At 40.3% G+C, this 144,179-nt stretch overlaps 2 protein-coding genes across 2 annotated transcripts; one reads left to right on the top strand and one right to left on the bottom strand.

The window, feature by feature from the left end:
- The first annotated feature begins 11,870 nt into the window (after positions 1-11,870).
- Positions 11,871-18,449, top strand: LOC126092328 (zinc finger protein 234-like). The gene is made up of 4 exons (XM_049907867.1): positions 11,871-12,258; positions 12,343-12,557; positions 17,120-17,240; positions 17,334-18,449. Exons 1-4 carry the CDS (start codon positions 12,147-12,149, stop codon positions 18,047-18,049), a joined length of 1,164 nt encoding a protein of 387 aa, XP_049763824.1. The 5' UTR covers positions 11,871-12,146; the 3' UTR covers positions 18,050-18,449.
- Positions 18,450-38,997: 20,548 nt separating this feature from the next.
- On the bottom strand, positions 38,998-123,798 carry LOC126092319 (la-related protein 7). Its single transcript, XM_049907855.1, has 9 exons — positions 123,684-123,798; positions 122,526-122,709; positions 100,452-100,633; positions 100,168-100,332; positions 77,541-78,057; positions 67,140-67,302; positions 63,550-63,805; positions 54,700-54,841; positions 38,998-39,258 (listed from the first exon to the last, which is right to left on the bottom strand). The coding sequence occupies exons 1-9, from the start codon at positions 123,684-123,686 to the stop codon at positions 39,110-39,112; spliced, it is 1,761 nt and encodes a 586-aa protein (XP_049763812.1). The 5' UTR covers positions 123,687-123,798; the 3' UTR covers positions 38,998-39,109.
- Between the last annotated feature and the right edge of the window lie 20,381 nt (positions 123,799-144,179).

Genomic DNA, 144,179 nt, shown 5'->3' with positions numbered 1-144,179 from the left:
AGCAATAGGTATTTGGTTGAAAGCTCATACTAAGTCTATTGTTAAGAAGACGTGTTTACTGGGGATACTGAACGAGAACTCTTCAATATGGGGAACAGAATACTGATCGGGAATTGTTCTGGCTTTAACTTGCCAGTAATCGCCGCATGGGCGTCGTCTGGTGGACTTCTTTGTAACTATTTGGAGAGGTGACATCCAACTGCTGTTTGATTTATGGCAGATTTCTTGGGTGAGCGTAAAAGAACGTTCTTTCTTCGCTTCGTTTCTTTATCTCAGGTGGTAGTCAACAAGGTCAATTGTAAATTGGTGGTCCGGCCATGGCTAGAACACAATGCACTGCTGAGAGCTGTACAGGCGCTGAGTGATCTCTGGAAACAGTTTAAGAAGTTTTAAATATGGAGGATCACCTGTGATCATGCACATGGCAGTATTGTCTACACAGTGTAAGTGTCTACAGCCAACTAAGTTAGTAATTGTATCAAGAAGGTGGTGGTGGTGAAGGTCCACTAACGAACTGTAAAATATAAAATGTCTGCTCCAAGGATGGGGTATACCAAGTCTCCAATAATGAATTGCCACAAAAACTCACAATGATATCTTAAGTTCAGTGCGAGTGTCACATGACTATATCTATTAATTGTGGAACCAATGGCAGTAAAGAAGCAACAGTCATCACTGTTGTAGCGAGGTAGTTGAGAAGATGGGTACACTGACACATCGGCACCTGCGTCCACTAAAAATTGCAATTTTCTGCAATGTTCCATGGCAAACAGTCGAGAACTGGCATCTGGGAAGCCAGTTGTTATAATTACTGATTTCCAGGTACATTTCCCATCTTACACGGGGAACAACATTTGTGGATCTCAGCCAAATTGTATGTAGTGTAGCATATCTTTGCAACTGGAAGTGAATGACAACATCTGTCTAGTGAGTGATGGCCCTGAGACTGGTGTTTGGAATGTTGTGCTCAAAGAGCGGTGACTTTTGTTGCAAACTCAGCAATTTGTGCTTTTAATGGGGCGAAGGCATTGTGGGATTGTCAGCATACAGCTGCAACACATGTGGACAGATGCATTGCAGCTAAATACAGTCCACTGTTTGTGGCAGAACACCGAGATCGCCAGTGCATACAGTGAGTATTTTCTGTGTGTCAGGCGGTAGGTGTGGCAACCATATGTTTAATAGGATATCTTTATTAACTACATTGTGTCCATAACAGCAATTGTGATGAAGTGCGATCATCTAATACTTTTGTGTGGAGCAACTGTTCTGATTGTTTGGCTTAGATACTGTGACAGGTGACTTACTAGAGCATTCTTAGTGGCAGCCTAATGTCCGTGCCCTTATTGAATGCAGTGGCAGTAATTATACTTGGTTTCTTTGGAGGTTATATGGGCTAATAGAAACTGACTTCAAGTTGTGCAAATCATAGAACAGGATTTTCTGCCAGAGCAGTAGTGGTTTAACAACGATCAGCCGCGAATCTACGATATTTCCGAACTGGGGCAAAAATTTCCCACCCCCAACCCACCTCGAGCGTTTGAGATAGGAACACAATTTTTTTTAATTAATTTTCAAAAATATGTTCATGTACAGCGGCATTTCCTTTATCTGTGGGTAAAATAACTATTTCAGTCCTAGTCAAGCGCAAAGTGGACGGCACCTTGGGACACACTGTGTACAGGGAAGAAACCCACACTGATCTGTATCTCCACACTACCAGCTGCCATCATCCTTCACAGTGTGAGGGTGTACTGCGAACACTGGTACTCAGGGCCCTTGCAATATCGGATGAGGAAAGCCTACAACGAGAACTTAACCACCTTTAGTACGTTTTCAAGCAGAACGTATATAACGAGAGTCAAATTCGACGTGCTTTCAGGCAGAATGCATAAGCCCAGCAAAGAGAGAACGAAGACAGCGAGAAGACAATGGCGTACCTGCCTTACGCCAGCAAAGTATCCAAGAAAATCGGCAGAATTCTGGCCGGTGTAACATCAAATGTGCCTTCCGCCCACCTCCGAAAACGCGTGCCCTGCTAGGTACATTAAAAGATGACCTGGGGCTCCGCAAACCGGGTGTTTACCGTATTCCGTGTAAATGAGGTAAGGCATCATCGGGCAAACTGTACAGACAATCGAAGAAAGATGCCAGGAACACAGAACGCACACTCAACTGAAGTAGCCTACAAAATCTGCGGTTGTGGAACATTACATGGATACTGGAGATACTACGAAGTACGCGAAAACGGAAGTTTTATTGCAAGCCTCGTCTTTTTGGGGCTGTGTTGTGAAGGAAGCGATTGAAATACGTGTAGCTGATGGGCTGATCAACAGAGACGCTGGGTTCAACCTCAGCAAAGCCTGGGACCCAGCACTCAGCCAACTAAAAGCACAGTGCTGACCCAAAGCGACTCCCGCGCCCGACGGAGGCCACAGGACATCTAAAGCGACTCCCGCGCCCGACGGAGGACACAGGACATCTGATGGTCCACAGTTCCCATCCAGCAGCCAGCCCATCCCCACCACCCCTCCACGCACCGCCGCGTGTGGCAGAACTCAGGGGAAGGGGTGGGGAGCGATCAGAGTATAAAGGGGAGGAGATTCAGCGAAGACGCAGGCACTCGAGACTGGGACGCCGTAGCGGAAGGGTCAAGCGGCAGCGCAGCAGCGGCGACGGGCGGGGAGCAGCAGCAGACAGGCCGAGCGGCAGCGCAGTAGCGGAGAGGGGCGACCAGCTTCCCCCCCTCCACGTGGAGCGGCGCAGCAGCCCTTCGGCAGCAGTTACCAGCCGGCGACCATCGCGAGAGGACGGCCACGTCTCAGCAGAAGAGCAGCGACATCACCCCGATCCCCAATCTGTCCTGGATTCCGGGACACAAAGAAAAGCATATTTGTCGATGTTGCACTTCTGCTGCTAACACAGCAGTGGTGAAAGCAAATTGTTGTTGTCTCACTCCGGCTCTTAACACAGCGAGAGTGACGGCAAAACTGTCGTGTCCCCCACCACAACAGTGCCGCACGGCAGTCAGATCTGCCACCCCCTCTGTAGGGAATAATCCGTGCCAGGGCCGAAGGCGCCACCTCCGTAACCCGCGCACGTGTAGAGTGTAGGCGAGACTACCCGTGGATACCTCGACCTTCTCAGGTCACGAAGAGGTGACAACTAAGCGGGCACGTTTCGAACCCACTTGTGCGGCCACACACACAAACTCTACAATGGTACCACCAGACAGGATGGCGAAGTACGGACCTGCCAGCCCCTTGGACGACAGCCCGGCCTCCCCCTCGGAATCTACTCTCACAGACACAACTCACGAGACACCAGAGGACCCTGACTCGCATGGCCATGGTGAATGGCAGGAGGTGCGCCGCAACAAAAAAAGGCGCAGCTCGACCGGGAGCACACCCCACCCGACCAACATCAGGGACCCCAGACTGCTGCCCCGCCAACCACAGACGCCGATCTTCCACTCCGAGACAACTACCTCCACGCGGCGAGATGCAACCTCGGCAGACACCCACCACGAGGAGAGAAGATCCACAACACTCACAACGTTCTTCTTTCGAAACCTCCCTGACAAAACGACAAATAAAAGTCTCGCGCTCAGGATAAGGGAGTTCATCAGAGACCTCAACGGTACCCTTGACGTTTTTAGAGACGGTAAAACCGCCAAATTCACAGCAGATAAAGACTATGACCCAAGCCAGTTACAAGCCAAACTCCGCCAGTTTGTTGATCCAAAAGTGACGGTAGAGCGTAAGACGGTTAGGCGAGACCCCAACACAGCGCGCAAGCCGAAACCGCCAGTATTCAGTGCAGTGATCAAGGACATCTACTTTGATGTAGAGAAAGACGACGTTATCACTGAGCTTAAGGCGCAAGGCATCGAGGTACTGAACGCCTGGTGCATAAAATCACGCAGAACCGGCCGCGAAGGCCCAATGTACAGAGTCCTATCGCACAACCGTGAACACATTGACTTCATGCTAGAAAACGGGGTAGACATCTTCCTTGCACATTACAGAGTGGAACCTTCCCACCCCCCCCAGGCCTCAACCGGTCCAATGCCAGAGGTGTCAAGAATTCACCCACCACACAGACAAGTGCACAAACACACCGAAATGTAGCAGATGCGGACAGAGCCACCACATCTCGCAATGCGAACTGACACCAGAGAGATCGCCCACCTGTGCTAATTGTGGAGGGACACACTCGGCGAGATCGTTCAAGTGTCACTCACGTCCACCTGTAGCAGAAAACGAACACCTACAGGCCCCATTACAGTTAGCTGACACCCCAACACAACAGGCAAACCAGCAGACAGAACACCTGAACATCAATGATTTTCTAAAGACGATCACGTTCGCATTGACAACACTGATGCAAAGTCGCAAAAACGAGGTAGTTAACGCGATGAAACAAGTGGCCCGACGCTACTTCGACAGAGACCTAATTTACAATCAAAACGGACAGCAAGTGACCACGACCGTGACAAGACGCTCCTTCTCTCAGATAGTCAGAAGCTAAACATTCAACCTCCCTCCCACCCCACTCCACCCAACTGACTATGGCAGGACACACCAGACGAGCACTTACCAACCTCCTGTTTGTCAATGCAGGAGGCATGAGACCGAAAAAACCGTTACTAAACGACTTAATAACGAAGGAAGACATAGACATTTTTGGAATCGCAGAGACGTGGACAAGACCAAAACACAATATGAAAGTTAACAAAGACTGCGACCACTTTGCCAAACACAGACCAGACGGACGTGGAGGGGTAGCGATATATTTCAAGAAGACGATCCCGGCACAAGAAACTCCCCTACCACTTCAGTTTCAAGACATAGAAGCCGTAATGATTACAGTACCAAGACCCAGACGACGACGACTGTTAATAGCTTGCCTATATATCACCCCTGAAACTGAAATTCCCAGGGCGTTCCTAAGATACTTGACCACGTTTCCAGAGTATATACTAATGGGAGACCTAAATGCCAGGCACGATCAACTGGGAGACACTGCCACCAACAGAAATGGTGTGGACCTATTAGACTTCCTCACCACAGAGAACATGTCTAGACTACCCATGAATACCTACACATTCGTGGGGCACGCAGGCAACTCCCTACCCGACCACATATTACTCAGTCCCACCCTATACGACACAATGACAGAAGCCACAATAGGCGACAGCATGACGAGCCAACACCTACCTATCGTCTTCGGCACCTCGGCCATAAATCCCCCAACACCACCTCAAATCTCACGCACCATCCGACTCTACAACAAAGCAGACTGGGACAAATATCAAAAGACTATAGACAAGGAACTACGAGCACCCCTGACAATAACAGACGACAGAGACATGAACTCTATCAACGACAGAATAATAAACACGCTGAAAACTGCCATCGACTCAACCATACCAACCAAAACAGTGCAGAACTGGAAACCTCAACTACCACCGGACATACTCCTTCTAATCAGGGAAAAAAGACGACTTCACACAGAAATCGTTAGGACAAAGAACCGTGACCTTAACCCAATTTGGAATAGACTAAACCTACGAATAAAACGACTTATCTCTGAACATAGACAGAAACAGTGGGATGAAACCTGCAGCAAACTCGACTACCGACAAGGACGAAAATTCTGGTCTAAATTCAAGACACTCACCGGACAATCCACAGACAGGAACCACAGACTGACAATAGACAACGCCACCACCACCAACCCCAAGGAAATTGCAGAGGCTTTCAGAGAGGTACTAACTGAAGCACACAGCTTTCCCCACGACCAACTCTTCGACGAAGACTTCCGTCAGACAGTTAACGACGAACTCCCCACTCTACTCAACATGCCCACCGCACCTACAGAACTCGACCACCAGCTAACGAAAGAAATCACTGAAATTGAAGTTGAACACGCCAACATGTCAGGTAAAAACATGGCACCCGGGGAAAACGGAATACGACGTATACACCTTCGAAAATGCCCTCTTCAGACCATCTCCCCCCTTCTTACACTACTCTATAACTACTGCCTGACGAACACCACCATCCCCACAGCGTGGAAAAAGACGAAGACGATTATGATACCGAAACCCGGTAAACCTAAAGCCAACCCAAAATCATACCACCCAATTTCTCTCATAGACGTCCTAAGAAAGACTTTCGAAAGAATACTGACAGACAGACTAACCAAATACGCAGACGAACTACAACTAATCCCACACATACAGTCCGGCTTCCGCAAAAACCATTCGACCAACGACCCACTACTTAAACTAACGACCGACATTACAAAGCACATTAACGTAGGACACTGCACGCTTGCTGTCTTCTTAGACATCGAGCGGGCTTTCGACAAAATGTGGCACGACGGATTAATATACAAACTATTAAAGACAGGAATCCCCCCAAAGACGGTAAACATGATAGACGCCCTACTGAAAGACAGACTATGCCAAGTACACGTCAATGACGAAACCTCCGAACCATTCAGCCCCCAAGCGGGGGTGGCCCAAGGCGGAATCATCTCTCCATTACTATACGCCTTCTACACCACAGACATACCGACTACCACAAGGACCAACGAACAAGTACAACTTTATGCTGACGACACGGCATACTGGACTTCCGGACCGAACATCACTACCATAAACCAACAAACATTGACCTACCTAACACGACTGCAAGACTGGATGTGCAAATGGCGTATCAAACCAAATCCTGACAAGACGCAACTCATACTATTTAAACATAGACACATACACAGTAAGACGAACCAAAACTCTGACGACATCACACTCACGCTGTGGGGAACCAGACTGAACATATCCGACAAAGCCAAATATCTGGGGGTGACCCTGGATAAATATCTGAACCTAAAAGAACACGTTAAGCAAACCCTCAACAAAGCCCGAAAAAGACAAAATCTCATTAGACTGGTACAAGGCAAATTCAACGGCTGCTGTGACAGAACAGCAATTAACACATACAAAACATTCGTTAGACCCCTCTCCGAATACGCAGCCGCGCCGCTAGCAGGAATGAATCGGACACAGACAGAACGACTATACCAGACTGAAAGACGTATACTACGTAGCATACTAAGAGTCCCGCCCACCACCCCCCGAACTGAGGTCTACGAGGAAGCTAGGGTCACACCACTGCAAACCAGACTCGCACTACTTAGAGCGCGGTATGGGAGACGCACTCTAACCAGACGGCACGACATGACACACATATTCACAGCCATACCACGCCACAGGAATAAGCCTAAATACAAATACACCTACCCACCACGCACCATCACATTCAACACATTACTAACACACCTACAAACCATTGAGAACCACGAACAAGCAGGCCAAATTAGCATACTAGCGAACGACGAACCCACCCCTCCCCACTTACTGGCATTGGACCCTGACCCAATATAAATATAAGTACCGTAGGAGACACAGGATCCTCCCACCCCTACTCTGATTAAAGTCAATCTTTCTCTTCTCACATCATTTATAAATTTACAAATTTAATATATTAATGCTCAGACCCTTCCCTGCTTGTCACAACAAGCTAAAACAACACAAAACTATCCATATAGAGGCTTGTTTTCATTTCACCATATTATATTGAGTTAGTATCTATTTAATTTTCTATCCCTTTATGTATCATTTATGTTAAACAACTCCAAACTCACAATATTATTTTAATCTATTAATTTATGTTATGTTTTATGTGAACCAGCACCAAACAATCCTATGGTATTATATTTTATGTTATCGCACGAATTTGTTCGGCATTTTGCCCTCTTACTGAAACAAAACAAAAAAAAAATCTGTCATAGACTTAAGTTTAGCTGTAAGATTAGTTGTAAGATGATCTAATAAAGGTTCAAAGAAAAAAATTTAAAAACTGTGAAACTAAGGCCCCATAGAGCAGTCGCTCTCAGAAGGCCCGCCTGTTCCCCTCAGGAACAGGAATGAAAATGATAAAAAAAAAAAAATTAAAGAAAACGGAGACGCTCAGTCTGCAGGTATCACCTGAAGATGACAGCAAGGAATGCTGTCGAAATATCGTGGTTTGAAAACGAATGCACCCGGCTGGAGACCCGAGAACAGTAAAAAGAATATGTAATCTTTCTTACCTGTTGTTCCTGTTAATCATTTATTTCCACTTTGGTAGTCGGAATACCTGGATTTCACTAATAATTATAACAATTCTGATCTTTCACACGTCCAACCAACCACACAAACAAACAGTGATTGGCATTCACCTATTCGTGTTTATTTGGCTCATTTTGTATAGCCCCATCTTTGTCTGTGGGAAAGTTTTTTATTTCTAGATGTGACAGTGATTCCCCTGAAAAAGACATCACATACACTATGCAAGCATTCAAACATCAACTTATGACTCATTCAGAAATCAACTTAGGATGTGTTCGAAAATGTTCAAAATCCAGCAGAGAAGTGTTTCAAAATCATATGAATTTTTCCAGCTAGACTAACATGTGCCGAATGCTAGGTGCCTTTTGAAACAATGGTTTTGTCTTCAAGAATATGAATTTGGTGCCCCCTGAAATTGCTACCTGGGGCAGATACGCCCATTTGCCCCCCCCCCCCCCCCGCCCCCCACTCCCAGATCCAATCTTGACTATGATATGGTTGATGAGTGGATTTGTAGGGACATCAACAGTTGGTGTCAGATCCTCCATTATACATAATTCTGTTCTGTTTCATAATGTGGAAAAGCCACAGTGCAGTTGATGTGTTGTTCCATTCTGAGTTCACGAAGCAGCGCTAGTCAAAGCCTTGGTGGCCACTGGAAATGTTTGGGTTCTGGCATGCATAATTTATTACCAACATTTAAGAGAAAAACACACACACACACACACACACACACACACACACACACACACACACACACACACACATATATATATATATATATATATATATATATATATATATATACACACAAGCACACAGCAAATAACCAGGAGCCAGCGAAACCATTGCAACGCATAATGAAATTATGTCTTACTACACATCAGTTTCGAAACGTCAACCTTTATTTGCTAATGCAGATATACACATGAAACACAACAACCAATATTTATAAGGGAATACATAGAGCCTATTTACTTTGTCCATTATATTTTTTTTTCATACAGAACAAATAATGTCATAAAAAACTGTTCTTCTTCAATATAGCTGACTACAGGTTATTTAACAAAAATTGCTTCATCAATTTATATTGTAAAACCTAAATCAGTTTTCGCTTTCAGCTATCTGGCCTTTCTAATGGAAGAACACTCAATGGAAAACTTATTCAAGTTGTTCAGGAACATTTGCAGTTTGTCATGAAAACAAAGTAAAATAATAGTTACAGACAACACTATCTGAGACATTAAATGATGTTGTAAACTGGTCCAACCAAAACAAACTAATAATAAATAAAAGTGAAACAGAAGCATTAAATTTTAATAATGTCAAGAGAGAAAGTGAAGAGGATATAAAAATTCAGATGTCAGACACAGATATTGCAAGTGTAGCTAATACAAAATTTCTGGGGATCTGACCCTCGGGTAGCCTTAGATGGGATACTCACATTGATGGAATATTGAAGAAACCAAGTACCATGTGATATATAATGAGAGTGCTTGAAAACTGTTGTCCCAAGCACTGTCTGATGATCGTTTATCATTCCAATGTACATTGTGTTCTGAGGTATAGGATCACTTACGGAGTAAGTCGCCATCCTACTTAAAACTCTTCAGGATACAAAAAGAACAGTGAGAATAATGGCTGGAACAAAAAGGAACAAACCCTGCAGATCACTATTTAAAAAGATAGAGAAACTTCCTCTTACATGCGTTTGTATCTGTGAAAGTACAATGTTCATTAAGAAATATGCAATAACAAATCCTAGTGTCCTCCTCAAACATTAAAATCTTCATGATCATAACACAGAACAGAAAACTAACTTTCACATGCTCCAAATAAAAATCAGTTTTGGCCAAAAAGGAACATTACACCACAGTAAAATCATTTACAATAAATTTCCAAAAGAAAAAGTAATAAATGATCTAAAAAATTGAAAACAGTATGAAAAGTACAGGGTGAAAAGTGTTTAAACCGACAAACTCTGGGAGGTTGTAGGGGACATCAAAACAAATATTTTTCCCAAATGTCACTTTTTCCTATGAGGATTATTTAAACCGGTGGAGGCCGTATTACACTCTTCAGTTGTCAAAGGCTGTATTACGATACTTAGTTGTTATAGCGCCTATTACGTTCTTCAGTTGTAGGCAACTACTGTCCACCAGTGTAATAGTGCATTGTCTTTGTTTACTAATGAAGCGATACAGCTGGAGTGAGTACATTGATATGGTTGGTGCGTACTACATCCTAATCGCCGTATCCCGCATCATACGACCTTTGCTGCTGTGTACCAGCGTCTGCATGAGACCGGGTCATTTAGCAGATTACCAGCACATTCAGTCGTCGTGTGGGTCGATTCCTGGACCAATGGTTCCCAGAAACGTGGATTGACAGAGGTGGTCCTGCACCATGGCCTGCTCGATCCCCAGATATGTCCCCTCTGGACTTTTTTATTTGGGGAGAGATGCACAACCTTGTTTACGCAACTCCTGTTGCATCAGAAGAGGATCTGGTTGCCTGGATAGTAGCAGCAACAGGAACAATTCAGAATACTCCTGGGGTTTTTGCCCGTGTCAGACCGAACATGATCCGACGGTGTAACCTTTGTTTACGTGTCAATGGAGGCATTTTTGAAAATCTACTGTAATTGAAATTGGGTTGTGTTAATGTGTTCTCTCTTGGTCATAAAAAAATGGAAAAGTGTTTGTTGGTTTAATTAATTTGCCGCCAGAGAAATCTTCTTCTACCAGTTTAAATACTCCTCATAGGAAAAAATGACATTAGGGAAAAATATTTGTTTTGATGTCCCCTACAACCTCCCAGAGTTTGTCGGTTTAAATACTTTTCACCCTGTATATCTATTAATGCATTGCTTCTATAATCTGGAAGAGTGCCTCAACAATCTTTGAGAGCCTAAAGAAATTAATGTTAGCTGTAAAAGCCACATTCTTTATCACTCACGAAAATATTGTGTAAATATTATAATCTTCTTGCAGCATATACAGTTTACTCATATTTTCATTTGTAATTTTCTCGTTGAAGAGGTTTGATTATAAGTCAGAGTGTAAAAAAATTGGCTTCATTAATACATAGCAAACATTATGTAAACATGAAGATATATTGGCATATTGGCATTGACCGGTCCAAGAACTGATGTGCTGTACAATACGTGGCAGATTTACTGGACCAAAAATGGCACAAAATCCACTGCTATAACGTGAGAGTGCGTGACAAAACCATTAATTACTGATGTTATCAGACGACTACACAGTTCCCCTCATAAACGTCAACGTCAAAATTTTCTTCACGAGAAACCTTGACGGTGACATCCAGTTCCGATCTGTTCCGTGCAATTGACGGCCTGTGCGAATGCCGCCATTTGAAATGCTTTGTGGAAAGTTCTCATGTGACGCGACGCTGCGTTCCGTCAAGTGTGAATCGCACATTTGCATTTATACGCCTTGTTTCACGTGACGTCATCTTGAATACAGTGCGAGTAGAAAATCATATGGTACATGTGAAAAGATATCCTTTCGTACGATGTGGTTCCATGATTTTGCGGTGGTGCTTATAGGAGGCTTTATGTTGAAGTTTTATGTAGTTTGATGAACTTCCATCAGTCAACGCAGTCGTTCAGTCTCGACCTGCATTTGCGACATTGACTTGCCTTGCTTGCTTATATATCTTTGAACGTAGAGCAGTCACGTTTCGATGTTTCATCGTGTCGTTAGTTATATATATGTATGGCATGAAGGGCTCGGCTCCCTTCAAAGATATACATTGGTGATATATGATGTATATATAGAGTCTTTTGCGACTGTCATCAAAGTCTCATACTCTTATTTATACCATGAGCGTTTCGCTTTATGTTGAAGCATCTTCAGTGGTCAGGTTTTTTCGTTTCCTACTTCATACTTAACGTTGATCTACACACAGGGGCGACTTCTTCTGTGTTCCAGAGTTTTGTTAAATAATGGAATCCCAAAAAGCACTGTGTGAAGTGTGCGGTAAAACTTTTATGTTCAGGAAGAATTTGTATAAACATATGAGACAATGCCACGACATGGACGTAAATTTAAATCTGGGTAAATAAATGGGTGACATTTGTGACAAAATATTTGGTCCGTCAACTAACTTTAGCAGATGTCTAATATTTTTCCTTATTTCAGAGTTTTATGAAATAATGGAATCTCTAAAAGCACTGTGTGAAGTATGTGGTAAGACTTTTACGTTCAGGAAGAATTTATACAAACATATGCGAAAACGACACAATGTCGATGTAAATAATAAGGATAAAGAGAGGTGTAAGATTTGTGGCAAAATGTTTTCGAGCGTCGCAGCACTACGTCGTCACATCAGAATACACAGTATAGCATGCAGAAAGGTAAGAAGTATGTTGTGAAAATAAATTCAGATGTTTACAACACGTTTATATCCATACCTCGCCAGAATGTAATTAGTCTTTTGAACTCTGTGCTGGGTTAGGAAGCTCCCTATTTGTAATGTTTCACCATTTACTGTGTGTATGAAATCTGCATTTTCGAATATATTCGGCTTGATTTAAATGGGGGTGAAGTAGACCGACAAAAATTTTCGGTAACATTAGTGACTTCTACTTCCTTGTATCTCGGAAGGCATGTTTGAACCACACTTGCATTAACTTCCATTTAAAAAGTCGTTTTGATTAGTAAAGTATGGTCCCACAATTGCTGCTTTTTAAGCCTACAACTATACCACACTCAACAGCCAGACAGTTCCACCCACGTGTGGGGATTTTTCCAAGTTAACAAGCCTGCTAGCTGGTTGCTTAATTTGGTTCCCAAGCCTCATGTTCTGGTATTTTATGACTGCAAAGGTGACAGATTCACATTCATTTAGGATTAGCGGTGCATGTGAGTAACTATACTGCTAAACCAATGATTTAGAAGACACCAGTAGATTTGTGATAACATGCTGACCAGGGATCCAGCATCCGTGCCTCACTGCTGTCCAGTGAAACAGTCTTCAAGGGTCATGAAGATATATGATATTTATCAGTGCATCATTTGCTTCATATGACAGTCTGTAAACCTTGCAGCACAGTGGCTGCTGTCATACATGTATGCAACGTACCGGCTAGTGTTGAAACCGCTTACTTTGGGGATCCACAGTTGGTTATGATATTTTGGAAATAAATTACAAAATCTTTACATCCTTTGTGCTTGACTTTTTGTCCAAGAGTAACATACATAAAAATCTTTGAGGTACTGGTACAGGTTAGCAAAAGTTTTGTTCTGTACTGCAGGACCATTGCCGCACATGATTTTCTGCAGATTTGTTGCTTTTTGTTTTAGTAAATTCAGAATCATAAACTCTGTTTTTTTTCTTTTTTTTCTTTTTAGATTTGCTAGCTCAGGTATGTACCATGTTTTTGCATTTACTATTTTCTGTTTTCCTTGTGCTTTACCTGTGTGGCTTTTCTTTGGTATCAGTGGGAACATCTCATCAAATCTGGTTTTTAGTGCCTGGAAAAGAACATTTAAGGCATCATTGGGTTTTGCTTCTATAATTAGTTGCTGCCGGTTTATACTGGACAGTGAGGCATTTAAAGTGTCTAGTTTTGGCACTATTCTTCTGTGAAACACATAATTTTATTGCCATGTATTTGTCTGTTGGTTACCCAGAGTCTTCATTCGTAGTTTCATGACTAGTGCACTGTGGTCTTCTATCATTGCATCAACTACATTTATTTTGTAACTCCAGGTATCTATATTTGTAATAATGGTGTCGAGGCAGGCATCACCTCTAGTTGGAAATCTGTTTGCTATAAAGACACCATAACTATTTACTACATTCAAGAATGCTCTCTCTTTTGTACTATTTTCACCTATGCGTACATTAAGATCGCCACACAGTGCAATTTTTGGTTTAAGGTGTGTTATATGATGTAACTAACTTTCCAAGTTAGTAATAAAGTATTCAAAATTTCCATTCGGTGAACAGTACACAGAAACAATAATCAGATTCATATCTACTAGTTCAAAGCCAGCCAGTTCTAAATCCATATCTGAGCAGTAATTTCTCAGGTCCACATCCCTAATGTTAGATTTTTATTGGCATACACAGACACATTTCCATGAGTGGTAATTTCTTGATACCATGAGCTCACTATCTCTAGGTATTCAATGCATCTGTAATTTTCACCCTCTTCTTTGTCAAGCCAGTGCTCACATCTGGTTTTGCATCTTCTATAAATATAAACAACAGATCACATTTTGTTCATAGACATTCAACATTTACACTAGCTAAAACTATGGGTACATTATTTTGATTCCAGTTTTGTGGACCTGCAGTTGCAATAGTAGGCTCTATCGTACTGCTGCCTTGAATGTTCTCCAGAACATTCATCAGTCCAATATAATACTATTACTAAATTTAACAAGTAAATGTTAGACATAATGTATTAAAGAAGAGCCTTTGTATTCATGAAAAATTGCTGTCAGAGCATCAGCAATCACTTTACAATTTCTTTTACCACCAGAATAGCTGAGCATTCGGGACATGTTAACCTACAATGTTGCCAGACTGTGAAAAGGATAGACTGCTACCCACCGTATAGAGGATATGCTAAATTGCGGACAGATACCACAAAAAGACAGCAATACATTTGGGCTTTTGGCCAAAAGGCCTTCTTCTAAAGCAGGGAAACACACACACAATATATATATATATATATATATATATATATATATATATATATATATATATATATATAAAAAGAAAGATGATGAGACTTACCAAACAAAAGCGCTGGCAGGTCGATAGACACACAAACATACACACAAAAATCTAGCTTTCGCAACCAACGGTTGCCTCGTCAGGAAAGAGGGAAGGAGAAGGAAAGACAAAAGGATATGGGTTTTAAGGGAGAGGGTAAGGAGTCATTCCAATCCTGGGAGCGGAAAGACTTACCTTAGGGGGAAAAAAGGACAGGTATACACTCGCACGCACACACATATCCATCCGCATATACACAGACACAAGCAGACATTTGTAAAGGCAAAGAGATTGCCTTTACAAATGTCTGCTTGTGTCTGTGTATATGCGGATGGATATGTGTGTGCGTGCGAGTGTATACCTGTCCTTTTTTCCCCCTAAGGTAAGTCTTTCCGCTCCCGGGTTGGAATGACTCCTTACCCTCTCCCTTAAAACCCATATCCTTTTGTCTTTCCTTCTCCTTCCCTCTTTCCTGACGAGGCAACCGTTGGTTGCGAAAGCTAGATTTTTGTGTGTATGTTTGTGTTTGTTTGTGTGTCTATCGACCTGCCAGCGCTTTTGTTTGGTAAGTCTCATCATCTTTGTTTTTAAATATATTTTTCCCACGTGGAATGTTTCCCTCTATTATATATATATATATATATATATACACAAAAGCACAACTCGCACACACATGACCACTGTCTCTGGCCTCTGAGGCTGGATTGTATATGGCCCACTGCACCTGATGGAACAAGCAATATGTGGGTGGTGTGGTTAAGGAGGTGGCTAGGGAGAGGAGGAGGAGGAATAGCAGGATAGAGGTGGTGGAAGGTATAATGCTGCTTTTGGGAGCATGTACGGATGTGGTGGGACACGATAGGATTGTTGTAGTGCTGGAGTGGGAGCAGGGAAGGGATAGGTGAATGGAGATCAGGCACTAGCTAAGGATAAGGGGAACAGAGGATATGTTGCAGGGAGAGTTTCCACCTATTCAGTTCAGGAAAGTTGGTGTTGGTAGTAAGGATGTGGTAGGCAGCATGTACAGCAATTGGTTAGGGTGGTTCACCTGTCTCTTGGCTACAGTTTGTCGGTGTCATTCAGGTGGACAGACAGCTTGTTGGTTATCATGCTTGTGTAGAAAGCAGCACGGCAATTGCAGCTTAATTTGTAGATCACGACTGCTTTCACAGGTAGCCCTGCCTTTGATGCAATAAGTGATGCTATGACTGGACTGGAATGAATGGTGTTGGTAGGGTGTATGGAATCTCTGGATCTCTTGCAGGGACATGAACTATGAGGCAATAGGTTGGGAGCAGCGGCGGAGTAGGGATGGACAAGGATACTGCATAGGTTTGGTGGGTGACAAATATCACTGTGGGAGGGGTGAATGTGATAGTAGGTAGAATATTCCTCACTTCAGGGCACAATGAGAGGTGGTTGGAACACTGGCGCAGAATGTGATACAGTTGCTCCAGTCCTGGGTGGTACTGAGTCACGAGGAGAGTGCCTTTTGTGGGCAGATGATGCAAATGTGGAAGTTGGTAGGTGGCTGGTGAGAAAGTTATGTGGGTGGTGGAATATCACTGTGGTATTGTAACAAAATTGAGATAAGCGTCAAACACTGCAGCATTATTGAAGACTAAACCTTCTACCTTGTGTGATTTTTTAAAGTGTCCAATAACCTTGTAAAAAATAGTCCATGAATGAATACTACTACTACCACCACCACCACCACCACCACTACTACTACTACTACTAGTAGTTTGTGAACTTGTGTTCCACTTGTCTTCTGTATGTGGTTGTTTCTTGTGTGTTTACCCTGCACTTACGGTCTCCTTTTAGGTTAGTTTCAGCAGCTTCATTTTAAGTGGATAACAGACATGATTCTCAAAGTTCTGCTGTCATTTTTTAAGTAAATAATTGTTCTTCGACAGGAAACTAGGACACTATGCATGTCTTTAAATTTATACGTACATACAGTGATTATTATTACAGTCAAAACTGATATATCAGTTCTACCCAACTGTTACTTAATTCTGCATCACTCATACTGTGTAATTTCTTTGTGTGCAACACTGCACGTTGTTGCTTAAATATATATATGTGCTCCCGGCCCCTCTCTCCAAACCTTCTGCATACACACAAACATTTAAAGTTATGTAATGATTTCCTTGTTGAAGAACTTAATCTCTTTTCTTTGTATTTAAGGTATCGTGCACAGAGTGTAATGATTTTATGTGCCGTTCGATGCGAGACCTAAGAAACCATCTAGAATGTCAGCATGGAATTAAGATTAAAAGAGAAGAAATGGAGTTTGAATCTTTGGAACGTAAGGAAACAGTGGTATATCTAATATCTCTTTTGAAAAGAATATACCCATGCAGAATTGTTGCTGTCAATAAAACCACATTTGTTTTTTCAGAGTTTCTTCAGTGGAAAATAAAGATGGAAGGTGAAAAGTGTGTCTCATTTGTAAAGAAAGGTGGTGGGATAATAGACCCAGAGAAGTTTAAAACTTATTATTTCTGCCACCGTTCAGGAAATGTCATAAAATCAGGTATGGGCCTAAGGCTGAGGGGGCCGTCAGTCAAAATTGGCCGCACGTGTCCTGCGTCTTTGATAGTGACAAAGATGCCATCAGGAAAAGTCAGTGTCCAGTTCTATGCGACACACACAGGCCACAATTTCTCTGTGGGTTCACTGCACCTCACTCCTGCTGATAGAGCAATGGTCGCTGACTTAATTGCAAGTGGACTATCAGACACAGAAATTTTAAAGAAAATAAGAGATGGTGCCCATGACAGTTGCTTTAAAAGGGTGCATATGTTAAAAAGGAAAGACATTTATAATATCAAAAAACAGTATAAACTAGATACTTCTTTAAATAGGAAAGAAGTAGTTAGTGTGGAACAGCCATCATCAATTATCAACATTGAGAACTTGCAGACTGCAGCACAGAACAGATGTCAGCTGCTAAAAGAAATTATGGCAAGTGTTGGCAATGAAAACATTGATCATTATATTGAGTCACTGGACAGACTAATACGACAAGTCGGTGTAACTATTGCATCTCAGAAAAAGAATTTTAGTGGTAGACAAGAACTCCCTGGACCTCTACATGACCATACGTATGTCTGATCCATTAGTTCCCATAACAGTTTTTGTCTGATTTTAAAAATTCTTACTGTTTTGTTGTCTTATCTTAGTTAACTACAAAATTGTTATTAAGATAAAATTTAGATAAATAATGCCCACAGAATAGAGCAACAATGAATGTTGGCAGTGGGAATAGGTTATAATTTCTTGTTATAACCAGCTTTTGTGATACTTAATTTGAATTCAAATATTTATTCAGTGCTGTTTGCTGATAAACAACACTTAAACATTTCTTGTTGTTCTTTTTTTGCATGCTGAAAGCTTTCGAAACAATGAATACGGCACCCGACGCCACATTTGTTACATACATTATTTGAGCAAAAAGCACATCGAATTTGGGTTGAGTACATGATTTTTTCCATCTAACACCACTTCGTCAGCCACATTCCACTTTCTTTTTTACTTCTCTAAGTTCTTCAGGGGACAATCTTCTAAGATTACTTTGACGATAGCCCAAATGAAAACCAACATATAAAGTCCAAGTTCACCTGCTTTGCATCTAGGAGTCTGTCTGTACAGCAGCCACTCTTTGTTCATGCTGCAGTTTAAGAGATATTCTAGTAATGGCCAATACAATTTGATTCATAATGCTTATGCAAAGGCAGCATCTTGAGTGGGACAATCCTCTCCTCCCATCTACGTAATAGAAGACGCAATATGAGCTGGTTGTGGTACTGTTATTTCACTTTTATCTGCATTTGACCATCTGTTAGATGAACTTCAGCTTATGTTAACCTACATTAATGACATTATTGTTATTATACTGTACAATAGTAATCTCTGAGTTCAGATCATTTATCTGATGAAAAGAAACACATTCTTGTTTTTTTCATGAAGTTGCATGGAAGGATAGAAGCACCATCTACTCTTTTTCACTCTAACAGTTCCTGTTCAGTCATGACCCCCCATTTTTTTAGGGTTTCTAGAAACCTGAGAGAGGTAAAGAAATTATCAAAATATACACTGTAGGTATTATGATCTGATTGATCACAAACTGATTTTCCTACGCCTAATGATGGCATTGTTACCTGCACAGGCACCTTGATAAAATGTGCCACATATCCCAGAAGAGTGCATAAACTCCACATAGCCAAAATGCACAGGTATGCCATGTGTATGCTGTTTTCTACTGTGATGAGCAAATTGGGGAACAATACTTTCATCACTACTCAAATTAGCATGCTGAAGGAAAGCATTAAAAATCATTTAGCATGGACCACAAAGATTTATCTTGGCAAACTTTTCATTGGATTCAAGTCTAGTGTTGTCACAGGCACGTAAATATTTCAAAATATCTGTAAACTTCTTCCTGCTAAAACTTTTGAGACTCCTGGAGGATGAGAATTACTGGACCCTTCCAAATACATTCTACAGGAGATAGCATTATAACCCCTAAGAAACAAAATACCAATGAAAACTTTTGCATCACTTTCAGTAACCTCACCTACGCATTTCCATTTTCTTCGGCAAAATTTTAGTGCAAGAAGTAATGAAACAAACATCCTCATTAAAAAATATTTCAGATAATAGTAAAAGAGGAAAGTATTTCTGTAGCCATTGTTTTTGGTTCCATGTACATTCTGGACTCAAAGGAATGGCCTGCTTCCACAAGCACTTGGATGGCAGCTGCGATTTATTTTTTGCACCCATCTTTGAGGAAATTTCAGAAGTGATTATAGTAGACTCACTGTCCACAGCAGCCTTGCTTGGTGGTAGTTATAACTGCATATCTACTGGAAAACATACATTATCCATTTCTTCATTTACTTCATTTCTTTCATCAGATGACTGATTTCATACTCTTAATCTTCAGGAGTGCAGTGCTCATAACTTAGATCAGTGTGTTCCAGTGGCTGTAATATGATATGTGCATCTATAATCTAATTCTTTTCCTCCAAAATGACAAAGATTTTGTCTAGCATCAATTGTTATGAAATAAAACAAAAAAATATATTAATTTAGAGCAACCATTCCCACCATGGCCACTGCCCACAAATGTGGGCATGTACAAGGGTTATTCGGAAAGTAAGGAACGATCGGTCATGAAATGGAAAATATAATGAAATCTGATGAAGCTTTGCACAGAAGCGCTGGGCACAGTGCCTAGTACACCCGTCAGTCGCATCGTGTCGCTCTTTTCAGTTCTGAGCTCACAGTGAGAACGTAAAGATGGCTAGAAATTAGCATCTTCCGCCAAGTGTGAGGGTCCGGTGAAAGATTTTGCTTGAATCTATGCAATCCACATAACATAACTGTCATGTGGTTCGTTCTACATGACAATTCTCTGCCACACTGTGCACGGGCAATGATGATGCTCCTGCAGCGTTTTCGATGGGAAGTGTTTGATCACCCACAATACAGCCTGTAATTGGCTACCCCTGAGGTTCATCTCAGCTCTAATGTACCGCTGGATATGAAGACAATATTTTGACACAGAGAACAAGCTGCAGCCCAGAGTAGAAAATTGCTGAAAAGCACTGGCGGTTGTCTTCTATATTGAGGGAATTGAAAAGTTGGTACAACTCTACGACAGATGTATAAGTCTGAGTTGTGATTGTGTAGAGAAATAGCTGGAAGGTGTAGCTAACCATTGCAAATTAAACAGTTTTGATTTTCACTGTGGTTCCATTTAGCGACCTACTGTTCCTTACTTTCTGAATAGCCCTCATATGTTCTCATGGGTATTGTGAAATACACATTATCATTATTGAATACTGACCCTTTTTAGTTGTTACAATGGATGCTTATAAATACCGGTAATATGAATAAAGAAAATTGAGTTGTGTGAAACAACATAAAATGTGTACATTTTCTTGTAAAACATGGACACAGAAAATGACTTCTGTTTTGTCAGTTGACATGATAAACTGTTACAGTAACAAAATGCAAATAGAATGCCTTGTTGACTGGGAATACCAACAGTTGTCCTCCAGTTCAAAGTATTTATACTTTTAACATGTAGAAATTTTACACAATATTATATTTAATGCCGACATTTAGGCAGTTGGCACTAATAGATCAATATCATGGTGTGTGACATGCTCTCAGATGTTCATTATTTATTTTTGCTAACTGGACTTCATTTATCACAATTCTCAATCAGCCAAGAGACCTAAGCTCTTTCCAATTACAACACGTAAGCTGCTATAGACCACATTGCAAACTGACAAATGTTATGAACAGTATAAATCAAGTGATTGTTTTATGGCTGGCTTTTATTTTTGCTGCCTTGAACATCCATATAATTTTTCTCAGCCATAGGCCTGCATCGTATGCTACCTGCACTAGCCTGCACTGCAGTCTGCAATTATGGCTAACTCAGCAGTCACTTTACTATCATATGTTAGTAACCTGTACCTAGCTGGAATGGCATTGTCACTGTGCACTCTCATTTACTTGCATTTTTATGAGAATTAATAATGCCAGATGAACATCTCCTGTACATGTAGTAAAATTAAATAGTATTTTGCTCCAGTTGTACAGATCCCATTAACATGAAAACAATATCTATCGGTCATTGTGACAAACTGAGATGCACATTGTTTCCAAGGAATGCCTTTGCACAATTGTTTGCCACCTACCACACCTGTTAAACCAGTCACTGAAAACCATTTTATGTTAGGAGAGCCATTGTTTTTGCATTTGCTGCACAGGCTTAGAGCATGCATTACGAACTTATACTTTGTTGGTTCTCCTGTGCACTTTACCATTATCCACTAGTATATGACAGTTAATATTGCACATTTTCGCGAATTACAGTACAAGGATTAATTCACGCAATTGTCGTAAAAATTAAAAAATCTTTTGCCCCAACTCTATTCCACATACTCAAGAGGTAGCAAAGCTGACACTCACCATGGTCCATCCCAGTCCTTCGAGACACCTTGTCGGTGCTTCTGTTTGCTATGTGACAAGGCCCTTTGGCTGTTTATTGCTTCTTTTTTTTTTTCTCTCACCAGTCCTGGCTCATTTCTACACATTTTCTTTCAAAAGATATTATTATTATGTGCAATTAGACCCTGTTGGATCACACAAAGCTTCTTGATTCTTTTTCCTTTTTGTCCAACCTACTCTAATTTTTTCTGCATGGGCTCTCTTCCTTTCCTCTGTCCATTTTCTTCCTGCTTTCTTCAGAGCTTGTTCTCTGACTTAACTTCCCATCTGTCAGCTTTCTGCTTAAATACTGTTCTGTCCAAAATATCTGAATAATTTATCCTTTTTGACCTCTTTTAACCAGGGTATAGTTTTATGTCCTATGTATTTAAGAATTTTGTGTGTAAGTCTTGTTTTGGGAAGCCTCGAGACGTGCCCATAAAATTTTAATTGCCTTTTTCTAATGTCTGAACAATTTTCTAATGTTTGGACAATTTCTCAGTTGTTCGACAAAATAGCTCTCTTCCGTTTTATTTGGTCTAGTATCTTTCTGATGATTTTATGTCCTTCCTTTAATAAGTTTTCTATTCCACCTTTATGTGGGCTGTCAGGCTTTCACTGGCGTACATGATTTCAGGTTTTAATACTGTATTATAGTGCCTAATTTTAGTGTTTTTGGACAAGCATTTTTTATTGTACACCTTGTAGGTTCTTCCATAGGCTCTCTTTAGTTTCTGGAGGCAAACATTTTGTGTTATTTTCTCTTAACCCATAGGTTGAAGGACTTTACGTAAGTATTTAAAATATGGGACTCTATTGCTCTGACCGTATTTTGTAGTCAAGTTTTGAGTGTCAGTTTTTGTGGTGATGAACTCAGACTTTAGGAAACATATTTGCAGACCAACTTTCTCTGCACGTTATTTAAGGACTTCAACCTGTTCAATTGCTGTTATCATCTGCTAGTAAGATTAAGTCACCAGCAAAAGCTAAACATGAAATTCTGATGTCATCCTTGACTCGCCCCATCTCTATAGGTTTCTACCAGTTTTTATTCTTCAATTACTTTTCCCATTCGTGGATGACCTTGTCCCGACAACAAAGATTGGCTTATATGATTGCACCTTACACAATTGTTTGTTGTGAACAACAAATCTAGAAAAATTATTATTACTTAGTAACAAATGAAGTGGTATCATTACACATGTTCACACATTTCTTCATGTTATTATTCACATAATAATGAGAAGAAATGAACTAAGGTTAGGTAATACAATCTGCTAACATAGATTTTTCCCCCTTTTTCTTTAAATCAAAAATTTCAAAACAACTTAATTATAAGCCTTAAGATATTCACTCAAAGTAATGGATGTTTTGTGTGAAATAACTTATTTTCCAACAGGATAATTTTTCTTGATGGTTTGATATTAACTAAGTGCAATTCACCCAAGAATCCTAACTTTATCCATCAAGAATGCACTCTCTAATTTTTTGAAAGCCTATCAAAAAAGAAAACTGGCTATTACTTAACTATAAAAGTACTGATCATAATTTAGGTCCACACTATTTGGTAAAACAAATATTAAATAAAAAAGCTGGGTATTAATTAGTAGTTTGGCACCTGTTGCAAGTCTTTCTATTTGACGCCACTTGGGTGACTTAACTGGTTGATGAAGACAAGATGAAATGATTTGGACAATACAAACACCCTGTCCCCAAGTGAAGAAAATCTCTGACCCGGCCAGGAATTGAGCTCAGGACCACAAAGTCTAGAGGCAGTGACACTAACCACAATACTCGAGATAGTGCAAGGAAGTCCCTGACAGCTCACAGTGGTGTTGCAAGCTTTCAGCTGTGGTGCATTAATGAATGCCGGCAAACACAGTAACCATCTACAGAGCTGTGACAACACTGAGGCATTGTCATAGAGGCATTTACAGAATCACATTGCGTTCTTCAGAATGAGATTTTCACTCTGCAGCGGAGTGTGCGCTGATATGAAACTTCCTGGCAGATTAAAACTGTGTGCCCGAACGAGACTCGAACTCGGGACCTTTGCCTTTCGCGGGCAAGTGCTCTACCAACTGAGCTACCGAAGCACGACTCACGTCCGGTACTCACAGCTTTACTTCTGCCAGTACCTCGCCTCCTACCTTCCAAACTTTACAGAAGCTCTCCTGCGAACCTTGCAGAACTAGCACTCCTGAAAGAAAGGATATTGCGGAGACATGGCTTAGCCACAGCCTGGGGGATGTTTCCAGAATGAGATTTTCACTCTGCAGCGGAGTGTGCGCTGATATGAAACTTCCTGGCAGATTAAAACAGTTTTAATCTGCCAGGAAGTTTCATATCAGCGCACACTCCGCTGCAGAGTGAAAATCTCATTCTGGAAACATCCCCCAGGCTGTGGCTAAGCCATGTCTCCGCAATATCCTTTCTTTCAGGAGTGCTAGTTCTGCAAGGTTCGCAGGAGAGCTTCTGTAAAGTTTGGAAGGTAGGAGGCGAGGTACTGGCAGAAGTAAAGCTGTGAGTACCGGACGTGAGTCGTGCTTCGGTAGCTCAGTTGGTAGAGCACTTGCCCGCGAAAGGCAAAGGTCCCGAGTTCGAGTCTCGGTCGGGCACACAGTTTTAATCTGCCAGGAAGTTTCACATTGCGTTATTGCTTATAATAACCTCGCCAAGCTGTCACACATCACCCACTGCAGCTATCAGAGATCATCTTACACTGACTTAGCTATAGACCATGAGCTGTGGATGCCTGGATGAAAACTGGTACTTTTTGCTCTTCACTGGGTACTTGTATGTACTTAATCTAATTTATTCTGTCAGTCTTCTGAAATTTAGATTACTTCACAAAGATGGGGTTGAACCTTCTTGAACTTACAAGAAATGCTTCATTTCATGCTGGCAACATTGAAAAATCTACACTTGATACATTCTTAGGCTCAAACAAGGAGAGAGAGAAAAAAAAAAAAAAAAAAAAAAAAAAGAAAAAGAAAACTGGAATTCAGGGTTGGTCTTGGAGTACAAACAAAACATTTTTCTGGATGGATATACTGGTGTGGAATGTCATAACTCAGCAGCCAATGGTACATTGGCAACATTGAAAAATCTACACTTGATACATCCTTAGGCTCAAACAAGGAAATAAATAACTAGAATTCAGGGTTGGGCTTGGAGCACAAACAAAACATTTTTCTGGACAGATATACTGGTGTGGAATGTTGTAACTAAGCAGCCAATGGTACACCTATCAGGAACTGTCCCCCACTAATCAATATCCTGAAAAGCAACCCCATAAGGACTGATCATATGTAGAAGACATTGAAATCTTCATTCGATCGCACAACATCAACACTGATCATTTCAGACTCCTTCCTTTAAAAGCAAATTGGAGTCATGGTGACACTTTTGACCATTATAGTTTTTGTATAACATATTAGTAAAATTTTATAATGGATATTAAAAATTAACTTCAGTCTTTATTCCGTGAAACCGTTAGATATGCAATCCTCTTTTTTTTTTCCAAACATATTACTGCTACAATTTACCCATTTTTTGTGTTAATATATACTGTTATTGATTATGTTCCAGTGGCTATTTTCCATAAATTTACCCTCCGTGGTTCCCAATTTTATTATTCTTACTGGACTTACGTTCAAAAAGGTATTGTCTGTAATACATTTTTCTTTTTCTTTGGTGACCTTTATTCCTTTACCTTTTATTTCACTTCTGCGGTGTAATTATCTTCTCATATTTTCTGAATATTCTCAATGTAACTCCATAATTCTCTATTCTTCTTAACACTTTATTCTACTTCTTTTACTCTTCAATACTTTTACAACTTTTTCATTTTTTTTCTTTTTATTTAATTCTTCAAGACTTCCTATATTCCTCACTTCCATCCTCTTTTCTGTCTCATTCTTCTCTATAACTTCATCTTTCACCTTCACTACTACATCTTTACCACTTAACTTCCTTTGATCTCTCCGTTAGCATACTTATCATCCTCTTAAGATCGATGTTAATCTGCATAGTTCAACTATTCTGTAAGTTCTCATTCACATCCAATATTCTGTGTCCATTCTTTCCTCTCCTTCCAGTCTCTTCTAGAGTGACATTTTAATATTTTCTTACTTGAAAACCTTTAAGCCACCACTAAACCTTTTTCTCATTCCTTGCTGCCGTACCTTATTCTCTCTCTTGTCTAGCTGTAACTGACATAACCATTTTCTACCTAGACCATTTTCCTAGTACTTTTACTCCAACTCTTAATTCTCATTCTATTCTTAATAGTTTCTGTTATTGGGTTAATTTTATGCCATATTGAAACCCCATAAAAGAGATTCACTGCACTGTACACCTCTGCAGTGCACAAATAATGTAAAGTGATACAGTAAATTGTGAGTGCAGGGAACATATGCCCTGCTTCTGTTTAAAACAAAAGAAAAGTAACGTAATTTCTTCTGTTCTGTAAGGCTTATGTCTGAGATCTCTGCGCTGGCATCTCCATGATATCCCTGTGTGAAAGTGTATACTATTTCTTAATAATTATTGAGTTTACTGAAAAATGTGTTAATATTATGTCATAGTACCCATTTTGATCCTGTCATAAGGAATTACATGTTCTTTCAAGCCTGTTCCAGCCTTGCAAAACTTAACATTGTTCACTACTAACAAAGTGATGAAATTGACTGGCTGCCGTTATTGCTGCCTTCAGTGCATATTGCACAGTCAACACAGAACCCATCTTTACTTAAATTTAAATAAAGTCCAATGCTAGTTATAAAAAGTAAATATACATGGTCGTGCATCACTTCATTAGAATAGCAATGGTGTCCACGATAATGTATTATTGCAACTGCTTCCAGCTATGTCAAGTAGCATTGTCTTGCCACCACACACTGCCAAGATAACTGCTTTCCCACATTAATTTGTTAAACTTTAAAGTATTGAATCGGTGAAAATCCAAACCTTTTACCATCTTAAACTGTGAGGGCAATCAAAACATCCAGGCATAAATTTTACAGTAAAAGATTACTAGCAGATTTGAAGGATAACCATAAAGTAAAGATATTGCAGTGTAGAAAACAAAACTATAAGAAAATGGCAAAACAGCTTGAGAAGTCATTTACCCAACATAAGTGTTCACTTAAATCATGAACTTTTTTTTTCTTATTCTCATTAGGTGATTATCGACCTGCCAGTGCCACTGTCAACCTTTTATCTAGTGATTTCTTCCTGTCCGTAACGTCTAATTCAGCACCTTTTCATTCTGCATCTGTTCCTGCTCCATTTCCACTTTTTACAATTTAGGTATTCAGTGTTGTCACTACATAATTATTTGCACTCCATCAGTACTATACTCTTCCCCAACAGCTACGTTAAAATCGTCCTCTGATTTTTAACGTCCTCTGATTTGATCTGTCATCATGACTCTATCTTGATTACCTCTTACTCTACTTTCCTTCCCCTCATCTTGTCATAATCTTTCTCCTTTTGTACTAATATTTCCTTTGGCAGTTGTTTTCTTATGTAATAACAGCATCAGTACCTACGTTCATCATCTCCCTTGATGAATCAATGCATTCATCAACCGCTTTCTTATTGGGGTAAATTTGTTTTATAACTGACATTATTTTCTAATCGAAATCCACTCTCTTTTTAGCTTATACAATTCCTCACAGAATCAATGTTACTTTAGGTTTATTTCCAAAGAAATCATGTTTACCTTCTAATATTTCTGATTTGCTTTCTGTGAACCTATGTCTACTTTCAAAGATTTGGTATTTCCTTGCATTTCCGATTTCAGATGTTCCTATATTTGTCAAATTAACTTTGATGCTTATAAAATAAAAGCTTTCAGCATGCCTCATCTTGCAGATCTCAGTTATTGAAGAAAAGACACATTTTAACATCAAAGCTACTGTTTATTTTCAAACTAACTAGTTTTAAGCTTTGCCTATTTTCACAAGCCACCTACTACAGAGAAAAAATTTGTTAGGAGTGGATGTGTAGAATGTGGATACCTTCATTATCCATATTCTACCCATCCACTCATAACAAATTTTGTTCTCTGTAATAGGTGGCTTGTGAAAATGGGCAAAGCTCGGATCTAGTCAGCCAGTTAATAAACGGCTCCTTTAATGTTAAAATGTCTTTTCTTCAAATCTTTGACACCCTTTCTTGTACATTAGCCTTCATTTTGACTTGCTAAATATTTATGCCTTAACCAGGAACTGTGAGCATCAGTTGTTCATCACTCACTCCACCCCACTGCAGCTGCCTGAGAGTGCAATACTCTACAGTGGAGTGAGAAATAAAGCCCTCCTATTTGCAGTATTTTGCAGGCAAGGGAAGAGGAGATGGGAGGTGGACACATCTTCTCAAGTGTTTTGAAATCTTGTTTGAGAAAACATGTTAGTCTACACAAAAAATAGCTGCATAGCCTAATATGAGTACATAATGTCAGCCTCATGAATATATATGTTTAATACTATTCTTCCAATATTCTTGTATTGATATTGTGCAACTATATACACATCTCGAAATCAAAATTAATAAACCTAAACAGCTGAAGAAATTGATATGACATGAAGTTGAAGATTTTTTATTTGCAGTTTAAACATTCCAATCTCATTGAAGAAATGTAGCCTACTTCACTTTAATAGCACCAGTTTTAAAATCCAAAGAAAATAACACACAACAGCAGTAATGACAGAAGCTGAAGAAATGAATTAAAATTTGTGCCACAGCCGGAACAAGAACCCAGGTCTCCTGTTTACTAGGCAGGTATGCTAACCATTACACCACCATAGCAGTATCGCTAATACAGCTGCATGGACCACCCAAGTCCAGTGCCCTCCCTAACACAATCTTCAACTCACACTTTCAGCCCATTTTCCCTTCTTAAATCACTACTGCTGAGGCTCTCCTGCATAGAAATAGCACCCCAGCTTTGTATGTAATGGGGACATTTGACGCCCATACCTCAGGCGTAGGTGATCTATTGATCTGATACAATAATATTTTCCTCGATACATATTCTTCATTTCTTCAGATTCTGTCATTATCGAAGATTAAGATGAGACTCATATGTCTCACGGAAAATATAATTCCATCACACAACAGTGATGTTAATAATCAAACTGCGATGTGCTATTTCTTTAATGACATACTCATTTTATACATTCATTTACACTCTGTTTGTAAACTGCAATATGGAAATGTTCAAAGCACACACACCTCTGGCACCAGCTACAGGTTACAAACTGCACACTGTGAAGCAATGAGCAACGAATGTTTCCAATGTCAAAACAATATACCACAAACCTCTTACTTGCTGCACTGTTCAGTACATTGCGCTCGGGCATTAGGTGGCTGCAGTGGAGCAGAAGAAATGACAAACAGCCATTGTGCATGAAATTTAAAAGCTGTACATTCAGAAGGTTATAACTACGTACTATCAGAATCATGGCCCAAATTTTCATGCAAGATCAATTGCCAGGGATGATATTTTGCAAGTGTACTTCCCCCCCCCCCCCCCCTCTCCTTAAAATATGAGGTAAAGTTGGTGATGTTTGCTTGTAAGACATATTGTACAATACTCTTGAATCTTGTCAATTTATACTCGACATTTTAAGTCTCAGAGATGAATGTTTCAAGTTGACTGCTTAAGTAATCTGAAGTCTGGTTCTTGTTGCAGCCACTAAGTAGAAATACCTTTCTACTTATCTTTACATTTGTATTTATAGCAGTATTTAGTTATGCTACAATGGCTTTATGATTACCAATTCCCCGTTTTACATTAAGCAAGTTAAAAGTTCGGGCCTGTTTGTAACCTGGAGATCTAAAATGCTTTCACAAATCGATTCACTAATTAACTGCTCAAGGTAATTTTCACATTAGACACTGTGAACAATTCGAGCCTATTCCCTGGCCTTACTACCAACTGTAGTAGCTGGTACCTGAAATCTCTGCCATTACTGTAATATGGTCAAAAACTTTAAGTGCAACCTTCTCAAAGCTTTTCCACCACTACTGCTCCTGAGGAAGGGGGGTCTATAAAAAGCATCTGATTACCATGTTTGATCCACCTTTAACATTTACCTCCACCTAAAGTATTTCAAATTTTGAATCTGTACTAATCTCAGAAGATATTACCGTATTATTTAGAGTTATGGATACATCTCCCCTGCAAGGGTTCAGATTTCAATGGTAATAACATCTGCTTTCAGCCAGCTCTCTCTCGCTAGTACTATGTAAGCATTATTACTGTTTATGAGTGAGACTGGCTCTAGAACCTTTCCATGGATGCTCCTGCAATTTACAGACATTGTCTTTCTTCCATCTGCCATTGGACATACTATTGCCTTTAATTAATGGGGCTGGTATTCTTTCCCATATGAAATCATTACATATCTCATTGCAACTTTGAAGAGATTTTTCTATCATAAAAAAAATACAAGTGCATACCAAATGTAATCTGCAACCCTACTACCCAGATATATGAAGAGGGGTCTTACAGTTCTTCAGAATTGCCTGAGCCTCTGGCTTAGGCTTTCCACTTGGTTCCAAACTAAAGGGCTGTGATTAGTTCTGAGAATTATGATGCAAAAAGCTGACTGTGCTTCCACCATGCACGAGGACAGCTGTCTTTACCACACCTGACAGCCACCTGTAACAATCGAGGACTGCCTCATTTTTATTTTCCACTATAGCTCTGATTGTAATATATGAAATCTTCCACCACCAGCAGGGCCTCCTATTTCTTCCAATTCCCAGTTCTTCACAGAGAGATTGGAGATTGTATGTTACTTTGTTCTTACTCACTTGTACTTGTTTGTCCACACTGGAAGCATCTGATCCACCTAACCACTGTATCATATGATGGTGCACTTTTGTTGTGCACTTTCGCCATCTCAGTATGGATTGCTGCAGTGTTGTTTCCCTTCACATGCAAAAAATTAATTACTGCACAATAGCCCAATTAACAATCGGCTGTGTCATTATTTTGTTTTCGCTCTTCTAATGGAATGCTATGGCATTGTTTCCTTCTTCTTTTTTTCACCTTTGTCTCATGTTTATACAGCATCATCATGATTAATTTCGGAACTGGCATGGCTAATTTAAGGAGTGGCCAGATATCCTTCCTGTCACCACCTTGGACAGAATGTGTGCACCTCAAATGTCTGTGTGTAGTGTTATCCATGTGGAATAGTGTGAATGATTACAAATCGTGTAACTGAGGTAGGACTTGGGTACCAGCCTGGTATTCACCTAGTCAGATATGGCAAACTGTCTAAAATCTGAATCCAGGCTGGCTGGCACACTGGCCCTCATTGTTAAATCCACTGGGTGGATTCGGTCCAGGCCCGGCCCACCTGCCTGTATCCCAGGAGTGGCATCCTAACACGCATGGCCATCTGGGTGGGTGAATGCTATAGTACTGTCACCACAGGCACCGACTCCATCGGGCCTGAGGGAGCATGAGCCCCTCAAAAATTCATTGGGGGGGGGGGGGGGGCGGAGCCCCCCAATAATTAAAAAAAATTATTAGTTACATTATGCTTTGTAAAATCAAAAAAATGATGTTGGAATTTTTTATTTTCCTTGTCTGAGGATAGTTACCTTTTAAAATACATTCAGTAATGAGTTAAAACAAATAATTATTATGGTAGTAAGCAGGTTAACTGAAAAGGAGTGTTTTTTATTATTATTAATTTATTTATTTATTTACACATCATGTTCCATAGGACCAAATTGAGGAGCAAATCTCTGATGTCATGGGACGTGTTGGTACATGAAATTACAACATAAAAGTAATAACAGATCAAAATAAATGTTTATGAACCCGAAAAAAGTCACTCCATAAGTAAATGCAATCAACAATACAATTAGAATTGGCTTAATTTTTCAAGGAACTCCTCAACAGAATAGAATCATGATAGTGTTACGGTACTGCGGGCACACTTTGAATCTGTTCCGGTGTGCGAACCTTCGGGTAAAGTCTGGCACCAGCGGACCTGTCCTGTGGCCGCAATGACATCAAAAGGACTGGAGCAGAAGCTCCTGGAACCCCCGCCTCGCTTTGCCTTGACGCTTTGAGACATTATGACGCCGCAGCTATATAAAGCCCACCCTGCTGTGGCAGTCATTCAGTGTGGATAGTTTCATTCAGTGCATGCTGCAGACATGTTTAGTGTTCCAACTTCAGTGTCTAGTGGACTATATTTTATTCGTTTACTTTAGTCTCTTAGTGTATTGTGAATTAAGTTTGCAATGGATAAATTTGTTACCAAAAAGGCGTGCTTGGAAGTTGATGATCCTGCAAGTCAACTTCCAACGATTATTGTCGACAATTGCTTCGTCATCTTCAGGCGAGAACCGTTCACAGCTGAAACCTGGACAATCCGGTAAGGGAATGTCATTTCAGAAATCTTGGTTGATAAAATATGCATGGCTAATATATGAAGCATCCACCGAAAAAGTTTTTCGCAAAACCTGCAAAGAGACAGATGCTAAAAATCTATTACAATTTTCTTAAAAAAAAAAAAATGCATTTACTTCCATAGGGTTTTCTAACTGGAAAAAAGGCTTTGAAAAATTCCTTCTTCATGAAAATACGTTTACGCATAAAGAAGGTGTTCTGAAACTGAATTCTATCAGTAACCAAAGTGTGGCCCCCCCCAATTGAATGAACAGTTAGATACTGATATGAAAAAAGGCCGTTTAGCTCTTGAGACAGTTTCTACTACCGTGCAATTTCTATGCCGATAAGGACTAGCAATTAGAGGGCACGAAGATGTAAACTCAAATTTTTTTTAATTGCTGGAACTCCGAAAGAATGACATACCTGAGTTTAAAGATTGGTTAGGGCGTTCGAGGTATAAGTGGACGCCCCACAATATTCAAAACGAGATCATTGATCTACTAGGAAAGTCTGTGTTGAGAAAGGTATTGGCTTCAATCGAGAAGACTGAACATTTTTCTATTATGGTTGACAAAACAAGTGATTCTTCGATTCACGAACAAGTGTCACTTTGTATTCGTACTGTCGATGATTCCTTAATCATCAACAAAGACTTTATTGACTTATACGAGACTCCTAAAACTGAATCACAAACTCTGTTTAGTATTTTAAGATGTTTTTGCTCGTCTTGATTTGTCAATGGATAACTTAAGAGGACAGTGTTATGATGGTGCCTCAAATATGAGAGGTAAGTTCAAAGGACTACAATAGTTAGTTTTGGATATACAACCAAAAGCATGCTATGTGCACTGCACTGCTAACAGTTTAGACTTGGCAGTTGTAGACAGTCTCCGCGCTCTTACGTCTATGAGGGATATTATGGCTTTAACTTCTCGAGTTTTTTGAAACATTTTCTGCAGAGGACAAAACAGGGGCAGGTTACAAATGTGCAGGCTACCTTGAGTCAATGTTACAATTCAAGACTTATTTCGTTTTATGTCTTTAGTGCCATGCAATGAATCCAGTAGAGGATGTCAATGTAAGATTCAATGCCCTCATCTAAGTATTGCTGATCTGGAAAAAATATATGAGGGCTTGATTTGTATATTGAATGAAAGTGTGATAGTTTTGAACACTTTTGGGAATTGTGTTTAAAAGAAAAACCTTCACAAGTTGATGAGCTTTCACTTCCTCGGAATCCAAGTATACCAAAGAAGTATGAAAACAACGAAGACAGCTCACTGTGCACTTTCAAAACCTCAAAGGAATACTACAAAGCTATTTTCATTGAAGTTTGTGAAATGGTGCAATCTTGCATTACTGAGCGGTTTGCTTCAACTGGACTCGCACAGGTCATTGCAGTTGAACAAGAGTGCTTGCTTTTAGTAAAAAAGAGGTGAAACAAATTTGGAAAAATCAACTGAGTTTTTAAAAAAATGACCTAGAGTCCTAGACATTCAGAGACTGCGCTTACACTTGAATGTGTTAGCCGATATCGCTAATAAAGAACAACTGGTCTTAAAAAACTGCGTGGATGTAAGAAAGTACATTACCCAAGAGCCTGCAGTTTGAGAAATGTTATGTAAACTGCATTAAGCTTCTCAAAGTAGTTTAAATCGCAACAGCAGAACAGTCATTTAGCACCCTTAGACATCTGAAGTCTTATCTCCGATCAAGAATGGGTCAGAAGCAATGAACATCTTGGCTGTTCTTCATGCCCACCGAGATGTTTTGGATGAATTGCATATCCGACCAGCCATCAACAACTTCATATTTAGTAATCCAGTCAGGCGGTCGACATTTGCACCTTTCTAAAGACACTCTAGCCCTAATAATGGCATTTAGAGCAATATTAAAAATCTTCATAAAATGGAGAATTAAATACATACATAATGTTAAATTTTTAGTTTCAAAATATTAGTACTAGTTTAGTACTGTACAACTTTATTACTATAGTACTGTATTAGTTATTTTCAAATACTCAAATATTTTTAGGGTGTAAGGCCCAATTAAAACCTGCTATTTGACTGAAAGTATTGGGCATAGTGTATTAACCTTACTAACTGTATTAAAACATTAATTTTGAGATATTGTTTTTATTTAATTATCCCTAAGCCTTATTCAAAATAAGCTGAAATTAGTAATTTCACTTATCAAAGTGCTATTACAGTGCAACAGCAATATTTTATGTTTTATTCTTTTAATGATAGTTTAGGATTTATTTATATATAATTTCAGTCTTTTCAGAGCTATATATTCACTGCTCTGTAATCATGATTAGTAATGTAAATTAAATTAGCTTTTTACGAAAATACCTTGTGTGTTTATGTTTTGTGTCTTTTTTTTCAAAGCCGAAAAATGTATCAGACTTGTCGAGTTTCCTAGAGTGCTGAGTTATCAAGAGTCCAGTTTTTGGGGTTCTAAAGTTGATCACATGACTCTAAAATGCTTTAAAAAAACTCACTATTTTTCATCTAAAACATAGAAAATTTCCCAGGGCAAGACCCCCAGTATGCCGCCCCCCCCCCCCCCCCCAATATTTTTTATAAGTCGGTGCCCCTGACTGTCACACAGGTATTTCAATCTGTACCGGGCTTCAGACATGCTCTAGCAAAGAAGCAAAAGATTACTGACATTATATTATCTTTTTTAGTTGTTAATTAAAACTTTCACTAACTCTCGTACTTAATGTGGTGGTTCCCTGAAAGCAATTTGACAAAAGAAACTTTTTTTTTTAAATGTGAATGCTGTACAGTGAGATGGGTTGTGGAGTGTTCGTTGTTGTCAAAGGCTTCAGAGATCGATGTGACGAATGTATCAGCATTTGTAAAGGCTACGACGATTCTACATAATGTCATCAGTATTGGGTATGGTGTTCACTCTACATTACCTGCGAACAAATGGCATTTTAACAGTGGGAAGAAATATGCGTTTATCTGTGAAACTAATTTATTTCCACTGTGAGACAAGCTTTAGAAATGCAGTCTGCAATTATTTTAACTGTGTATACCGGTAAACATCAGACGCCTTTAGTCCAATCCACAGACAATGGTGGTTCATGCAGGTCAACAAGTGGATGGGGACTGCATTGTTGCTGGTTCCAAGCAACAGTTGCTGTATGCACATACATGTGCTTCGCACTTGATGTAAGCATGTATCCTGCATATTATGTCTCTCAGTTGCTTGTGTATGTTTTGTCACTTAGCACCACCATCAGCCATGACAATTCACAACAAATGGAATAAAGATGCACTAAGTAACTTGCTATGATCACATATAATGTTTGCATTGGGTGAAACATTTACAGCAGAGCACTCAGAACACAACTGAACGCTCATGGACTGTTGGAGAATGGGGTGACAAAGGCACACACAACGAGCCTAAACTGTACCACCATTGTTTGTAAAGCCAACTATAACAAATATAATTAAAGTGTCTAACTGGTCAAAATGTATTCACATAGCTCACAGAATATTTTCCTGACTGATTGATGAATAAACTAAAGTCTTCACTAATTTATTGTTCTATTCATTTCCATGATGAACATCAGCTTTCTTAGTTTAAGCAACAACAGCAGAATAAAATAAACATCTAAATTGTCATGTTATTTGGCCCATTTTCCAATTATTCCATTATATGTAATTATGGCAGTAATCCATAACAGGTTTAATCTATGATTAAATGTTTGTCAACTGAAAGACTCAACAGAATTGAAGTAACTGCACTGCATTTTTCACATGATGTTAATTTATATGTTTTTCCAAACCATTTCTTGCAGGGTATATGCAAAGCATTTGCCTTGCCCTACTTACATAGTCAAGTGTCTGACAGCCACTTCAGTGTTTTGAGTGTCGAAAGAATTATATATGCTGACCTACAAAAAAATTAACTGTAAGATGTGGCTGAATATCTGTCAGTCACAATGGCTGTGCACACATTTACAACAATCAGCAGTCTTTTTAAATCTTGGCAAGCTTATAAATGAGGCCATAGGGAATATGTGATTCGAAGAGTACAAAATACCTTACTCTAAAATTGTGACTGGATAGCCAGTAATTACCTTCAGGAGTCAAAATTCTTAATACTGCTGATACACATATAAAAGTACAACAAACTATCCTAGCTCTCAGAACTATTAGCTGCTTTCCTGGGAAGGAAAGAGGGGATATGTTGGCGAAGATTGCTAAGGGAGAGCGGATCACTCAAACACCAAATCGAGAGGGCCCTACTCAGAGCGAGGACTTGTGAAAGAAAGATGAGGGGGGCGTCAAGAGGGAATATGAGGTCAAAGATAATGCACTAGCAGGGACTGGGCCCGCTTCAGCCCATTTTACTTCATTATCCCCCTGTTTTTTTCTCCTGGTTCTTATTTTCATTTCTCTCTGTCGTCATCCTACTCTACTGCTTCATCAGTGCCAAGCAACATTTTCACGTGCATGAAAAGCACTTAAGTCAAGTATGGGCTGCCAGCATACATCCTAAAATGTACAGTTTCAATTGACACATCAGTTCTTGTGTTTGTCAGGCAGTGTGGGGCCAAGAGTTGTCAGACAAAACCATGACACTGGTCATTAAGAGAGCACATCACTTGTTTGGGGTGGCTCTCCTCAGTTTTAGTAATGTTTCACAGTAGGCTTCAGATATGAACATCCTCCCACATTGCATAAAATGCATAAACAAAATTACTTTAATTGCTGGGGATGATAGAACACAGTGATGAAGACCTACAAACGACGGAACAAGAGGAAGAGACCTTCAGGTCGACTGTTTATCTACCATTTATTGGGAATATGTCTTCACAGATAGGCAGAATATTGAGAAAGTATCAAGTGGTAGTCGTCTTTCGCCCTTCTTCCAAAATTTCATCACTGGTGGGATCCGTTAAAGACGACCTGGGCCTTTGTAAATCGGGTCTTTACAAAATTCCGTGTGAATGCGGCAAATCGTATATAGGGCAAACGACACGAACTGTGCAGGAATGCATTGTGGAACACCGACATACTCGCCTTCTCCAACCCACCGAGTCCGCAATCGCCGAACATTGTATTTCCACAGACCATTCCGTGAACTACGACGACACAAAAATTTTGGCCCATACATCAAACTTTTGGAGCTCGATTATCAATGAATCTGTGGAAATAAGATTGTCTAACAACGAGACGGTCATCAGTTGAGATAACGGTTATCGGCTAAACTCTGCTTGGAATCCTGTTATAGAGAAACTTCGTAGTAGACGTAGTTATCTGCACAAAGATGGAAATCGACCCGATACCGATACGCTAGGCTTTCACCGTGGAGGGTGCGAGGCGCAGCGCACGGAGCCGTTACGAACACGCACGCTGAGCAGCGCATGCCCAATGTCACCTCAGTACGGCTTTAAGTAGCGGAGCTCAGCGCATACTCGCCAGTACTACTACAGTGGTACTCACCTGAAGATGGCCAGAAGACTCTGCGCCAAAATATCGTGGCAGGACGTTACTGATATCCGGCAGTTCTCCTGTGTTTTTACGAAACAATCAGTACGCCGGGAAAGCTTTAAACATTACATCGAGGTAATTCTTTTTGAAACACCCTATATATACAAGGTGACCAAAAGTCTCTTTACATACCACCAAATGCAGTCCCTGTGACATCATTACACAAATCCAAGAGGGGAAAAAAGAGCAGACATGGTGCAAAAATATCACATGTACTTTCTTGCTAAGTAAATCAATTGAGTCATTTGAATATGGTTATGTGAGGTGTGACTGAATGGGGCCACAAGTTTAGGCATTTGATCAGACTGTTTATGGATGTTTCTTGTGCCCAGTCCCATGGTGGAAGAGTGATGTACTTAACTATGGCAGGCTGTTGAGAGAGGCAATAGAGATAGCCAAACATGAAAATATAGTTTCAACCAGAAAGACTCCCAGTACTGAGGAAGAAGCACGTCATTGTCCCACCTTTGTATGGTACTGGTAGTGTACAACCACAACCAACAATGGCCAGCTACGATCAAATCTCAGAAGCAGAGTGAATCAGACTGGTGATGGAAGAGGAAGACAAAAATTACCATCAGACATTGGCAACACACGTAGTGGAGTCCTAGCAGCAAACATCAGCCTTCTTACTGTTATAGTTGGAGTCACAGGCAATGGTGGTGAAGTTTAGGCTTGTTCTGCGCACCTAAATCATGCATTCTCTAAAAGCCAATGAGCATTAAGTAGCATTCTAAGTGCTATGCCATCAATGACATAGCTGATGCGACCATTAAACTTGATCATAATGAGTTGTTTAGTGAATTTCTATTCCATTTGTTGTGAGTTGTCATCGCTGATAGTGGTGACATGGGGATAGTAAGACAGCAGCAAGCCACTGTGTGGAGTGAAATGAAGCTATGGCCTACCTGAAGATACTCTCTACAAATGATGATGAAATAAATTTACCGAGAAAATACATTTGACCACTGCATAATACTTACCAGAAACGTTTAATATTTGCAATATATGGTAATGTCACACGAAATTTTTCTGATTATGGAAACAACAAGGTTTTGATGAAATATTAAACAAAGAAAAAGGGTTTTCAAATAAAATAAATTATTGTATTGGTAAAATTTTATCTTCTCTCATGAATTACAATGATGAATGTACAAATATGGCTCATGATTTGTTTTCCTTAGATACACACAACGCTTCAGTTTTGATCAACAACGGTAATAACTATTCATCAAATCTTATGTGTTTTCCTAGTTCTCTCTCGACACGTTTCAGTAATTTGTCTCTTCCTCTCTGTTTCACTTTAATCTTCTGAGAGAATTTTTCTGCTCGGTCCTGTTTTATTTTATTCCAGTAGTTCATTTCCTCATCACCTGAAACAATTACATAAGTGTTACCAATGTTACCTTTCTTCAGTGACTGGCATGAAAAATCACATCATGGAACTTGTGATAGTTCCCATAATAACAAGCTGGACAATTCGTGCATTTTGATCATTTTATTGCAAGTAATATTAAACCTGCACATGAACTATAAAGTTTTGTGGTATGAGATGGCCAGCCGGTGTGGCCGAGCAGTTCTAGGCGCTACAGTCTGGTGATGTCCTTAGATAATTAGGTTTAAGTAGTTCTAAGTTCTAGGGGACTGATGACCTCAGCAGTTAAGTCCCATAGTGCTCAGAGCCATTTGAACCATTTGGTATGAGATGTGAGCAGGGATGAGATGTGAGCAGGGCTGCAGCTGAGAGGCAGTAAGAGGCCTTTTCCACAGACAGCCGCACACAGGCGTCACCTGTTACTTTGAATGCCAGAAAAGGAATACTTTAGCAAGTGCCACAGATATGGACCAAGGGATCCCTTTCCTCTATTAATTCTACTGTTTATTAAATGTATTTATTTCATCATAATTGCCTTCGCATTGTCACGCTGGAAACAGTCAAAGGCGGCACGAAGACTGTTGAAAATATAATACTTAAATTTAGCATGCCACATGGCCAGCCAAGGTTTGGGTTTGGTCTGAGAATAGTATCACCACTTAATGATGAAAGGGTGATCATATACTGACTGAGGGAGGGGGATCACTACACCAAGAAGGAGTTGTGTGACATAAACAAAAGCTGGTAGGCATGTTTCTACATCTGAAAGATGATGTCTATTCAAATTTTACATCAAAGATGATGAGACTTACCAAACAAAAGTGCTGGCAGGTCGATAGACACACAAACAAACACAAACATACACACAAAATTCAAGCTTTCGCAACAAACCGTTGCTTCATCAGGAAAGAGGGAAGGAGAGGGAAAGACGAAAGGATGTGGGTTTTAAGGGAGAGGGTAAGGAGTCATTCCAATCCCGGGAGCGGAAAGACTTACCTTAGGGGGAAAAAAAGGACAGGTATACACTCGCGCGCGCGCGCGCGCACACACACACACACACACACACACAGACACAAGCAGACATTTGTAAAGGCAAAGAGTTTGGGCAAAGATCTCTTTGCCTTTACAAATGTCTGCTTGTGTCTGTGTATGTGCGGGTGTGTGTGTGTGTGTGTGTGTGTGTGTGTGTGTATACCTGTCCTTTTTTTCCCCCTAATGTAAGTCTTTCCGCTCCCGGGATTGGAATGACTCCTTACCCTCTCCCTTAAAACCCACATCCTTTCGTCTTTCCCTCTCCTTCCCTCTTTCCTGATGAAGCAACGGTTTGTTGCGAAAGCTTGAATTTTGTGCGTATGTTTGTGTTTGTTTATGTGTCTATCGACCTGCCAGCGCTTTTGTTTGGTAAGTCTCATCATCTTTGTTTTTAGATATATTTTTCCCACGTGGAATGTTTCCCTCTATTATATTCAAATTTTACATCAGTCGCATAAGAGTGGCACTAGCTGTACCACTATGAAGATCCAAATCAGGTTTGCTTTAAATACACACTGTAACAATCTTGAATGTTAGTTACCTTTAAGACTGGACATAGTGAATTGTTGTTAGTCAAGAATGCCTTTAAGGCAGTAAAAATGCCATTATCAACACCTCACTGAGTTTGAAAGTAGTTGTGTAATAGGGCTAAGATTTCATATGACAGCAGGAGCACTCTTGTGGTTAATCAATACACCCTGATTGCAAAACTGTGTGTCAGTCTCGTGATTTGAACTGTTGTACTGCCATTCATGAACAGCATTCCAGGGGGTGTTTTCCAACAGGATAACTGTTGCCTTCATATCAATGTTGTAACCCAACATGCTGTTGCCTTGGGCTGCTGAATCATCAAAATCTGTCTCCAATTGAGCACATATGGTCTGCCATCTGATGACAACTCCAGTATCATCCACAAACAGCATTAACCATCCCTTATTGAATGACCAAGTGCAACAGGTATAGAACTCCATCCCACAAATTTACGTCTGTCACCAGTATGACACAATGCACGCGTGTTTGCTTGCTTGTGTTCAACAGTCTGGCATATACAGCAGTTTTTAATGTACCAGCATTTCACGGTGCCAAACGTTTATCTCATGCTTACATGAACCTGTGATCTTGCAATGTTAATCACTTAAATATGACAAATGTATTCCTGGAATTCACTTAAACAGAGAAATGTATTCCTGAAATTTCATTACTCTACACTGATTATTTTTTAGTGTTGCGATTTTTTTTTTTTCTGTTGGTGTACTTTGATGTTATATGCCATTACATCGGTTGTTACTTGAGATAGAGAGATGGGAATAAAATTATGTCAAATTATGAGTGAATTTTGTACTATGTATCTAGTTAGCATAATGATCAGAGTACACAAAGGAATGAGAGTTCTGTACAAGTTTTGCCATGCATTTGGCTACCTCAAGCAAATATCAGTTAATGACATCCATTTTTAATATATGAGTCACCTGCACCGTAACTCACCATCAAATATTAACCACATGCAACAAACATTATTTTCAGCCAATAAATGCTAAATCTGCAATGGACAAGGAGTGGCAAACTGCTCCTTGTGCAATTAATCCACCAGAGTAACATCAATACAGCCTAACAAAAATGTGATAGGTGCAGATTTGACCATGGAGTAAGCTTGCAAATGGGACACATATAAATGATCATCTACATTACACTTCTGCCTGGAAAGATTACCATATAATGGAAAGTAAAGGTACATATTTAATGAATAATTGGCAGTGAGTACTCATCAGGTAAATAAATTAGTGCGAAAGTTAGCTGTTCAACAGCAGGACAATGCAGTTGGCAGGGACAATGTATCGAGAGAGAGAGAGAGAGAGAGAGAGAGAGAGAGAGAGGGAGAGGGAGAGGGAGAGGGAGTGTGTGTGTGTGTGTGTGTGTGTGTGTGTGTGTGTGTGTGTGTGTGTGTGCGCACATGGGAGGGAGAGGGAGGGGGGGAGGGGAGAGGGGGGGGTTCTCTCTATGGAGAAGAGTGAGTATTGCAATTGAACACGATGTTCATCCAGAATATCGTTTCACTACTTCCTCACAAGCCAAAGACAGACGCTCAAGTAAAAACGTTATTTAATACGCAGTTTGTACAGAATTTCCCGCTGTAAGTGCGCAGGGTTGCTGTATTAGGTTGATACATTAGTTCATTTTTTTCCATATTGCTTTTCTGTTGTCATTGGTTTATTTATCAACTGTCATTTTTATTTGTAGTTCATTGTTGCTATCTGAGTTTATGTATTGTCATTTTGTGATTTGGAAATAGTGAGTGGAGCTGTGGACACTAGAAAATGGAGTGCTAAGTGGAGAAATCACATTTCCGACATATTCTTCTGTTTGAGTTCAGTGGAGGGGAGACAGCATGGAGGCGCCAGAAATATGTGCTCCTGCCATTGGACAGAGCATGACAAGAAAATGGTTTTCTAGTTTTAAGGAGGATTGTTTTGACATTAGTGACTTTCCACTTTCAGAAAGACCTTTACGGTTTGACAAAGATCGTTTAAACAATAATCCATATCAGTGTACTCAACAGCTGGCAAATGTGATGAACTGTCATCATTTCAACATCATGCGACATTTTCATGCAATGAGGAACATTTAAAAAATCAGGTGTATGGGTACTGCATGTTCCAAGCCAAAAATCACAAAAATCAGTTGGTGGCCATATAATTATCTCTGCTTGCTCGTCGTCAATTGGATCATGAACAACATCAACCATTCCTATCCTGCATTTACTAATGACGAGAATGGTGTCTCTGTCAGGTTGTATAAGCGGACAAGGAAAAAAAATTCCTGGGTCTTCCCTGGATTTCCCAATTAAAAAGACACTTTTTCCTGAGTGAAAATATACTTTTCCATTTTAAGTGACAATACCTTCCCTTGGAACTAGGAAACTTCTCAATTCCTTGATCGGTCCAGGTTTTACACACCAGTGCAGAATGTCCTAGCACTTCAAAAACCTAAACTCAGCATAAAAAAGATGCATTTTAGGAAGATCCTTGATCCACAGCAATACGTACACTGCATTTTTCGTATTAAGAATGTATAAATATGAAGTCCACAAAAGACAGCATCTTAGTTTCCGAAGCACTGAGATCGAGTTAGCAATGTGTTTTTGTCAGCCAATCACAGCTGATATTCAGAGCATAGGACATACAATGTAGTCAGCCCCCAACAACATCACTGTTAAACAGTGTGAACACACAAATAGGAAAAGTTAATACACATAGATTCTAGCAATAAGAAAAGCTACACTTTCACATATAATATCGATATTTGTTTTGCATCCTCTAAGATATATCAAACACAAATGTGCCAGTAAAATTTTAAGTAATGATATAAATGTCTGGTATTATGGCTCCTCAAAGTGTTGAGTCCTGAATGAGAGTCAAACACTCTGTGATTTAAGAAATTCATTCTCACACAAAGCATAAGTCATCTTGCATAAAAGGAAATTTACTTTGAAAGTAACACATCTCAAACCTTCATTCACAATATTTTCCCACAACCTGTTAGAAATGTAAACAGTTCCGATGTCATGCTCATCGAAAGCAGTTTATCGTTATGAAGTATTGCATAGTCTTTGTCCTAAAGCCTTTGACACATTTTGCTGTCAGCAGACGTTTGCTTGTGCACTGTGTTCTGTTCTGTAAATGGAGCAGTTTCTTTGCAACTTAAGTTTTATTTTGGTGTTATAATCTCATTTATGTTTTATTGCTAAATATTATTCTTCAGTAGTGGGCTAAAGTGAAAATCTTCATTGGATTATCAGTTCTTACTAACCAAAATTACAAAAATTTAACTGAAAACTAAATAATGAAAAATTCCCAGGGGTTTTTGCCAGTTTTCTCCCGGATGAAAAAACTCCTGGATTGTTCCCTGATTTCCCAGTTGTCCTGGGGCATATACACCCTGCATTATGCTAATGTCTTTATGCTAACATACGCACAAGAAAACAAAGGTTGAGCCCAAACAAAGCAGCAACTCCCACTACAAAGATCTGTGCGCATCCACAAAAGTTAATGTTATGCATCTGGTGGAACAGCGATGGTGTGGTGTACTACGAATTGCTTTTCCGAGGTGTACCCATCACTGCTGACATTTATTGTCAACAACTGAGATGTACTGCAGGCACAGTCCAAGAACAATGACCAGGAAGACTGCGTTAAGGGATGCTACTCCACAATAGCACCCAACTGAATTCTGCTAGACTGATACACACTACACTATAAAGAAGTCGAGTTGGGAAGTCATTCCACACCCACTTTATTCACCTGATCTTGCACCCTCACATTTTCACCTTTTCCACTATATATCGAACAAATTTCGAGGAACTTCCTCTCCAGGTGAAAATGCACTCTGAAAACGGCTCGGCCAGTTCTTCACATCAAAACCAAGTGATTTCTAGTCATGGAATTGAAAAGTTACCCCAGCATTGGCAGACTGTTGTAAATAGTGAAGAAGAATATATTCTGTTGTGTTTTATTTTATTATTATTTATTAAATTTATGCCTACGCACTTACGCACCAAGCCAATACATGCAGATTTGGAGAAAGTTGCGCCAGCACAGAACGCCACCAAGGCATGGCAGCAATTGAGTGTCTACACCTGCTGTGATTGGGCTTTGGCCCACAGGAAATCAAGGAGCAGATGGGCAAGTGATAATGTCAATGCTCGATAAACAGTTGAAGAGATATATTGTAACATATCATTAAGTTCTAAGATTCTGTTCGGAGTTGCTGCTCTAATCTATGAATTAATAAGAAATCTGGTTACCCAACATTGTAACTGTTATATACGAGCAAAAAAAACACAGAAGAGTTATTTACAAAGTGGATATGTCATATTGTAGCTTGTGCAGATCGGAGCTCTCTTATAGATGGAGAAGTGAAGTGGCATGGATCAGTGGCATTGCATAGCAGACTTACTACACCGAGGAACTTCAAAAAGGCGGCCATACGAACATAATTACAGTAAAAATTAGTGTCATATCATCAAGGTGACAGATCATTTGTGGAAGTAACACACTGTATTAGCTTCGACCAGCTACACATATGCCCACTGCATTTCTGGGTACTAAGACACGACTGCATCTAAGGTGGGAAATGACCTTCGCAGGAGTGGGTAGTGGGGGTACTGAGGTGGTACAGGGAGAGGGAGGAATAGCAAGACAGAGGTGAGGCAAGTTGCAAGAGGCCACATATGAGAGTTGTGAATGTGAATGGAGTTTTGTTTTGGCTATTTCTGATGAAGGACGAAGTCCGATAGCTGAATAATATCTAGCAATCTTTTTTAATGCAGCTGTTTGGTAATCAAACCTTCTTTTTATTTTCGATACAAACATATAATAACCGTAACTGATCTCGATCATACATTGGCCATATTTAGATCCATCACACTGTTCTGATATTGCCCCAAGGGGCACAGACATCCCTCACCACACTCACAGACAGCTGTGGGTAGTGTTAGGCAGCCCTACAGCACACATTCTGTACATGCGCAAGCTGCTTTGCCACCACTACTTGCTTGCACTCGTCCAATCAGTATGGTACTCCACATTATGGCCTGGCTGTAGGACTGCCCTGCGTCAGCTGTTTGCCGACCTGTCCCGATGCCCGTGCCCACTCGGGTGCATCTGTTTGCACATGTGAACTGCAACAGTGTACTATACATTGTAGGCATCATTTGGTGATCAAAGCTTTCACAATGTCTGTCATCAGACTAAATATACTGTTTAGTACAGTATCTGAAGATGGCCAATGTATGGGTGTGATTGTTATTATATTATGTGATTGTACCTAAACTAAAAGCAAGTGTATGTTTCTTGTAAGCTTATTTTTAAAAATTGACATGTTTTGAACACTCAGCAATATTTGCAATTTTGTTTATTTGCTTGTAAATATCTAAAATATACGATGAGTGATAACTTTTACTGCTTCCATAATTTTTCAGTACCATATTGAAAGGTAAACATATGTTATCAGGTACTTTGCAGATACCACAAAAAACGAATTTAATCAAGGTTCAGCTAGGATAATCAGCCAGGATTCCGGTCTAAAGGTGAAATAGGACAACTGGAGCAGCAAACAAGAAATGAGCTATAATCCCTGACAGAAAAGATGAAGCACCCAGAAGAGGAAGAGGAAACTAAGTGAAACTTCATGAGTTGAGATGCTAAGTGACATTATAGCAATGACTGTAAAACTGAGTCAAATTTACAAAAAACATGGCAATATGAGACCACTTATCAATATGACATTACATCTCCTCTGGCCTGGAGGCATTCACTGATTTGCTTCAGAAGGATGTCATAGAGTCATTGTTCCCTCCCCTGGGGCAAGCTAACTCACAACTGTTGTACTTGGTCCTCGATATCCGGGACACTGCCACTGGGATAGAGCTGACGTTCAACTCGGTCCCACCCTATCAGGGACAGATCTGGGGATTTTGCTGGCAACAAGAGTGCCTCAGTGCCATGCAGAGAGTTAATAAAAACATCTGATATGTGTGGATGAGCGATGTCCTATTGAAAAATGGCACCACGATACTGTCACATGAAAAAGAGCACACGAGGAAACAGGTTGCCCATGAAGTACCACTGCGCTCTCAAAGTTCCCCTCAATCACTACCAGCCATGCCCTGAAGTCATAACCAATGGCTTTCCACATCATGATGCCCAGAGTAACACCACGGTGCTTATCCAAAACACTGGAAAGATGGGACCTCTTCCCAGGTTATTGACATACTCGCTGATGATGGTCATCCAGAGTAATGCAGAATCGTTAGTCGTCAATGAACATAATACAGTGCCTTACATCAGTCCATGCTTCCCAGCTGCACCACTCCAAACACAGCCACTTTTGTTATTGTGTTAATGACGTTCTACGCATGGGATGGTAACTGCTGTTAGTCTGTGACCAATGGTGTGGAATGACATAGGATGTTGCAGGGAGTCCATTACTTTTTCTCTGACAGGAGGTGCATATGTCAAAGGATTACAATGTGCTTGGTACACAATAGGGTGATCCTCCTTTGTGGTCACACACGGTCAGCTGGAACCTTATGCGTACGCCTGCCAAGTTCCCATGCAGTCCAACATCAGGCCACTGTGACATCCGCATGCCCCTCAAATCTGGATACTGCATGGTTCGATCAATTTGTCCAAATGGAGAACCGCAATGAGACCACTTTGTAACTGTCAGGCACTAATAATGCTGTGTCACAAAATTATGTGACATCTCTTGTGTTCTTCACAGAGACCACTCAACATTGATTGCTGTCATGTCCCTTATATATTCTACCCGGCCTAGTAACAACACGTAACACAAACAACGCTAATGCACCTTGTTGGCTACAGCAAATTGCAACTCTAACATACCCACTGATAGTCAGTATTTGTATGAAGTTACACTGACAATTGACCACGTCTTCTGGGTGCTTCACTGTTTTTGTCAGTGTATTTTGTTGCATACTTCCCTCTACAGTTTTCCTGTTATTGCTTCCTTAATATGCAATCCTATCTTGACTTTCCTAGTCACTCCATATTAGTCTTGCTCCCAAAAACCTTTTCCTTTCATTTGACAAATGGAGTCCCTGGTTATAAAAGCTAGCATATTTTGGGATTGTGTCCGCTTGCTTCTCATGCAATAAAAAAGCAAACATCTGTTTTGTAAGTATTACATTCTAGTTTGATCAACATCTATAATTGCATACATACTCTGTAAGGCACTATACGATACATGGTGGAGCATACCTTGTACCACTACCTGGCATTCCTTTTCACGTCCCACTCAAAAGTGAGAGAAAAATTATTGTCTATATGCCTCCATATGAACCTAATTTCTCTTATCCTGTCTTCACGATCTTACATGCAATGTACAACAGTGGCAATAGAATCATTCTGCAGTCAACCACAAATGCCAATTCTGTAAATTTTCTCACAAAAAAATAAATAAATAAATAAAATAAAAAATAAAATAAATAAATAAAAATGGTCGTCTTCTCAAAAGGGATTCCAATTTGAGTTCACAGAGCATTTCTATAATACTCACATGCAGGTCAAACATACTGGTAACAAATCAACCAGCATGCCTCTGAATTGTGTTAATGTCTCTCTGTGATCCAACCTAGTGGGGCTCCGCAACTGTTCTAGCAGTATTCAAGAATGGGTGGCAGTAGTGTTCTATACAGGGTCTCATTTATAGCTGAGTTACAATATCCAAGAGTTCTCCCAATAGACTGAAGGCAATAATATGCCTCTGATATAACCAATCTTATGTGCTCAGTCATATCAATCAACACATCACTAATCTTGTATTCAAACACTACAGAATCAGATTTCCTACTCATCTGCTAAAATTACATTTTTCTGCATTTAGAACTAGCTGCTTTTCTCACACCAAATAGAAATTCTGTCTAACAAAGGGACCATCAGAAGTGTAAATAACAAATTTTGATCGGTCTCGGATATGTTGTAGAGGGACATGCCCTGAGTATGAGGCTACCCGCTTTTATAATGATGGGCCTCGTTTTTCGAGAAAATTGATTTTGAAGGTCACTGTGCACTGTAATATGCATAACATTATGATAATAGTCCAACATTTTTCCATTTTATTTTAGAGACTATCAACAAACAGTGTAAATTGTGTGACATTATTAAGAATTTTAAACTGTGTAGGCTCGGTCAAACAGAAAAAGGACTGTCCATGCAGACATCTCATGCGAACTCTGTGTATTGCGACAGTATATCAATCTGGTCATCGCCCTTTAATTTGGCTATGGCAATATAATTTTATGATCCACAGAGTTTGCTTGGACAGTCCTTTGTGCTTTATGAAAATGTATCGCCATGGTCAAATAAACGATGAAGGCCTAGCTCATAAAGCACTAGTTTACATTTGGCTTCAACATCCGTCATTAGTGCTGTGCGTGTTCCAAGAATACAGTGAAATGGACGACCCAAATGTGCCTACAGAAGTGCAGCCAGAAGACGATACATCAGAGGTAGAGGAGCTGAATGAACAATCGAGAGGTGAAATCAGTAACGCCATCAAATAGGCCGAAAAGTTGCTTCATGATCTAAATCTTCTAACAAATACACCACCCAGCACAATCTCTGCTAATTCAATTGCAATTGGCAACGAAATATGTATTGCAATACAAGACCTGTTGGCCAAGAGATGGATCATCGATGACAATGAGTTAATAAACATCAACGAAGAAGACGAGGTGCACAAATATGAGGCAGTAAGTTTCACTTTTGTGTGGACCGACGTATTAAGACATGAACCAGCAGATTATGTGCCTCTATCAAACAAAGAATGAGCAGTCGCTCTTGCAGTAGTACAGTAGTACATCCGAAATGCAGTCCCACAGCGTCTCTCAATTAATACATAAATCAATGCTATATCGATGGAAAGAGGATGTAACATGAGGTGGAACTTATAGTGATAAATGGAACAGTATTGATCATGAGATGTATGAATGGTTCAGCGAAGCGAGACACAATTTGGAACAGGTAAATCATATAAAAACATATGTCAAATACATTGTAAAAAAGAGACTGGCTTGTGAAAATAATATAATTTCTTCTGCGAGCACGTGGCAACCAGAACTACAGCAATGGGCGATGAACACTGCTGTTCCAATTTTATTGGATACCTTTAATTTCGTGACCAGCTCGACATGGGTCGAACGATTTAAACAAAAGCACAAAAATCAGGCAGAGGAAGATTGTGAAGTTCATCAGTTCCAAAGAATGTGCAACAATGGAAGAAGTATTAGTAGCTGCAGAAGAATTCTGCACACAAATGAAAATACTTACTGGTAATTTTAACCTCAACTACGTAATCAGCACCAATTAAACGGGCTGTCAATATCGATCAACATAGAATAGATCCCTCTTGGAGAAAGGGGCGAGAACCACTCTCATGCAGAGAAAAGATTTAAACAAGATAAGTCATTTGTACACAGCACAGTACACCCTAACTGCAACAGGAAATGTGATCCTGTATGTTGTTTTATGTGTGCAGGAACTGGTGGGAAAATTTGGCCCTAATGTTCAGAAAAGAGTGGATGAATTAGTCCTCAAATTTAAAACTGTAATTGTGTACTGCACAAAATCAGGGAAGTTCAAGAAACTGTTGTATGAAGACTTTTTTAAAATCTGTGATTTTCCATACGTCAGACAGGAAAATTTTTGTATATCATTGATACGTGTGGAGAGCAGACTGATCTGACTGAATACAATCACATCTTAATGGATGAGAGGAAAGCGTGCACTTGCACTGTAAAAGTTATTCCACCAAAGTGTAATGCACTTTGCCAGCCTTGCGATGTATATTTTTACTGACAGGTTAAAAAGTTCATGAAGAAATTTCAGAATATTCCCAATTTGTTGAAGACCAACAGAGCAATCGTGTCCAGAGACAATTCATAAAACTACACTCATTAATGTTGCATCAATTCAGGGCACCTGCTTATTCAAATATGATCAAATACACATTGTTCGCATCAAAGTTAATGGATGAAAGAGAAAACTTTTTAAATGTAAATTAATAATGTTTTCCTGTATCGCTCTTAAAAACTTCATGTGCCTGCAAGACAGTAGCTTTTATGAAATGTGCTTGATGCTGTAAAACATTGTGTTTTTATTGCTTTTACGACAAATATTATCTGAATTTCTGATGTGGCATAGTAAGCGATGCAGGCGATAGCGAGTAAGATTTTGTAATAATGATGTGAAAATTAAATTACTATGCAAAACTGAATATTTTTAATAATTTCACACAATTTACACTGTTTGCTGATTTTCTGTAAAATAAAATGGGTCTCACACTCGGGGCATGTCCCTCTTTAACATTTCCAAGACCTATGAAAAACCGTTATTTACACTTCTGAAGGTCCCCTTGTAAGTCATCTTGTGTCATCCTACAGTCACTCAACAACAAAAAACTTTCCTGTACAACACAGTGTCATCCCCAAACTGTTGCGATTTGCTGCTCACACTATCCATAAGATTGTTTATGTATACAAAGAAAATGGGCACTCCTACCACACTTCCCTGGCACACATCATAAGATATCATTATCCCTGATGAACACTCACTGTCCAGGACAAGGTACTGGTTCCTATTACTTGATATGTTTCCGAATCACTACCATATCTTAGAAACTATCTCACCAGCATTTTGCAGTGGGGCACAGTGTCAAACTCTTTCTGGAAATTTAGGTAAATGGATTCTGCATGTTGCCCTTCATCCACGGTTCCCAAGAAGATGTGGAAATTCACTCCAGACGTAGCAAATTACTTGTTTTCAACTTTTTCAGTTGCTTCTTAATGCCAGGGATACCTATTTACATGTCCTCCATACGGGAATATGCACGACAATGATAGTATGACTATACGACTTTAATGCATGAAAGATTTTTTTTAATGCGAAATTTAAACTTTCAGCTTTCATTTTATTTTCTCTGTTGCTACACCAGACTTATTGACAAGTGACTGAATCGAGCTGACCCACTTAGTTATTTTACATGGGATCATAATTTCCTCTGATTATTGGCAAGATCCTTCGTTAATTTATGATGGTGGCAGTTGCATGCTTCACACATTCTGCAAATTTAGCCTCCTGAGATTTCCAATTCTTTTTCCAAACCAAGAGTACAACAATCCCTACTTCCTCAGCATTTTACAAATTTTATTATTAAACCAAGGTGGATCCTTTCATTTCTCAACCTACTAACTCAGCACACATTTCTTCAGGGCATGATTTACAATCAGTTTAAACTTTGCCCATAATTCCTCTACATCCATCATACTGGAACTAAATGGAGGCCATTCATTGTCTAACCAGGAAATATCACCAACTTGAACCCACATTTCAAAGTGAAAAGAGCGCACTTGCGAGGTTATCAGCCCTAGCAATCGATCCTGTGCTTTCTTTGGGCATGATTCTGACAGTACGCAGTTACGAGCCTCTGAAGGTATAGCTTGTTAACTTTTCCATGCACCAATTGTTTGTCACTCGTCCGCACCACTGCGGTCACTTAATGCTGAGCATAAAGTGCTGTACAGTGGAGTGAGTTAGAGGTTTGTGAAATACTGTTTCCATTTTGGTAACACACTCTGTTTATTGTATCAATGTGTGTGGTTTCCAACCAGTAGTTGTGTCAGAGATCTCCTTGCTCTAAATTTTTGTTGTTGAGATTAGTAAATGCAATCTAAATGAATAAAATGAATCAGTGTGCCAATAAAGAGGTAGCACAGCACTATTTAATTATCAACATCTCTGTGGTGCATTATTTTCTTTGGATTATATAGCTGGCATTGTTAAAGCAGAAGACATTTGCAGGAGATCTGCTATTCTTCAATGTGATAGGCATGATTAAACTGTAAACTGAATATCATTACCTTTATTTCATAATAATTCTACAGTTACTTGGGTTTCTTAATTCTGATACTGAGGCATATATGTAGCTGCAGAATATCAATACAAGAATACTGTTTAAATAATATTGAAGGTATGTGTGTGTGTGTGTGTGTGTGTGTGAGGTTGACGTATTATGCACTCATATTACTTTCATGCAGATTTCAAAACAAGTTGGTCAGATGTATCCAATTTCTCTCCTCCAATTCCCTCACCTTCAACATCCCATGAATAGGAGGGCTCCGTCATCCACTGCACAGTACGTGGTGCTCAGGCATTAGGTGACAGCAGTAAGGTGGAATGAGTGACAAAAAACTGGTGCACACGGAAGTTAAAAGCTGTACTTTCAGAAGGTCATCACTGCATACTATCAAAATTATGGCCTGAATTTTGGCACACGATCAATTTGTGGGGCTGATTTCTTGCAAGTTTGCTTTTTTCTCCATAAAATATGAGGTCAAGTTGGTGATGTTTCTTTGTAAGTAGAATTGCCAACAACTGCTCATCTGTTTTTTTCCAGCGTAAAAACTCTTCTAGCCTCTAGATGGCTTCATTAACTTCAGTACCCATCATCACAAAGTTTTCTTCACGATCACTAATCCTAATCTCTATACTGAAGAGTCAAGGTCTGGCTTGTTTGTAGCTACAAGATCTAAAATGTAAGGAGCAGTAAAAAAGGTTCTGTACGAAGGCCATACAGTCCAGAAACCATGTGCCAATCAGTCAAAATTGCTGTGAGCACTGAGGTAATGATCCCACAGATGTAGTTGGTTGAAGATACTCATTTGGTAAAACACCATGTCCTGCTGTGTGAAGAAGTCCGTAACTGTCTGCTGCACATCCTCGTCTGAGGAATTGTCAACCATTAAAGGCCTTTCTTAGGGGATCAAAGCCATGAGAGTCATATGAGGGGAGATCAGGACTCTAGGGCAGGTGCACGGTGTCTTCCACTTGAGTCTCTCACTTGAGACTCGCACCTCCCAGATTGACTGGCATCTTGTGTCTAATCGCAACCAGCACCAAAATCGACATCCCATTCCACAACTGTGTTTTTCAACAGGCATTCTGCACCATACACTTTCTTCAGTCTATGACAGACGTCTACCAACATTTATCCTTCAACAGTCTAGAAAGGAATAACAGCACGTTGGCCCTGTTTGGAAGTATTTCATAATAAAGTCGCCACGGTTCACATTTCTGCATTTACCACACGCATGCCACATTAACCCCTTTCCGAAATGTAGGCGCTTGTATACCCGCATTGGAGTTGCACTATGTTGTACACACACTGAAGCAACATCCTCAAATAGAAACTTGATCACCCTTTATATTGCCACCACTGCATGTGGATTGTCTAACTAGTTGCTCAAGACAGTTTTTAGAAACTGTGTTAAGAACTACTTCACAAGACTGTCTGTCTGTACTACCTACAACGAATTTAATAGAAGTCCCAATCTATACTCAGTAGTTAAAGTCACCCCCAACTAATACTGCATGTTCTGGATATATCCACATTAGTACATGCAGACTTTCTTTGAATGATCCTGCAAGTGTTACAGTGAAATCGGCTGGTGGGTATAAACATCCGATGATTACATTGAGTTCATTTAGACCAGGTAGTCGGGTCCAAGCAACTTCACAGACAGATTGATTTACAATCTTGATAGACACAATATTTTTGTTGACTGCAGTTTCATTTTGATGATAAATCTGTTCATGCATAAAGGTTGACATGTTTAATGGAGAAATACAACAATCAGACTCTAATTTTGTACCAAATTTAGTGACAATCTTATTATTACAAGTTATACTGTGACTAAATTTAGCACACAATTCCTTACAAATAGCCCTTTTCAATTTACAGTATTGTTCCTTTTTTATCACACATCTAATATCAAATAGGAACAATGATCTTACCTGGAATTCTGTGTTACATGATTACAGGCAACACTTACCAGAGAGGATCTCCATATTGCCAAAAGGCTTCTCTTGAACAAAATGTGCAGCAGATGATGGTGTAGAAAATCTCACATATGCTTCATTCGTCCCTTCTAAGATGTCAACATACTGCACGTCAGAATATCCTCTTACATCACTCTGTTCAGACAGAAATGAAAAAAATATTTAAAAAATGAAATAACAAGATTTATCATAATTTTGATGATTATAACTATGCAACATGACATGGTTTTGCCCCGCAGTTTTCAGAAGTATGGATACAAAACAAACTTACTTCTCTGTAGAGCGTGCTGTTCAACTCACAGCTTTCAAGCAGAACTGTTTTTTCCACAGGTGTATTAATATATTCTTTGGTTTTTCCCAACTTGTGCCAATACATTTTGAGAAATGAGAGGTTTAGATAGTGGCTAACATGAGGATTGGCCACAGTGTATCTTTGAAATGTATATAGAGATTTGGCCACAGTATCTTTGAAAGGTATGTGGCACAAAAATACTTTTTTTTATGAAATTACAGGTTTTTCAGAGTGTACATGTGACAAGCATTGTAAAGCTTTGTATAAAACAATTAACCCAGACCTTGGTCAGATACTTGATCACTGATCAGACAATCAAACAAATATGAGGAGTCTTCTACTGAAAGTCATGATGAGATTATCCAGTTGAAGACACCATTCGGATACGGTGGGATGTCACATAGAGGACAAAGGCGAGTCAGAGCACCTAGTGATGCACTGAATGAACAAACAAACATGCAACATTTCCCACATATGAAGGTGCTAAAATTTAACAAACCAGGAAGATTTTCGTATTTTACAACTGTAAATATTAATTCTTCAAGGAAAGTTGGTAAATTGAAACATTTAACAGGTGTCTTAGATCAACAGAACGTAGTTATCACAGCCCTTCAAGAGATATGCAATACTGACCAGGACCCGATTGAATCAGGAGGATATCGACTTTATAAGGGACCACCAGGAGAAAGGGTAATAGAAAATGTCCCCCAATTCAGTGCGGGTTTCTTGGTACATAATAGAATATTGGATTACACTGAGGATTTTTCATCCAATTCCTCAAGAATGGCATTGTTAACAATTAAGGTGGAAAACACAAGATACACACTGATACATATTCATGCTCCAAGTAATGTTAAAAACAGAACTGACAAGGACGGAACAGAAAAATTCTGGGATGAATTTGATCAACTAGTAAGGGCCATACCGGATACTAACATTAAAATTCTGCTTGGGAACTGTAATGCGTAGGTAGTATGAGAGAAGAAATTTCGAGATGTGGTGGGGCGATGGCCAGTGCTAAACTTATAAACAAGAATGGGGAATGGTTAATTGAATTTTGTACTACAAATGGATTGGTTTTGAAGACGACAAGGTTTAAGAGAAGACCACATAAGTTAATGACACGGAAATGCCCTAACGTCAAGCTAGGAGCGTTCCAGATAGATCATGTGGCCATGAATCAGAAATTTCATAAGGAAATCTATAATGTTAAAGTGCTGCATGGCATCGATGTTGATTTGGACCACTACATTTCAAAAACCAAAATCAAACTGACACCTAAAAGAAAAAGCAAACTTCAAAAGTTAGATACAAAGAGAACATATGACCCTGGTTATATTATTAACAATCAGATATACGAGGGCCGTTCAGAAAGTAACCTCCGGTTGATTTAAAAAAATACGCCAAGTTAAATAAAAATATTTTAATATATACATCTTACAACTACATCTTTGCACTATTTTTCTACATAGTCTCCATAGCGATTGAGGCACTTATCGTATCTCTTCACAAGCTTTGAAATTCCTTCTGCATAAAAATCACCCGCTTGTGCCTGGAGCCAGCATGTGACCGCATCTTTGAGCTCTTCGTCGTCATCAAACCGCTGTGACCCAAGCCATTTCTTCAAATGCATGAAGAGGTGATAATCACTTGGCGCCAGGTCTGGGCTGTAAGGTGGATGGTTGATAACGTCCCACTTGAAGGACTCAAGAAGGGCCGCTGTTCTGCGAGCAGAGTGAGGACGGGGGTTATCGTGCAAAAAAACGATACCGGAAGTCAGCATACCACGGCGTTTGTTCTGTATAGCCCGTCGTAACTTTTTTATTGTTTCACAGTACACTTCTTGATTAATGGTCGTACCACGTTCCATGAATTCAACCAACAACACCCCTTTGGCATCCCAAAACACCGTTGCCATCAGTTTTCTGGCAGAAAAATCTTGCGAGGCTTTTCTTGGTTTGGTAGGCGAATTTGAATGTGCCCACATCTTTGATTGTTCTTTTGTCTCAGGGTTCACGTACTTAATCCAGGTTTCGTCACCGGTCACGATTCTGTTTAACAATGGTTCTCCTTCGTCCTCATAACGTGACAGAAAGTCTAATGCAGAGGCCATTCTTTGAGTTTTGTGGTGGTCGGTAAGAATTTTGGGCACCCATCGTGCACAGAACTTACGGTAACCCAATCTTGCTGTCACTATCTCGTACAAGAGAGTCTTAGAAATCTGTGGAAAACCAGTAGACAACTCCGACATTGAGAAACGTCGATTTTCACGAACTTTTGCATCAACTGTCTGAACGAGTTCGTCAGTCACCAATGATGGTCTACCACTCCTATCTTCATCATGAACGTTTTCTCGTCCACTTTTAAATAAACGTACCCATTCATGGACAACTCCTTCACTCATAACTCTTGGTCCGTACACGGCACAAAGCTCACGATGAATAGCTGCTGCAGAATATCCTTTGGCTGTAAAAAACCTTATGACAGCACGCACTTCACATTTGGCGGGGTTTTCTATTGCAGCACACATTTCAAACTGCCACAAAAACTAAACTAGCGCAGGTACGACGTTCACTCGACCACGGCTTGATGCCGACTGACCTGTTGAGTGCGTGAACGCACAGATGGCATCGCTACTCCCCCCACAACCCGCACTGTGACCGATCGGAGGTTACTTTCTGAACCGCCCTCATATTACGAGAAATCAAGAATACCTTTAAGTGACAATCTAGAAGTCACTGTCAATAGATTAAAAGCCTTGGCTGAAAAAGTATCTCCTGTACGGAAATGCAAGAAACACACTTGGTGGAATGAGAAATGCGATGTAGCGATTCAACATAGACATAAGGCCTGATTAAATGTCCAACAAAAAAGAACTAAAAGCTCCAGGGAGGTATTAAGAAATGCTAGACGGTCAACTGCCAAAGAAATTACAAGGGTAAAAAGGCAATTTCATAAGACCTCGCTAAAATCTATCGAGGATGCTTTCAATCGCCACAAGCCAAGAGATACTATCAGACATTCAAACAGTACCAGTCAAAATACAATTCCACCTACTCTTATGATGAAGGATACAAACGGAAAGGTAGCACATAACAATTATGACACTTCAATGATATTAGCTAAATATTTCAAACAGTTACTAAATAGCAGGGAACCTGAACATCATTTGGAATTTGACCCCTAATCCAATAAACAAAACACATTTAGAAAAAGTTATACCACCACATCCAGATGAAGTACAAGCAGCGATTGACTCACTTAGGAATTATAAAGCAGCTGGTGAGAACCAAATTGTGGCAGAACTTTGGAAATATGCAAATGTACAACTATTCTGGACTTAGACAAACACCTTACTGACATTTGGAATACTGAGAACTTACCAGAGGAATGGAATGTTGTGATAATCCATCCATCACACAAAAAAGGAGATAGAATGGATCCAAATAATTATAGGGTTACATCCCTGCTGGATATTACTAATAAAATTTTTTCCAAGGTTCTGTATTTCAGAATTCATGAACAGTTCGATGGTGAACTAGGTGAATATCAAGAAGGCTTTCATCCAGGACGAAGCTGTCCTGATCAAATGGATAATGAAATATCAAAGGGTCAGGATGCTAGTGATCACCTTTGTCGATTTTAAAAAAAGCCTACGATAGTATCCATCATGAATATCTGCTGTCAATTCTTAAAGAATTTGGTTTACATCAGAAACTTGTCAACCTCACTGCAGTCACCCTTCGAAGTACCAAAGCTAGAGTAAGGTTCAGAAATGAATTCTCTGAACATTTTGAGATACATACTGGCCTCTGACAAGGTGATGGATTGTCTCTGTTATTCTTCAATTATGTGCTGGAGAAAATCATGCATGAATGGAACAAAATATGCCCACCATCTGTTAAGAGTGGAAAAAAGATTCGACTTAACTGCCTAGAATTTGCAGATGATTTGGCGCTGCTAGCAAACAATATTGATGAAGCAAAGGTTCAGATAGAACAACTAGAACGATTAGCGGCAAAGGTTGGATTGCAAATTTCATTTGAGAAAACTGAAATTATGCCCAGCTTCCCAGTTGACACATCCCATATCATATTCCATAATGATCAAAATATTAAAGTAGTAAAAAAGTTTAAATAGCTTGGTGAGATTATTACTTGGAATGCTAATGAAACATCATCAATAGAGAGTAGAACATTGAAACTACAGCGAGAACCACATGGCCAACCTACAAAAAACAATCTCTCTCAATAACTGCTAAATTTCGACATTACTCCTCCGTCGTTAAACCAGAAGCAACATATGCAAGTGAAACACTATTAAAACCAAACACTCAAGCAACAACTGACAAATTGCAGAAAGTTGATAAAAGAATACTCCAAACAATTATCAGTAAAAAGCATCAAGTTAATGGGCAATGGAGATATCTGCCCAAATCAGTAGTGTATAAAGAAAGTGAATCCATTATTGATACGATGCGGAAAAGAAGGAGTGCATTTTTCAGCCACACATCTGGCCTACCAAATACTAGAATCCTGAAGCAACTTTTTGACTACTTTTGCAACAGTAAAACCAAAAAACACGTGGTTTAAAGAAGTACAAAGTGATCTGGATGAATTGAACATCACCACACACCAAATTCAACACAGAGAAGAGAAACTGCTTCTGAAGAACAAATACACACTGCTGACATTCAGACCATCAAAATGGAAGAAGTATGTCATATCTGCAAAAGAAAGAGCAGCCAGATCATAACGAATGAAGAAATCTTGGAAAACGAAGAAATTGCTGACTACTAAGACCTAAACTTAATCATTGTAGACTCTGTTGTATTATGTTTGATTTTAGTGCTCCAATGTGGGCATAAACTATGTAAATAAATAAATAAACAAACAATTAAGTAGTCATGTCATACAAAACAATAAAGCAGTCATTACCATTACAATAGCTATCATGTTTATATAAAGTATGCCACCAAGTGAGAGAATGCTAGAGATGCAAAATAAACATGCCACAGTATCTAAAACCACAATGTTTTTATTCATTTCTGCACTAAGTTGGATGCACAAATATAATAAATGAAAATTACAGTGCTTTCAAGAACACTGATGAGCAAAATTTAAGGATGAAAGTAACTTTAGCATGATGTGCAACTGCTAAGTAGTATAGCTCACTGAAACTTGGATCATACATGGAAAGAATTGCTATAGTATAGTGCAGAAGGTAACTGAAAGAAATACACAATGAGACAAACAGAAATGACACTTAAATTGAAAGACAATAATTACACTTAAGCCACCACAATTTATGATGTTCCCCTGGACATTACAAAAGGTGGTACGTGGTTCTTAATAGGATTTGTGATCACCATGTGCAGCATTGTACTCTCATGCTGGCATAAAGGCGGTAAGTAGTTGTTACGATAAGGCGTTCCATTCCTCCACCATCGTGGCTGACCACTGGTGGATGGTAACTGATGCATGTGGTCATGTTGCAGTATCTCTCTCTAATGTATCCCATATGTGCTCGAAGGGATTTAAGTTGGGGAAACAGGGGTTAATAGTATGCAATTAGCATTGATATTATGAACAGGAAATATCAAACAAGTGGATGTCCATTTTATGACGAGGGGATTATGGGTTTCATAACACCATTTCAAATAACTTTAGGATGACTACCAATGAACTGACTGACTTTTACATGAAAAATGTCTAAAGGTAATATTTGTGAGCTGAGGAACATTAATAATTCTGTGTTATAAGAGCAAAATAAAATGTGACACTAATGTATGAGGGAGGTTCAAAAGAAAAGGTACGAAACAATACTGTGGGTATAACTGGAGTCTTTATTCAGAAGTAATCACCAGAGGCCTGAGAACAACTATCCCACATTTCACGAGCCGAAATACTCCCTTTTCACAGAATTCCTGTGGCCATAGCAGGAGCCAGTCCACTGTGTCCTTCACTTTGTTGTCTGAAGTGAAGTGCTTCCCTCAGAGATGTTTTCCTAGCAGACCAAACTCATGGAAGTCGCAGGATGACAAGTCTGGGCTGTAGGACAGATTCTCAAGCTGCTGGAATGTTTCCTTAGGCTTTATTTCCCTAATTGGGATGTTAGGAATAGGCCGCTGAAAAAGTCCAGTGATCGATCAGTAACTTCCGTATCTTGCTAGATTTCATGCTTCTCTTCCTTCTTTCTTGCGGTCACCATACAGTACCAATGCTTCACAATGGCCCTGCTATTCAGTACCCTTGAACAGTGACACAGCTTCTCTCCATGGACTTTGATCTGTTGTGTCCAGACTTCTCTTGTTCCAAGGAAGTTAAACTCAATATATTTCCTATCATGTATAACTCTAACTTCTCTTAATGAATTGACTACACATACATTACATGTGTCCATCACCTGCAAGTCTCGGAACAATAGGGTGATAAAACCTGAACACCAATGCTGTGATGATTTCTTTGGCATTATGGAGGTCACATGTACTCCATGCCTTTCCCTTGCGGCTCTACAGCATGTAGACGTGCCAGTCTGTGTCCCACATTGCTGACAGCACAGGATTTGTACAATTCCGATCTGCACAAACCATCTAAAACTCTCACAAAAGTGGGTGCTTCCTACTTACTAACTACCTTAATCCACGAATATCTTTTGTCGGCCAATGGATATCGAGGGTGTGGAACATGTCTTTCTATGAATGACATGTAACATCTCACTACTCCCACTCGAACTTGGCCATTATACATTGTGTTATCTTGGAGATATGTGGACATGCATTATCATGGAGTCGAATCACTCCCTCCATGAGCAGCACAGGCCATTTGCTTTTGATGGACTTGCGCAGGCTATAGAGTGTCTCACAGTACACATCACTGTTAATGGTTTTTCCATGTTCGAGGAATTCAATCAGTATCAGACTTCGAACGTAAAAAAAGACAGTGAGCATCACCTTGTCTGCTGAGGGCACAGCTTTGACTCTTTTAGGGGGAAGTGACGACACTACCTTCGTGTCCTTAGATGTCTCACTGTGTTACCCTGAAGTGGTGTGTAAATTTCAACTGGTCTGGTTAATGATGTTTTCATTTGAACGCTCCTTATATTATCATACATTTTGATAATCCAACTTGTAGCTCTCAAAAATGATATTTTGAAGGGCTAAAGGAGATAATAAAGAAATAAACAAGAGAGAACTGATTTTCAAGACTTATCCTATAAATGAAACCAAATTTTTATGCAAAGTAAAGCATGTGGACTATAGCTGTTTGTGATGCAAAATATCTATGAAGGTATTTTAACACATTCCAGGCACACCACAGTGACTGCTGCAGTCCCACAAAGCCGGAAACTTTTTATGTGGCTCCCGCTTACAAGACAAAGGAAAGTAGATTACTGTGTGTTTCAGGAAAACTGTCATTGATTTCAAAACCGTTATCATCAATTTTGGAATCAGATTCTTCAAGCAGCCTCAGAATTTCTTCATCAGTCAAAATGTTCCCCATTTTATGATAAACTTTTGTGATCAAAACAACTACGGAAGCTCCCTACAACCTCAAATGTGTGGGAACTGATTTCGCCTGTAACATGTATTTCAAGTCATGTAGCCCTTTATAGAAGCAGGAACATCCATTTAGTAGCACTCCAAAGTACTAAAAAGCGAATAACTGGCTTTAAGCAGTCACTGCTCCAAAATAATACGCCATGAAGAAACAATCAGGAAAGCAGCACACTCGTAATTCTTCACTTACTGTTAGGGGAAGTCACAACACGCCTGTAGTTTCTACTGGCAGTGACAGGAATGTGTTAAAGGGCTCCTAGAAAAGTAAGAGTGAAGTTACTGATTACGATGTGGGTCTAAGAAAATCTTAAAAACAAAAAGTATATATATAATTTGAAAGTGGGCTGTGCATGAAGTGAAAATTATATTTTCAATAACATACAAAAATATTTAACTGCATAACTAAATTTGTACAATATTGTAAATGTAGCATAAAACTCAATAACTGAGATACTCTGAATGTCAAACTAGTAAAGTTCAAGAAGACAGGAAAAGTGCATTTTCTTGGGTTTAAGTAACAGTAATCTCCAGGAATACAATTTTTTCAGCAAAAGTTAGTGTTGAAACTCTGCTAACAAACAAATATAAAGACACTGCATTCTTTGTGCTGAAGAACTGTAGTTCAAGTCCAACGAACAACAAACCTCTTATGGACACTTCTCACAAATTCATCACATTCACACATGTGGTAGTCTTTAGCCCCCAACAACAGTTTAGTTTCCAGCCTGGATTTAGACAACTCTGACCAGTTGGCAATGAGGTGTCACTGAACACAGTTAAGTATGCTCTTTCACTTCTAAGTGAGCGACCCTCTTCATTTTAAGACTAATGACTACACATATGTTTGGGTTGTAACCCAAATTTGTTTTTGCTGTAGATCTCCCTGCAACTAAACTAACTGATGAGATTGTCTCTTTACAATTATAGCACCTTGCCATTGCTTTTGGCCGACTAATTTGTTAACCAATTCAGTAAGGATTCCTCAAAATTTACCTTGAACTTCGCCACATCTGTGATAGGCTCGTCAAGTGTAACGTGTGCTATGACGCCCGGAGTAAACACAGTTCGAGGAGGGTCTGAAGATACAACTGCTTGCTGCTGTGCCACTTCATGGTGATTTTCACCATCCTCACTGTATGCACGGGGAGTCTGAGAAGCCCACCTTGCTCTCGCCAGATGCTGCTTCACTGCCTTCATTTTGCTACGCTGCAAGTCCAGGTATTTATTTCGGAGGCGTTTCCATTCACGCCTGCAACACACATTCCAATTACAAAGGTCTGAAACATAAAAATTGTTTCAAATTTATTAAGTGATTTTTTTATATTGTTTTCAATGCTGTTTTCAGGGAAAATATTGAAAAAATTCCATCACATATAGTTATTTCACAAACTGCTTGTCTAGTTTTAGCTTTTTTTCGATATTTCAGCACTCTAGTAAGTTTGAATTATGGTTTTTAGGATCTCCATAAACTGTTACTTACCCGTTTTTATACAAGATATAGGTAAAATAAAAAGTAATTTGGAAAAACCAGCAGTATTTTCATGTCAGTGCCTGTCTGTCATGCTACCCCTTCCCCCACCATCACCAAGCAGTGAGCTTCTGCTATTGTCCTTCAGTTCACAGTACCTCTTCACTCTGTGCTGTTCACATGTTGTTGTTATTACTGCTTTAAAGAAGTGACTGTTTTCTTGTGTTGTGAAGTTGTTTTATGGACAATGGTTACCAGAGGATGCATAAACTCGCCAGATTGCTTCTGCTACATTTGTGGTAACTATGCCGTTAAAAAGCAACAAAGAAACATTTCCGAATTTGTTGAAAAAGTATATTTTGGCTATTCTGGTATAAAGTTAGGCGATCAAGATAAGTCTTGGGCCCCACACAAAGTTTGTTCAGTGTCTGTTGAAGAACTGAGACAATGATTTCAATGTAAAAAGCAGTCCTTACATTTTGGAATACCAATGGTTTGGAGGGAGCCCAAAAATCATAGTGATGACTGCTATTTTTATTTTTGCAATGTATGAGGTTTCAATTTGAAAAACAAAAAGGATATCTCTTACCCTAACATTCAATCAGCCATTAGCCCCTGTTCCTCATGGACATGAAGTACCAATAACCTCTCCTCCAGATTCTTTGGGTGATATATATGATCACGAGCCATGGGCTCATCAAGGTGATAGTGAGGAAGACATAGATTGCTACGATCCTGGCTCAACCGATCCCATTCCATTCTAAAGAATCGGCAGAGGTTTTAGGATCTAGATTGAAAGATAAACATATGTTGGTTCCGGGTACATCCTTTTCTTGGTATCGATCAAGGGAAAAGCAGTTTGTGTCTTTCTTCTCTCAAGAAAGTGACCTGGTGTTTTACAGTGATGTTCCTGGACTTATGGCACATTTCAAAATAGAATATGCTCCTGATGAGTGGAGACTTTTTATTGATTATTTAAAAAGAAGCCTTAAAGCAATACTTCTACAAAATGGCAATAAGTATGCTTCTATACCAGTTGGACACTTGGTTCACTTAAAAGAATGTTACGAAAACCTTGAACTGGTTTTAAGCAAACTCTGCTACTCAGACCACAAATGGTCACTGATTTAAAAGTGACTTCAATGCTGCTTGGTCAACAAAGTGGCTACACAAAGTTCCCTTGCTTTCTCTGTGAATGGGACAACAGAGACAGAAAGCAACACTACATAAAAAAAGCTCGGCCCTTGAGAAAAACCTTACAGGTAGGGGTTAAAAAAGTTGAGAGGAAAAGCCTTGTGGATCCCAAAAAGGTGTTACTTCCACCACTTCACATTAAGTTGGGACTGATGAAACATTTTGTTAAGGCATTGCCAAAAGAAGGGGAGTGTTTCAGATATCTTTGTGAACAGTTTCCTGGTTTATCTGAGGCAATGCTAAAGGAAGGAATCTTTGTCGGACCAGACATTATAAAACTAATGACATATCCAAACTTTGTGGACAAAATGGAAACAAAAGAAAAGGCAGCATGGACATCTTTTAAATTAGTTGTTACCTGTTTCCTAGGAAACAAAAGAGATCCAAACTACATGACAATCATCGCAGACATGCTTGACAACTTTAAGAAGCTGGGCTGTAACATGAGCATTAAAGTTCATTTTCTCCACTCACATCTTGACTACTTCCCTGCAATCCTTGGTGATGTAAGTGAAGAGCCAAGGCAAAAGATTCCACCAAGACATCAAAGAAATGGAAAGAAGATATCAAGGAAGATGGAATGTCAACATGATAGAGGACTACTGCTAGATGATAAAAAGAGATGATTCTCAATGAGTCCACAGCCGCAAAAGCAATACAAGAAGCTTCGACAGAAAGCGAAAGCATTATTATAAGCACTTATGAGCTTAAAGAGAAATGGAAGTGTACTGGAAATGTAGTTTAGAACATGATTTATAAATAAAATAAAATTTTATAACGTTGGAAAAATGTGATAAACTGCTTAAATTTTGTTCTTATACCCCAATATACTCCCCTTTTTTTTAAAGAAAATCTGATGTGTGAGAAAAAAATGGATTGCATTTTTGAAATCAGTGCTGAAAAGTACATAAGTCAGTTATCAAATTTCAAACAACTTTCAAATAATATATTTTTGCAGACCTGTGTTATCACTCGACAATACTTGCTCAGATCTATTATACTGAAATGACCATAAATAAAACTTATTCAATACAGCAAGTATACCGAACACAGTAAGAGATGCTTCTTTAGCAGTTACCTGCATTTGTGTAACAGTGCATAGTTCACAGGTATTTAAATATACAAATACATCTCAAAAGAAAGTTGTTTTTACACACTGGCAGTCAAAAGTCATAGTCCAATTAGTCCCATATTAATACCACTGGTAGGAATACGAGCACCATACAACATTGTCCTAAAAGAACTGACCCTGCTCTGACCTACCCAAGTAGTCATAAGGCACATTTGGCTGGGAGACCCCAATGGATAGATTAAGCCATCTAATTGGAAAGATTTCTCATTCTTCAGGCACACTGGCATCTTTCCTTCCATGAAGCATGTGAGTTGTGTCTTTAAGAGTGTGTGTGTGTGTGGGGGGGGGATGTTTCCAGAGTGAAACTCAGACCCAGCACATAGGTTACGCTTGAGCAGCACGAAGAGGTGAGTAGTGCGGCCTCTAGCAGCAATGTGATTTGAACCAGGTACCTCTGAGTCAAGTACCACTGCACAAGTTTGTTTCTGTGACCTGGGCTATGTATGAGGGGTAGTCATAAAGCTTTATCACTACCTTGGTGAACAGATATGAATTTCTGCACTGCACTGCTCTGCTTTATTTTATTGGCCTCAGATGCATCAACAAAAAATAATTTTATTCCCAATACAACTAGTATTTGTCTCTAGCAAAAAAAATAAATACAACATATGAGAGCCAAATCCAATCATCAAATTTCTATTCTGCCACTTCAATGTTCTGGTACTGTACCATATTTTTCATCTTTTTAATAGTTCCTGACATTATGTTAGTCTTACATTCAAGCTTACACTCACAGGTATTTCTTGTGCCTGCTTACACCAAAAGAACTCCATGTTTTATAACACTTACTTGGACAAAATCTTTAATCCAAGTTTGCTCGGATCATTTTCTTGTTTCACTTTCTTCTTTCGCTTTCTGTTCCTGTTCTTCTTCTTTTTTCTCCTTTCTTCACCTGTATTATCATCTTTGCTCTCTTCAGCATCATCATCTGACTTCATTTCACATTCATCACCTGCAAAAATTTCTATTTTGACATTTGTTTTCTACTACTGACACCCACAAATAACATTGTGCATGTCCTGCTTAGTGTAGCAGTCATACACAGGTACCAAATATTTCACTAATGGAAATTTCTACTTCAAAACTTGTAGAAATATGCAACTATACAATAACAAGTATACATGTTTAGTAATATTAATATCAGGTTACAAATATGGAGGAGCATATAGAGAGAAAATATTTACAGGCCACGAATGAAGAATACAAGAATAATTTTCAGTAAATTACTGCAAGGCAAAGCTAAAAGAAATGTTACTGTGGCGCAATGCGTTGTTACTTTCATTGATCTCCATGAACCATGAGATAACAATGAGCATTAAGTCAATATTGTCATCCATCCTTAGATTTACTCATTTTGCTTTTGATGTTCTTTGACTTTTACTCATTTTGCTTTTGATGTTCTTTGACTATCACAAGTCTTGATTAACTACAAACAAAGATATTATAAGCAACCAGTTAAATAAACAAGAGGTAAACATGAAAAAGCATTGTCCAGATGTAGCACTATCTGTACCACCTCACTACACTCAGCGTGAAGGATCTCGCTGTTCACAGCTGTAGAGAGAAACAGCTTCTCTCTCTGTCCCACATCTAACTGGATTCAGTTTGTGCCACACAGACTGAAGCCCAGAATTCCAGGTCTGGGGAGACTTAGTGGACAGAATGAGAAGGAAAAGTTACTTCTCATCTTGTTCGGCAAGTCTCCCCTGACCTGTGGTTCTGGATGACTTTTCTGGACTGTACTCCTTTCCCAAAACCTCCCCAGTCCTTTTCCTTCATTGCTCTTCCTTCCCTTCTCTTCTGAGAAAAGGAGGAGCCAATGGCTCTGAAAGCTTGTAGAGGTTAAACCTTTTGTCTGTGTGTGTGTGTGTGGTGTGTGTGTGTGTGTGTGTGTGTGTTCTCCTGCCACCACTTGGCAAGCAGATTTTTTATCTATCCATTTACATTATATAGTCAACAGCTGATTATCCTTGTTGTTGTATCTTTCTAGAGTCACTCACTGACAATACTTCCAATATACTACAGCACCATCAGCAAACAGTCGTAGATTGCTTCTCACCCTATCCGTCATGTCATTTATGTAGACAGAAAACAAGAGTGGTTCCATCACACTTCCCTGGTGCACTCCTGACAATACCCCTGCCTCTGTTGAACACTCACTCTCCAGGACATTGTACTGAGTTCTGTCACTTAAGATGCCTTTGAGCCACTCACATATCTGGGAACCTGTTCCATATGTTTGGAACTTTGTTCGGTCAGAAGTAGAGCACTGTGTGAAACTGTTTCTGGAACTCTAGGAATATGGACTCTGCCTGCAGCCCTTCATTCTTGGTTCACAGGATATCAAATGGGAAAAGGGTAAGCTGAGTTTCACATGAGTATTGCTTTCCACATCAGTGCTAATTTGTGGACAGACATTTTCCTGTCCCAATGAAATTTACTACACTTGAACTGAAAATGTGTGCAAGAATTTTGTAGTAAACTGATGTTAAAGATATTGGTCTGCAATTTTGTGGGTCTGTTATATTACCCTTCTTATAGGAATTACTTTTACCTTTTTGCAGTTGCCAGGGACTCTGCACTGGCAACAGATCCATGATAAATGGAATCTAAGCAAATGGCCAATGCTGCAGAGTACTCTCTGTACAAACAAACTGGGATTTTGTCTAGACCTTGTGACTTAATTTGTTTTCTACTCTTTCAGTTGTTTCTCAACATCAGGAATGTCTATTTCTATGCCCTCCATACACGTCTGTATGATTCTACTGTGTGAGAGTTTTTTTAAATGTGAAATGTAAGACTTCAGCTTTCATTGGCTGTCTTCTATTGTCACACCAGTGAGTGACTGGATAGAAGCATTCAACTCGCTTTGTGATTTTATGTAGGACAAGAAATTTTTTTAAAATCCCAGCAAGATTCTTTGCTAAGGTATGATGGTGGGAGCTGTATGCTTCGTGCATCAATTTCTCCCACCATTCGCCTGTTGACACTTCCACAGTCTCTTTTGCTGAGAGAGTCTAGCAATATCTTTTTCCTCAGCATTTTCCGAATTTTGTTATTTAACTGTGTGTCTTTTCCACCCTTAATTGACTTACTTGCACATACTTCTCCAGAGCATGCTCTTGTTTATTTTTTGTAGTTATCATTTATGGGCAATTCCAACAATATTTCTGTCAGTGCCTGAGATGTATTTGTGCTTGTATACTTTGTATTATTTCTGCTCCTAGTGTCAGCTGTCATTCAGTGTATTGAGCTTTACTAAATAAACATTAGATGTCCTTCAAAGATATCCATAAACTTCTCAGTGAAGAGAAGTTTTAAAGGAAAGAAAAATCAGCTTCCAGTCACAAACATGGTTTTTACTTAAAGCACTATCTATATATAATTCAATTTTATACATACTGACACTTGTTGGAGCCTTTATACTGTATGAATATAGATAAGTCCTGGCTATAGATCAGTCCTGGCTTCAACAATAGGCACTACAGATAAAAATGAAGAGCAGGTAGTTGCTTAGACAAGATACAGTACGAAGATTATCAAGTATATACAACAATTATAAAAACCATACATTATACATACACACTAAAGGAGATACATTAGTGTTTCTTCCACAGATTCTAAGTGAAATAATTCTCACGGATCTGAAAGAAATTAGACAAAAATTTGTAACATATTTTCATCTATGAAGTAACAACAAACTTGTCACAAAAAATGTACATGAATAATGCACTGAGGTGCACATAATTGTTCTTAGGCTATTATAGTACAAGTCATCAAAAGGAAAGGAGTTTATAATACTTATTTATACTGACCATATTACTGTACTAGAGATATGCAGAAGTCAGATTTTACATAACAGTCCATTGTTTGATATTACTAATAATATATGCAAAAAATGTCTCCACTACGAAATTTGTCAGTGGAGTAGGAGGAGCTGGCCACCAGCAAATTCTTTAGGATCTCCTTAAACTAAATTTTATTAGCTGAAAACCATTTATGGCTGCTGCCAAGAAACACATAATGTGTGTTCTTGAATAATGGAAACCTTTCTGGGCCAAAAAAAGTGACTTTAAATTTGATGTAAAATAAGGAAAAGGCAACTGCTTACCTATGGAGGACTGGTGTGTGACACACAGAAACACACATAGAAAACAGTTAATACGAGCTTTCCAGCTCTTGCTCCTTTTCTAGTAAGAGTACACAAATTCGCACACACAGTGTGTGGTTGTGTGAGTGAATGTGTGTACTCTTGCTACAAAAAGAGCAAGAGCTCGAAACCTAATATTAACTGTTTTCTTCCCCTATTTTATGCATTTTTCCAAACAGGAATTTCCATTTTTGACTTTTGAGTTTTATGAATACTACTCTACTTCTAGTACTCATTCCACACACTGAGCAGTTTGTTTAAGGGGGGGAAAAGTTGTTGCCATTTATGACAAAGTTCATTAGAAAAAAAATATACTGGAAAGCAATATTTAGTATTCCCAGTTCCTCAAACATAATGTTAGGAACTATTAAAAAGATGAAAAATATGGTACAGTACCAGAACATTGAAGTGGCAGAATAGAAATTTGATGATTGGATTTGGCTCTCATATGTTGTATTTATTTTTTTTGCTAGAGACAAATACTAGTTGTTTTGGGAATAAAATTATTTTTTGTTGATGCATCTGAGGCCAATAAAATAAAGCAGAGCAGTGCAGTGCAGAAATTCATATCTGTTCACCAAGGTAGTGATAAAGCTTTATGACTACCCCTCATACATAGCCCAGGTCACAGAAACAAACTTGTGCAGTGGTACTTGACTCAGAGGTACCTGGTTCAAATCATGTTGCTGCTAGAGGCCGCACTACTCACCTCTTCGTGCTGCTCAAGTGTAGGCTATGTGCTGGGTCTGAGTTCACTCCGGAAACCCCCCCCCCCCCCCTCCCCCCACACCTGCAGCATGTTCTTGAGTTCACACCACAAATAACTAACCCTCTTTTGGACTGAAAATTTAAGTTTGACTTTATGTTAAGTTTGGCTTTATGAGTTACTCCACCAAATGATCCAGTATGACATAGAATTTTTATTTTTACACCATCAATGTCTGACATCATCTGCACTTCGTATAGAGATTTGTTTAGACACTTCAGCAGTTCTGTCATATGCTCCTCCTAGTTGAATTTATTATGAAGCTGTAATCCCAAATACTTTTTATATCTGCTTGTCATTGTATGTTAGGCATGTATTGGGGGAAAACCTCTTACAAGTTCTGAACTGAGACTGTACTTGATAGGCTATGCACTTCAATATTTGTATCATCTGCAAACAGAAGAAATATGGCATCTGGTAACGTTACTGATGAAAGGTCGTTGATATACACAAGAGAAAATAAGGGCCCTAAGATGGAACCTCGTGGGACATGATATGTTATTAGTTCCCAGTTCAATGATGACTGACAGATTAATAAAGGACTCTTTCCAACTTCCACTCACAGTTTTCTGTGAGAGTTATACAATTCGAACCATTTTCAGGAATGCTGACAATAGCGAGCATGGAGGAAAGTTTGAAGGTATAACTTCACCATATTTCAGCCAAGTGGTAAATAACTTAATATATTATTGTATTACCAACAGACTGACAAACAACTGACCTTTTGGCCAAAAGGCCTTTGTCTTAAGTGCACAAAAAACACACACAAATATCACACACACACACCCCGAAAGTGTAGGTATGTCGATAGAGACAATAAACACACAAACACACACACAAATTTCAAGCTTTCGCAACCCAAGGTTGCTTCATCAGGAAAGAGGGAAGGAGAAGGAAAGACGAAAGGATGTGGGTTTTAAGGGAGAGGGTAAGGAGTCATTCCAATCCCGGGAGCAGGAAAGACTTACCTTAGGGGGGAAAAAAGGACAGGTATTCACTCGCACGCTTTACGTATGTCTGTCTGTGTCTGTATATGTGCAGATGGATGTGTGTGTGTGTGTGTGTGTGTGTGTGTGTGTGTGTGTGTGTGTGTGTGTGTGTGTGTGTGTGTACCTGTCCCTTTTTCCCTCCAAGGTAAGTCTTTCTGCTCCCGGGATTGGAACAACTCCTTACCCTCTCCCTTAAAACCCACATCCTTTCGTCTTTCCCTCTCCTTCCCTCTTTCCTGATGAAGCAACCGTGGGTTGCGAAAGCTTGAAATTTTGTGTGTGTGTGTTTGTGTGTGTTTGTTATTGTTTCTATCAACATACCAATGCTTTCGTTTGGTAAGTTACATCATCTTTGTTTTTAGATATATATATATCTGTGTGCGACTCAACATGTGCATTATACGGTGAGCAGCACTCTATCCTTTTCGTAACACTGTCATTATTACATCTCAGATTTTACTTTGTTTAATATGTTACTAAACTGATAAAAGCAATCTTTAATTAACTTTCTTGGTATTTTATCATAACCATTAGATTTCTTTGATTGCAAAAATGTTATTGTGGATATTACTTTTTCTGGTGTATCATCTCCAACATTCATATTATTGAAATTAATTATAATGGATGGTTGGATATACTCCATGGCATCATCTACACTGAGTTTGTCAAATGCACCACTGCACACATTTGTTCTGCATCTGGCTCCTGTCTGTCTCATAAGCTAGTGTGTTATGCTATATGAGTAGTTCAATCACTGTTGATTATGCCTTCTCATATGATTATAAACACAGGGTTGAAACAATAAATAAACTGGTAAAGTATTTATCACCTGACCTGACAAATACTATAGCTTACAAAGGTATCAGAATTTCTGTTAGAAATGTCAATGAAAAATTATATTTTAGGAAATGAAAATATTATGATAGTTGCTATACATTCCTCTATATAGCAAACAGCAACCTATCCTTGTGGTGAGTAACAATCTATCCTTTTCACAGCACTTTTATTATTCCAACCTGGACTTTCCATTGTTTGAAATGAAAATGAAGGTACATGAAACTGCTGTAACAATCAACAAATGTGTACACATTAGCAACAGAATGTTCACTGGGTGCCAAACTTCCAGATTCACTGTTCCCTTCTTAGATTACGTGGGCAAAAAAGGCAAAAGTATAAAACATGGTAACCCACAGTACATGTTCAATGTATAGGTACAAAGTATGCTTCAAATCAAATTGTCTGAAGGTGAACCAGTATCAGTAACAAGCACAGTGTTTTCTAGAAGCTCGGATTTGTATTTATAACAGGTTTGGTAGTGTGAATCTCTGTTCAAAAAACAGCTTGACACAGTAACACTGATTAAATATCTAAGCGTAACGTTACGAACTGATATGAAATGGAATGGAATGAGCACATAAGGTCGGTAGTAGGGAAGATAAATGACTGACACTGGTTTATTGGGAGAATTCTAGTAAAATGTAACTCATCTATAAAGGAGACGACATATAAAACTCTAGTTTGAACTATTCTTGAGTACTGCTTAAGTGTTGGGGATTCACATCGGATTAGAATAAAGGAAGATATTGGACTAGCCGAGATATGCTGCTAGATTTGTTACCAGTAGGTTCGATCAACCCGCAAGTATTACTGAGATACTGGAAACCCTGGAGGGAGAATGACATTCTTTTTGGGAAAAATTATTGAGAGAATTTAGAGACTGGCATCTGTGGCTGACTGCAGTTCTTCCGCCATCCATGTATACTTCGTGGAAGGATTGCAAGACAGAGGCATATAGTGAGTCATTTGTCCCTCACTTCAACTGCAAGTGGAACAGGAAAGAATGATCTCCACCATACACCTTATGGCGTTCTGCACAGTATATTTGTAGACGTACACTATGAGATCGAAAGTATCCACACATCTCCCCCAAAAACATAAGTTTTTCATATTAGGTGCATTGCGCTGCCATCTACTGCCAGGTACTCCATATCAGCAACCTCAGTAGTCATTAGACATCATGAGAGAGCAGAATGGGGCACTCCGTGGAACTCACGGACTTCGAACATGGTCAGGTGATTGGGTGTCACTTGTGCCATACATCTGTATGCAAGACTGCCACACTCCTAAACATCCCTAGGTCCACTGTTTCCAATAACATAGTGCAGTGGAAATGTGAAGGGACATGTACAGCACAAAAGCGTACAGGCCGCCCTCATCTGTTGACTGACAGAGACCGCTGACAGTTGAAGAGGGTTGTAATGTGCAATAGGCAGACATCTATCCAGACCATCAAACAGGAATTGAGAACTGCATCAGGATCCACTGCACGTACTATGACAATTAGACCTGAGGTGAGAAAACTTGGATTTCACAGTTGAGCGGCTGCTCATAAACCACACATCATGCCAGTAAATGCCAAACGACGCCTCACTTGGTGTAAGGAGCGTAAACATTGGATGATTTAACAGTGGAAAAACGTTGTGTGGAGGAACAAATCATGGTACACAATGCGGCAATCCGATGGCAGGGTATGTGTAAGGTGACTGCCTGGTGAACGTCATCTGCCAGCGTGTGTAGTGCCAACAGTAAAATTCGGAGGCGGTGGTGTTATAGTGTGGTCATGGTTTTCATGGAGGGGGCTTGCACCTCTTGTTGTTTTGCATGGCACTATCACAGCACAGGCCTACATTGATGTTTTAAGCAACTTCTTGCTTCCCACTGTTGAAGAGTGATTCGGGGATGGTGATTGCATCTTTCAATGTGATCAAGCACCTGTTCATAATGCACACCCTGTGGCGGAGTGGTTACATGATAATAACATCCCTGTAATGGACTGGCCTGCAGAGAGTCCTGACCTGAATCCTATAGAACACCTTTGGGATGTTTTGGCATGCCGACTTCATGCCAGGCCTCACCGACCAACATCGATACCTCTCCTCAGTGCAGCACTCCCTGAATAATGGGCTATCATTCTCCAAGAAACATTTCAGCACCTGATTGAATATATGCCTGCAAGAGTGGAAGCTGTCATCAAGGCCAAGAGTGGGTCAACACCATACTGAATTCCAACATTACCAATGGAGGGCACCACAAACTTTTAAGTATTTTCAGCAGGTGTCTGGATTCTCTTTTGATCACATAGTGTAGGTGCATGAACACAGTTCTCCAACGTCCTCCCCCCTCATCCTCTCCCGCCCCCCCTCTCTCTCTATCCCCCCCCCACACACACACCAATTACCAAACTGATAATTCTTTGATACTTCAGGCTGTGTATTAGCAACCAATCCCTTCTTTTATTCCATTTTAGCTATTAATTTCCTTTCTTGCTAATTTCATTCACTACCGCTTCATTATTTATGCAATATCCCCACACAATCTTCAGCATTCTTCTGTAGCACCTTGTTTCTCTTACTGAATGTGCTGTTCACCATCCATGTTTTACATCAATATTAAAGTACACTCCAAACTAATGCTTTCAGAAAAAGACTTCTTAACAATTAAATTTAATTTAGATGTTACAATATTTCTTTTACCTTAAAAGCTTTAATGCTGTTGTCAGCCTGCATTTTATACTCCTTGTACTCATCCCACAATCAGTTATTTTGCCATTCAAATAGCAAAATTCATTAACTACCTTTAGTATCCCAATCGTTTATCTAACACCATCACCTGACTTAATTTGACTACACTCTATCAACCGTGTTTTACTTTTATCGATGTTCATCTTAAATCAACTTTTCAAGAGAGTATCTAATCCATTCAACAGACCTTCCAAGTTCTTTGCCACCTCTGACAAAATTATGTCACCAACAAACCTTAATGTTGTTATCTCTTCTCCTTGAATTTTTGCTGTTTTCTCTTTAGTTTCCTTCTGCTTGATGCAAGTACAAAATGAACAACATGGGGATAAGGTAATTATTCACTATAACAATAAAAATAGTTTTTTGTCATTGTATGCAGCTGAAATTACAATTTGAACTGCTCAATAAATGTAGCCAATCTTATTCTCAGATCACATTTGTTGGCTTTGGGCTATGCCACAAATCAGTCGATCACTACAGTACTCCTTCCAATATATATATATATAGGGTGTTTCACAACACCTATTACAGGCCTCTATATGTTGCACAGAGGACTTAGTACATAAGGTTTTGATAAGGGATCCATGTCCAGATATGTACCGTTTGGATATTAAATAAGTTTGAAGATCAGATCACTTTCTAATCTCTTTCTTTGCCTTCCTGTACATAATTGTGGATATGCATAATTGATGTATTGAAAACTTTTTCAAGATAGCCTCAGACCCTCACATACCATTTTTGTCCAACAACAACAACAGCTGAGAAAAAAAGATATGTTCGTATCTAGGGAGTGTGGTGCTCCATGAATACGCATTAGGATTTGTGGACTGTGTGAAAGAATGTTTCACAGATACGCCTTGTGCTATGAAGCGCAGGGTCGCCATACAGAGTAGCTCTAGTAGAGCACAAAGGTCAGAACTGTGCATATTTGAAGCAGGAGATTTGAAAGTGATCCAATTTTCAAACTTATTTTACACCCAAACATTACATTTCCAGATATGGATGCCTTATCAGAACTTTTATCTATTAAGTCCCCTCTGCAACCCCTAGTAGCATGTAATAGGTACCATGAAACACCTGTAAAAAACGTGTGTCACTGACAATTCAAGGCAATCTTTCATGATCCAAAGTAACTACAAATAATCTACAAGAGTACTGATGCTTTCCATTTAAGCACTCAAAATTTCTTATCTCTTTACTGGTCACTCACTGGTTACCCATAGCCTTCTCTTAACTCTGCCCTGGCTGGCACTGCCATTGTTCTACATTTCAGGCCTGCCTCACCATAGGAGCATTTTTTTGTGTTTTGCATGTAGCATTCCCACACAACTATATGCGAAATGTGGAAAGCCTGGCCGTCATGATCAATAGTCTTCATTCCTACAGATTTCTGCATCACAAGAAGAAATTAACAAAATAAGCCCCCATTCCAGAAGATTTTCACATTACAGAAAAAAAATTAACAAAACTTGTATGAACAAATAGTCTGGCAAATGCACCACTACTTCATGGAAATTAAGGTATTCTAATACGTCCCTGTAGTCATCTTGGCTGTGGACAAAAAAATGTAATTGCTTTCCACTAGATTAATTCTCAGATCAGAAACATTTTAAAGAATCTGCCATTTTCTGTAGTGATGCTGCTTACAATATACAATTTACTGCAATATGCAATTTACTCTCAACAAAAATAATATTAACTCACCGCTGTCAGCTTCCGTTTCTTGTTCCCGCCTTTGTTTCTTTGACTTTGCTTCTTCTGTTGCCACACTTTCAGACTCATTATCAACTTCGGCATGGCTAGTTTCATTTTCTGTATCAGCATCCTGCATTTGTGGATTTGAGTCTCTGGATTTCCTTTTCCTCGCAGTCTTGCCACTTCCAGCATTCTCCACTGTAGATTTTGATGGAGGAACCTCCTCTTTTTCAGCTTCTTGAGAAGTCAATTCACCTTCATTGCTCTTCTGCTTTTTCTTCTTTTTCTTTCTGCTCGGACCAGTATCCGCACCGGTTTCACTATCGATGCTAGAATCTGGATTTTCCAGTTTTCTTTTCTTCTGGTTGGTTGGTTGCTCAGAATCAGATTTCTCTACAGTTTCTGTAGTCATTGTGGTTTCCTCTCCATTTTTATCTTCCTCAGATATTTGCTCAAATGTTGCTATGCTGCAAAGGTTATCTGGTGGCATCTGAGCTGGTAACCGACAACCCATGGCACCAAAAGCCTATAAAATTATTTTAAGTTGTACAATCTGGTGTTGCTACTATTACACAACTTAACTGTATGTACAGTTGAGAAACAGTGTCAGAATACAAATAATGGAAGGAGAAAAGGTAACCATTCATCTTACACTGTGTGGTCAACATATACGGGATAGCAATATGCACACTTATAGATGGCTTAAAGGGCAGTGCATGGGTGGAGCTGTCATTTGTACTCAGGTGACTCAAGTGAAAAGGTTTCCGATATGACTATGGCCGCATGACAGGAATTAACAGACTCTGAACGCGGAATGGTGGAATTCAGTCCAAGATCCACAGTGTCAAGAGTGTGTTGAGAATACCAAATTTCACGCATGATTTCTCAACAGGACAACTCAGTTGCCAATTGCCTTCACTTAACAACTGAGGGCAGCAGCCTTTGCATAGAGATGTCAATGCTAACAGACAAGCAACAATGTGTGAAATAATCACAGAAATCAATGTGGAACATACAGTGAATGTATCTCTTAGCAAAATGTGGGAAAATCTGGCATTAATGGGCTGTGGCAGCAGATGACCGATGCGAGTGCCTTTGCTAACAGAGAAACATTGCTTGTGGCACCTCTCCTGAGCTTGGGACAACATTAATTGGACCCTAGATGACTGTAAAACTGTGACCTGGTCAGATGAGCCCCGATTTCATTTGGCAAGAGCTGATGGGAGAGTTCGAGTGTGACACAGACCTCACGAAGTCCTGGATCCAGGTTGCCAACAAGCTATTGTGTGGTGTGGGCTGTGTTTACAAAGAATGGACTGGCACCTTTGGTCCAACTGAACCAATCATTGACTGGAAATGGTTATGTTCAACTACTTGGAGACCAAACAATGATGGAATTTTTATAGATGTACAATGTGCCATGTTGCAAGCCACAGTTGTTCACGATTGGTTTGAACATTCTGGACAATTTGAGCAAATGGTTTGGTCATCGAGATCTTCTGCTGTCAATCCCGTTGAACATTTATGGGATGTAAGTCAGACATCAGTTCGTGCACAAACCCTTCACTGGCACGACTTTTGCAATTATGGATGGCTACAGAGGCAGCATGACTCAGTACTTCTGCAGGGGCTTCCAACGACTTCTTGAATCCACAACACGTTGAGTTGCTGCACTACACCGGGCAAAAGGAGGCCTGACATGATATCAGGAACTATCCCATGACTTCTGTCACTTCTGTCCAGCAACATCCTTCTTCAGAGTTATTAAACAACCCACATTCACATGTATGCCTACATTGTCCTGGCACTACAGTCTGACTAGGGTCACTGGTTGTGTCAGACAGAATGGTTGAGAGAAGCAAGGAGGGCAGGCCCAGTGGTACCACATCCCAACCCAACTCCCATGCTGCTTCTCCTCCTAGCTGTCAGCCTCCCTTTCATTCCACACCACCACACTCCAAGAATCGCTGTGGCTACAGGAGTGTGTGTTTGGGTGTCTCTGTGGCTGTGTGAGTGAATATGTATACTTTTACTGGAAAAAGAGGCAGAGCTTGAAAGCTAATGTGAATAGTATTGCCTGTTATGTGTGTGTATGGCTCAAATACCAAACTGCTATAGGTGAGTGGTTGCCTTTACCTTATTTCACATATCTGAAAAAGGCATGTGCATTTCTTGGGCTAAAATAGAGTGTAAACAGTCAATGTCACTATTAGTTCAATTCTGAAAATCTGTATGAACCAGTAAAGTAAGCACTGATATGTCTAAAAACTATGTTCTAACAGAAGGAGCACAAAGACCAGGAATAAGTAGTGCATAATACTAAAACAGTCCATTCACTGCCAAGTCTCTCTTAGTCTAGTTGGTAGGACTGCAGTCAGTGTTGCAAGTGTGGCTAGGATGTACTTAGGCAAGTTTAAGTCCTAAGTCCATGCCCCAGTGTAATATTTTTTTACAATGGAAAAATTAAGCATGACAAATCAAAATGAAACCAACACCTCACATTACAGGTACATTTGTATCTCTGTGAATTTGTAACATTAAATCTATAAATATTGATGTTATTTTATGTCTTGCAAACTATGTTTGCTGCATTGCACAGATGCCACTTGACAGACTTATGGTGCCATCTATTGGCTGTTTATTTAACTTGTTTATGTTTTTCATAAGTTGACATTTTTGTAAGTTGTCACATTCAAATTTGTTTAATGTGTATACACATGGAATCATGTGTCATCTTATAATTGAAAGCTGTTACACTGCAAAATTTCTGTAAACAACACATATTTTGTGAGTGGTCAACAGGGCACTGTAACAGATATGAAATAACTGTTCACTGTGTGATGCACACACTGCAAGTAGAAATCTGCCTAGTGAGGAATGTGAGCTGATACATGACAAGAGTGCTGAGCACTTGGAAATGGGCAATATCAAGAGGATGATTTATATTTGTGGAAAATATGGCCATAGTATTACTTGAGGAGATGCAATGCTATTAAGCAGGTGTGGATTTGCTCACTGACAAATCTGAAAGAAGCCTCTTCTTATGTCAGCAGCTATGGTAACATACTAAAAAACTTGCTATACTTCTAAAAAACTTGCTATACTTCAGTTAGGCCCAAATCTGTTTTGTAAATTGACCAGTAATTCCAAACACAATGTAATTGAGAATACAGTACTCCAAACAAAACTTTGTCACATTTTTGTCCATGTGAAATATTTTATCCAAAACTAAAATCTGTTCCTCTGTCATGGAGTACAGGCATGAGTCATACAGCACCACTGTTTCAGTAATTAAACATCTGAATAATTAATCAAAAATACATTCACATAATTATGTGCTTAAAACTGCATTCCATATTGCAACTTGTAGAGTTGCCATTACAATGCACCTACGTATATGGCACTGTTCCAATTATTTATGATTAATGTAGTACAATTGCAAGTATTTGAATGCACTGTGATTATTCTGACACACACACACACACACACACACACACACACACACACACACACACACGCTAGTGCTGCCTGTGGGAGCATGCAGGAACATGATAGGTACAGAATAGGGCTGCTTGGTGCAGCTTTAGGAGATTGTTCTTCAGGAGAGGGGGGGGGGGGGGGGGATATAGAGGGGAAAAGGACTATGGAGGTACACTGGCAAGACAGAAGGTGTGTAGTACTGGAGTAGAAACAAGTGATTGCCATCTATATTCTTGCCATCAAAACCAACTTATCTGAATTATGCACATCGGAGCTCTCCTTGTAAAATAGCCTTCAATCCCGTAACACCCCCTGGCCTCATCCTTCACTAGCCCCTGCCCTCAGGTGCCTACCTCATTTCCTGCTCCCACTACGTGCCTTTGATCCTGCCAAACTGTCCTTTTTCCTTATCTACTGCCCCCCCACCCCTGCCCTTCCATCTCCATGCACCTAGCAGCCCTATCCAGTCCTCACCACATCCCAGAGGCAGCAATAGTATCTTCCCTCATTCCTAACCTACTATACCTCCTGCTTCCCAACACATGCCTCTTCTGTACCCCTATTACCTACTCCAACAAAGATGGCTGCTCACTTCAGATAAGTCATGGTCAGGCCTCAGAGTGGCGCAAACAGAAGAAGTGTGATTGTGCATGATTCACAGTGGCAAGGACCAGTGTACCATGTAGCACTCCAGCCAAATAGCGTCACTCTGTCATGTCTGTCTGCAGCAAGTGCATCATGGTCCATTTACCATTAATTTTCATGTTATTCTGGATATGGTGAGGTTACTTAGCTACTATAGTGCCCATTATGGGTGAAATGAAGCACACATAACAAGTATTATGTTAAGAAGTGACAATGATAGCTTACCAAGCATATAAATTCTGCTAAGTGGAGTCACGAGCAGAAGCAGAGGTTGTGGCCACGTGTAGTGCTCATCCCTGCATTGCCAGTAACCAGGGTGGGTAACAGCTGGAGCATGAGGTGAGGTGTATACAGAGAGAGCACACTGGCGCCGCCACAAAATATTCTCTGGCTCTCTCTGCGCAGAACACACTGTGCTGCTGCCTTCTTAGGTCCACACCACTACAGGGCCTGGAGGCGACAGTGGCCATGCGTGTGGGAGTTGCACTTGTGTGGATTTCCTACATCTAATGAACGACTTCAGCTACAGCTCTATACGTATTTTTTCCTGTGGAAATTGGGCTGGAAAAAACATGTCAGGAATTCCAGCAAGTGTGACGGCTGCATAGAGCAGGAAAAATTGCTGAGCATTGTCCATCAGACAAGCAAGTACATATGCCAGAGAAGCAATGTCAGGAGAATAATAATGAATAGTGCTTCCTTAGATAATAATTCAATTTTCACAATGTGTTTGTTAGTCACACATTCTCGCCGCCATTGTGGAAGAAAGTAGATGAAATGGCAGATCCACTCTGTACTAAGTGACAGGTCAGTGATGGAAAAGTTTGTTCTCCTACACAAGGAACTACAGGAATATCCATACAAATTTTTTGAGTATTGTTAATTGTCAGGTAATTCATTTGAAAAACTCTTATCTCAGATGGAAAGCAACATTTCCATAGTGCAGAATAAGACTAAGGTAACTTTTATTAACAAACAGAATTAAATGAATACAATCCCAATCTTTACCACAATGACATGTATCATATTTGGTTATAAATTGACAAATTATATGAAAGAACCTTCAGCATCCCACACTGTTTTCAGCTAGGGATTGTTCCGTTACTGCAGTTTGGTTGGACCATGAATGAAAGTTTAATAAGGGTGGCATCAAATGAAACTGTATTAGATTGTGCTGGTGGATGTATCACTCTTTCTGAATAAGAGTGCACTAACTGTAAAAAGTTCACTTGAAAATAAAGTTTATCTGTCTGGCTGAATTTCTTGATCATTGGAATCTGGGACAGTAAAAATATTTCATCAGGACCTGGATTCTGGGGAGGTCACCCTACATTATTTTTAATTACACTGAAATTTTCTATTCTAATGGTCTGTAGTAAATTTCCTTTCTCTCAGCAGTCTCAGAGCCACTGAAACAAGTGCAGCTGATGAATCATTTGGTGATGAAGCAATTTCATCACCTATTGGAACTGAGTCCTCACTGCTTCCTGTTGCCCTGCAAACACTTGTTTTCTTATTGCATTGATTAAAAGTGATGGAATATTCAATATAAATTTTTAATATGTCTCGATAACTTGCACTCTTAACTGAAAACATGACTGGAGAAAGGACATTTGCCTGCTACACAGGTAAAGCTTCCTATTCTTTGCTGCATCTCCACTTCTGCCTTCCAGAAATTTTAAGGTTCTCAGATAGATATCCTTTAAGCTTTTTAAATGTTTCTACATCTCACTACCTAAAAGTAAATTTATATACATTATAATATGCTGATTATAATTTTCAGTTATCTAGGACCAAGAAACTCATTCTGTTCACTTCGAATTTCTTCTTGGTCGTTCTTCGACTGCATGCATTATTCGTGATACGTGTGTGGCTATGTGTAAAGACACTCAGGAAAGAGTTCCTGAAACAACCATCAACAGGAGGTTGGATGTAGATCAGGCAGAAGTATGAGATTAAGGCCACTAAGGCCAAGCCATTGATGGGAAACGTATCAAGATTACAAAACAAATGTGAATCACCAAGCGATTTTTTTTTTTTCTTTTTGGGCTAGTAGCTGTGGCAAACATCAATTGAACACAGCAAGTGTGAAATGCTGATGTTGACAGTGTTGTGTCAGAAGTTCACTGCACTTCGTTGTTGCGTAGGTTGCTACTGACTTGCTCTTGCTGTGTCAGGTCCGCCGTTCGGTGAAACCTGTTGCTCGGCTCTAGCATGAGTTTGAGTCACTTCTGCAGGCGGTCTTCACACCTTCCATCATCATTGGTTCTCCACTGCCTTTTCTGTTTTTGAGCTGTGCACCAGTCCCCAGCTACTAGTGGATATAGCAACTGGCAATGAGGAAAAAGAAAGTTGTTTCACAGCATGGAAGCTAAAATTAGTTAGCCTGCTCGAGCAACAGCAGCAGTTGATGTACCAGCAGCAGATATAGACAGACTTGTAAAAAAGTTGCTTCAGCTCTTGGTGGACCAACTTTGTGTGAAGGAGGCTGCTGTGCCCCAGGGACCAGACCCCCCGCACTTGACACCACATTCTAAACCCGTCATGCTCTCCTTTCAGGATCTATGTGGTCTGCTAACTGATAATTATTCTCAGCGGTACCATGTGGTGCCTCCAGGTTAGAATTACATCAATGTACCACTCATGGGTAACTGACTTTCAAGGACTCAGCTGAAAATCTGATTTTAATACACCAATCAAGGCTGTAAGGCTTCCTACACCAGTTCCTCGATTCGTGGTGTAGTGGTTTGAGTTGGGCCTGACCCGGAGGTTTGTATGGCAGTGTTGAAACGGAATAACTGGTCATTAAAGACATCTTGCGCATCACTCATTCATTTGAAATTGCACAGGTGGCTAACAAATGACTCACAGCAAGGCTGCAAGTGGCAGCACTTCACACATGCCCCCAGCATTGTAAACATAGGATGACCGCCAGGTTGCAGCAACATCATGATATGTCTTTGTCCAATATCTCTATGACCTCTTAGCCTCCAGTCACCTGTTGACGAAGGCTACAGTGGCTGCTACCTTTATGCCAAAATGTTTTTCCTCTCACTCCCAAGCAGACTGTCCAGATCGCTGGGGTCCAGTACATGCTGTGGCAAGGAGGGGCACCTCTGCTCAGTATGATGCAGTTGCATGACCCGCCTCCACCCAGCGCTGTGGCCACACCAGGATACGGTGCAAGAGCTGCAGATGGTAGTCCCCCAGGGTGGCCCCTTCATGCAGAAATTGTTTCTCATCTTTCACAAGTCCCACCAGAACATTCGTTGTCAGGTGGACACTGGGGCCACCATCTCTTTGATCAAACAGGCGACTTATAGTCAGCCGTGTTCACATGACTTGTCCCTGCAGTCACAATTTGGTGGCCTATGGAGATGGCGCAATTCCTCTTCATGAGCAGTTCTTGACTGTGGCAACTTACGAACATATTAATCGGCTTTAGATGTCATTTGTCGTCGACCATTCGCCAGCTACCAAAAATTTTGGTCTCAAAGTCTTCTTGATGTCTGGATTTTCTACCTCAGATGAAGTCAAGGTGGTTTCCACTGTGGTCCCTTTCCAGGAACTGGATGACCTCTGCATGACATTTTTCCCTCTCTTTCAATCAGATTTGGGGCACGCTTCAGACTTTCAGGCGCACATCACCCTCAGGCCAGACGTTACTCCTCATTGTTACCATGCCAGACTCATTCCAGTGGCCTTACAGGCTGCCACGAAGCAGGAATTCTATCGTATGCAGACATCTGGGGTTGTCGAACCTGTAAAATCTAGTGCATGGGCTATGCCCCTAGTCACCATCCGAAAGCCGAATGGGTTTCCTCACTTGTGTGGGGATTTAGAGGGAACCATCAATGACCAATCACAGGCAGAAACCTATTCTATTCCCTGGCACGCGATTTCTGAAACAGCATATTCTGGCTTGCATCAATTACTTGGATGAACTTATTGTCACAGGGTCCTCCCACCAAGAGCATTTGGAACACATCTGGATGACCCTGCAGGACACAGGCCTGCATTGTCATATGGAGGGAGAAGTACAGATTTTTTTCCAGGAGTGGAGTACTTGTGGGGCATTGGCTCTCAAAAGAGGGAATCCAGCCTACTAATCAGAACATTGCCACTATCACTTCTCTACATCGCCTGACAAACTTGCCTGAATTACAAATGTTTTTTGTCATGTTCTACTATTATGCTAAGTTCTTACCCCATGCAGCCCACATTGCACCACCTCTCGATCAGTTGTATAAAATGGGTGGTCCCTTATAATTGCACCCCTGCCTGCAACCAGGCCTTTGTCAAAATGACAACCATGCCAACATCTGCACCCTGTGTCATGCCCTTGTCTCCCTGTCACCCATTAGTTGCAGCAGCCGATGCGACCACCTACGGCATTTGAGCTTCCTTGGCACCTGAACAGCCTACAGCATACCCATGAAAGATCCTGACCCTGGCACAGTGCAACTATTCCCAGATCAGAAAGGAGACCTTGGCAATGTATTCACAGTCAAAAAATTTCGTGTCTACCTGTTTGGGACGCAGTTCTCATTAATTATGGATCAAAATCCATTGGTGATGTTATTCAGGCCACATTCCAACTCCCAGAATGAACAAAAAAATGGTTCAAATGGCTCTGAGCATTATGCGACTTAACTTCTGAGGTCATCAGTCGCCTAGAACTTAGAACTAATTAAACCTAACTAACCTAAGGACATCACACACATCCATGCCCGAGGCAGGATTCGAACCTGCGACCGTAGGTAGCGCCTAGAACCGCAGACTGTAGCGCCTAGACTGTAGCGCCTAGAACCGCACGGCCGGCCTGAATGAACAGCCCAATGCCTCCAGTGCTGGGCATTGCTCCTATCGACACCCAATGACAACACACACTCGACGGTTTTCCCCTTATGGCCACATGTGTTGCTGCTGCAACATTCTTGGACTCCACCCTGCGACAGGTCCTTTGCTATGTAATCCATGGCTGGCCGCATTATCTCACTTGTCAGCTGTCGACAGAGCTCCGTGCTTGGAAACAGCTTTCTCAATTACTCTTGGTTGTGAATGATGTCATCCTTTTGCATACTGATACAGATGCATATCTACTGATTATTCCAGTGCAATTGCATCATCAGGTATTGAGTTTGCTCAACAGGAATCATTACGGCATGTCCCACTTGAAGACATTGGCACGCTGCTATATGTATTGGCCCAGGATCAACAGCGACATCGAAAAGATGGTTTGTAGTTGCGCAGAATGCACCTGGCACCAGGTGATGCCTCTTCTGTCCATTGCCCCTGGCCTACTCCTCACCTCATTTCCACATCCACCTTGATTCTGCGGGCCCTTTCTTGGGTTCTATGTGGTTGACCATTGTGGATTCTTATTCAAAATACCCCTATGCCCATATGCAGGTCATCCAACATGGCCGAGGACACCCTTACTGCCTTAGCCTAAGTCTTGTTCATCGAAGGGTTGCCTCACACATTGGTCTCTGACAATGGCCCATAACTCACAACCACTACCTTCAAGGATTTCTGTGCCACCAATGACAGCAAACACATCTACAGCCCTTCATTCCATCCTCCCTCCAATGATGAATCTGAACGTCTGGTCAAGAGTTTTAAGCAGCAGATGGGGAAGGCTATCGAATCCACCACCACTGTGGTGGATCTTATGTTGTTTCTGAGCACTTACCGCATGACGTTGATTAACAATCATAGCCTCGCGCAGCTCCTCCATGATCACCAGCCTCAGACCTAGCTTCATTTGCTGACACTGTCACCATTGGAACCTCGCTCGCATCCTTCGCGGCATTACACCCCTGGAATAGCAGTGTGGGTGCGCTCCCACGCAAGTCTGAGGCTTGGATGCCAGTACCAGTAGTGTCAACCCACGGACAGTGAGTTACGTCAGTCCAAATACAGAAGGAGCTTGAGCGTTGTCAATAAAACCAGCTTCAGGTGCAGACACAAGCATTCCCTCCGCAGTCCCCTCTTCCACTGCTTTCTGGTGACAATGTGACACAACGGCCAGAATCCCTGACAGCTACCATGGATGTCCCATTGTTGCGCTGGTCCTCTCCGCTGGCTCCCTGTGGATCAGTGGTTCCCCTGGCATGCCCATCTCCAGCGTCGTTGCAATGGACACTGGGAGTGTAATTCCTCTCCACAGACTACAGTTGACAAGACCGCACCTTTGCCTGTAGCTTTATTCCCCCTTTCACAGAACAGTCCGGGGCATTTTCGCCCCCCCCCCCCCCCTGGATGCTCTGGTTTCATGGGGGAGATCTGGTATCAGGCTGTGCGGAAGCTGAATGCCTGCCAGAGCAAATGGACTCGATGGGCGATAGGAAGCAGTGTCGCTGCAGTGCTGCACTCGCCTATTAGTGACTGCACAACCCTCTCACCATGGGAACACTCTGGCCAATAGCGTCCCATGGGAGCCAGCAAAAATACTGCCACTCCTCAACTGCACAGCCAGTCATGTACTTTGTCTGATAGTGTTCATTACTATCTCCACCATACTAATGACCACCCACCAAAAACTTCACTTTGTTATTAGTTTTCCTCTTTGGTCTCAATTTGGATTGTGGCTCATATTTGACATGTTGACAGTGTTGTGTCAACAGTTTGTTGCACTTCATTGCTGCATACGTTGCTACTGACTTGCTCTTGTTGTGTCGAGTCCAAAGTTCTGTCAGCCCTGTTGCTCAACTCTGGTGTGGGTTCGAGTATCGTTCGCAGGTGGTCTTCCCACTGAGATCATCAGTCCCTAAAAAAACCAGTGGAGATAAACGTTGATTGCATTGGACAATTAACTTTTTGGGTGGAAACAGAATCAAATCTGTGTTGTTGCATTGCAATAATTGGTGTTTTCAACAACATTCATGTCTATATGCTGGTGCAGAATCTACAATTTAGGTATTTGCTAAAATGCCAAATGTACATTCAACAAAATGTCTGGCTCTTGATAATTAGTAATTGAAAATTTGTTTTTGAGGTGTCAAGCTTTTTTGCTGGATAAGGTCTTAACCTTTCACACAGGGCAGATGCCTCATCAGCCACGAATACAAATGGAAGAGGTGCGCCGGTCATGCTACATCCTTGAGTAGCTGGATACTGGTGCAAATGACAGAAAACAGGACAGAAACCATGATATTATTGCAGTTGGCCATTATCAGAAACACATGGTGATGTTACAGTAAACAAGTACAGTGATGACCAAGAAAAACATGTAGCACTGTCAATGTTTTCAGGTCAGAAGTGCATATATTACCAACCGCGATTATGCGCACTCACAAAAAAGAGCCGTCACTTCCAGATGCAATAAAATTTTGGTCGACTAATACACAGTTCTGTTACTGCTCTATGGAGAAGCTAGAAAACATGTTTTTAATATGTAGTGCAGCATAAAAATGTAATCTGGATGGATATCATTCAACAGCTGTTACTTTTATGTTTAAGAATGTGGAATGTCATCTATGTGAGTGACATTCCCATACTCAAGTCCTGTTCACTACGATATACTAGATCATGTACCTTCCCATCTGAACTTCTAGTAAGCCTTGCCAATAGCTGGTAGACCACAATAATACAATATATCTGATTAGTCTCTGTATGCAATTCCAGTTGCAATGAAAGGGTATTTGAATTTGTGACAATTTTATGAGTTCATTTTGTTTCCAACATTGAACTAAAAATAGCAATGATGAATTCTGAGTGAAACTTGTACCATCTTCCTGCATGCAACTCATTCATCTTGTATTACCTTGCTCTCTTAAGAATGGAATATGTTGATAGTATACCTACAAATAATGGGCTGCATAAAACTAGGTTGAAACAATAGGATGGTTCACTTACTCTGTATATGTGGGTAATGAATAGCGTACACAACAACCTATTAGTCACACCTCTCCCCCTTACAAAGCCTGGGGAGGGGAGCGACAAGATACAGACGGCCTACAGCAGGTCCAGTGATAAAAGTTATGAAGTTATGTTACATCTCAGAACATATGACTTTGGTGTTTGTGTTGACAGTAAATTTTGGTTATGACTTAACGAAACTGTGTTTCCTTGAAGCTATTGTCAGTCAGGCAACTCCAAAACATCTGACAGCTCAAGGTACATTGTGTCTTCTCCCCCCTCCCCCTCCCGCTGTGTGTGTGTGTGTGTGTGTGTGTGTGTGTGTGTGTGTGTGTGTGTGCGCGCGCGGCATGCATTTGTGTATGTGAGTGTTTGCGTGCGTGGGTGGGTCGTGTGCCTCTTGACTAGCACAAGGAAAAGTGTTCAGTATGTATCACAACATCATGGGGACTTTCTTATCAAAAGATCATACTGAGATTTCCATGTCAAATTCCAAGTTTCCCTGAACCAATTTTCGTTATTTGTGAGAGGTCACAAATGAATTTTTAGTTGCCACATACTGATTAGTAATTATTCCAAGTTCAGTTAGAAACTGATGACAAGATATACAAGAAAACAGTGATACTGTTGTTCAATTGCAATATTTTCTGAAACAGTTACTTGGATAAATTTAAAATGAAAATTACATAATTACCATTGCTGTGATCTCGAGTCACAGTCCTATCAAATAGATTATCCTTCAGTAACAACAGGTGAAAGGGACTGTACATAAGCCAGGCGGAACTCGTATATCAGTATTCCAGTGGCCCTGTGCAGAGGTCGTCTACAGTGAAGGCTACATTGCATGTCACTCATCACATGCAGGCAACAGTAGAGAACAATAGTATCCCTCCAGACTATTACTTAAGACATGTCCAGTGGCTCGGCTGGCAATGAGTTTCATCCAGCAGAAAGATATCCAGCAGTGGGAATCTTCAAGTGTGTCTACAGCGGTAACCACTGCAGCTATAGCCACATCAGGCATCAGACCAAAAAGGAACTAACACTCAACAAAAGTGTTTGCAACAGTATAGACATAGCATTGTGATGGACATGCACTGTATACTTATCTGGAAGTTGAATATTTGTGTTCATTAACAAATTTATGTTTTTGGAATTTTGTACCGTAACCATTTCAATGTTTTCATAATGTGTTCATGATGTGAATTTGAGTGTGGTGCTCAACTTACACTGGCATCAGCAGCACCTCAGTCTGTTGTCAATATTCTACCAGACAGCAGAAGCTGACAACAAAGATAATTGGACCATAAGTTTCATCCCAGCAGAAACAGATGACATGAACAAACAGAACCGTACTTCTACATCTGGCAATGACAATACATGGTCAACTCCACTTCTACGGTTTGGTGCAATTATAACAGTCTATGTACAGCGGTGTGGATTTTAAGGTTTTGGATGCCACAATATCAGGAACTATGGAACATGTTTATGAGTTGTCTCTCCTTTTTGAGTTTTCACTGTACCCTGTTGCCAACTGTGCTGTCTTTATTCATTTATTTATTTATTTGTTGTTGTTGTGGTCTTCAGTCGAGTGACTGGTTTGATGCAGCTCTCCATGCTACTCTATCCGGTGCAAGCTTCTTCATCTCCCAGTACCAACTGCAACCTACATCCTTCTGAATCAGTTTAGTGTATTCATCTCTTGGTCTCCCTCTACGATTTTTACCCTCTACACTGCCATCCAATACTAAATTGGTGATCCCTCGATGCCTCACAATATGTCCTACCAACCGATCTCTTCTTCTAGTCAAGTTGTGCCACAAATTTCTCTTCTCCCCAATTCTATTCAATACCTCCTCATTAGTTACATGATCTACCCATCTAATCTTCAGCATTCTTCTGTAGCACCATATTTCGAAAGCTTCTATTCTCTTTTTGTCTAAACTATTTATTGTCCACATTTCACTTCCATACATGGCTACACTCTATACAAATACTTTCAGAAATGACTTCCGAACACAAATCTAAACTCAATGTTAACAAATTTCTCTTCTTCAGAAACGCTTTCCTTGCCATTGCCAGTCTACACTTTATATCCTCTCTACTTCGATCATCACCATTTATTTATTTATTATTTTTTCTTCAGGAATCTTAGTTAAGAAGAACAATTTGTGATGAGTTAAATTTCAGATGACACAACAAATGTAACTTACAGCACAAATACTACAACTCCAGCAGTCCATAAGCAATATGCAGAAAAAGCTGCTACAAGGACTGGATGAAAGGAACCACTGACAAAAGGAAGCTGGAGGGCATGTCAGCGACCCATCCATTTGACACGATTAAGGAAAACTGGAGAAGTTACATAACCCAGATGGAGAAACACTTCATGGTGCACAGAACAACAAGTGAAGTCATGTAACACTCCTTTTTGCTATCCAATATTGGGGCAAACATTTATGGGTTAATGCAGCAGTTGATTCCAGATAAGGATCCAAATGTATTAGGTTATACAGAGATTAAGGACAAATTGTCTGAAATTTTGATTGTAAAATTCTCACAGGTTATACAAACTTTACAAGAAACTTGGTCAGACTTTCAAGGAATGGGTTGCAATGCATCAGGGTCTAACCAGAGACTGTAAATTTAAATGTAATCTTTCATGTACAGATGCCAATAACGGCCATGCTCTTAGTCCAGGCTCCTGATGCGCATTTAAAGAAAGACCTCATTAGATTAAATAATCTCACACTCAAAGAATATTTATCTGTTACTGAGGCATTTGAGCAGATGAAACAAACAGAACGTGCTCTCAATCATGGATAACCGATGTGTTCCAAAAAGATCATCATAGCCTCACCAAATTTCGAGTAAAGTACAGCAGGCGGAATTGAAAAACCTTCCATAAAGAAGGTGGAAAATGTGAATTCATTGGGCATGCAGATCACAATCAGCAAAATAGTGTCGAAGTCTTTTGTTAACTTCTTCATTACCTAAAATAGAGAATCTTGTTATTACAAAGCCACAAAGTGTTTACATGTTGGAAAAAGGGGCACAAAGCAGAAGTATGCCTGCAAAAACAATGTAGGAATATTCAGGACACAATATTCAAAGGAAGGCACTGAAGATGACTTCAAAAATAGACTTTACAAAGTAATGTCAGGTGGTACTAAAGCAGTTCTGGTGGACATCAGACTTAATGGCAAGAACACGCGGTTCCCAGTTGATACACGTTCTTTTAACACTATTATCAACAGTGCTACTCATCACTTTATTGGCTCGACATGGTCAAACAAATTTCAGGTTACAGTGACAAACTACAGCAATCAACCAATAGATGGCAATAACTGTAAACTAATTGCTCAGTAGAAAAATAAGACAGTGTAAGCAGCAGTACTGGTGACACAGTCTCCAACAGCTGCCAAATTATGGGACTAGACTTTTTGAGCAACTAGGGTTCAGGGTTCAGGACTCAGCAAATCAAACACAAAAAACAGACGAGAAAGAGGAATGTGCACAATTCTGTCAGAACTACGGACAAGTTTTTCTGTGTCACTCCAGGAAAGGTCAAAGTTTACCAAATACATATCACTTTCAAGCCCAAAGTTATTTTGCAATTCTACAATATTAGACCCACCCCTTGCACATTGCATGACTAGGCCAAGTAGGAGGAACTGGATAGGATTGAAGGTAATGGCATAATTGAACCCATTTTGAGCAGTCTCTGGGCCATACCAATGTAGACATGGAAAAACCAAATGGGAAGCTACAGTTGTGTGGGGACTTCAAATCAATCATAAATGCACAGTTTATTGTCAGTACCCATTAAACCCCATGAGCCAATGAGATAATGCCGAAGTTAGGCCATGGACAGTATTACTAACACATTGATTGGACTGACACTTACCTGCAATGGTCTCTCGAAGAGGAAAGTCAAAAAGTTATGGTTGTTAACAAGATTTTTGGCAAAATTTCGACCCCAGCATTGTTCCAACACTATCTTGAGCAGTTAATCAAGAAGGCTTTGGGAACTGTAAATTCCCTTGACGACACAGTAGTCTCAGGGAATAACATGCAAGAACTCTTACACAACTTGGTCAAGCTGTTTAACAAATACTCCAGATGGGACTTTGTGTTAACAAGGACAAATGCTCATTCATTCTAACCAAAATAGAGTATCCATGACACATTCTATCAGAAGAGGGAATCCTGATGACCATCAAACATTTACAGCCATTTTCCAGGCTTTCAGTACCCACTAATGTAAAGCAACTGCAGTCAGTCTTGGGTAAACTACGTTACTATAGGAAATTCATTCTGGCGTGGCCAAATTTGACAAACCAGTCCACAAACTGTGGCAGTGGGGTGGGGGGAGAGGAAGGGGGGAGGTTGTGGCCTCAAGTCACAACCCCTGCCACATAAACTACCCTTCGACCACAGAAGACAATCAGGAGTGCATATACGTCAGTCAAAACAAGTATGTCAGTATTCCAGCAGCCCTCTGTAGAAGTCGCCTACGGTGAGGGACTAGACCATACCACTCATCACGTTGAGCTAATAGTATGGAGTGGTAGTATCACTCTGCACTATGATTTACGTCGAATCCTGTGATGTAGCTGGCAATGTGTGCTATGCAGCAGAGAATTATCCAGCAGCAGGAGTCTTCGAGTCTGCACACAGCAGTAGCCACTACAACTCCAGACACATTGTGCATCAGACCATTAAGGAAATTACACTCTTCAAAACTGTTTAAAACAGAATACAGACAGCATTGTGTAGCTGGACACAAGCACAGACAGGATTTTTACAGACTGGAACCTGTGTTCTTTGATAAAAGTGTGCCTTTGGAACTTTGTGCTGTAATTATTTCAGGGGTTATATTTTTAAAATGCGAGCCTGATGTCAATTTGAGAGTAGCCTCCAACTTATGATATCAGCAGAACCTCAGAGTCTATTGTCAATATTCTACTTAGCAGTAGATACACTTCAACCATAGTTTGCAATTTTCCAGATTTTCCAGACAAGTCAGTCCTCAATAAATTTTGGAAACCACTTTTACCTAAAGGACTGTGCAATACTAAAGGGAGAGAGAGCTAATAGTGCAACAAGCACTGAGTTACTCAGGCACAGATATGGGAGGGTAATGGCTATGTCCTAGTTCATGGTGTCATCCTAGCATTCATCTAAAATGCAATCAAATATCAGGATGGCAATACAGACATCTAAACTCTTGTTCTCCATAATATGGGATCAACACCTTATCAGTTATTTAACAGCCTGTCAGTTACTTCCCCAGAGCAAACCAGAAAACTCTGTTGACACTTGGCTGTTTCAGCACTATTTCACCAACTGTCTGCCACACAGGAATAGCTGTAAGTACCAACCTATCCCTCATAGCTGCTCCTAGGAGTCACTGCCCATAACTATCTGGGTCCACTCGCGGCTAACAAAAATGAATATCAACCCGCTACAAGTTGGTAGGAATTGACATCCATCTTCTGGGGTGGCAACTGTTATTTGTTGAGCTCGATCCATCAAACATGCGATCTCAGTCACCTCTGCTACTGCTGCCCAAAGGGAGCGCAGAATTTGCAAGCGACCCAGAATCTATTGATGTGCAAAACTAATGCTGCCCGTCACGTCTAGGCTGGCTTCCTGACACATCACAGCCAACATAACCTGTAACAACTCTGTCCAACCAATAGCTCTGTCAGATCAACCACCTTTTCTTCTTCCCACAATGAACCTTTCACTCTGCAGCACAGTGTGTATTGCTTTGAAACTTCCTGGCAGATTAAAACTCTGTCAGACCTCGACTTGACCCAGAATGCGCAACTCTCTTACTGACTCAGCTATCCAGGCACGACTCAACCCACCCTCACACTTATATTCGTACCAGTACCTCTGTTTGGAGGTGAGGTACTATATTCCAGTCCTGGTCCAGCACACTGCTTTAATCTGGCAGGAATATCTCTTTGTATTATTATTATTATTATTATTATTACTATTGAAGTTTCTTTTTTTAACAAAATTCAAACATTTCCACTGATATTTCTGCCAGATACTTCAAGCCATCCTTGGCATGAACCAAGAGAATGATAATGTGATGCTATAAGTGGCCTTGTATGCTTCACCGTGACAGCACTGTACATCCTAGAATTGGATGCACATACTGTTGTTTGCCACTTCACAAACAGTGCTCATACTGAGCACGTATAATGCGAGTTGAAAGCTTGAAGAGATGCTCTATCCACCAGTATTGGTCTATTATAAACACACTGCATAATTTTTGCACAGTCGTCCTCTGAAACCCTGAAGGTACTTATTCATAATACTGCATAAATTCACAACAGATCGCTACAGAAATGAAAAACAAAACTATTTAAATCTGTGTAGAAAGAAATGCACCTTACCATCCCTGTATTTGGTACTTCACCTATAATTTGAATTGCAAGCACCTGCTTTCACCCTCAATGACAATCTCTGTATCATACCCTGACACTGATTAATGCTGCTTATAATACGATCACAATAGAACTTTATGCTCTCTCTGCTGGTGCAGTCAATGAACATGGCTAAAACTGCAGACATATATTTCTCATGTGAAAATACACTGCTTGGAAAAAAATAAGCACCCAGAAGTAGAAAAGGTAACGAAATGAAACTTCATGGGTTGAGAAGTTATATGGTGTTATATAGCGATTAAGAAACAGAGTTTAAAAAGAGCTTGGCAGTATGAGCCCACATATCAGTATGATGTTGCACCCCTCTGGTCTGGATGCACTCACTGATTTGGTTGGGAAAGGTGTCATAAAGCCACTCTATGCTCTCCTGCGACAAGCTGTCCGAGAACTGTCACAGCTTGTTCTTGATATCCTGGATACTGTCACTAAGACGGAGCTGATGTCTGAGCTGGTCCCACCCTTCTGCTGGAGACACATTTGGGGATCTTACTGGCCACAGGAATTCCTCAACAACATGCAAGCAGTTCACGGAGACACATCCCATGTGTAAACGAGCATTGTCCTGCTGAAAAATGGCATCGCGATACTGTCACATGAGAGGTAACATGTGAGGACACAAAATGTCCATTACATACCACTGTGCTGCCCTCAGTCAATACCAGCTGTCGCCTGAAGTCACACTTGATGGTGCCCACACTATGATGCCAGGAGTAACACTACTGCATTTCTTCAAAACTTTGGAAGAATGGGACCTTTCCCCATGTCACACACTCGTCAACGAAGGTCATCCAAGATAGTACAGAACCACAATTCATCACTGAACACCATGTGATGCCATTCACCAGCAGTACACAGCTCACAGTCATGGCACCACTCCAAATACACACAATTCATCACTGAACACCATGTGATGCCATTCACCAGCAGTACACAGCTCACAGTCATGGCACCACTCCAAATACAGTCATTCGCACTGTAGTGTTAATGGCAGACTATGCAATTCCCTAGTCCACCTGCTGCTGACCTCCAACCAATTGTGCGAGATGGCAAATAACATTGCAGCAGGGAGTCCAGTATTTGATCTCAGACAACAGGCACAGATGTGAAGAGGTTATAATGAGCTTGGTGTACAATATGGATATACTGCCAAGTGGTGGTCAGGTGGGGTCAGCTGGAAACTTGACGAGTATGGCCTGCCCCTCATGTTCCCATGCAGTCAGGTGCTGATAAAGTTTTCTTACACAAGCACGTGGTATCTTCGTGTCCATCACAGTGATCACTCAACATCTGATGATATTCATGCTCCTTATATACTCTATCAGGCCTAATAACAACACTGAACACAAAAGGACACTCATGCACTCTGGTGGCCATTCTACCTGTCACAGAGAATTGCAATTCTACTCATCTACATACCCATTGATCGTTTGTATGTATATGAAGCTACATTGACATTTGACCATCGCTTCTGCACGCTTCACTTTTTTTGTCTGGTTGTGTACTTTTCTGTATTTACTTAACCATTCATTTACTAAACACTTGGATGAAGAGCAATTATTCTAGATGTTGTGCCCCATCAGTGACAACTAATTCCAAATTTTATCTGTACCAGATCTCTGACAATGACTTTGTACATGATATATAATTTTATTTCAATCAGTAGGCAAAATTATCCCTATTTATAGATGATACAAACATTGTTGTTAAGCTGAGTAAGGACACATCAACAGAGAAAACAGGAAATGATGTTTTTGTGATAGTTACTGACTGGATTAGTAAAAAAAGGGCATGCTTAGAAAAAACACAGCTCTTTCAGTTCTGTTCTGTGAAAAATATCCCACCTCCTATTAACCTAGAAACCAACAAGAAACGATAAAGAGGGTTCAATGTTCTAAATGCATAAATATATCTAAAAACAAAGATGTGGTTATAATAGAAGGAAACATTCCACGAAGGGAAAAAAAATATATATATATATATATATATATATATATGTATGGTTATAATAGAAAGAAACATTCCATGAAGGAAAAATATACCTAAAAACAAAGATGATATGACTTACCAAATGAAAGTGCTGGCAGGTCGACAGACACACAAACGAACACAAACATACACACAAAATTCAAGCTTTCGCAACAAACTGTTGCCTCATCAGGAAAGAGGGAAGGAGAGGGAAAGACGAAAGGATGTGGGTTTTAAGGGAGAGGGTAAGGAGTCATTCCAGTCCCGGGAGCGGAAAGACTTACCTTAGGGGAAAAAAGGACGGGTATACACTCGCACACACACACATATCCATCCGCACATACACAGACACAAGCAGACATTTGTAAAGCAAATACATACATAAATACATGCATACTGATGTAAACTTAAACTGGAAAAAACATATACAGATCAGCCAGAATGTTATGACAATATAAACCTGTCCAGGTGATAGCAGCATCACCTGGAGAGGAATGACTGCTAGTCAGACACATGCACAGTGAATGTAGTATCGATGAGCCTGCTGCTGGTGTGTACATTGCGGAAGGCGTGTGATCTATCCGAGTTTGAATGAGGGCAGACTGTGATGGCACGGACGCTCAGTATGAACACTCCAGAAACTGTATGATTTTTCGGGTTTTTGAAGAGTGCTGTGGTGTGTGTCTTCAATATCTGGCAAAACCATGGTGAAATCATGTCCAGACATCGTGGGGTTGGATGGCCACACCTCATTACAGGTGTCAGACATAGGCTGGGTAGGCTGGTAAAACTGGACTGGTGGCAAACTGTGGCGGAACTATCATCAGACTGTTTACAGGTGTGTCTGAATGCACAGTGCACCTAACACTCCTAATGGTGGGCCTCCGCAGCCTATGACCCATGCACATTCCAATGTTAACAACACGACATCGGCAACTATGATGGAAATGAGCATGTGACCATCAGGACTGGACATTCGCGCAATGGTAGAGCAATGAGTGGTATGACGAATACCAATACCTCCTTCATCATGCCAATGAAAGGGCACAAATCCATCTTCTTCCAGGGGAACAACTCCTTGACACCTGCAATGTGGGATGGAGACAAGTTTTTGGCGGCTCCATTATGCTCAGGGGAACATTCATGTGGGTATCGGTGGAGCTCATGCAAGGCACCATGGCAGCCATGGAGTATCACACACTGGTTGCAGACCATGTACACCCCTTCATGACGATCATGCTTCCCAACAGCAGTGGCATTTTTCAGCAAGATAATGTGCCATGTCACAAGGCCAGGAGTGTGATGGAGTGGTTCGAGGAACACAGTGACAAGTTCCAAATGATATATTGGCTCCCCAACTCACCAGATCTGAACCTCTCGAACACATCTGGGATGTGATTGAACATGGTGTCAGAGCTCATCAGTGGAGTGGAACACAACGTACTAAAACTGTTGATACTAAAAGGTTCAATACAAAGGGTAATAAAATATAGACAGTGGCAGATATTCCCAATATATTGTCATACACTGTTATGATCTACAAAAAATTCACATCAAACATGCTGTCCATCCCAGTCTCTGAAGCATAAACTGCCATAGAATATCAATATGGCTTCTTCACAAACTTTTTGTATACACTCTGGATGGAAATCCATAAAATTGACATTTGAGGCAGAGTTTGAAGTAATCTATTGGAGACCAAAGTTCACCCCTGAGCAGTAATGGCAGGTGACGAGACACCAGACACGCTATATTTGGTTAAGATAACAGATATGGCTTCACTCACATGTTCCACCATTTGTCTGTCTTCTTCGTGCCGACTAATGTTACAACTCATATTTTCCAAGATGACAATTTTCATGTTGATTGTGCTAAAACTGTGGTTGCTTGCCATGGTAAAAATTCTGGAGTAACCATTGTTGTCAAATGACCCACAAATGTAGTCAATTTGAATGTGATCAAAAACTTTGGAACTACCTGAATGTGTCAAAAGTTAGGTGCTGCATCTACACAATCTGGCAGGTATGCACATAACCAAGTCTCTAACATCAAGAATTGAGTCACTCATTCACACCAAGTCGAATCACAGCAGTTATCTAGGCTTGCAAAGGATATCTTGCTATTCTGATATTAGAATGAAAGTGACTTTTTGTACAGAGAGAGAGAGAGAGAGAGAGAGAGAGAGAGAGAGAGAGAGAGAGAGAGAGAGTTCAACAAACCTCCAGTGTTTTGTTGGCTGCCTCTGGGGTGTCAAATTCCACAAATGCAAAACCTTTTATTTTGTTACTTGGTTTATACTTCGGTATTGAAACATATACTACTTCACCATAAGATGAAAATACTCTCTTGAGCCACTCATGATCAGCATCAGGTGGGAGCTGCTCCTGAAAGAGACAGACGATGAATAAACCATTGTTTGCAAAAATTACTGTTCTTTATACAAGACCTGAATTTCACGATTTCTTTAACTTTAGCAAATAACACAGAAGCTTTCACAGCTTACCACATATATGGTACAATCTTCCTCATTTTCCTTGATGTGTATTGGTGTTGTACGGTACACTTTTGTCCCATCCTCAGTGACGGACAGAATCTCAGAGTCTCTTAATGCTTTTGCAATATCTTCTATATTTGAAGTCAATGCTCGTATCTTGTTGAAGCGCAAAAAAATTGCAAGATCGACATCTGTAATCATAAACAAAAAGCAGTTCTGCTTTAAGAGATTTCAGATTATATTTTCACAATAACGCACTTATAAGTCTATCACAGAACAATGAGTGAAAATAAGGATGGGGTTATTAGTATGCCATGTCAGCACTCGTACTGCTTGCGGCTCGCTACTTCACCTTCAGAGGGCATCAGGTTTGTGTCCGACACCAACAGGGATGCAGCTGTTTGCTGGCAGGAGTCTTGTTGGCACACTTGAGGTGGTGCACAAAGCGTGAAACGAGCTGAGGAGAGTGGTGAGACAGTACGCCTCGACTCCAGTTACCGTGGTGCCATGGAGGAACTCTGTTCATACTTGACAGCAACTGGGTTGGAACATGCACTGAGGATTACGTGCCCAAGCTGTGATTATGTTCAAGGGAATAGGTACTGCCACCGAGGATACTAAGTGTTTCTGATATCGGAGATTGGCATTGTCATGGTTTCATAGTAAACCACTTATAATGCTTATCATGCTTCTAATGAAGTGGCCTTTTAGATTACTGTAGAATTGACTACCTTTTTACATTGACCCTGCCAGTTATTAACTCAAGTTTGTTACAGGTGGCGTTTTATTGCACCATGTTGTTCCACAAGCATTAAAGTAGATGTGTATGAGTGTTATGGAAGTTGCAAGAACCAAGAAGAAAGATTGACACTGTACAGAAGGATTTGATTCCACAGCAACACACTGATAGACAGGAAGACACACTGCTTAATTTCATAAATCGTTGTAGAATACTGTCTTTTTTATATATATATGCCCACTTGCAAGATTTCTTTTGGTCAAAGCTAATGACACTGTTTCTCTTGAAGAACTTATTTTAATGCACCATAATTACAAGCTATTCTGTCTTTCATGTAGTGCTGTTAATGGTGCCATTGAATGGACATACAGTGGGTGACTCTAGCATAAGAAGCTGTTCCTCTGTCACGTTTTGTACTGTTATTATGTTTGATTATATAGAAGTCGCCAAATCATTTCAGGGAGGACTTTGCATAAATTTTCTTATTGCCAGCAGACAATCTTTCACGAAATACCAGTTTACACTTAATAGTTGGGATATTTTCTTATTTAACATTTGTGTATGTTGAGGAGCCTAAGAGCTGCAAGTCTATTGTTTAACAGAGATGTGTTTACTGTTGTGTCTTTCAACAATTATGGATAACCTTTGTTAATGAATGATTTCAAACACCACTGCGTGTTGAATTTTATAAATTTCTGGAGTGACTTTGTTTTGGTTTTTTAAATAAATGTATATGAAAAGTAAAGAGCCCATAATGCTCAACCAATCACTCCGCCCCCTGACTTCCAGCTTGCTGTTACTTTTTGGTATCAGAGCATGGTTTGTTGATTGAGTGGGGGAGGGTGATTTCTAATGTTAAGAAGTGGGTACCCATTATTTTGTATTTTCCAAAATGCCTGGTGTTGTCGAGGATTCAGTTTGTCGGAGTCAAGGTGAGCTTGTCTATGAACTGAGGTGACGTAGGATAGAACCAAGGGGTACTGTACAGGAGTTGACTGAATAAATATGCCAGCACAGTCATCTGCTGGTGTACATAAAGTAACCACACCCAATGATGTAAGCTTGGCCGCTGCTGCTCTTTGTGACGCATTGGTAGAAATCATAGAAATTACTTAGGATATTAGCAGTTGTTCCATTAGTCTCGTGTGTTGGGTACAAGGCCGCTTCAATCATTACACTGACAGACTGAACGACTTGGTTGGTGTTGACGTGCAAAGGGCAAGGAAATACAGGATTATAGTGCTACAATTACAGAATGGTTTAAGAAAAATGATAGCATCACAGGTGTGAATTCGGACAGTAAAGCAGTAGTTCATGATGGGGGCAAGTAGCAAACAATTAGGGACACTAAGTTTACCAGGCTGCAAAATCCGTTGGAAGCTGTCGTGAATCAGTATGCTTGCAGTTTGCTACAGCGAGTCAATTCAATTGTGGAATTTTTGTATTTTTTGTTAGAATTTGGCAGAAAGCCTTGGCGATGGAAATAAGTGATATGGAGGCATTTAGGTTACCGGCTATTATGGTAAAACATTGGATGTGCGAGGAAAATTTGAAAGCCGTTCAACATATGGAATCCTGGCTCCAAATAATTAAGGTCATTCCACCTCGAGCATTGAGGGAAGTAATGTATAACCACTATGAAATAGAGCAAGCTTTCAACGAATCCTTAATTGATATGTTCATCATACTAAAGGGAGTGTATGTGCATGGGCTCTTAATAACATGGAGGAACAGGTTGTAAGCCATCTGTTAGAAAGATTGAATCTCGAAAATAGGCAGAGGGCATTATTTTGTCAGATACCTGATACGTTTTTGGAACTGGATGAACTTGTAAGATAGATTCAAGCTAGGCAATATGTTGATCAAGAAACATGCAGGGAAAAATTTGCTAACTAAGAATGCTAGCACTTCCGAAAAACCCGAGCAGGCAGGCGTACGATCAGCTAGTACAGAGGAGACTAGCTCATCAAAAGACCATAACTCAGCATTGAAGTGATGTAATTGTAATAAGCAGGTCATATGAAAAGTGTCTGTATGGGGAAGACCTTGCAACCTGAGTTATGACAATTACTGTACCAGGGACAGCACAAGCTCATATGTGCCGTTTGGCTGTATTGCCTTGAATAATGAACCGGTTTGTGCATTATTGGATTTAAGCAGTACTACGTCAGCAATTGATTACAACTGTTTCACCAAAATGGGAAAGACTGTCAGTGGACAGGGGCCTGTTTATCACAGCAGGTAAATCTACTCTAACAGTCAAAGTAAGTTAGCTAGTGAAAGTGGTTTTGGGGGAATTTACACAGAAAGTTGATATGAAAATTGCGAGAAATCTGGCGATCGCTGATATTATAAAAAAAGTGGGTATCGCTGATATTATAAAGAAAGTGGGTTTGATCCCAGATTGGGCTGGAGAGAGTTTTCATTTTAAATTTAAACCACAAATGCTCTTCAGGTTCTGCCAGCATGGTAAAGGTGTTACCATGGCTGTGGGTAAAGAGGAACCACACTGAAGTGGGACTCCGTGAGGAACTGTTAGATCACTTTAATATCTTTGTCATCAAAAAGATTGAAGCTCTCTGTTCCAAATTTCCTGCTGTGTTAACAAGAGAACTGCAGGTCATGCAGATGCTGGAATATGGCACTGAGTTGGTGGATGACATGCTGGTTAAGGCTATGCCATACAGGATGCCCCCCTCCATGATGAAGATGTTAAGGGAAAACATAAGAAAAATGTTGCAACAGGGTGTCACTTAACCTTCTAAACCACCCTATGCTGCACTTGTATTTCTAGTACCAAAAGCTGGTGGAGAATATCATCCAGTAGTGGACTATAGGGAGTTAAATAAAAAAGGTCTTTACCCTTGCTGGACTTGCACACATGCTCTGGGTGGTTTGAAGGAGCTTGGGTGCTTACCACATCGGATACCAACTAAGCTTACACTCAGAAAACATTGGATGAAAGATCCAAACCAATCACTGCATTTGTCATTAATTTGAATTTATTCAAATTCAATAGAATGCTGTTTGGTTTAGCGGCAAGGACTGCTGTCTTATTGCAATTAATGGATGGCATATTTTCTGATGTTAAGTTCAAGTTTGTGTACCACTATTTAGATGACTTAGTTGTATATCATAAAACAATTCAATAACATCTGGTACACTCGCAAGAGGTCCTTGGACAATTAAGAAAGGCAAGCCTAAGAGGAAACCCCGAGAATGTGGTTTTTGCTTCTCCATCGATATTGTGTCTGGGGAACATGTCTGCATTGATCCTGATAGGGTAGAAGTTATCAATCAAGTGTCCCAGTCACGAAATGTCAAGCAGGTCGAACATTTCATAGGAATGGCTAATTTCTTCTGAAAATTCATTAATGAGGTTACTCACAACGTGGCCCCTCTCAATGAACTGCGTCAGAAGGAAGCCAAATTTATTTGGGGTCATTCTCAGGAGGCTGCATTTTTAGCTCTTAAACAAGCATTGCAATCAGCACCAGTGTCAGTCATGTCTGATTTTAATGAGGAGCCCACTTTGCAGACCAATGCATATGGACAAGGAATTGGCAGAGTCCTCCTATAGGAAAGAGGTGGGGATCGGAGGTTTATTGCCTATGCCTCTAGGGGCTTGAATGAATTGGAGAAGAACTCCACATACGAAGTAGAAACATTCAGTTTTGTTGGGAACGGAGAAGTATAGGTACTATTCAGAACATGGGAAATGCATTTGGAAACGGATAATCAGGCACTGACCTGGATGTTGGCTAGCCCCGACAAAATGGGTGAATCACGAGATAGGCGACTAGGATTCTTACATTCTGGTTTGATGTTCGCAACATTAAGGGGACAGAGAATGTGTTGGCAGATGGATTGAGCTGCATATTTGACCAGGGAGAGGATAGTTGCACCGATCATTCCCCACAGGGCGAATGGGAGCAGGCTGGGCAGGTTACTTCCATCCTTACCCAGATCCCCAGTCTGTTTAAGGATATGAGATACTTCCAAGACTGAGACCGCATTTGAGGAGTATAAAGCAAAGGATTAAAAATGGCAAGGAGGTTAACCCAAATATACTCAAGGGGGAAAGTCCCCTGTTGTAAGGTACAGGGACAGAGGCAACCAAAGACTGTGGCACCTACGGAACTGGTGCCTTTGTTGTTCAAATATCTTCACAAATACCCAGTGGGGAGGGAAGTGGCACATTTAGAGAATTTGTAAGAGGGCAGCCTGATGTCAGGTATGTGCAACGAACAAGCCAGGTCAGGATACCAGGGTTGGTTACTCGGTGTAAAAACCCATAGAGAAAGCTTTTCAATGAATGTGTATCAATTTCGTTCACCTGTTACGAAGTTCTAAGGAGGGGAATAGATATTTTTTGGTGTGTATTGATGCGTGTACTAGATTTACATGGTTGCGGCCAACCAGAGGTGTGACGACCCGAGCAATCACCCAGAATTTAACCAGCATTTTTGGGATCTTTGGGCTGCCACAATCCATAGTCCCAAATAATGTGAGCTCCTTTACTGCTGAGGTGTTTAGGCAATTCTATTAAGGGATGGGGGTAGAACATACTACCAAAACCCCACATTACCCAGCCCTTCTTATGCTGATCGCCCGAACTGCAATCTTAGATCTGCACCGATTGCTTATCGTCACGAGAACAAGAGTAACTGGGATCATTCTCCAGCATGGTTGGCTACGGCACTCAATACGGCATCCCACGAAATGGATAAGTCAACACCTACGCAGCACTCGGACGTACGTGACTCTGTTGGCATGGTTTCCAACGTGCCCACTTCTCGCGCTGGACACCACCTTCGACTGCCGCGCCGGCACGAAGATTTTGTGTTCAAGTGTTCACTCCGCCATGCTCTGCAGTGCCAAGAGGGGTGGGGGTGGGGTGGAGGGGCAGTGTACTCAGTCATCTTTGATTTATCTTTGTCTATGTTCTCTTGGCATGCTACATTTGTACTGCCATGTTGTATTCGCTTACTTCTGTGCCTCATAAATGTATATTCAATGTCTAAAGTGTGTTATTACTACCCTACGACACCTAATCTCCACAAGCTAATGCTAAATTCCTCTTTACCTGCAAAAATCATGAAGAGAGACAATTTAGGTCAATTTACTTTATACTTCATGTGAATAACAATGATAATTACGTATGAAGGGGTCAACCAAACCATGATCCACACACAAAATCTGACCTATTTTTGATAACTTTGTACTTAAAAGCAAGAACAGTTCTTACCCTGGCGAGAATCTCATAGCTGATGAAGGTTTATGTCCATTCAGAGGGAGAATTCGATTTCAAGTATATATCAAGAACAGACCGAGCAGGTGTGGTATCAAATTTTTCCATTCTAAGTTATTCAGCAACAGAATATGTTTTGAACTGTGAAGTGTACACTGGTTAAGGTGAAAAAGACAACAGTGCAGATTCAGGGTCATACACTGTACATAGACCAGTTTTATACTTCTGTAAAATTATTTGAAAGATTGTTTGATGAGGGCACATCTGCTGTTGCCACAATAATGAGAAACAGAATAGGCCTACTACAGGAATTCAAACAGAATAAGCTAAAGAGGTGAAATAGTATTCCAGAGAAAAAATTCCGTGCTATCACTTTACTGGAAAGATACTAGGGATGTGTTTGCCCTTTCTACTAAACAATGACAAGTAGTGTTACAAAGACAAAATCCAAGACTGGAATGGTAGAAAAACTGAAGCCTGATCTCATACCTGATTATAATAAAAATAAAACTGGTGTTGATCATGGAGATCAGCTAGTGACCTACTATTATTTTCAACGGTGAACAATGAAATGGTGGAAAAAGGTATTTTTTCATGTGTTTATGATGTGCGTGGTCAATTCTTACATTCTGTACAAGAAACTTCAGCTTGTCTTTCACAAACAAACCAGCTTGTTTATTTTTTTGGTGAACCTGGGAAAACAAATACTCGAGAAATCAGGTGAAGTTTTCAATGAAGTTGAAAAGCAGGGTTCAGTAGCAAACCGGCTAACAGCAAGGCATTTCCCCACTCGAGTCCCATCAACAACAAGCAAGAACTATGCATAAAGATACTGCATTGCTTGCTCTGAGAAGGGCGCACGCAGCACTGGCAAATAAGTGAGAAGGGAAACCAGATGGTGGTGTTCAAAATGGTTCAAATGGCTCTGAGCACTATGGGACTCAACTTCTGAGGTCATTAGTCCCATAGAACTTAGAACTAGTTAAACCTAACTAACCTAAGGACATCACACACATCCATGCCCGAGACAGGATTCAAACCTGCGACCGTAGCAGTCTTCCGGGTCCAGACTGCAGCGCCTAGAACCGCACGCCGGATGGTGGTGTGAAGAATGTAACGTAAGATTGTGTCTATCTGACTGTTTCAAGCAATATCACACAAAGACAAATTCCGCTCAATGAAAAGAGCTGTATAAATTCAATGAAATAGTTTAGTACATTTATTTTATAATAAATTCTGATTTATCGCAATTACAAACTTTTCTTCTACCTCTGAATCTTCTAATTTTCAAAATATAATGATTCTGTAAATATGGGATATCTTTCAAAAAACTTAAAACTAATGTTGAGATATAGGATGATAATACAAACATCAGTTGAAAGGTTTTGCTTTTCTTCACATGTTTTGGTCAGGAGCCTAGCAAAAAAGGTGCAAAATGTACGACTTCCAAGGGATTGCAGCAGTCCCTGTGGCCCAGCTGCAGTGTGTTAATATACAACATGAGCAGTAAGGGCCCCAACTAAGTTTCCTGGGGCACTCTCAAAGTTACTTCTACATCTGACGATGACTCCCCATCCCAGATAACATGCTGTGCCCTTCCTACCAAAAAGTCCTCAATCCAGTCACAAATTTAAGTTGACACCCCATATGATCCTCCTTTTCACAATATGCATAGATGTGGTACTGAGTCAAATGCTTTTCAAAAATCAAGAAATACTGCATCTGCCCGGCTGCCTTTGTAAAAACCTTTCAGCAGATCATGTGAAAAAATTGAGAGTTGGGTTTTACATGATCGATGTTTTCGGAATCCTTGCTGACTGGCACTGAGGAGGTGATTCTGTTATAGGTATCTCGTTATGTTTGAGCTCAGAATATGTTTTAAGATTCTACAACAAACCAATGTCAAGGATATTGGACGGTAGTTTTGTAGATCACTTCTACAACCCTTCTTGTAGACAGATGTGACCTGTGCCTTTTTCTAAGAACTGGGGATGATTTTTTGTTCATGGGATCTATTATAGATCGTAGTTAGAGGAGGAGCTAACTTAGCCACAAATTCCGTATAGAATCTGACAGGGATTCCATTGGGGCCTGGAACTCTGTTAAATTTTAATGATTTCAGCTGTTTCTCAACAAGACTGACACTATTATTTATTTCATTCATCTTTTCAGTGGTCTGAGGATTAAATTGGGGCAATTCTCTTGGGTTTTCTTTTGTAAAGGAACATTTGAAAACAGAGGTAAGCTTTTCCTTTGCTATTCTCAATTTCAGTTTCTGTCTCACTCGCTAGGGACTGGAAATTAACTTTGGTGGCACTGACAGCCTTTACATACTACCAGAATTTCATCACCATGTGCATGGATAGGCGCTGAAAGAGAGCATTACATGTTGTACAAATGCAAGACAAGAAGTAAGTTTTACACTTGTTGCAACATCTATTGTAGCCATGTGCTTTTCTCCTTGTCTTCTAAACACCTCCAAAGCCTCCCACCAAGAAACAAGCAAACCCACAGAACAGGTGGAGACAAACATTCGCTGTCTCACATTGCAGCAGTGATGGAGTCAATCCATTCTTCCGTCTCCACATATCGTAATAATATCTCCCACAGCGAGATATCCTGACACTTAACTACCACTAAATGTCGTTAACATATTTTGTCGCCATGGAAGCTTCAAACTGGGACATTCCACTCTAAGAATGTCATGTCGCACTTCATGCTGCACCCGATATAAGCAGCTGTTCCAACTCTTAAATTAACTCTCCTCACAGAAGTGTTGAAATGAGGTAGGTTATGGCATCTAAGAGCAAATATAAACTCAACACTGACATGTCTTGACACTGATGCAATCTCTACAAGGTCAGATTCTATACTGTACCCAGGCTCTTTGTCAATAATATCTCGCAAGAGAACTACTAAACAACAAAAATTTCTTTTTTTTTTTTTTTTTTTATTGGCTCCCCTACATTCTTATTTTTCTGATTGTTGTTGCCAAGTTCTTTGTGCCTTGCCTACATCTATACCTGCCTGCAGCTCACCAACTGGTCAAACTTATTTTCTAATTCCTCATGTTACCTGTTGCCACTTCCCACCCCTCTCTACCATTCTCCCTCCACAATCCATCCAGGTCTTTCCCTGCCTTGTCTAATTCAGCCTGAAAGGCAACAATTTTCCCTCTTGTTCCACTATCTGCCTATCTCTACTCAGTAACCTACAAAACCACTTAAGAGGCTCATTTACTTCCCAATCCCCATGCCACTACAGTGACCTCAATGGAAAAAAGTAATGCATCAAACACAACACACGCTGGTACTAATTGTTTTACAGCACATCGGCACTTTTCATTCATTGTAAAATAATACTTTAGTATGAATAAGTCAATTAAATTACTGAAATACATGAAAACATGTTGTCAAAAATTTGGCTTATATGCAACTACTTGTCCAACATTTCTGACTCAAGAAAACTTAAGGTCTACCTAAGTTTACAGCATCAGAAGATAAACAAAAAAAAAAAAAAATGACTAAAACCTGACTTTGTTTACAAGGTCACAAAACTCTCACATCTTGCCTGGTGCAGGGCTTTCAGCCACTAGTGTAATCGAACAATAGGATCTCTCTTCCTATTTATGCACAATACATTACATTTATTTATGTTCTAGGACAACTGACAGTTCTAGGTAAAGTCTAGAACAGGGCCAGCTGCAGTCCCGGATTCCATACTGCTCATATAATGGCAACACATCAGTTTCATAAAGCCAATGGGATGATACTTTCACATAAATGAGAGGTGAGAAAATGAATGTCTAGCGCCAAGTACATCAGGAATTACGAGGTTGTGGTTAGGCTGGGGCCTAGTAACACTGCTTAAATTGCTGCGAGTAAAACAAGCAGCAGTTAAATTTATAATCTTTGTTGTCATAAATATTTTACTGTTTTTTCCACTTATATGATTACAAGGTTGTCGTTAGGTTAGAAGGTGAAAGTTTAGTTGTGAGTTGGCAAAGCCAACAATTGTGAAAGCCAAAATACCTGGTTGTAGTAACAGATTGAGCTGTAGGTGAATCCAAGGCTTAGGTCAGGTTGGGGTACAACAGTTTCACTCAAAAAATTAAATTAATAATCTTTGTTGCAATATATATTTGTTTCTTTTGAATATTTCACAAATAACATGGCTGTAATTAGGCCGTGATCTAATACTACAGCTTAAATTAATAATCTTGGTCGTCAAAATATTCTCCCATTTCTTCTGAATGTGTTACGATTTTTGAGATAGTATTATACTGACGTGAGAATGTAACAGTACTGCTTTGAAACATGTCATCTGTCTGCTGCTCTCTCACTGGCTGGATACACCCAGCATCTGACACATCCTCTTTCCTTCCCATCACAGTTTGTGGCGAGTGCTGGTAACATTACTGCACAAAAAACCTTTACGTACAATACTGGGGCTGAACTAAACTTTTGCCACCCATCCCTGCTGACACAAAATAAATGATGTTGATACTGCAAGTTTTTGTATCCATCAAACATGCTCAATTAATGGCAGTCACCATCAGTGTAGGGCCCGTGAAATTGACAGGAGCTGTGCTACTTCACCTTCTGCCAGAAGATTTGTAGTAACTGCACTTTCACTGTTATCAAGCCAGTCAACTTCAATTAAGCATATCATATGTGTGGACACAGTAAAAAAAAAAAAAAAGATCAACAAAAAGTCATGTACAACTGTGCAACAATAATAGTGCCTCAGTGAAGCAAACAGTATTGCTTCCTTTCTACAAGACCTCAAGCATATTTTGTCAATAAATTATTCCCTTACTTGATGTCAGTAATTCCAACACAGGTTAAAAACAGTTCTGCCAGTGCACAAAAAACGAAACAAATAGCTCAAAAAATTTGGCTAAACTATGAAATCAGGTCTCTTTATGCTAAAAAGCAAACCCTAAATTGGGAACTATATAAAGTACACCTTAATCTTATGAGTGTTCTGAATAATACCGCTGTTTTTGCCCATCTTGTTAGCAATGTTGAAAATCATACATATGCAGTGATAGAAGAAATGAAAAACCCACAAACAAAAGATTGCAAATTTAAAAGCTAAACAAACACCCAACACAGCCATAAATTACACCCAGTCTAATGAAAAATACAATTTCTATCCAAGACTAGTCAACGTCACGGACACTATTTTGCATACAGAAGAAATAAAACTACTCAAAATAGGTCTGAAACACAATGTCAGCACACAGATAGATAAAAAACACATAGAAAATGTCATAGTTTAATCAGAAAGCATTCTCACACAGGAAAACAGAAATGAAACAAGTGAAGTAAACATTGGTCTGACGAGAGAGCTAGTCAGTAATGAAATCAAAAACATAACAACACAGATGAAAGAAAACAGAAGAAACCGAAACAATACAGATTCTATAACACAGACAAAACTTTGAAAGAAACTACATGAATGCAACACCATCATCACAAAGGCAGATAAAGGAAGCACAGTGGTTGTCATGGATAAAGAGCAATACATTGGTAAGATACAAGAGTTCATCACAAAAAATAAAATTATAAAATTAAAATCAGATCCAACAAACAGATTGCAAACGAAGCCGAGAAACACAATGAGCATACAGTAGAAAATAATGAAAAAAGAAAACTGATACAAACAAATCCCAGTGCACCTTCACTCAGACGCCAACCAAAGCTACATAAGAAAGATCTCCTCGTCAGAGCTACTGTGAATTATAGAAATGCTCCCACTTACCCAATTGCAAGACACATGTTGAAAATCTTATCAGAAAACTACAAATTACAAGAAGACAGGACTACAATAAACACCACACAATTGATTCAGTACATAAAAGACATCCAAGTTCCAGGCACAGCCACCCTCCTGTCATTTGATGTAGAGAATATGTATGCCAATATACCAATAAGTGAAACAATAAACATTACAGAACAAAATTTTAAGACACACAATACACTTTCACAAGTATACATCAAAGAAACAGTCAGGCTTCTAGAGCTAATAACAGAAAAGAATTATTTTCAATTCAATAATGAATTCTATTTACAAAGTTCCATTGTCTAGAACCATAGCAAACATATTTACAAACCATGAAGAACAGATTATATTAACAAAATAGTGCCAAATAGGTACAACAACCTATACTGGATTAGACATATCTTGTGCCTGATAGATGAACCAAAAAATTAAACTGAACAGTTACACACAGACAAACATTCTGTTCATGATAAGATACATTTTACAATAGAGAAAGAGCAAAATAGACAAATTTCTTGGACATGACCATGAAGATTCAAAACAACCAACACACATTTGCCATATACCGAAAACTGACAACAACAAACACAATTATACATAAGACATCACAGCACCCCATTTCTCAAAAGCATGCAGCACTTAGATACATGCTCCAAGACTAAACACAGTACCATTAAATACAAACAATTACAAAAAAGAAATGAATACTATAATACAAATAGCCACAAACAATGGATACAAAGAAAACAGTAACAAAACTGATCAAGAAACAGAAAAGAACAAACATCCAACTGTCACCAACTCAAGGACAAAATCCCACATAACAAATACACAAAATACAAGGATAGAAACAACACGAAGTGTGAAAGAAAAAGAAAGTAAATGATGGTACACAGTGAAATATAACCACAAATACACATTCAGAATATCCAATATTTTCAAAAAACAAGGCATAAAAATAGCGCACCAAACCAACAACTCAATTCAGAAATACTTCCCAAAAACAATAGGAAAAACCGATCTGTATCAGAAATCAGGAATACACCAACTGAAATGCAATACATGTGATGGAAGATATATAGGTCAAACCAGGAGGACATTTCATACAAGATACAAAGAACATGTGCATGGAAGTATAGGACAAATCATTCGACTTTTGCAGAACACTCTCACCAACACCAACACAAAATTACAACCAGATACACAGACATGGAAATCATAATGATAAACAACAAAACATACCTACTTACCTTACAAGAAAATTACCACATCCAAAAACCCATAACAGAAAAGAAACAACTCATAAATTATCAGATCAACTTGACAAACCACACACTCATTAAACTGATTGACCACTTAATATAACATTAAAAGTACACATATAACCACAGGCTCCATTTACCACTACCATTTCCTCCCAGATCTGACCCACAATCACTGTCCAGGCCATCCCTGCCATTCCTCCCCCCCTCCCCTGGAAAAAAGAAAAATAGCCACTCCTCTAACACCTCTATCTACATACAAGACAATTTCACTAACACTCTCTCTCTCTCTCTCTCTCTCTCTCTCCCCCTCACACACACACACACACACACACACACACACACACACACACAAAATTGTTTCATAGGTTGGCAACACTCACAATGTGAACGAAAACAAATGAATAGGCATAAACACTGCGGCAGTGATGAATGAAAACAGTTAAGAAAGTCAATTATAAGTAATGCAGCACAGGAAATAATGCAAAATGCCAAAAACTGCAGATGGGAAATGAAGCCTGTCGACACCAACCACTGCTAGCGAGAGGGGAAGGAGCAGATTATGTACAGAAAACCGTAAGTAGCTTGCAAACTAACTTAATAAAGAAAACACTGTTTTTAACCTAAAAGAATCAAAAAATAAATGTGCAAACGTGTGTACCCAATTTACAGAATACTACAGGAGATGCTTTGTAAATAAAAATGAAACACGTCTGGTGTAATTCTTTTTAGTTACATTGCAGTCAGCTCAAGGCAGATAACCTATAATAACAGATGTTAACAGCTGCTGCAGAAGATGGCCACGCAAACAAACGTAACAACAAGATTTCTTTTCAGATGGATGGAGAGCCAACAGCTATGCAGAAGACACTGCTCCTGTAGCCTGTAGCCACAAAAAAATCCGCCACTAACTCAACCAGTGCGCACTTTTGAGCACAGACAACATAAGGCAGAACAGTCCGTAGACGCACGGATGTAAGCACCTGCACACCACCAAGAGATCAGTTTGTTAGTGAACCTGATGATGTCAACAGAGTTCTTCACCCACACATTGTGCCTGTCAGACACCAAGAACCAGAAGATCAGTGTACATAAAATAACTTGGCCTACAGTTACACAGATGCTGCAGTAGGGGCGCCAACAATGGTAGTGCTATGAGCATCGCTGTGAACAGCCATCGCATTGTGGGGGAAGTGCAGGTCAACAACTGAAGCCTACACATAAGCATCATTTACTATGATACTGTCAGTATGAAATACAGAACATATTCCAAATGGAGAATGTGTCTGTTTACTAATTATTTATTTATTTAGCTATCAGGTTCCATGGGACAGCTACTTGGTTATGGAATAATCCAGTACATAGTTACGGAATGCTGATTAGAAAATTTATAAACAACAGAATAAAGGAATCAATAAACCATGGAAAAGATTGAGAGAGAATACAAACAAATAACAACACAAAGCAAAGTTCTTAACTTCAGCAAGGAAATCCTGTATAGAACAGAAGATGTGTAACACATGGAAACTTTTCAACTTGGATTTGATACTTGGAGTATATCACTCAAATTTTTTCTCAGCTCTGCTGGAAGCCTACTGAAAATAAGGCCTGCTGAAAACTGCAAACTTTTTTATACAACTACTGGCACATTCCTGTAGGGCCATGATGACTGCTGCAGTCCACAGAAGTAAAAATATTTTTACCTCTGTGGCTCTTGGTTATAATATGACGGAAAAAAGAAAATCACTGGCTATTTCTAAAATACTGTCATCAACTTCAAAACCACATTTTCTAGCAGCTCCAAAATTTCTTCATCAGTTGACCTGTACCGCATTTTACAACACCGCAAAAACAAATGTGTGGGAACAGATCATACCAGTAATATGTTTCTCAAGTTACGTAGTACTTAATGGAAGAAGGAACATCCACCTTGGGGCTCTCTGAAGTACTAAAAGGGTCAACAACTGACTTCAACCTGTCACTGCTCAGTAATACTGCATCATGAAGTAACAACCAGGTAATCCACGCTCAAGAGATTCTTCAAGAGCTGACTGATACAGAAATCACAATGCAACCACAATTTCTATGGACAGTGATAAGGGTTTGTTAAGGAAGTGGTATCCAAGTGCATATTGTTTTTCTGTCAGTTGTTTGCTGAGTGAGTCAATACTGTCAGCAACAAATTCATGTACAATGATGGCAGAGTTAGAATTTCAAGACATCTGAACAACAGTATACACAAAATTGACAAACTGACACAACAAATCAGTCTGACTGCATTTTTCTGCGCTCAGCATATTCTTCATGAAATCACAGACCAGCCCCAAAACAAAACACCAAATGATGTAATAAGAGTGGAAGCAACCATAATAAGCAAGCCTTTGTGTTTACCTGTCAGTGACACCAGAGATCATTCTCACAGCGTATATAGCAGTATTCAGTTTCTGCACATCATCTTTATGATGATACTTCAGTGCTAAGAATTTAAAATGGTCTACTTGATTGATCGTTTGACCACCTTAAGACAATAAAACTTAGTTTCCTGCAGAGTTCTGTGTCAGAAACTGTATGCATACTGTATTACCTAAAAATAAAATTTTCTGGTTGTTCTTCCATGCCTTTCCAAAGTAGTGAAGACCTGTGGAAATACCTGTTGCTATGTTTTCTCCCTGCCTTATTTATTATCTTTATCGAGTGACTGGAATAGCTAGCAGTTACTGCAGCTCTCTAGAGTATAGGTTTTACTGAGATTTTTGCTTCCTCATTTGCCTCTTCCAACAAAAATTTAATGGCACTGCGTATCAACACACATGCCTGATTTTGAAGAACTTTTACTGTACCTATGATGTGAGAACACTTGCAGCTCATACTATGTAGTAGAGAGATAGCAACAAGAATGTTCTAAGTGGGCAGGTCAACAGATGACAGTCAACTGCAGCAGTCACACCTTCTGAATAACCTGGCAGAAAATCCAAAGAGATTCTGGTCATATGTGAAGTATGTTAGCAGCAAGAAACAATCAATGCCTTCTCTGTGTGATAGCAATGGAGATACTATCGAAGACAGTGCTACCAAAGCAGAGTTACTAAACACAGCCTTCCATAATGCCTTCACAAAAGAACACGAAGTAAATATTCCAGAATTCGAATCGAGAACAGCTGCCAAAATGAGTAACGTAGAACTAAATATCATCGGAGTAGTGAAGCAACTTAAATCACTTAATAAAAGCAAGTCTTCTGGTCCAGACTGTATACCAATTAGGTTCCTTTCGGAGTATGCTGATGCATTAGCTCCATACTTAACAATCATATACAACGGTTCGCTCGACGAAAGATCCATACCCAAAGACTGGAAAGTTGCACAGGTCACACCCATATTCAAGAAAGGTAGTAAGAGTAGTCCACTAAATTACAGACCCATATTGTTAATGTCGATATGCAGCAGGATTTTAGAACATATACTGTGTTCAAAAATTATGAATTATCTCAAAGAAAACGGTCTATTGACACACAGTCAACATGGGTTTAGAAAACACCGTTCCTGTGAAACACAACTAGCTCTTTATTCACATGAAGTCTTGAGTGCTATTGACAAGGGATTTCAGATTGATTCTGTATTTCTGGATTTCCGGAAGGCTTTTGACACTGTACAACACAAGCGGCTCGTGGTGAAATTGCGTGCTTATGGAATATCGTCTCCATCATGTGACTGGATTTGTGATTTCCTGTCAAGACAGGTCACAGTTCGTAGTAATTGATGGAAAGTCATCGAGTAAAACAGAAGTGATCTCTGGCATTCCCCAAGGTAGTGTTATGGGCCCTTTACTGTTCCTTAACTACATAAACAATTTGGGAGACAATCTGAGCAGCCGTCTTCGGTTGTTTGCAGATGATGCTGTTGTTTATCGACTAATAAAGTCATCAGAAGATCAAAACAAACTGCAAAACGATTTAGAAAAAATATCTGAAGGGTGCGAAAAGTGGCTGTTGACCCTAAATAAAAAAAAGTGTGAGGTCATCCACATGAGTGCTAAAAGGAACTCATTAAACTTCAGTTACACGATAAATCAGTCTAATCTAAAAGCTGTAAATTCAACTAAATACCTAGATATTACAATTACGAACAACTTAAATTGGAAGGAACACATAGAAAATGTTGTGTGGAAGGCTAACCAAAGACAGCATTTTACTGGCACAAAACTTAGAAAATGTAACAGACTTACTAAGGAGACTGCCTACACTACGCTTGTCCGTCCTCTTTTTAGAATACTGCTGCGTGGTGTGGGATCCTTACCAGATAGGACTGACGGAGTACATCGAAAAAGTTCAAAGAAATGCAGCATGTTTTGTATTATCGTGAATTATGGAAGAGTGTGTCACAGAAATGATACAGGATTTGGGCTGGAAATCATTAAAACAGAGGGGTTTTGCATTGCGACAGAATCTTCTCACAAAATTCCAATCACCAACTTTCTCCTCCTAATGCGAAAATATTTTGTTGACACCAACCTACATAGGGAGGAACGATCACCACGATAAAATAAGGGAAATCAGAGCTTGTACAGAAAGATATAGGTACTCATTCTTTCCGCGCGCTATACAAGATTGGAATAATAGAGAATTGTGAAGGTGGTTCGACTAACCCTCTGCCAGGCACTTAAATGTGATTTGCAGAGTATCTGTGTAAATGTAGATGTAGGCTGGTGTCACACAGCACTCACAATGAAAATGCGTTCCTGCACTGGTGCCACATTTTGTTGAGTGAGCTCAATATTTTCCTCTATTAAGGCATTAATACAAACAAGCTTACAGTTATCTACCACTTTATTCTTTGTCTAAACAGAAATAAAATGTTATGAAGAAATTAGGAATGGATGCATGAAATGTGTTTAAACTGATTTGTTTTCTTCCTTGATCATCAACATGAACATCAATTTGGATAGGGATTACTGGAGACTGGGATATCACCTTTCTGCTTTGACCAATGTCAGCACCAAGCTGAAAACCCGTTTTCAGCATACCCGACACTGCGACCAAAACATTGACCATAACATCCACAAAAATGCAAATACCGTGCGAACCAATACAATGATTAAACTGAATGAAATTACTGGGACAACTGTGGGAAAAAGGGCAGTTTTGGGCTGGTAAAAACTAAAAATTCAATAATAAAAGCAACAACACTGTTCAAGACACAACACTCAAAACTGCCAAAAAGTAACAGTAAAACCATACAAAACACATCATAAGATCATGGTCAGCCAATCCCCAGTTAACCTATATAGCTCAACCCTAGACCATGAGACCAATAAACCTTAACCTCCCTCCCCCCCCCCCCCCCCCCCCACAACTAAAAAAAACAGGTACCCCCAATCTGCAGTTCAACAACATAGCTCATCCCTAGATCAGGATACCAACAACACCCTCCCCCAACAACAGAAGCTGGTATGTTAATCTACAGTACACCTAAACTCTTCAACCCTATAGTAAAAGTGCACTTATGGTACTCACACTTTTCTGGGGTCGACCGAAGCGTTCGATCCCACCCGTCGGCTTTGACCCGTGATGTAAGGCTGTTGTGGTGTGTGATGTCATGACGGCGCGGAGTTTGGTTTGTGAGTGTGGCGTGTTTGCAGGTGTCGTCGTGTTATTGTTCATGGTGCCCTCTGGTGGTGCATTTAGGGGTTTCGTGTTGTGCGGTGTAATGGGTTCAGTTTGATCTTACTCATTCTAGTGACTTGTTTGCATTTTGGCTGTGTTTCGAGCAGAATTGGTTTCAGTGAGTTAACGATTAAGTGGTTTTGTGTGAAAGTTATTGTAGTGCTGTTTGCTGTAGGTTGTGTGTTAATTTGAGTAAATTAATTTGTTGCTGTTTTTGTTAGGTATGGATATGAAGGATAAAATCAATAGTATTCGCTTGAATGTAATGATGGGCAAGATTCCATTGGAGCTCATTAAATTTTTGCAGCTCTTTGTTTGACAGCGCTGGTCGTCAAGTGCTCTATTTGTGGCATGAAATTAGACTGGCCAAAGTTCTGGCATCTCGGACCAGGGACGGTCATATGTGGCATTGCCGTAAGGATGGCCTGTGGCGCTCGATACGTCGCAGTTCCTGGTTTGAGAAGGTCTAGGTTGGGTATGCACGAGATTGTATTGATGACTTATTACTTTTGTTATAGATCCTCACATAGTTTTTTGCACGCATGAGACTGGCATTGAGTGAGAGGAGTGTGCTTGACTGGTTTTTCGTTTTGTCGTGAAGTATTTTCTGAGTTTATTACGTACAGGGGTAAGTTGGGTGGGCCTGGGGTTGTGGTTGACGAGTCACAGTTTGGGAAAAGGAAGTATGGGAGGGGTAAGTCTGTGGTTGTCTCTGGGTGTGGGGGCTGCTGTAAAAGCAGTGGGTGTTCCAAATGTGTTTTCAGGGTTGTGGAGAGGCGGTCCAATGTGGAATTAGTGGGATTAATTGATGGAGTTTATAGAACCGGGTTCCACTATAGTTTCAGATGCCTTTTCTTCTTATAGGGGGTTGGGTGAGAGGGGGTAACAATCATTTAGTTGTTAACCATAGTTTAGAGTTTAAAAATTATGAGACGGGGGCTTGTACAAATACTGTAGAGGGGATGCGGAGGGCTGTTAAGTCAGTTCTTGGGAGGGGGAAGAGACGCACTTCCAACCTTCAGTCTCATTTAGATGAGTGCTGTTGGCCATTTTTTTTTTTTTTTTTTTCCCCCTTTAAGGACAATTAGTAAGATGTACATGCCAAGGTGGTTGGTTAGGGTGGTTTGGGTGGTGGCTGTGGCTCGGGGGGGGGATTTAGTTGTTGGTACTGTTTGCGAGGGGAGGTGGAAGTGTGTTGGTTTGTGATTTAGTTGTGAAGGATCTATTTTGGTTGCAGTTTTTGTTGAGTTGTAGTGTGTGACTGAGATTTTTTTATTTTGCGTTTGGTTTTTGTTTATAGGTATTTTATTTTGGGGTGAGGGGGGAGGTTGGGTTGGAGTGTGGGTGGGTTAGGTCTTTCTTTTGGTTGTGTACTTTTAACGTTTTTTGTGTGTGTGTGTGTGTGTGTGTGTGTGTGTGTGTGTGTGTGCGCGAGATTGTGGTGGCCGACCTAGGACCTAGGTTGCGGCGCCGGAACTTTTGTTGTGTAAGTTTTTATTTTTCTTGTTCTTAGTGTATTTGTTGTGTGTTGGGTCAAGGGAAGTGTTCCATTACAATATGTGGTTGTGGCTGTTGATGTTCTGGTATTGGGAGTTGCTGTTGAGCTATATAGGTCAAGGGAAGTGTTCGATTCGAATTTGTGGGATCGGGAGATGCTGTTGAGCTATGTAGGTCAAGGAAAGTTTTCGATTCCAATTTGTGGGATTGGGAGCTGCTATTGAGCTACGTAGGTCAAGGGATATGTCCAATTCCAGAGGATATTGTGTTTAGTGGAATTTGGGGAGTTTTATGTTGTCAGTTTTTTCCGTCTTTTGTGTGATTTTGTATGCGGGTGTGTATCTAAATTTGTTTATATTTAGTTTGTCCCCACCCAGAAACCCCTAATTTCCCACACTTGTCTCGTTAGTGTCATTAGGTTTTTTGTGGAACGTGTGTATGTTGGTTTTTCAATGTATTTTCGTGTTTGTTGTTATGTTTACGTAATGACGTCATAGGTGCCATGTTGGAGTCGTGGTGTATGGTCATTTCCGCCATATTTGTGACGTCATGGGTCAAAGCAGATGGGTGGAATCGGACACGTCTGTATTTCCCTTTTCTGTGATGTGTGTGCAGTTGGTAAATATGTGCGGTGAATGATGAATCAGAGAACAAGAAGGCAGAACCCTTGAGAAAACAGTTTATGATAATTATTGAATTGATTCACTGTCTTTTTTTTTTCATTAAATCATGAGAGAAGTTAGGTGGATCAATGTTTATTAATAATAGAGCCATACATTTGACATATTAATAAACACTGAGCCACCTACCCTCTCCCATGATTAATTAAAAATGTTGATCTACATACTTAGTGGTTATGTAGGCACCTAAGAAAATAGCTTAAATTTTATGACATATTCTGTTTTATATGACAAACATTCTAAACAATACATCTGATTCTTCCACCACGTAATGTCATACACTCCACATCATGACAACTTTAGCACATTAAATGACAAAAACATACCTCTCAAACACATTGTCACCACATAATTAAACTGGCACCACTTCATACACCACACCCTCTACAGCAACATTTCACCTCCACTCCAAAACAAACACATCGTGGCTCGATGGTGTCACACAACTGAACGTGACGAATTCAGGAGTTGTATATGGGTTTCATTGGTGCTCGTTTCACTTGCAACAATTTAAGCTGTGTTATTACATCCAAACTAACTCATAACCTCAGAAATTGTGACATATTCAGGAAAAAAGCAACTTTTTATGATAACCATGATACAAGATTGAGCAACTCTCACTGGTTACCGTATATTACCACGAATTGGCTGTGACCCATGATGATAAACTGCTATGGCAGCACACAAAACAGCAGCTGGTACACCCTACATGCAGTTAGTACATTATCTCTATAGGATGTTAAATTCCTGGGCATACCTCAAGCTTGTAATTACATGTCTCAACACAATACTTTGGTTATTGACTTCATGAGTCTAGTTTGAATCCAGGTGCTGAGTGCATCTAAAATCAGCATATTATCTTTGCCTTCACTTCTCTTCACAAAACATGAGACCCTCAAACCCTAGGATCTAAGTGGCCTGAGAAACTCTACTCTATGCTGATAAGATGAGCAGCAGTGTAAATCAATTATTTCACTTGTACAATCAATATGACCATCTATAATAACTGACAGTTGTTCACCATTTTCACACCGTGTGTGTGTGTGTGTGTGTGTGTGTGTGTGTGAGTGAGTGACACTGGGTATGTTCACCGAGAATATCAATGTGCTCACCAAAGAAGATAACATACACAACCAAGTAAACAAGAAATGAAAGTGGTATTAAATTATACTTGTACTGTAGAAATGTGAATATTCATATTGCTTACATTTATCTTTTTCTATTAAATCAATGAGAAATTTGTCTTTTGTTAGGTTAGCATCACCAAAATAAAATTCCATTTGGTTTTTCAGTGCTTTGTATATACGCTTCTTTCTGCGTCGAACTTCGTCTTCAGGCTTCCGACGGTGTTCTTCTTCAACTGTTACTGTCATGTTATCATCTATGTCTGCCTGTAGACAAAAGAAACAACAAAGATGAAGAGAATTTCAACATACACAGCAATGGAGATAAGTAACTTCCACAAAAAGTTTGTGTAGGCTTTATTGATGATTAACTATCATAATTACCTAAGGCAGTTGCAATTAATACCATCAAATGTTAGTTTCCAAGATAACAAAATGCAAGGCCTTAAAAAGGCCTGCAAAACACAAACAGGATAACATTACCCATCAAGCTCTGTCAAAACTTCCTTAGAGAAGTAATGTATGGCGATCTTGCTCTCAGTGGCACCCCCCTACTTCAACTCCTTTTACCAGGAGGAAGCCCTATAGAATATACAATAATTGTTAGGTAATCTAAAAAGGTAGACTACTGATTACCACTTTCGCGAAGTGACAACTATACAAAATTGCTAAAAACGCTCTTTCTTTTTCTCAGAATCTAATGCAAGATGATATCAGGACACGAAAGTCATTACATAAATGATATCGGTAGCGTAATCCGACATATCACTTTGTGACAACTTCGCACGCAGCTTCAAAAGAATGTACAGGGAACTGTAATTACATTCTGGAGTATACTTACGAGAGGCTGAGAAGAGCCACAACTTCTCTGAGCGACGCAATCACGGAAATTTCTGAACTACATATTACAGTCGTTACATCTCCCGCGTCTCTAAAGAACAACATGACAATCTCACATTGTGCACTAGATTTTAAAACGCCGAATGTTGTCAACGAACACCACACACACAGTACACGGCCAAGTGTTATACTCCTCTTTACACAACGAATCAGAAACGAAGAAAATTTGTTCAGAAACATCTCACACAACACGTTAATTTCCCAATGCTACACTCATCATTAAGGATATACAATTATAGCTGAACGCATGGGAACATGACAGTTTGGTCTCTAAGTTCTTTAATTTGCATGAACTAGTGGGCAATAAATTAGAAAAAAACTACGAACTATATCACACATACCATCACTTCGACTCCTCAATACCGGATGACAACACTACGATACAGCACACGATGTACAGTGTTTACTAACACCGAATAAGTAGCAAAGAGCTTATCGCTAAAACGTCGTGCTGACCAAAGATGTTGGAATCCTTGAGACCGAGACAGTGAGACACAATAGACGTTGAAAATTTGCACAAGCTTGTATGTCCATACCTCCAGAATAATGCGCTAGTGATGGACAACTTGAGTAATATGTAAGCCTAGGCTTGCGCTATGGTGGTCACTGTCAATTAAGTTCTTCTGGGCTGTTGACAGCATTGTCTATGAATAAAATTGTCTTACGTTTCGGTCACTACTGCAAGTGGCTGTCCTCAGGGCTTCGTGCTCAGCTGACAGCTAAATGAGAGAGACTTTAAATCTTATATAGTAGCGGAGGAAGTTGTTTACGTAATTTGATGGGGTACGTAGGATTGGGGGGGGGGGGGGGGGGGAGGGTGTTGGGCCTTGTTTATTGGCTTCATATTATTCCTTGTCATTGGTGGATAAAGAAGTGTTTGATTGGTGTTTTTTTATCTTTATTCACCAAAACCAATATTATACAAAGTAACCCACCATCTAAGACATTAGTGGGTCGAAGTAACATACAAAATTCATAATTATCAAGTAGCATGTACCAAAATTTTATCTACTTATTGTTAGTATTAACTACAGGATGGAAGGTTAGCTACTCTATGGGCATGCCTACTATTTGACCTACTATTAACCTATTATGCTATCTACTCTACCCTACTCTACTAAGCTACATCCTGCAGCGTTACATGTGTGCCAGCAAAATACAAACCTACTATCTCTTGGCCATGCCCACCAAACTAATCCCAGTGGGCGCGCCCCTGGCACTGGGCTGGCCTTAATGGAATATCGCTGCAGGTCTTTTAAGAATATCCTAGAATCTATTTCCTACTAATAATTTTAACTACTGAGTCATAATTAGTGTGCTGTATCTATAATCGGTAAGTTCGCACCCTCCCCTTAGTCCTGGACGCGACGGATCCCGAACGTCACGGCGGTCGGCCAGTACGCGTCCTGGCGGAATGGGATAGGTCTGTAATGTCACGTTTTTGCTCTTCTGTTACTCTATCTCCCTACGGTATTCTCTCAAGACCTTGGCGGATACCTCCCTGGCTAGTCTGTCGATTATAGTGAAGGTAACCGGGTTCCTGATTAGATGGAAGATATCTGTGTTTGGCAGTGAATTCCTTAAGTCTGTGGCAACGTCATCGAAAATGGGACACTCCTAGACCACGTGGTCCGGTGTACCTATCCCGGCACCACAGTCACATGAGGGAGTCGCTCTTTTCCCGAAAAGATATGCTGGGTACGGGCCATGCCCCGTGAGGAAGTGCAGCAGTCCCTTACTAGGCTAGAAATGCTTCATTCTTAATCGTTCGTGGATGTTTGGTAAAAATTGGTATGTTCTTCTCCATGTCTCATCCCCATCCCAGATCTCTAGCCCTAATTCCATTCACCTTCTTTTGATTGATCGTTTATCCCCCACTCGAATCCCCACGATGTCTTCAGTTTTTTCAATCTGCCCCTTTTTTACCCAGTATCATGCAGCCTGCTCACTGATTTTTACATCTAGGGGGCACAACCCCATGAGAATTAACAATGCTCACCCAAGGGATGTACGGTAGGATCCGACTGAACGCAATAGCACGTTCTGCTGCACTCTCTTCATGGCCATAGCAGGAATGACCCTCATGAGCCTGTGAGCCCAGACTCCGGACCCGTAGCCCACAATGGAGGTGAGGATTGTATTGTGATACAACTTTATGAGGTTTGGGGGAAGATGGAATCGCCTATGCCCTATCGTGATGAGGTTATTTAGGACCTCTAATGACCTATGAGTTGTATCTTCAATGTATGGGGCGAAGCTCCATTTCTCATCTAGTATTACTCCTAAGTATCGTGGTTCTCGACGACGTATTACCGGTGTGCCATCTATTCTGACTGTGGGGTTTCTGGTCAGTTGGCCTTTTAAGAGCAAATAGGGTGATTTATTTGGTGTAACTTTTTGTTTGGTTCTGTGGCACCATTGTGATAATATGGTCATGGTTCTTTCTATTTTGGGTTCAAATTCCTTTCGGCTACGGCCGCCAACCAACAGGAGGAGGTCGTCAGCGTAGGCTATCACCTCTAGCACATCTGCACTGTTCTCCAAGGTGTCAAGGAGAGGCTCCATATTGACATCCCAAAAGAGTGGCCCCAGGACAGAGCCCTGTGGACACCCCTTCGTTATCTTCTTCTCACTCTCCCGCTAGGGGATGATAGCAAGACCTCCCTATCCATACAACAGCTCCCAAGACATCCATATAGCGGCCCTGGACACTTCTTCTCTCGTAGGTGGGAGAAGAGCGAAGGCCACCACAGGTTGACAGGTTGTCGAAGGCGCCACTGATGTCTACCATGATGCCAACTATGTACTTATGTGTGGGCGACCTGCAGACCTCAGTCGCCATGGCGATTGCATCAGACGCTGAACGCCCCGGCCAGAAGTCGAATTGCCTACTGCTCATCCCACAGAGCACCTGGTGTGCCATCAGCCTGTCAGCCAGCAACTTCTCCAGCAATTATCCAAGCAGATCCAACAGACATATCAGTCTGTAAAATTTGACTTCTTTAGGATCTTTATCCTCCCCCTTTTTAATAATTACAAAGTTAGCCTGTTTCCAGATGGTTGGAAACGTCCTGACGCTCAGTGCCTCGTTGTAGATTCTTGCTAGAGGTGTTACTAGTTGAGGAGCGAGGTATTGCACCACCTCCGCTTTGATGCCGTCTGGTCCTGCAGCTTTACCTCTTTTAAGTGATTTGATGTGCGTCGCCACCTCGTTCTCTGAGAATGGGTACACTGCAGTATTATTTTGGTACACTTCTCGAAGAGTCTGCCTAATTAGTCCTTGTTCTTCAGTGTCCTTGTCTTCCTTGTCATCCGGAAGCAGGGACTGGAGAAGGACCTCAGCAGTTTCCTGCCATGACCCTGTCATCCGATTCCCATCCCTAATAATTGACTGTACCATAGGCGACCGAATCTTTTCTCTATCTATTTTGTATGGTGTGCCCCAGGGGTCTATAGCCAATATATGGACGTATTTTTCCCAGCTCTGGAGTCTAACCTTTTGAGTTCCCTTTGGAACTCTTCCTTCGGATTCCTCTAAATTTGTAGCAGTCTCTTCCCAGAAGACACTTCGCTGATAGTACCTCCTCGCCCTCCTGACCGGCTGATGCATCTGCCCTAGTTCGCCGGAACATGGTGACGGGGAGACCGTCCCGTCATGGCCCTCCTACTGGTTGGCATTGCTGCCTTCACCGCTCTAGCAATGGCACTTACTAGGTCTTCAGCGTGCTTGTCGACATCTTCATCACTGTCTGGCCACGTCCGGATGACAAACTCTCTCGCGAGGCGCTCCCAGTCTGTTTTGTTATAATTGAACTGACGCTCTCTATCAGTAAGCTCAAAGGTGATTACAGAATGAGATTTTCACTCTGCAGCGGAGTGTGCGCTGATATGAAACTTCCTGGCAGATTAAAACTGTGTGCAAGACCGAGGCTCGAACTCGGGACCTTTGCCTTTTGCGGGCAAGTGCTCTATCAACTGAGCTACCCAAGCACGACTCACGATCCATCCTCACAGCTTCACTTCTGCCAGCACCTCGTCTCCTACCTTCCAAACTTTACAGAAGCTCTCCTGCGAACCTCCCGAATTCGAGTCTCGGTCCAGCACACAGTTTTAATCTGCCAGGAAATTTCAAAGGTTATTAGATTATGATTACATGTCGTGACTTGGTTTCTTACCGTCCAGTTTTGCAAGTGACTGGCAATATTAGGTGATACTAATGTTAAGTCAATGTTTGTTCCTTCTCCTCCACCTCCAGTATAGGTGGGGGTATTTCCTGCTCTGTTAGCCACCAAGTACTGCAAAGACATGATTGTTTCCTCCATCTTCTCCCCTCTTCCATCCCGAGTGCCACTGTATCACAGGGGGGACTTCACGTTGACATCTGCCACCACCACTATCCTTCGACCTCTCAATGCCGTGGTTATCTGCACTAGTTGGTCGAGGTACACTTCAATTTCGTCACCATACTGGAAGTACATATTTACTAGGTGTATAACTCCCACGGGCGTCTGGAGTTCGACAACAATACAATGTTAGTCTGAGAGGTGCGCAAGCACTGTGATTCTTAAAGCTTTATTTATTACTATGATGGTGGCTTTAGGATCATTGCCGAAGCATACTGTTTGCCAGTTCACGGCAGCGAAAGCTATATTTCCCGCAAGAGAGATGGCTCCTGTAGACAGAGTAAGACTCATCTCCTCCACCACTCTTCGGGGCTCCTGCATGACCAGTCTACTGTTGTGCGTATTTAGTTGTCCCAGCTGTATCATGGCAGTCATGGAAAGTACGTGTGAACATATGAATCTGGGAAGGCCTTTCTACAGTCATATGCTATCCTACCATTAGCTGAGACAGCCTGATTGTAGATCTCATCAAGGTCAAATTTCTCATTCCTTCTTTGAAATACCTATTTGACAAGGTCACGCAGGGCGCCAAAGTCAGTTGGGAAATTCATGGTCTTTAACTGTATTCTTTCGACAGCCTCCATGGCCGAGAAGGTGACTTTACGTCCGTCCTGATGCCCCACCAGCACTAAGTGCCTTAGTGCTGTGGTCAGGACAGCTGGCTCCTCCAGACGGGATAATTGCAGAGCGAGTTCTAAGTTTGGATAAATCCTAACAGGATCTACCTCCAGGCGTTTGACCAAGGGTCGATCTGAGGTAGCTGTGGCATTCGTGTGCTCACTGCGTTCACTTGCAGTGGTTCTTCAGATGTGGAGCTAGTTTTTGCAGATGTCAATTGGCCCATCATAGCAGGACACCTTGCTTTTAATGCCCGATCTTCTGGCAATCTCAAGTTCCGGGGGGGGGGGGGGGGGGGTGGCCACCTGTTCCCATGGATCTGTCTGGACGCACACGTCCACCATTCCTTCTCTTCCTGTTTTGCTTTCTGTGACAAAGGTTAGGAATTGTTTGAATTTGACAGCCCTAGCCGCATCCCTGCGCCTCTTCCCCCGGGGACTTTCTTTTTGGCATCCTGCGCACTAGTGCCGTTTCAGCCATAATCGGCCCTCGAAATCAATCTCTGCTCCAACATCCTGTAGGTTGGGCATTTCCTCCCTGAGGCGTTACATGTCCTTTTCCCTCTTTTGACACATGGAATACAAATTCCAGATCTTGTGCAGTTCTTCTTTATATGATCTTCTGCTCCACATCTGGGGCAAGCTGGCTTCCGATCACAGTATTTGTGGATATGATCAAGGTCTCCACAATTGTGACAGTGAGGCACCACCAAGTAGTCCCGCACGTTAATGGCATGCCCATAGACGTAAGCTTCTTACACATGGATCCTGATACTTCTGCTACATGGTGTACTACATCCCTGTCTCTCGGGCCTGTCCTGAATCTTAGTTTGAACTCGTTTTTAAATTGTTGGTCTGTCATATTGTCAACGTTTTAGCTTTTAATCGTTTCAAAAGTTCACTGCTGTCCATTGTGACAGGTACATCGTACACGTTCACAAGTGGGTTCCTCTTTTTGGGAGGTTCGCACTTGTCTCCTTACATAAGTTTTGATTGTTCAAGATTTTATTTCTGTCCTCTTCTGTAGCCACATCTACAATAACTACATTCCTAGTTGCTTTTATCTTATAACCTTGATTTTCACCTTGATTGGATTGACCATTGTGGTGAAGATTTCCTGCACTTTTTTTGTGTCTTGGCCGGGCAGCAGTCTTAAGTGTCCGATTTCTGTGACACCTTCGCAATGGTTTCTTTCGTGGTTTGCGTCTTCGGTACAGCCTGAGCTACTACTCCTGCCCATGTCTTAACTGGTTGTCTTCGCAGCCTGAAGTTCTCTCCTTGTAATTCTACAACTCGCCCCTCAAGCCTCGCGTGAGCAATCGCCCAAGAGGCGAGCTCATTTTTCAGTGTTAATATCGCTGGTTGACTGATTTTCCCGTTTTTAACGTTGGACTCCAACAGTTGTGTAATTCTGTTGTATCTATCACTTACGCTTTCGTCGATCTGCTCCATGTCCCTTAATGGGTCGGGAGCAGAAGGCATTGAAGCTCTCACAGACGCACACAAATCGCTTGTCTCTAGTTCGGCCATGATTGACAAGTGATAAAAAGGGGGTTTGGAGCCCGTGTCTAAAACCTGGACCAGCTCCTCTGGCATGGGGGGGGGGGACTAAAAATGCAGATTACCCACCAACCTCATCCATAGGTCAAGGACACCTCTGAGCTGCCGGGTTCAGCACACCATTGCCAGTATACTGGTCTTCTTCAGTGGCCCCGTCATCGACGATTTCTCCCAGTGTTCACTGGCAAGTGTTCCCTGTACTCTGGAGAAGTGGATGCACTCCTCGTCCTTCGCCACCTACTTGCCCGGGCTTCCACCTAAAGGCCTAGGACCCGCTCCTACTCAGGTGGCGGGTCGGTCACCCAGTCGTTCGACTGTCTGGACCCAGCTAACCTGGCCCAGGCGATATCACCACCCCCTGGGTTTGGCAGAACACGCCCCGGTTACCCGCGGGCGTGGCGAAGCAAACTTGCCGACTTGTGCCGAGGTCCCACGCGGACGAACGAGGTCGCCGGCATGCAGACCACCTGCTGGTCTGTGGCCTGCGAATAGAGAGAGGGACATATGGTCAGTCCCTCAGACACAGCTCCCCCTGTGCCACGCACCCTTCGCTTTCGCCTTGGGTTGGGAGCGTTTAACGTCCTACTTTGACAGGAGCTTAATGTCAACCCTCACCATTCCACAGCCTGGAGATGTTATGAAATTGTGATGATGTGATGATTATGATGTTATGGCCCAGGTCTTATGTTGTGGAGTTTGATATCATCGTGAGGGTGCGGCACTCAATCTAAAGTTACATTCTCCGGAGGGGCTCCACACGTACTGGGGGATCATGGCCGACCATGTCTCACCCACCGCTTTTGATAATTCACGGTGGGCCAGTGAGGATTGCACCCAGTTAAGGGCTAGCCTTTCAACGTCATGCATGGATGGCCCTTCCCGTGTTATCTTCACCCCATCTAAAGGGGTTACTGAGTGCCGGGGCCACGTCAAGGCCACGGGATAGGACATTACGGTCCCCATCCCACTCAGGTTCCTCTGAGCCTCAAGGGTACTTCAGAACAATCTGAAGATTCCTAGGAATCAGAGGGTCTCCTGGCGGTTTTATCCCAGTTATGGAAGGCAACACACCTCCCCCAGGTGGCGCCATGCAGACCACTTTCCCGTGCGATTGGTGTTTACATTATTTCTTGCCTTTGGTGGAAATAAGGCGAATTAGAAACAGGCGGTAACTGTGCCGTTGTGCTGTTTACTTGTTGCCAGGCGCAGGCTACAGCGTGCCTGTGCTCTGGGTATGTACGACTGTCGCGGTCTCCAATGCGCCTGTTTTAGTTGATTTGTGCGCGCTGTCCTCAAATAGCGTTGCCACTGCTGTCAACCAAGACCAGTGGAGCCTGTACTCGTCCTTTCTGTTCATGCTGGTGGGCCGGTTAGCTATTTCTATCGCCTCTCTAATCTTTCTCCTCGCTATACACGGCCGTTTCGCCAGTATGCGGGTTTCACGAAATATTGTCTCTTTATCGCACTCATCCACGCATTCCGCCACTACTGATCTGGTGCATCGTCCCAGATGGATATAGCTTTCATGCTCTGCAATTCATGTGCTGATCGGCCGCCTCATTCCACTTACATACGCCAGTCCACATTCTCAACCAATTTCGTAGACTCCTGCAGTGTTTAGAATGCTCTGCAATTCCCGTGCTGATTGGCTGCCTCACCTCACCTACATACTCCAGTCCACATTCGCAACCAATTTCGTAGACTCCTGTGGATTATAGCTTGTCGACCGCATCTTTCACTAAGTGATTTGTTTTGTTATTACTACAAAAGATTGGCTTGATGCCGGCTTTGCAGAGAATTTCCCCACATGTTCAGTAACCTCTTGTACATATGGTAATAGGACTATGTCTTGTGCTTCCTTGTGCTCTTCCCTGTTGCTGTCATCCTTTATCATCATAGTTTTATACATCATATTCTATTAAATTCTGCAAACAGTTTCCTCCTCTACTATATAAGATCTAAAGTCTCTTTCATTCAGAATTCAGGTCAGCACAAATCCCTGAGGAAGCCACATCCAATAGTAGTAAAAACACCAGACAATTTTACTTATTGACAACGTGGTCAACAGCCCAGAAGAATTTTATTGACAGTAACTTGAGTTGTCGTACTAGCACTATGTGCAGCCAGTTGTCACAAAGAAAATTAAGGCCAATACACACTGTCCGTCAAGTCACGTAATCTCCATCCTGTCAAAACATTCTGCAATGTATTTCAAATAGCAGCATCCACAGACGTCATCCGTCTGTTGTTAATCGTGTGACCCCCAAGCTCATTCCCTCCCAGTACATGGCCATACCCAGATGTCCATATTCTTTTCATTGTGGTTGATATCAGTTGTTCGTTATTCGTTATTTGATATAAACAGTTTTGTTTCGTTATTTCCTTCTCTTAAAACTTATAATATATGACGAAATATTAATTGAAGTAGTGAGGTAGCAGCCTGAATTTTACGATATGAGCATATTAGGTTACTTGCCCTCTACTACATTTAGGAAGTGAATTTTTATACATACTGGTATCGTATTTAATATTTTACAATGAAATTGACTGCAGTATGGCTGCAGCTTGTGAAGTGTAAAAAGTACTGTGGGTAGAATCAGATTGATTATTAGGTAAAATTTATTTTAACATTGCCAGGCATTTGTAGTGCTTCATAAAGAAATGGACTGAAACCTTCAGACACTACAAGTTATTTGTTTAAATATGTATTTGTGATGGGCAGATTCATTGTCAATTAGCGTTTTGGATTATGTGTCAAACAGCTTTATAAGCATCAGTGATCATTATTTATGTGATTTCATTAGCTAATCCTATGTAAATAAGTCTATTAAAAGCCAAATGTAAGATATAAAAAAACTATTAATCTTGAAGGTAACGTTATTGATTGAGATGTGACTGTTACGCATAAAGTAGCACCAGACTAGCAACTAAACTTATGAAACGTCCCCTTAGAACAATTTATACACGTCTGTGCTTAACCTGACACACAATATTATTTAGCGCAACGCAATCTGACTTTCAAAAATCCCTACAAAAGAATGGCCCTGACTAACATTAACCTATACCTCTCACAAATCACTTACCTCACAAAAATCTTCATTACTCGAACTACTGCAATACAGCGAGCGCCACTACTGCCAGCTAAATAACAAATTCAAACTACGGAAGGCACTAACTACTGATAGGGATAGTTAGCAAATTAAAGATTTTAATAGAGAACAAACAATGTATTTACCTTAATAGTGTTGAAAAACCATAATATACATGTTCATGACATCCAGTCTTACAAATTTCCAAACTCCGCCATCTCTCTCCCCACATCCACCACTGCTGGCGGATCACCTCCAACTGTGCAACGCTACGCGCTCTTCACATCCAGCTGCCGCTGCCCAACACTACAATGGCAGACAACAATGCAAACTAGCCACAGACTGCACACAGCACAGCCATTGATTTTTATACAGAGCGCTACGTAACGTTGCCAACAAGAAAATCTAAACAGCCTACTTACAAACTTAACCTTAAAGTAATTTTTCACAGGATGTGATGGCAGCTCATAACACTGCGCTTTTAGTAATTCTGGTTGAAATTTGACTTAACAAACGAAAAAGCTGATGCTTCGAATTCCTAAAATATAAGATGCAGATTGTTTATTCTTGACCTCCTCTTGCAGTGTGTGAAAAACCTCTTCTGTACCAAATTTTTCGGACCAAAATTCTTTTTTGTGCTGTTTTTCACTTCTGTCTTCCTACTTTAATATACGAGCTGTCCCTCCAAGCAGCAAACCTTTGAGTCCAGTAAATATAATTTCTGAACAAATGTGCACTCCAGCATCTACGTATATAAGCTACTACCATGTGTGTGTGTTCTGATATTGAGAAGGCTATCTACACTTACAGTGAAAATGTACTTAATTCATTAGACAAAAAATTGCAGGCAACTGGTATATTTTGTGATCTGTCAAAGGCATTTGACTGTGTAAATCACAATATCCTTTTAAGTAAACTAGAATATTATAGTGTAACAGGAAATGCTGCAAAATGATTCAAATCTTATATCTCTGGCAGGAAGCAAAGGGTGTTATTAGGAAAGAGATATGTATCAAGCTATCAGGCATCATCCAACTGGGAACTAATTACATGTGGGGTCCCACAAGGTTCCATTTTGGGGCCACTACTTTTTCTTGTGTATATCAATGACCTTTCATCAGTAACATTACCAGATGCCAAGTTTGTTTTGTTTGCCGACGATACAAACATTGCAATAAATAGCAAATCAAGTGTAGTCTTAGAAAGATCAGCCAATAAAATATTTGTGGACATTAATCACTGGTTCCTGGCCAATTCTTTGTCACTGAACTTTGAAAAAACACACTACATGCAGTTCAGAACTTGTAAGGGGTGTCCCAAGAGTATATGTCTAACATACGATGACAAGAAGATAGAAGAAGTGGACAGTGTTAAATTCTTGGGATTACAGCTTGATAATAAATTCAACTGGGAGGAACACACCACAGAACTGCTGAAGCGTCTTAACAAATCTCTGTTTGCAATGCGAATTTGGTCAGACATAGGGGATATAAAAATGAAAAAGCTGCCATACTATGCTTACTTTCATTCCATAATGTCATATGGGATTATTTTTTGGGGTAATTCATCAAGCCAAGCTAAAGTTTTCCTGGCACAAAAACGTGCAGTAAGAGTTATATGTGGTGTGTACTCAAGAACATCCTACAGAAGCCTGTTTAGGGAACTAGGGATACTATCTACTGCTTCCCAATATATTTATTCCTTAATGAAATTTGTCATTAAAAATATATCACTTTTTCAAACCAACAGTTCAATTCATGGAATCAATACTAGAAATAAGAATAATCTTCACAAGGATTTAAAGTCACTTAGTATTGTACAAAAAGGTGTGCATTATTCAGGAACACACATTTTCAATAACTTGTCAGCAGCCATAAAAAGCTTAACAACCAATGAAATTCAGTTTAAGAGAAGCCTAATGGATTTATTGGTGGCCAACTCCTTCTACTCCATTGATGAATTTCTTAGTAAAACCAACTGATTTGTATATAAGTACAACATAACTTCTGCACAATTTCAGTGCAGTAATGTGTTCATAGAAAATCTGTGTGTCTGTCTGTGTCTGTGTCTGTGTGTGTGTGTGTGTGTGTGTGTGTGTGTGTGTGTGTGTGTGTGTGTGTGTGTAAGTATAATCTAACTTCTGTACCATTTCAGTGCAGTAATGTGTTCATTGTAAATAAGTATTACAGTAGTTGTATTACATGTTTATTACCTTATAAATAAATAAAAAACTTTTTTATTTTAAATTCAGTGCATTAGTATTTGTAAAATGACTTAGTGTTCATTAAAAAATGACGATCATTCCACTTGGGACCTGTGGAATGGTACATTACCTTATTTGTTTTAGTTGTAAATATTTGTCATGTATTGTTGTTTTTCTGACATGTTCCACATCCTGGAGGACCTCCTCACTACGGATCAATTGGAATGAAAGTAAATCTAATCTAATCTAATCTAAACTGCACACATAAAATCAGTTGAAAATCATCTTGTGAAGATCGCGATTCACGCGAAAAAACAGTTGAAGACAGCCACATGAGTTGAGATCACATGACTTGAATTGACTTGATGTACCATCACATGACGGACGGTGTGAATACACCTTGCCATGATAGTGCCATGCCGTGATGGTGCTGTGATGACCAGTGTGAATTGGCCTTTCAAAAACCGTTTAACTTTCTAGCTTCGTGTTAAGGTGAATTCACACTGGCCATCACGTCACATAACATCCCATCTTGTCAAAACATTCTGCAATGCATTTCAAATGGCAGAATCCCAATTGGTTATCCTATCCAGTCTCATAACATCATGCACCAACAAGGTTTCTCAGGAAGAAAGTTTTGATGGTTGACATCATCTGTCCATTGTTTGTCACATGACTCCAAGCTCATTTCCTCCCAATGCACTGCTAGACACAAATCTCCATATTTCATTTCGTCATGGTTTTTGTTGTTGGTATCAGTTGTGTAATATTCGTTATGAATTGTTTCGTTTCGTTATTTATTTCGGTTAAAATTATTAGAAATGACGAAAGATAGTTTGAATCATTGAGGTAGCAGTCTGAACTGTATCACATAAGAATGCTATATCACTTACCCTCAACTACATTTACCAAGTAGATTTTTGTATATACTGGTACCATATTTAATATTTTACAATTAAATGGACTGCAATATAGCTGCAACTTTAAGTGAAAAAATTATTGTGTATAAATCAGACTGAATTTATTTTAATGTTGTCTTGCATCTGTTGTGTTTCATGAAGAAATGGACTGAAACCATATGACATTGCAAGTTGTCTATTTGAATATGTTTGTGGCAGGTTTATTTGTTGTTAAGTAGCTCTCTGGATTGTCTATGAAACAGTTTTACAAGCATTAGTTTTCAATGTTTATGTGGTGTCACTAGTCAGCCACAGCATAAACAAGGAACTTGAACTATTAAAAGCCATATAGAAGCTGTATAGAAAACCTCTAAATCTTGAAAGGAATGGTACTGAAGAGATGTGACTATTGCACAAAAATTTGCTATTTGACTTAAACTTAAATAAATTGATGGCTGCTCATAACACTTCGTTCCTTTCAGTAATTATAGGTGCAATTTAATGTAACAAGTGAAAAACTGATGTGTCACCTTCTAAAATAGAAAATGCATATTCCTCTTCCTCGAGCTCTTTGTATAGTGTGTGATATTCCTCTTGAGTAACACATAATAACACTTTTCTGACCCACACGCTTTTTTATGTTGTTTTGCACTTCTGTCTTATTTCTCCAATACACAAGCTATCCATGCAACCTGCAAACCATTTGAGACCAATAAATGTCATTTTAGTACAAATATGCTCTCTGTCATCAAGGTATATAAGCTACCATGTTGTGTATGTGCACTTCGCATGTAAAACAGTTGAGAAGCATCTTGTGAAGGTCACAATTTCCGTGAAAAAAACACTTGAGGAAAGTCATTCAAGTTGAGATCACGTGATTTGAATTGCGTTGATGGGCTGTGGCATGAGGGACAATGTTAATACACGCTGACATGACAGTGCTGTGATGTGATATCACATTATGCCCTGTCAAAATATTCTGCAATGTATTTCAAATGGTGGCATCCACATTGGCTGTCTTATGCCAACATGTCACGTTATGGCACCATTAAGATTGCTTGGAAGAAAGTTTTGACAGATGATGTCATCCATCTGTTGTTGATCATGTGACACCAAGCTCATTTCCTCCCAATAGCCGGCTGGAGTGGCCGTGCGGTTCTAGGCGCTGCAGTCTGGAACCGAGTGAACGCTACGGTTGCCGGTTCGAATCCTGCCTCAGGCATGGATGTGTGTGATGTCCTTAGGTTAGTTAGGTTTAATTAGTTCTAAGTTCTAGGCGACTGATGACCTCAGAAGTTAAGTCGCATAGTGCTCAGACCCATTTGAACCATTTTGAGCCTCCCAATACACAGCCATGTGAAGGTGTCCATATCATGTTCCATTGCAGTTGATATCAGTTGTTTGTTGTTCGTTATTTATTTAGCTTAAAATTTATAATAAATGACAACAGATTAATTGAATCAGCGGGGTAGCAGTCTGAATTGTACAGCATGAGCGTACTACTCACCCTCTACTATATTTAGAAAGTGGATTTTTATACATATTGGTACTGTATTGAACATTTTACGATGAAATGGGCTGTAATATGGCTGCAACTTCTGAAGTGTAAAAACTACTGTGGGTAGAATCAGACTGATTAGTAGGTAGAATGTATTTTAACGTCGTCAGGCATTTGTAGTGTTTCATAAAGAAATGGAATGAAATCTTCAGGCACAGCAAGTTGTCTATTTAAATATGTGTTTGTGGTAGTCTTATTTATTGTTAAGTAGCGTTCTGAATTGTGTGCGAAACAGTTTTCTAAGAACCATTGCTCAATATTTATGTGGTTTCATTAGCTAATCCCACTACAAATAAGGCATTTGAAGTATTAAAAGCCAAATACAATATGTAAAGAAAACCTATAAATCTTAAATGGAAAGGCATTGAATGAGATACGACTATTGCACAAAAAGCTGCACTGGACTACCAATCACGCTTAACCTTAAAACAATTTTCCACAGGATGTGATGGCAGCTCATATCTCTTTTATCCTTTTAATAATTCTGGTTACAATTTGACGTAACAAATGAAAAAACTGATGCTTCGACTTTCTAAAATATAAAATTCAGATTCCTTTCCCTCAAGCTCCTTGTATAGAGAGTGAAATTCCCCTTCTATATCACATTTTTCGCACCACACTCTTTTGTTCGTGTTGTTTTGCACTTGCGCCATCCTACTCAAATATCAAAGCTATCCCTGCAAGCTGCAAAACATTTGAGTCCAATGAATGTCATTTTCATACAGTACTAATGTGCACTCCAGCATCCATGTATATAAGCTACTATGTTGTATATATGCAATTGTGTAAGAACAATTGAAAATTATCTTGAGAATATTGCAGTTTCCGAAAAAAAATTTGAGGACAGCCATGTGAGCTGGGATCAGCTGACTTGAATCGCCTTGATGTGACACACAGTGAGAACACACCCTGACATGACGGTGCAGTGACGGCTATGTGAATTCGCCTTTACTCGAAAGCACTTCAGGTCATCCACAGTTGCTGATAAGTGTCACAAGGTAAATTTTTTCGTTTTTATTTTCGTTGAGCACTTGCACAGTTCTCCCTTCGACTATTCATTAACTTCAGTAGCTACCACAGTGTTTCCCCTGCAAATATTCTCCTATATAATTTATGTGGAGGTGAAAGGTAATTTATATCTCCATTCTGCTAATGCTATTTCACCCTGTGAAAAGGTACACTTTTCAAAAGAAATATAAGTGTGAAAATAGGGAAATTTTTACTGGATGTGTATTATATACATGGCTTGATTTACAAGTAAAATGAACAAAATATCTGTTATTAATTTGAAGAAAAATTTTTTTATTCTTTCACTAGTAATATTTTCCTTTTTACTATATATATTATTTATTGTAAAATAGTTGCTTTTGGGTTGGTGGTTCTCAATTTACTTGTAATAACTTATTACCACCCAGAGTGCAAATTGGCCAAATTTCATATTTCTAAACAAATCAGTTCAGAAAATAATGATACCTAAAATTCAAAAAACATAGTTCTGAGAAAAATCAATTTAAAGTTTATTATTGCAATTTAGTGTATTATTGATGGAATTACTTACCACTAATATTTTGCGGTACCATACTGAGCATCATTTGAATCATACTGATTCTTCCTTCTCTTTGTCCCTATTCTTTTCTGTCTAGTTTCATTTGTGCATTTTGGATTAGCAATTTCTGCTTTGCAGATTCTCTCTTTATCTATTTGCACCAAGCATTTTGCAGTATTTCCAGTACTTCCCATAAACACCAAATTTGGATATAGGATTAATTTCATTCACTACTGCTGGAGGTAAAGAAGATTTGTGATCATATGTTGCACTTCTCCTGTACTTGCACCAAGTGTCAGGACCATTCCTGCAAAGACAGTGCTATGGATTTTCATTTGTGGAAAGCTTATGGAAAAAGATAGCCCATATAGCTTTTTCATATTTTCTAAATTCCAAACCTTTCTTCTTATAGCCAAGCCATAATAGTTCTATAAGCTACCTATTTCAACATTTGTTAGGCGATATTTAGCACCTAATTTCTTACCATTTTCTAGTACTATTTTTAATGCTGTTTTAGTTATCTTCTCAACCCAATTCTCTTCTGAACATGCTCAATGTACCCCATTCTCTTCCGAACATATCCAATGTTTTAATTTAGAAATTGTGACATTAGGACCACACGGTTGTTCTGCACACATCCAGTCATAAGCCTTATGTCACTGTCCCAAAAAATACTGTGTGTATCTGACACCTCATACAGTGTGTCAGGAGAATCAATATAACTCACAAAAAACTTTCGTGCCTATATAAAACAAAAACTGTTTTACGCAGGATTTCAAATATTAAAATAATCCAAAAATTGTTTTTTTAGCCCATTTGCCTTCCATCTTCCCTTAAAAGCAGAAAGATCGACTCATTGAAATCAGGGGAGCGAATTCAACAACAAGAGAAAAAAATGAGGAATCGTAATGGATGTCCTGTGAGAAAAATGTTTCGCTAATTAAAAATAAAATCTCAGTCTCCCTTATATTCACCTCTCCTTAGGTTCCACACATGTAAAATAAAAGTAATTGCTTTCTAAATAGCCCAAGATTTTTAATAGTGTAAATATAATCTATTTGAGCTTTTAGAAACTAATTTTATTACAGAAAAATTATATTATTTGCATTACTGTACCATATTCCAATTTATTTCTGTAGATTTACTGAAGATGACAGCGATTTTGTTACAAATGAGCAGCGATTTTGTTACATACGAGCAATTATATTATTTTTAGTAATCAACCACATTCAAAAATTATTTCTGTGGACGTATTTCAGATGACAGTACTGAAAAATTGTCAATGCCTTTAAGAGTACAGTTATTTTTATACTTCGTTTTTATTTTATACACAATCACACAATGTGATAAGAATCATAAGGCCGCCTTTATTCTATATATCACAGATGGCATTTGGTGAACGCTTTGTTCATGAAATTACGTCTTTTTCTAAATGAGCTATAGACAAATTTTTAGATTAGAAATACTGAATTCGGTCTTTTGAAGTTGTTTCACCATGGATAATCCTTTCAATCGTCGTCCGAACATCGAAATGGCAGATATTGAGATAACCGATAGCGGAACTGAAAAGCAGCTACAGTCACTTAGTAGTGAAAAGGCTTCAGGACCAGATCATATACCTATAAGATTCTATAAGGATTATGAGAAATAACTTGCTCCCCTTCTAGCAGTAATTTATCATAGATTGCTTGAGCAACGAAAGGTAGCTAAAGACTGGAAAAAAGCGCAGGTCATTCCCGTTTTTAAGAAAGGCCGTAAGGCAGATCCAGATAATTATAGACCTATATCGTTGACGTCAATCTGTTGTAGAATTATGGAACATGTTTTATGCCCAAAAATTATGACGTTTTTGGAAAATGAATATCTCCTCTATAAAAATCAACATGGATTCCGCAAACAGAGATCCTGCGAAACTCAGCTCGCTCTGTTCCTCCACGAGACCCACAGCGCAGAGGACAACAGCGCTCAGGTTGATGCCATGTTCCTAGATTTCAGTAAGGCATTTGACACCATGCCACATTGCCATTTAATGGTAAAAAACGAGCTTATGGGGTATCAGAGCAGACCTGCGATTGGATTCAAGACTTTCTTGCAGCTAGAACTTAACACATCGCTCTTAACGGAACTACGTCGACAGATGTAAAGGTAATACCCGGAGCACCACAGGGAAGTGTAATAGGACCGTTGCTGTCTACAATATACACTCCTGGAAATGGAAAAAAGAACACATTGACACCGGTGTGTCAGACCCAACATACTTGCTCCGGACACTGCGAGAGGGCTGTACAAGCAATGATCACACGCACGGCACAGTGGACACACCAGGAACCGCGGTGTTGGCCGTCGAATGGCGCTAGCTGTGCAGCATTTGTGCACCGCCGCCGTCAGTGTCAGCCAGTTTGCCGTGGCATACGGAGCTCCATCGCAGTCTTTAACACTGGTAGCATGCCGCGACAGCGTGGACGTGAACCGTATGTGCAGTTGAAGGACTTTGAGCGAGGGCGTATAGTGGGCATGCGGGAGGCCGGGTGGACGTACCGCCGAATTGCTCAACACGTGGGGCGTGAGGTCTCCACAGTACATCGATGTTGTCGCCAGTGGTCGGCGGAAGGTGCACGTGCCCGTCGACCTGGGACCGGACCGCAGCGACGCACGGATGCACGCCAAGACCGTAGGTCCTATGCAGTGCCGTAGGGGACCGCACCGCCACTTCCCAGCAAATTAGGGACACTGTTTCTCCTGGGGTATCGGCGAGGACCATTCGCAACCGTCTCCATGAAGCTGGGCTACGGTCTCGCACACCGTTAGGCCGTCTTCCGCTCACGCCCCAACATCGTGCAGCCCGCCTCCAGTGGTGTCGCGACAGGCGTGAATGGAGGGACGAATGGAGACGTGTCGTCTTCAGCGATGAGAGTCGCTTCTGCCTTGGTGCCAATGATGGTCGTATGCGTGTTTGGCGCCGTGCAGGTTAGCGCCACAATCAGGACTGCATACGACCGAGGCAAACAGGGCCAACACCCGGCATCATGGTGTGGGGAGCGATCTCCTACACTGGCCGTACACCACTGGTGATCGTCGAGGGGACACTGAATAGTGCACGGTACATCCAAACCGTCATCGAACCCATCGTTCTACCATTCCTAGACCGGCAAGGGAACTTGCTGTTCCAACAGGACAATGCACGTCCGCATGTATCCCGTGCCACCCAACGTGCTCTAGAAGGTGTAAGTCAACTACCCTGGCCAGCAAGATCTCCGGATCTGTCCCTCATTGAGCATGTTTGGGACTGGATGAAGCGTCGTCTCACGCGGTCTGCACGTCCAGCACGAACGCTGGCCCAACTGAGACGCCAGGTGGAAATGGCATGGCAAGCCGTTCCACAGGACTACATCCAGCATCTCTACGATCGTCTCCATGGGAGAATAGCAGCCTGCATTGCTGCGAAAGGTGGATATACACTGTACTAGTGCCGACATTGTGCATGCTCTGTTGCCTGTGTCTATGTGCCTGTGGTTCTGTCAGTGTGATCATGTGATGTATCTGACCCCAGGAATGTGTCAATAAAGTTTCCCCTTCCTGGGACAATGAATTCACGGTGTTCTTATTTCAATTTCCAGGAGTGTATTACTTCCACCCCACATACATGTCGCATATTGCCCACGAAGAGAAAATTCGAGAAATTAGAGCCAATACAGAGGCTTCCCGACAATCATTCTTCCCACGCACTATTCGCGAGTGGAACAGGGATGGAGGGATCAGATAGTGGTATCGAAAGTACCCTCCACCACACACCATTAGGTGGTTTGCGGAGTATGATGTAGATGTAGATGTAGATATGCACTCTTTTTTCATAGATCCCTAGTGAGGAGATCCTCAAATATGTATAAAATGTAATAAAATAAAAATACGTAACACCATAAAACAAAAATAGGTCTACTTCCACTATTTGTATTTTGTGCCAGATAACTTCAGAATGTCAAAGATTGTATCCTGCTCAACATTCTCAAATATTTTTTTATCTACAGATTTTATGATAGGTTTCTCTTTCTAGTGCCTATCTCCTGGAACCAGTCATAGGATCAGTATTACCCAGCGTATTCCTATGTTTATGCAGAATGTAAATTCATCTTCCAACAGGTCGATCTCTGCCACTCATTCCTTCTTTTTCGAATTCATTTTAGTCTTTTGCAACCATGAATAATTAACCTAGTAGTTCAGTCCAGATTGAGATTTTCACTCTGCAACGGAGTGTGCGCTGGTGTGAAACTTCCTGGCAAATTAAAACTATGTGCCAGACCGAGACTCGAACACGGGACCTTTGCCTTTTGCGGGTAAGTGCAAGTAGAGCACTTTTCCGCGAAAGGCGAAGGTCCCGAATTCGAGTCTCGGTCCGGCACACAGTTTTAATCTGCCAGGAAGTTTTAGTAGTTCAGTATCTGTCAAATCTATCAGCATTTACTTTCTTTGAATTGTTTTCCTTGCATTTATTTTTAATTTTGAGGTTATTTCAGCTTTCTCATGCAAGCAACACACCAAGTGCAACAATTATGTCCAGAAATCTTGTGAAGTGCATCAACCATACTTGGTTATAAATCCGCGAAGTTGGAATTGAATTGCAGCAGTGCCAGCTGCATGCAAGTGCAGGTGTGTGCTCTAAAAAACATAACACAATTTTCACACTGTTACAAAGCGAGTCGGCCTAGCAGGGAGTTTAAATAACTAATGCAGCAGTATCCAAGTGGTAGATGCCATGAGCCTTTCTTCATCGGCGGCCGCCGAAACATTTAGTATACGTGCCACAAGGCATGACAATTCTCAAACAAGTGCAGCTCAGAAGCATATAAATACCTATCCGTTTTATACTAAAGTCACTTCCGTTAGTTCACAGCTCTATCACTATGGGATCGTGTTGCTCAGCCACTGTCTGTAATGCTGTTCATGGACCACAATTCGACTCTGCAT

Source organism: Schistocerca cancellata, chromosome 1, assembly GCF_023864275.1.
Source record: "Schistocerca cancellata isolate TAMUIC-IGC-003103 chromosome 1, iqSchCanc2.1, whole genome shotgun sequence".
Taxonomy (NCBI): Eukaryota; Metazoa; Arthropoda; class Insecta; order Orthoptera; family Acrididae; genus Schistocerca; species Schistocerca cancellata.
The sequence above is the reverse complement of the archived record's forward strand: the minus strand, read 5'-3'. Positions and strand labels throughout refer to the sequence as shown.

Coding starts and splice junctions, on each gene's coding strand:
- LOC126092328 (XM_049907867.1), top strand. CDS start 12,147: ATGGAATCCCAAAAAGCACTGTGTGAAGTGTGCGGTAAAACTTTTATG. Junction 12,558..17,119: donor ACAGTATAGCATGCAGAAAG/GTAAGAAGTATG, acceptor TTTGTATTTAAG/GTATCGTGCACAGAGTGTAA. Junction 17,241..17,333: donor GGAGTTTGAATCTTTGGAAC/GTAAGGAAACAG, acceptor TTGTTTTTTCAG/AGTTTCTTCAGTGGAAAATA.
- LOC126092319 (XM_049907855.1), bottom strand. Junction 78,058..100,167: donor CAGCCAACAAAACACTGGAG/GTTTGTTGAACT, acceptor ATAATTTTATAG/GCTTTTGGTGCCATGGGTTG. Junction 63,806..67,139: donor GGATTAAAGATTTTGTCCAA/GTAAGTGTTATA, acceptor TGTGTGTTGCAG/GCGTGAATGGAAACGCCTCC.